This window comes from Periplaneta americana, chromosome 13 (genome assembly GCF_040183065.1).
Source record: "Periplaneta americana isolate PAMFEO1 chromosome 13, P.americana_PAMFEO1_priV1, whole genome shotgun sequence".
In the NCBI taxonomy this organism is placed as follows: Eukaryota; Metazoa; Arthropoda; class Insecta; order Blattodea; family Blattidae; genus Periplaneta; species Periplaneta americana.
This window is the reverse complement of record NC_091129.1, coordinates 102,435,119-102,579,297: the sequence shown is the minus strand read 5'-3', so window position 1 is coordinate 102,579,297 and position 144,179 is coordinate 102,435,119. Positions and strand designations below refer to the sequence as shown.

Genomic DNA, 144,179 nt, shown 5'->3' with positions numbered 1-144,179 from the left:
CAGCGATATATACTTCATTCAAGTAACTAATACATTATATAAAAACACAACATTTGATTTCAGTTAAGCCAAGTGACTGAGGCCCGGCCTCACTTGCCTCAGTCAATCAGCCGCCACTGCATACTTATAGTTTTTCGTTTCATTTTAGGTGAAATTCGTACAAATATTTTGATAAATTTAAAACAAGAAAAAAATGCAAATAACACATGTATCTTCAGTCTTAAACTAAAAAGCTTCTTGGTAGCTATGGTTAGCTTGAATTTTGGAAAATCAATGAAGCTCTTTATAGAAGGAGCATTTGTAAAATCATGCATATAGGACGTTACTAAAATATTGTGTCTGGAACAAAGTCACAAGTTTAAGAAAATTAAATTGTCTCCAAACACAATTCAGATGAAAATTTGCAAGATTGCAAATGTAATTGAAACTGAAGTCAAAACCACAGTTAACCAGTTTGTAGCTTGCTTACTTGCATTGGACAAAAGCACAGACAGAAATGACAAAGTGCACCTAGCCATTTTCATCCAAGGAGTTAATGAACATTTTACTGTGTCTGAATGTCTTCTACATGTACCAGTAATTACTCTGGTGGAAAATACAACTGGAGAAGATCTTTTCCAGGAACTGAAAGGCACCATAGAACAAAAGAGGTTGAATTTGCAATGGCTTGTGTCAATAGCAACAGACGGGGCTCCAGCCATGACTGGTAAACGGACAGGATTGGTGGGCAGGCTAAACAAATAGTTGAATGATGAGGGAGTACCTGTAAATGTAACATATTTGCAGTGTTTAATTCACCAGGAAGCACTGTGGAGTAAAGTTGCAAATATGAAACAGGTAATGGATATGGTCGTACGAACCCTACGAACGGTCAACACAATTAAAAGTTCCTCCCTAAAACATCGCAAATTTTGTAAGCTGTTGGAGCAATTAGGCCTAAGAGAGGAATATGAAAATCTACCTTACCACATGGGAATTAGGTGGCTTAGTCGCGGGAAAATCCTTCGGAATTTTTTCGACTTACGCCTTGCAATATCTCAGTTTATGAAAACTCAGGTAAGTTTTTTTTATACATACGGATGCTTTGTGTTTTAGTATAACTACATTGTTCATTGCAACTAATTGTTCCCTTTAATTTACAGGGGAAGAACATTAAGGAGCTGGAAGATGAACTGTTACTGATCTCTCCACCTTCTCTAGCCTTACAGCACACTGTGTTTGGTGGGCAGCATCGGGAGCACGAATGACGATATGCTTTTTGGAGACCTCTGGTCTAGAGCATTAGATTAAATAAATAAATAATAATAAGTGCAAGCAATATTGTTGAGTAATAGATAAATCTACTAATGAGAAGAATGAAATTGTTTTTCTTGAGATGATATTTCACTAACATAATAATAATAATAATAATAATAATAATAATAATAATAATAATAATAATAAGTAAACAAATGCTGAAATATAGGCCTACTCATGAGAAGAATTGAATTGCTTTTCTTTTTAATAATATTTTACCCAATTATTGAGGTTCAAAAAATTAGTACACCATAATATCAACGGTCTTTCTCGCAACTCAACTCGATATTCTGACGGTATAGCAAGCACCTATTTTGAAAGTTTAAAGGATTTCAAAATATTAGATTCATTCTTAGATCGCTGGCGGACCGGATGTGGCCCGCGGGCCGTAGTTTGCCGATCCCTAGTCTAGAGCACCTGACCAGACTGTCACGCAAGCGGCAAATATCAAATCCATTTACATGCTTTTAACTCTGAAGATGTATAAGCGAAGTTAGCCGCAGTATGTTTTACAACTATTGCAGTAATCAATGACAAAATATCAAATCCGTTTACGTGCCTTTAGAACTCTTACAGATATAAAGATTAAAATATTTTAATCTACTACATGACTATATAGGCCTAATCAATAAGAATGCTTTACTAATCAAAATAGTCAAATTCAGTATACTTTCGATTTTTAAAATACCGGTACATCAAATTTTGCCTGTCAGTACACAAATCGATGAATCTGTATTCAGAGGGAGGTAAAACTTTACGTATTTGTAATTTGATTGATATAACCTAAAAAGAAGGGGGCGGGGGAAAGTGGGATTTCATGTTTGTATTAATGCACACAATCCAACAAACGAGTAGTTACTAATAAATTTCAGGACTCCTTACCTGGACAGATATTTTCAAATTAAAAGGAAGAATCCTGCCAGTTTTTTTATCGCACTTTCTTCTTACTGCATCTTCTGCTTTAAAGGGTGAAAACATAAATAAGATAAGGAAAATTCGAACTTCTGCACTTAAACATGACTACACTAATCAAACTACGTATGTATTACTCGACCAAGGCGAGTGGAGCCGTGAGCGTAATGTGAACTATCGCGATGGCGTATTACGAATACAAGAGCAATACAAATGACGCTCTGGGCTGCAAGGACTCCACTGGCCTTGGTCCAAGAGTAGATTCTAGTAGTAGTAGTAGTAGTAGTAGTAGTATTATTCTACTCCTCTTGCCTCGGTCGAGTAATATATTGTATTTGTATTCCTTGTGTTGTGGAAGAGAAGGCCTGATGGGCTTAACTACACCAGAATAAATAAATACTTACTGAATTTGAGGTTAACATAATACCTGAAAATAAACTTATATTGCGTTTCTTGGCATTAACAGCTAATATTTAAAAAAATGATTCTTTCAATACTGCAGGACTAATAGCAGTATTTAAATGTAGCTGATATGAAATATATGCTGTCATTCTGCTTAAAAATATGACAAAAGAATTCAGGTAAATCACATACCCAATCAGTTTTTATATATTTTTATTTCACAAATATAATACCAAATACAAACATCATATTGAAAATCCACAGATGAAAAGTATAAAGTGTGATTGTAATTACTAGAAAAAATTCTGATCTAATAGTAACAGAAAATTATACTAATTTTTTGAATAACTATCTACTTAATATACATTTAGATAAATGAAATACCTTTATCCTACTTTACAGACATATTATAATCTTTACGTTTAATGTCATTACAGTCTGCAAGGTTGTCATGTCTTGAAATCTTGCGAATTTAAAAGAGCGCACACTACTATATGCCTACTTAATATGTACCATATTAAAATGACAATCTCGTGGAAATGTTTTTAAGATGATGTGAATTACGTAACAAAACAATGCTGTCATTACTGGAACCATTATATATTTTTAAATGTCCACAGAATAGTTAAATGTAAACACTACCGTACTAAGAATTTTTCAATTTTATTAAAACAACCAGCATTGTATGAAACATCAGAGTTGTAATATTCTCGTAATATGTTCATACGAAAAAATTTGTAAAATTTTGGCTCAAGCATGCAGTAGTGTCGTGTTTTAAAAGTGCAACTGACCTCGGTGAAATGGAAGCCCAAGTTGCAGAAAACCTTTTGGTTCTTGGATGTTATTTATCTATGGTGATGACAGAAGGAAAAGTGGTGTTCAGAATCAGGAAGGAAAAAAAAAAAAACTCCATTTCTTCCATCTTTAGTAGTTTATATGGTTTGTGTTATATGACACAGTGAATATTTATAAAATAACTCTCTATAGCTTAATAAGAAATGACAACATTGCAGATTGCAAGTCCAACTTATGTATCAGAATGAAAGATCGCTTGCAATCTTGTCTTGATGAATATGTGCAGTTGTTGGGCACTTAGTATTTCTATAGAACTCAGGTAAGATGAATTAAAATTTGAAGAAAGAAAGATCTGTATGGGTATATAAAGCTATTATTTTCATCTCTAAGTGGGGGGGGGGGGGGAATTGCATTTATTGGTAGGGCTAAAAATTGAGTGCAACATAGATAATGACAAGTATTGGATTTGAAGAAAATTTTGTAGCACCTCTTAAAATGTTACATTTATTTACATTTTAAAGTTGTGTTCCTTAATAATGGGGGGGGGGAGGAGGGGAGGGGAGGTGGAAATTGTAAAATGTGGATATACCTCCAGCACCTTAAAAAAATTTGAAGTAAACGTAAGGAAAAGACTTGCAATGACTTAAACTATGTTGTCTCAAATAGTCTTTGAAAAACGCATATTAATATTGATGGTGCAACAATATGAGAATAGAATCAGTGGCAAGTCTTACTTTAATGCATTTTTCAAAGAACATTTTTCCTCCACCAGAAATTTTACACTTTTCATCTTCAAGTTTTGCAAAAAAATACTGAAGTTGAATGTAAGAAAAAAAAATTGAAGTGAGAGATTAAACCGAATTTGGTTACCTGAATGTCATGGCCATAAACATACAAAATGGGTATCCAACTTCATTATTTTTTAGGTAACAAATCAGGAACAATTTTACCCAGAATTAGTGAATACATACACTTGAAGCTCATATTAAAAAATTGAGTCTCTGACATTGAAAAATTTGTTGAAATTTAAAACGGCAACAATATCAGTCATACATACAGCTTCCTGGATATTTTGGCACTCTCCACTGCACATGTGTAAGACCTGAAACATAGGTATTGAAGGGGTGGGGGGAGAATACTACTTTCTATCACACATTCCAATTTGTTCCAGATTTTTTTTTTTTTGTACGGACAGAGGAGAAGATACTGAACACACAAAAATTACCTCACAATACAGAAACATTCTTTCTTTTTTTTATTATGAGACTTAATAGCACTGAATATTAAAATGGTTTTTTCTTTTTGTGCAATGTTAACGTGTTCCTCGTAACAAATCCACATACGTTTTTGAGGGAAAAATCGTGATTGAGGAAAAGAAAGTGGGGCGAACAGCTGGGTAAATATAGTATAAATGGTTTTATCAAACTGTATTTAAAAAAATAAATAAAGCCTTCTTCAAATTAAAAGTATCACACATGACACAAAATGTAATGAACTCATTGCCTTTCATTACAGTTGCATTCTGATTTATATTAACTTCTGAATAAGTGGACTTCCTCCTGCTTGAATCTGAACACAACTATCATGAAGGTAATGTTCAGAAATACTGTTTAATGGAAAGTGTTTCGTATTCTGTATCACCCAGCATCTCTGGTAAAATTTATTACTGAAGATATGTCTCAAAACTTTTTAGCAATTCCAAGTTATAAGTACATAATATCTAGCGAGAGAAAAAAAAAAATATTGTCCACTAATCACATAACACGAAAGACGAAGCAAGAGATTTGGGGTAAACAAAATACAATATCTGAACATAATTGATCGGAGTCTCTCATTAAATTTTTCACGTGTAATAATAAAAAGCTCAGCTTAATTTGCTTTGGATAGTAGGTTTCAATTTGAAATTTTAAAATGTGAGATTTTGGATTTATTGATCTCAGATTTTATTGTTTTACAATGTATGTAATTAATTTCCTGCTAAAATTGCCTAATTTGATCACCATGAATATTTTTTTCAAAACTGTTTACATATTCAATCGAATTACATTCAGTTTACTTTAACAGCAACCTTCCGAGAGTAAATATTGCATAAACACTTTTGCTTAATGTAAAATAACCTGGTAGATAAAATGATTCAATATCAGAGAGCCAACTTCTATCCACATGTTCGTATTTTTTTGTATATTTACCTCAAAACCAGAGTTTCTTTTTTTTTTCTGTCCTTTTTTTTTTTAAACAGAAGTCATGTTAATACAAATTAATATACTACTTTCTATTTCTAAATAATGTTCCAATACTTGTTACTGAAAGGTATGTGGTTTCTACAAAATGCCAACATTAGATTGTTTTATAATATAATTTATTTCTTAAAACTAAAATTTAAAAAGTTACAACATGTCCAGTAAGAAATAGTAATTTTTTTCTTCTATTTGTCACTGCTACAAGATGCAACTCCTTATAACAGTCACTTGTATATATTATACACAACAGCCATATTCCCACACATTCACATGCTGACACTTTAATCATTGCTCTCATATGCTGGAGAAGTGGGCGAATAGGTGGGTGATGTTGGGGAATAGCCCGGCACAGCCGGTGAATATGTTGGTGAGGAAGGGCTGTAGTTCGGCGAAGTGGGAGTGTATGTTGGACTTGTTGGAGAGTATTTTGAGCTCGATGGAGAGTACTGGGGGCTTGTTGGCGAGTAAGTAGGGCTTGTGGGAGAGTAGCTGGGTGAAGAAGGTGAGTAACGTGTGGAGGCACTTGGTGTGTGTTGTGGTGAGCTGGGTGAGTAGGAAGGACTTGTCGGGCTGTATGTAGGGCTTGTGGGAGAGTACTGTGGTGACGCAGGAGTGTATTGCGGTGAAGATGGTGGGAATGATGGTGAGGTTGGTGAATATGACGGTGATGTTGGAGAGTACTTGGGGCTGCTGGGCGAGTAACTTGGACTAGCAGGCGAGTACTGTGGTGAATTTGGTGAGTAGCTTGGACTGGTTGGTGAATATGATGGTGAGGCAGGAGTGTAGTTGGGTGAGCTTGGTGAGTAGCTGGGACTGGTTGGACTGTAAGATGGACTTGTTGGAGAATATGATGGGCTGGTAGGAGAATAACTTGGACTGGTTGGCGAATAGCTTGGGCTGGTTGGACTGTAGCTTGGACTTGTAGGGCTGTAGCTCGGAGATGTTGGACTATAGCTCGGACTGGTGGGGCTATAGGATGGACTTGTAGGACTGTAAGATGGACTTGTGGGGCTGTAGGATGGACTTGTGGGGCTGTAGCTGGGACTTGTTGGGCTATAGCTTGGAGAAGTTGGACTGTATGAAGGTGAAGTAGGAGAATATGATGGGCTTGTAGGAGAGTAACTGGGACTTGTAGGCGAGTAATTTGGTGATGTGGGGGAATACGATGGGCTTGCTGGACTGTAATTTGGACTTGATGGTGTTAGGCTTGGTGAAGGTGCGTAAGTAGGGCTTGATGGTGAATAGCTTGGAGACATGCCACTCACAGGACTTGGAATATATGGACTCATTGCAGGACCAGGAGAGGATGGACTTCCTGGTTGTGGAGAATACGGTGAGTATCCTGGTGACAGACCACTGGCATCACTGGCACCGGATGGTGAAAAGCTTGGTCCACCAGGAGTTGCCCCACTGCCCAGCACTGAAACAAATGAATAAAATTATTGCATAAATATCTTTGTATTAAATAAAATTCAAGAAGACATTTTCTTCCTTCATATGAAATCAAATTACCTGGTGACCAAGAACTGGCATATGCTGGGGTAGCACCCTGGTTCCATGGTGTCATGTGAGGACTCATTGAAGGTGTTGCTGCACTACCAAAGAACATACCACCTCCTCCCATCATGCCCGCACCAATGCTCATTGGTATCTCTATACCAGCTTTACATTTTTCTGCATCCAGCAGCAAATCGAAGGCTCCTGCAAGGAAATACATATACAGTAAAATCAAGTTCTTACGTAATAATCTGTTAAGTTACAGCCAAATTGCCATAAGAATAATGTAATTAATTCCCGCTTTTAAGGAAACCCAGTTTAAGGAATACTTTTCAAATGATTTTGTGATACTGAAGCTCGAAATGTCGACTCTACTTTTAATAATCAATAGTACCGGCATGTTTGATAGCACATCTCAATTGATCATAATGCAGTGTCATGTGGCGGCATTATTCTTTATGGTCTAGCTTTGCTTGTCATGTTCACTTGAGTTGTGGATCCTGTTTCAAAGTTTTTTTTTTGTTAGTTTATGCTCTTTATGCATCATTATAATGGCGATTAAATGGAAGAAATTAACTATCGGACAGACACAGAAAATAATAAGGGATGTCGAGGCTAATCCTCAAATAACAGTTATCACATACGGCAAAAAGAATGGTTTGTCAACAACTTCATTATGGGGAATAATGAAGAAAGAAGAAATTTTCAATGCAAAGTTTCAGTGTAGTTCGGGTTCACAACCAAACACAAAAACATTCGTACCTCATCATTTGAAGAGATAGAAAATACGGGAATGAAACTCATTGTAAATAATAATATTGTAGATCTAATTAGATGGTTATAATAAAGTCTGGTACATGACGCACATATTAGTACTACTTAGTTTAGTCTTTCCTTCCCATTTTACATAAAACTCCTTTTAATGAAAACCCCTATGTAAGGCAAAAAAAAGTAATTCCCCAGGTATTCGATAAAAAGGAGTTCTTTCTATTTTATCTTTTTAATTTAAATTTTTATATATACTGTATTTGCTAGAGTAATTTCCCTCTTTCCCAAATATTTTTAGAACATATTTTTCGGAATTTCGTTTTCCTTGCATAATTTTCTCCCCTTACATTAAAAAAATTTACACAATTTTTCCTTTTCCTTTCAAGAGCATCTTTCATGGAAATTCAAATTATCGTAAAAATACGTAAGGAAAACCCAAAGTCATTATTACATTTTTCTACAGTGAAAAACACCAATGATTTCTCTGACAGCATGGAAGACCATTTAAATTTGTTCTCTTTTTATAGCAGAATGTAAAATATAAGTACGTTTATTATCTTTACGTAATTAATAAGTTAATTTTCATACAAAGATTTAACACACCATGATTTGAAGTTATTCAGGATTAGGTTACCAGCATTTAGAACTGACACACAATAATATAAAGAAAAGACGCAAAACTACCCCAAATGGCTAAAACTGTATAAATATTTATAGTTCATTATTAAATATTAAATTGAATAGTAATGCATTGTTAGATGTTATTTATGAGAAATTTATTTTCGATACTTTTGTACTCATCACGCAACTTCCCCCCTCGATTTTCTGCCTCCAGATTTTTTAGAAAAAAAAAAAAGGGAGGGGAGAGAATTACGCGATTAAATATAGTATACTTCAATTTAAACAATTTCCAGATTCATGTACGAATTGCATACTAAATGCTTTTGTTAATATTCAGTGGTAGTAATTTTAGGTAGACAACCTAGTAATCCCGTTGAGGCCATGAAAAGACTCAAGAACAATGTTTGTGGTTTACCTGTGCCAAGTCTAGGAAGCTGTCCCATGATAATGTTCTCAGATACTCCTCTCATAGGGTCCACTTCCGCATGTGATGCTGCATCCATCAATACATCTACAGTTTCTTCAAATGAGCATCTCATGAGAGCACCAGTATCTTGACGATTGATGCCGTGACGTGTGATGGCCATCAAGTGACCTTTGGCTGTCATAACGTCACACAACAGGGCAAGATGTCGGTAGTTCACGTACAGACCATAGAACTGTAGCACAGTGTTCATTTCCTTTTCTACTGACTTACGCACAGCCTCAATGCCAAGCACCTGAAATGAAGGTGAATTACATGTATATAAGTTTACACCTCGTAACAATTCAGTTGTTTTATGATGCTGTTTAAGATATTCTCGTTTATACTTTGTGTTCTATCAGGATTACACACACTGAAGCAGATTCCAAACTTCTACATCAAGAAAAGATTCGCCTGGGGAACTATCCTGACAATGCATATTATGAATATTTGAGAATACCAACAATCATTTGCAACAACATTAGCAGAAATGTTTGGTTTAAATATCTCAAGATATGGTCATTTAAACATTCCGAGATCCTGTGATTGACAATTTCAGATTCTATTCTGAGGTGGGGACAACTAAATGGCAAAATTAATTATTATGGTATCAATAATAGGGTGGTAATGCCGAGAAGAAAAATGGAAATGATCGCGAAAGGCACAAGACCTAGGGCCAAATGGCTGGATCAAATGAAAACTGACTTACAGGAGAGGGTTTATAGTTGGGAAAGTATCCATGGTGAAAAATTATTACAAGATAGGACTTTGTGGAGGAGGCCATGTTGTGAAACAACCCATAATTAACTGGAAACTTCTGATGATGATGATGATGATGATGATGATGATGATGATGATGATGATGACGACGACGACGACGACGACGAATAGGATGATGTATGAATTTCAACTCTGGCAAGAAATGGTCGCACTCATTCACAAATATGGTTCTCTTATGTATGATTAAGGACCAGAGATCAATGCTGTTATTCAACATTGTAACACACTGCAACTAAATAGACAAGCAGGCATACATAGATAGATCTAGAGAAATGTATAGTTAAGTCTACAACCTCCAGCATTTCTTTCCTTCCAAGAGAAGTGGTGTTCATGATTTCTATCACATCAGTCATATACCCCGAATATTTTAAAGCAAAAATGTCATTCATGTAACATATTACAATGTTTTGTGTTTATCTGAAGTAACATGGGATTCATAAAATTTCTATAATTGCATGAAACATTTATCTCCATGTGCTGTTGTAATAACTACTGCATATAGACAAAATTCCGCACATATTTTTTCCGGAATTTAGCAAAGAAAAACTGGGATACACACATTATCTGGAATACAAATTACAGCCAATTATTTTTATTATTTTCTCTCCTGAAATTAGGGTACACGGATTATTCGTGTATATATGGTAGTTTGTACATATACTTATCAATCATCAAGACTGATACATTTGCAAGCATGATGGGTTTGTCATTTTAGAGGTTAATTCACTGCTGTCCACACTAGTGCAAATGGCAAACGTGTGACCAGACTTTTCAAGTCAAGAGCATGAACATTTCATGTTAAAAAGAAAGGCACATAGGCCCAAAGCCTTAAGTTATTATTCAAGTGAGTATAAAATTCTTCACTAAGAAGGGAACTCCATACACTCATTCTTGTACAAGTGTGTATCATATCAAATAGCAGTCAACGTGTACTACGTGTAAATCTGATCTATTTTATCAAGTAACAATGAAGTTTTACTCAATTACAAATTATAATTACAAGATAAATATTCTGTACTTACTGAGAAAATTTCACAGATGTCGTTAGAGAAAGTTCGATTTGTGTCAACATCCCTTTCACTCAGCACTTTCATCATACTTGTGCCATCTGTTTCCAGTAGCCATTCTGCAATTGCTTTGAATTCTCCTGTATCAGTCACAATGATTCTTTTTTTGGAGTCAGTCTGTGGCAAGTGCATGTACACTTTGCCAATAGCTTCAATGCCCTGCATGAAGAAATTGTAATACTTCATTATTTATTACACATCACAAAATATGAATTAAATTTGCATAGTTACTCCCATGACAAGTCAGTACTGTTTTCAGTTCTCCACAGAACAGGAGAACAATGTGTCTTTATACGGCATCCTTTATTTAACAACTTTTGAATCTGTCCCTGAACTTAAATGATGAAACTTAATTTTTGTCAGTTATTGGCGATTGTTTCCCATATAGCCTATTCTTTTACTTCTCAAATGTCCACACTACAGACAATACAATGACAATGCATAAGACCTCTTTGTTGGAGAAAGTCTCATGTACAGAACATAAAATCTGACATAGTTCTTCTATCTCTCTTTAAATGCACAAAACCATCCTGTAGTAATGATGCAATGTCAAAATTGTATGAGTAAGGTTAGAAGATTACCACAAATAGCGCATTCTAACATGCATTTTCATAAACAAAACTAGTAACTTGGACACAGCACTCATTGTCTGTTTAATCAGACACTGACAAGCAAATAAGAATACTGTCAAAGTATTCAAACTGTTCTGTCTGTGTGTATCAGTGAAAAATGACACTGTCAAATATCTTGATTTACTTTATTTTACACACTGTACGATGATAAAAAATGAAACAGTTTCACTTTGACTACTACCCCTCTGTTGATGTGACTACTGAGAATAAAGTCAAATATCTAATGAAGATGATAAAAATGTAGTTGTTTACCTTGTAATACTGAATATCACCCATACTTTATTTTTTGCAAAAATACTACTCCTGGAATTGGGTGCAGGTCTTATTCAAGCCTTTCATATCATGGTACATTGTTCTGAATTTTGTCATTAGAAATTTAGGGTGCGGGTCTTATTTGGGGGCAGTAAAGATTGTATGGTAATATTAAATAATATTGAACTAAATTGCTATTCGCCACATTTTTATACCATAAGCTTACATTTCTATTTACCATAAAATAGTACCTCTAATAATTACGAAAATAAGTATTACATTTTTGTAAAATTTCTCAAAAGCACTATGCTTATCAACACAAACCTGCAAAGTCATGTCAGATAACATATTTGCTTCAATGCATCGCAAGAACATGTCGTCTTCCATCTTGTCAGCTGTTTCTTCCTCATCTTGGAATTTGTTGTCATCACTGTTCATAATACGGATACGCAGCACCAATTTCTCTGCATTATCATCATTGAAGATGCAGTTCAGATCGTCTCCAAAACCAGCATTTATTTTTTCAGCAATCTGTTCCATGGTTAGTTTCTTATCTGCAACAGAACAGCAATACAGTGAAGTTATGCATGTACATACACACACTTTCTCTTCAGGAGAAGAGTTTTGAGTATAAACAATCTTCACGAAATACATAGTTTTTCAATGTTCCAATTATTGTCTATGAAAATCTGCTAGCTTTGAAGAACTGAATTTAATTTCAGAGTTGGAAGAAAGCTGACTATCTACTATGCGCGAAACTCTTCTGGATCCTTCGGCTCCATAGTACTCAATGGTAAGGTTCAGTTATCTTTGTTGACAAGGAATGCAACCACTAAACACTAAAACTGAATTGCATACACCATGACATCTGATAGTATAATTGCAAAGCCTTGAATATTGTGGTTACTGATTGTTGTTTAACAGAGACAGTAAAGTAATAAATAGGTAAACTGAATTAATTTTGTTTTCGAACATAGGCCTAGTACTTTTTTTTATCGCAATGACTGAGGAATTACCAGGGACATCAAAGAACATCTTCGAACTCCTCCATAGTGATGAAGACAAATAATGGTTTGGAACAGGAGTTACAGCTCGATTTAGCGTTCATGGCCCCTGTCCTTGGTTGTTTGGCAAGGTGTGTGTTGCATCATAAGAAAGAAATTTAATTACAAATGTGCATAGGAGAGGGAGAGAAGGAATGAAAATAATATCTATGTTCGAAGCTGAGGGAAACTCATGCCAAGAAAATATAAATCACGACATTGTTTAGTCAACAGACATAGTGATTTAGTAATGGGATGTGTGAAAGAATATTGTGTTTTAAGACGGAGTGTACCGTGACATGAAAGAAGGAAGTGTTGAGTGTTATGACTGTGCCACCTGACCTGTGTGACCCAGCCCCCCCATCAGTGATGAGTAACTCGCTCTTAATCTATCTACTTACTTTTTGCAGGGGCCAAAATCCCTGAATCAAGCTGTACAATATGTTTATTATTTAATTCAGTGTTGAGTTCCCTTTGGTTGGCAGAACTACTATAAGCAAGGTGGGAGTTGTTCCCTCCGGCCTCCTCATCCCGTTAAAAGGAGCATCAAGAAAATTTTCGCAGACAGCAAGTGTTTTTACTACGAAAAACATCATGGGCCTCATTGAGAACAAATTATAGCCTATCTACAGCGAGCAGAAATTTCCTAAGCAAGATCAGATAACTTACCAGTCATTCTCTTTCGATCCAGCTCAATACGAAGCAACCATGGCGATATGCGAGTTGGATCAAAGTCAGGCATTTCATAGTACACATTAACAAACTCCTGATCTTCTGCAATCACTGTGTTCTGTGGGTCTGGATCGTAATAAATAGCAGTGTTTGCAGTCACCTGTGAACAGATTATAACCAATTTATATCTGCAACTTCTCAAACTGGAAAGTGAAAGTAGTGTACAACATACAGATATGCATTCACACAGTAACTTGAGTAACATTTGCTTCAGTGCAAGGCCACACAACCCGAGAGAAAACGAATGACGGGTTCTATACCCTGTCCCAGTTCTTTGGCAGGTGATATAAACATAGGGGAACAGAACAAAGTAGTTTGTATATAATTGTTGCAATGAAGGAAAAGTTTCTACAAGTTTCTCTCTCTCTCTCTCTCTTTTTTATAAGAACTGCCTACAACAATTACTATGATACACGGAGTTAAAAGGCAGAATATTAAACAGTAAAACTAAGAACAACGAACAATGAAATGCCGTCAGAGAAAACCAACCAACTCATAAACCACGTGCGTATATTTTGTTAAACTGGCAATGCTTCGCATGCTTGTTGAAGGTTGGTGGCAGCAAGGTGAGAGAGGAACGGACTGTGATTGAGCATTGCTATGGCAACGTGCTCCCAACTCACTCATAATGTTAACTGTCAGAAGTACAAACATTCGTTAATTCTAGTTTAGAAGAACATTTCATCTTCATCATCATCATCATCATCATCATCATCATCATCATCCATACAGGTTATAGTCCCAGAAGGACTGCTACGGTCCACAAAAGTTTTCAGCCCATCTCTTCATTGGATGTTCAGTTGAGTTTCTGCCTTTAGGTTGGTTATGCAGGTTTGCACGAGGGATTCTAGTCCTAGACATACGCCTCACATGCTGACGGCAGTTATCTTGATAATGACAATGTCTGCTAGTACAACGTTCATTGCAAGTTCCTTTAAGATGTCTTCATTTCTTTTATGGTCCCACTTAGTATAGCCAGCTGTTCAGCACATGAATCTCATTTCACTAGCAGTGATTCTACTTGTGTCACATTTCCTTAGAGTCCATGCTTCACTTCCATAGAGGACTGGTCATGCTAAGGTTTTATACAGATGATGTCATGATTCTATTTATGATGCTCATTGATTTATTATACTGTAAAATTTTGTCATGAAGAACATTTATAAAAATTACATATGACTAATTTATGTTTATAAGTGAATATTTCCCTACGTGCTTTTAAAATACTGTATATTATTTATTAATGCTGAAGTGGGTGGTTATATAGCATCAGTGGAATCAGTGTCGGATGGTATTTTGGCTATGAGAATATGATTTATTTTGAGATCATCTGGCATTAGTCTTAGAAAACAGAAAAACCATGGAGAACTCCTAATAAAGTAATCAGCTCAAGTGGAATTTGAAACCATACCTAAGCACAGTCTTTGACCTGAGTCTCAATCACTAATATCCTGCCCAACATGTTTGTGATCAATACGTAAAGAGCCCCTGCTATAGGGACCATAAGGAATGGTGAAGAATTTGCTTTTCCAGGTTTTGTCTTTTATTTGATTCTCTTTCAGTACAGAAATGAATGATATCTCACCTTTCTTAGTGTAGTGTGTTCCAGACGACAGAGAACATTCTTGGCCTTTTCAGCATCTCTGGCTGCTGCACCAGTAAGGAAGACAGTAAGGGAAGGAGCCTTAGGCTTTTTACTGATGTTGATAATTTCTTTTAGTCGAGGCACACCAAGGGTTACGTTCTTGGACGACACACCAGCAAAATGGAAAGTGTTCAATGTCATCTGGGTGGCAGGCTCTCCAAGTGACTGGGCAGCTAATGCACCCACCATTTCACCAGGGCTAACCTGAAAAACAAACATTCTGTATAAGCGAATGTCATGTTGAAGCAATGACGTTTCTGACATTAGACAAGGGTTCACAATAAAACAGAATGAACACACTTTGGCTGCAAAAGGGTATCTGTCAGATACAGGGGGGAAGAGCCATTAATCCTTCCCATTGAAGGCTTTAAGGAACCAACCTGGACAAATACCCAATGTCCCATCCCTACCTTCCCGTGGTGCAGCTGTTGGTAAGCATAATTTTACAAGCTGAACTAAAGGGAGGGGCTATTCATCAATTAGCACTGGTCAGCTTGATGAGTTAATGACTGAATTTGGTATAATTTTCCTCTATTCAATACCTAATTCCCTCTTTACCCTTTCCTATCCAGTCCTCTGACTGAACTCTTACTTTCTTCGACCCCGACAGCATTAGAGCATTCGAGGCCTAGGAGTTCATTTCACTTTCCTTCCTCCTCTTTCTACTTTTCTGTTCCTAGTGCTGACCTGCTATGGCACTAAATTCGTCCTCCAGTGGCTTAAGGAGGGAAAGCTGGTGATCAACAAGATCTCCCAGCTAGGTCCAATGGACCAGTCGACCAACAGCAGGTGTGGTCCTCCAGACATTCTGGGGGTTGTGTGTGAATGAAGTAGCCACCAAAACGTTAAAATATGGTGTTCACTTAAATCGGCTACAACTTGCCATTTTCACACCTGCATAGAATTGGAATATATCAGTCCTCTAACTGCCCATTGTGCAACTCAAACCAAGAAATGGATTCGGAACACCTCAAAATCTGTGCTTCAGTGGCCGACTATGATAATATCTTTGAAAAATATTGGAGTGCAAGAGGTCAAATGACTTTATTGTCAAACGCCTGGCATTAGAAAACAACAACAACACTGTGTGATACCTGTGCTTGTTGGAATCTTGTCTCAATTTCACCAATCAACCACTCAAACGCCTCTGACGACAATCTGAACTCCTCAGACACACATTTAGTGCACAGTGTTGAGCGCACAAGACACTGGAAGAGCAATGTTGCGTTCTCATTGGCCTGCTTGCTGAGGTGGTCGTCTCCAGCCACAATGATGCACTTCTTCAGGAGATCGCTGACACCTGCAAACATTTTCAATATACACGTAGTATTGAGCCCATAATTTTCTTTTGTTTAATACATCTAGCAATTAAACTACTTAATGGAAGTTCATAATAAACCAACACAATTGAACTGCTTCATATGGATAATTAGTGAAGGCAGGAGTCACAATTTTCAGTTTCCATTTAAGACTTTTTCAGAGAAAATTAAGAATGCAATTAAAACACGAAGAAAAGTAATTTTACAAAAACTGTAGGATAGCTAACAAAATAATATAAAAGTTATGCTGTGACACTATACTGTCATTAAGTAAAGTTCTGTTACAAATTTCAACTAATCCACAAACATTTCATCAAGTAGTAAATTTTTTTTTAACATTCTACAAAAGTGAAGAATGTAGAATGCAAATAAATACCTTGAATAACCCTTAATGGACTCAAATCTGTTGGAGCACGTTTATTGATATGAAAGATCTTCTGCACATTCCATATCATACGCTGTAAGTTGCATGGCAATACAACTTTGCTCTCTCCACTTGGGAAGATCTGTCTTAGTGCTTCACGGTCCTTCACAAGCTGTTCCCACTCTTTTTCCAATTCTGAGATTACATCACCACTACCCATCAGTTCCTTGAGAATGTCTTCATTGAATATTCTACGCAAATATCTGAAATACAAAGTGTAACATTTAACATCACAGACTTTTATAATGTATGAAAATGATAAAAGCATAAGAATTGAACAACTCAATATCAAGTACGAAGTTCAGCAATAGAATCCGTTAATTGTGGAGTTTATGAAAATAAGTGAACAGATTAGGGGAGATCAGAAACAAAAAATTGGAAGAAATAAGAAAATTATCACTACAGGAAGTCAAAGTTGATTTAAACATGAAGTATATAAAAACTATCGATTATGACAACAACAACAACAACAACAACAACAACAACAACAATAATAATAATAATAATAATAATAATAATAATAACCACATAGATAAATTTAAGACAGTCGTTGCCCAGGGTGCAACATAAGAGGCTGGTCTATGCTACACCCACAATGAGATTATGGAGATTTGTTGGGATGTCACAGGGAAACTGGAGCTTCCAGAGAAAATCCCTTGATTGCCCAACACAAGTTATAAATTGAGGGTACACTGGGGATAGAACCTGGGTCTACAGGATTATAAGTCCAGCACTCTAGCCACTGAATCACCGTCACAGCTTTAATTCCAAATGTCTAAAATTCTGTTTGATGAACTCTTGTTTATAATAAAGAATTCTAGTATTCGTAAAAACAAATATGATACTGTAGGCCTACAAAATGTATTTACTTATCTAAATTCATTTGTTCCGCATCTTTCCACGCTACATTATTATTTCTGCCCTTATATTCGTCTGAGAATGCATCTCACAACATTGGTCCTTTATGAATTATTTAGTAAAGTTTCTACATTCATCTTGCACTTCAACCCATACTACAACAATGCAAAATTGCCATCAGAATGTTCTACCAATGGACGTCAAGCTACAGTCGTGTATTCTGCTCCAGTACGAATAAGGAAATGCTGCAACGTGTTTTACAAACGCACAATGGACATTGTAGTGTGATCACGCAAGTAAAAAAATACAACAGATGTTGCAACACACGTTAGCTATATGTCTTGTTTCATATAGTGCCTAGTTAAGCTACAACATACGTTAGAACATCCGTAAAAATCGACACTCATGTGTCCCAGGCCTAAAACAGAAGTTTTCCCACTACTAAATACATTGTTAGTATGGTAACTCCATCAAGTGTAGAAGATATCTCCAATACTAGAATCTGAGTAACAGTAATGAGTGGTCTATGCTGAGAAGCAAGAGCTAAATACTAGAAAAACAAACAGCAGCAGTACAGTAATAGCAGTAGCAATAACATATTTCTTACCTTTCATTGGTAGGATCAAATTTGAACTTCTTCTCAAATGCCTTATTTGATAGTTTGATTGTAGGCAGATTCTGAAACTCTACAGTTTCACCACACAGACCATCTTCACCATAACGTAACTGAATCAACTGGCCCACAGAGTTACGCACTGTTCCATCATAATGAACCATGACAGACTCCATAGCCTTTATCAGACGTCGCTGGATGTAACCTGTAAAGTAATATTGCTAATATTGTTACATTTGTAAGAAAAAAAAAAAAATGTATTATTGGCATTTTAGAGAGTTCATTTGCATTCACCGATTTAAATATGTGGCATAATGGCAGTTATAAAAGTGATAAGTAAAGAGATTTTTCGCTTATTTACAAAAATAAAACTCAATTTTTGGACAGGAAATATGACCTTTATATGTCTGGAATATGAAAAAGAGCAGATTACACATCGAAGCAAAATACTGTCAGCAAGACAAATTACCCACTACACTAACTACATTGCATATTCATTCATGTAGGAAGAGGGGAAGGAGGAAAAGGTTCCGAGTTTAAATTTATTACGTCACTTGTAACTTCCCTAAATAACTAATACTGTATTTTATTAATAATATACCAAACTTTACATTACTTATATTACGAGTAGCAACACATTCACACAAGACTTGTGTTATCATTTAGTGGAACAGAGAAATAGTTTAATATTTTACAAGAAGTTCTATTATGTTAATTTGTAAGTTATAGTATTATTCCATATTTTATTAACTAGATCCCACCATGAAGAAATCCCGGAAATAATTCTTCTTTACAAATGCTTCACCCCAGAAGAGGAAATCTAATGTCAGTCTAGTGGATTTCCAAGAAAAGCCTTCAGTGATCTTATTTGTGGTGGTAGGGGTAGACCCAACAATCCTACAAATTCAGGGAACTTGACACAATCTGAGTTTAAATCAATATTACAAGATTTTTCATGCGTAAATTCTTTTACTTCTGTGAACGTTTTAAGACTTAAGCTTATAACATTATAGGATAATAGAGTGGAGGAGGATAAATAGACATTGTTTTTCATGTAAGCACAATGTTAGCATGTATTTTACCCACTGTTATTTTATTACTGGAGTTATTTTCACACATTACAACATTTGTTATTTAAAACAAAATATAGCAATATAAACAAGCTTCAAGACTGTGGTGCTACGACTTTAACATGCAACGCTACATGTAACACAACTGAGTTACCTGTTTCAGCAGTTTTCACAGCAGTATCGATGAGACCTTCTCTACCTCCCATAGCGTGGAAGAAAAACTCTGAAGGAGTAAGCCCGGCCAGGTACGAGTTTTCTACAAAACCTCTTGACTCAGGACCATAATCATCCTTGATGAAGTGAGGCAATGTCCTTTTTCGGAATCCAAAGGGGATTCGTTTACCTTCAACGTTTTGTTGACCCACACAAGCGATAACCTGTAGATTAAAAATTTATATAAATAACACTAGTATGTATATAGGACATGCTTATTCTATTAAGATTAAACACTAAATGCACATCAAAGTTAACACCTACAGCCCTATGCATTTACAATGATATATATGAAGCTGTCTTTATATCACAATTACCACTCCTGGAAGATATTAAAATGGTACATTATGCAACAAGCCTATAATGGTAGTAATTAAGACGCGAGCATGTTTATGAAACGAGCGCGAGTTTGATAATTTTCATACGAGTGTCTTAATTACTGTTATAGTCAAGTTTCATACGACTTTTTATGCTCGACCATATTTCTAACTTGAAATTATTCATAAGTATTCATGTTATTCTTATCTGACTGGGGAGCGGAACTGAGCTTGTGCAATACCTCGTAAATTGTGAGATGTGAGCAGGCGCGAAAGTATTGATTTTTTCCGAGAAACTGATGTTGACATTGACCTTGAAAAACGAGATGACAAATTGAATTTATTTGAATATTATTTACAATTAACGCTAATTATTATAGTAACAGAACTGACTTTATTTCAAATATAGGTGATTTATTGTTGTCTTTCGATTGCATATCCGAGAATAATCGATACTTGCGCTTTCATAGTGCTACAATGGTATTTTCTGATTGGCGGAACACCTGAACTTTAATGAATAGGTGTACTTTAATGAAGTCCATTAAAGGGCTGCTACCAGGTGTATAATTACTACATTTCGGCATGGGTGAGCATAAAAAAAATTATCTTACCTGTGAGATATTAATGTTGGAGCCTTTAGATCCAGACACCACCATAGCCTTCAAGTTGTTGTATTCTGTCAGAGATTTCTTTGCAGAACCTCCAGTCTTGTCTCGAGCATCGTTCAGGATACGGTTCACCTATCAATTATTAATGACAACTAGTTACATATGTGGTGAAAATTTTCACGGTATATTCCAAGTTTTTGAAATTGAAAATTGTAAATTTTAGTCCCATTCTGGTACATTCAAAACTTAAAAAGATCCTGTTCGAGATTTACCTGATTTTCGAAGGTCTGCCTCAGCGTGTTTCCAGGTGTAGGTTCCAGTTCCATGTTATGGGCTTTCTGGATAACTTCTATCACATCTTCCTTGGCCTTTTTAATGGCCTTCTGAATTTCCAAGTACGTCTGAGGATCAGCAATGGTGTCTCCAATACCAATAGAGTGACCTGAGAATAAAATATTTTGTTATTCATCAAATTTAATTCAAGATTAAGTTCGTTAAACAAAGCATTCAGCTAAATCGAATGTATTTACCTTCGAGTAACAGCCAGTTGTTTACCACAGTCTGAATGTTGCCATAAAACTGTCCACACACTTCATGACCCAATTCCAAAAAGCAAATATGCAGTAGTGAACCAGCTGATGTTCCCAGTGTTTTCTTGCAAAGAATGCCCATCACCAGTTCACCATGTTCTACCATTACCTATGAAGGAATTACATAATTTCAATAAGAAACAAACAAAATATTAAAGTTACACTGAAATATCTATAGCTGCCAATATTAATTCTATATGGTTAATTGGAGAGTAAGGTAAGATTTTTTCGAATAGAAATTTGATTTAATCCTCCAACAGAACCAACAATAACTGATAAAATATAATTCATATATAAATGTACTTATGATTAATGAATGTGAAATTAATATTAGAGGAGCAATGTTTTGGATGGTTATTAAGATGAAACAGTTAATCTTAAAATTTCTATAATATTTAGAAATCATCAATAGAATGGGGCAGTTCCACCTTCTACAAACTGAGTTAATTTTCATTACCTTTGTGTCTCCAGGAGAAATCCACTTGAATGGACCATCATCCTCTTCATCAGGATGAGTGGAATGTGTTCGGATCATATTTACATTTCCAGGAATAATAAGTGAGAATACCTGCTTTCCTGCAAATAGAAAAAAAATTACACTTTTTCATTATTATAATATGCGATATATAAAACTTCCACTGTTTTCTATTCAAAAAGAGATTCAAATTTCATTCTACAAAAAAATAGACAATGAAACAATTTCTAGAGGGTATGATATGATGCTTACAAGATGTATGTGAGAAAGAGAGGATGTGAAATAGGGTGGGAGAGAAGTACCATTTCAATACAGATATTCTTACTCCACTACATCGAATCTTGGAGCCATATTTGGTCTCGTAACGTGTGCTGCGATAGGGCTATGCCTTTCTCTCATGTACTGTGAAAGACGATAAAGAGGTTTTGTTGCTTTTTCAATTATATTTCGTACCAAGAAAAAATCTGATATCTCAATGAAATAATTAACTCCGTGACAAGAGGGAAAAATGTAACTACTGAATAATACAGTTAGAAGCAGGAAAGAAAAGTTTCTTTGCTACTTAAATGAATGCCAATTCTTCATCAAGCTATCTGTAAATTTCTCTAGTAAAAAACGTCCCATTTGTTCTTCCAAACCACTGAAGTCAATCCTTTTCTAGTTCTCACCTTCAACTACAGAATTTTTTAACTATAGTGCACATGTAGCATCAATTATAAATGACCCTAGCATTGAACAATAACAATAATAATAATAATAATAATAATAAATTTATTAACCTCTTTCCATAACGAAGTAATCTAATACGTATCTTTGCAAAACAAGTAATCTAATATGTAAGTACTAATATTAATAGAATGTGTTACAAAAAATCTGGATTTATTTACCTGTCCACAAAGGTTTAGGTTTCATAATAGCTGGCTGAGGCATTTTCCCATCCCAAATGGGAAGGAACATTAACAGGTTCATCATTTGTTCCTGTAAAGATAGAAGTAGTATAGTTAAATACCGAAGACCAGCAAGAAATAGATTCATTGGACACAGAAATTTAATGAAGCTGCCGAAACAAAAATTTTCAAGTTAAAATCAGGCTCAAAACAATAAAATTCAAAACATATTTTCCTTTATAAGACCATAGCTTTACAGAACATGAAACAGAGAACCATGTTTCTGAGTGAATGAGCGAGACAAATTGCTGACAATTTTTGCCCAAATTTCCTGCTCTATAGATAATATCTCTACAGGCCCTAGAATAGAGTGGTATCTGGTTTTAATCACAACGACATAAAACTGATTTTCAGTATTAAGTGAAGGTTGTGACGACTTCTACAAACTTCCAGAAAGAAATGGAACTAGGTTAACAGTATTAGGTATACAATGTTAAGAGGGATAAGCACAATTTCCTCTAGGCTTAATCTACCATTCTAAAATCTGCTACAATCTAACTTGGTAGACATTCTATTCTGGATGTGCTGTAGCAAGAGGAAAGTGGACTCTAACCACACTTCACGACTCTCAGAAAATTCTATTTTTTATTCATAGATACTCGTACTTTATATAACATAAGCTATTATTTGTGAATAATTTAAATTAGAATGCTAGCTTATTTACCTTCTCAAGGAAGACATCCCGTTTTGTCATTTTCCTGACAGCTGTGAGTGTGTCCTGCACAATACCCATGACGGGTTTATTAGCCTGTGGTGTAATGATTTGACGAGGAGTTACATGGAGGTTTTCTACTTCAGCTCTTGTTTCCATAGACTGTGGAACATGCAGATTCATTTCATCACCATCAAAGTCAGCATTGTAAGGAGATGTACAACTGAAAAGAGAGAGCATAATGAATTCAGCAACTTGAAATCCTGTACATGTATAAACTTTTTATTTTAATTTAATTTAATGATAACATTAGCCATATCACTAGAGTTCTGTACATTCGTTATTGTAGAGACTAGTACAGGTTAAATCATTGAAAGTAAATTTTCTCAAGATGTGTAAAACATTTCCATGTACCCATTAATATTAGCACTGCTACTTACAGACTTGTTACTAAATCTACGTATTACTCTGTGAAAAGATTTATTAAATCTACATACTTAGACTTCAACAAACAAAATTTGATAACACAATCTCAAGGGAAGAAATGGAACTCTCTGCATCATAATCCACAGTTAATTCCCGATTTACCACGCAAATCATATGTAGCTGCATTTAGATTGGCAACAGACCATGACTGTTTGGCCAAACACCTGCATAGAATTGAAAAATATCAGTCCCCTAACTGCCCATTGTGCAATTCAAATCAAGAAATGGATTCGTAACACTTCAAAATCTGTGCTTCAGTGGCTGACCATGACAATATCTCTGAAAAATATTGGAGTGCAAGAGGCCAAATGACTTTATTGTCAAACGCCTGGCATTTTAAATCTACATACTTAAGACTTCAACAAACAAAATTTGATAACACAATCTCAAGGGAAAAAATGGAACTGTCTGCATCATAATCCACAGTTAATTCCCGATTTACCACGAAAATCGTCTGTAGCTGCATTTAGATTGGCAACAGGCCATGACTGTTTGGCCAAACACCTGCATAGAATTGGAATATATCAGTCCCCTAACTGCCCATTGTGCAACTCAAACCAAGAAATGGATTCGGAACACCTCAAAATTTGTGCTTCAGTGGCTGACCATGATAATATCTTTGAAAAACATTGGAGTGCAAGAGGTCAAATGACTTTGTCAAACACCTGGCATTAGAAAACAACAACAACATTAAAAGCACCAGATCTGATTATCCACGATAACCTACTTGAAATAAAAAGTCACAAACTTATTTAATTTCATACCTGAGATTCATCCTGAACGTTGACCATGGGAGAACTTTCACTCTGTGACCCATCATAGACATTTTATGTAGTGTTGGTTGTCGGTTGAATATAACCAAATCACCATCTCGTACATGTCTTTCTACTTTGTAGCCACACTGCAAATGGAGATCTGAAGATTTAGGATGAAAACGGAGATCAATTCTTTCGCCATTGTCTCGAACAATATATTTTGCTCCCGGATACTGTGAGTTACCTCTTCGTACCAACTCCTGCATTCTAAGAACAATGAAGATATAAAATTAGTATTATCCGATACAACATTCGCATTCATTAAGTATTGGCAATATTAAAATAGTGTAATATATCAATTATGAGATAGCATTACGAATATCTAAAAAAAAATTAGAAATTACACTTACTTGTCAATATTGAATGGAGTCACTATTTCGGGAAATGTCATGTTTTGGGCGATAGACCGTGGCACTCCAACCTGGTCTATCCGCAGATTAGGGTCAGGTGTAATTACAGTCCGTGCAGAGAAATCCACTCGTTTCCCCATCAAGTTACCTCGAATACGACCTTCTTTTCCTTTTAGACGTGCCTTAATAGCCTTCAGTGGTTTTCCTGACTTTTGCATAGCTCTGCAACATAAAATTCAATGGTTTCAACAAATGCATACTATTACAAAAATAAGATATTTAGAAATATATCACAACAATCTATTACAAGGAATTTTATATAAAAAACATATAGTTTAGAATTCATTTTCCTTGTAGACCTTGCATTACTTCTAAGACTAGCACTGTACGACAAATAACTGGCAACTCACGATGAAATAAAACTGAAATTTTGTACACTCTCACAATCTGAATACTCCTACAAAAAAACTTACGAAGTTTATCACTATGATAGAAAGTTCCAGAACTGTTTCATAAATAGAAAACTGTAGTACTGGCATGCTATTTCTAGTTGCCTCCTTCAAAACAGTCCTCTTAGACACAAGATTCCGGCGAATTTTCCACATTCAAATCATTGCTTGAAGTCTTCCTTCTTGAGTGCCTTCAGAGCTTCTTCCGTTTTTGTTTAATTTATTGTTTCCATGTAACAAAACCTGTTTCTTTTACAAAGCAATATAAATTTAGAAATTACAGAAAGGGCACAAGGCACTGGCACACTGTCACCTTGCAGGATCTAAGACTTGTGCCAGTGTGTTGGCTGTTTTATTCTCATTTGTTTCCTTAATCATTTGAAAACACTTAGGTCTAATAGTGTTGGTTTAATGTTGACTCTTTGGAGCATATGCGTGATGATTCTATCTTGCTTTTTTTCAGTTCTTGCATTCCGATGGCTGAGTCTTGGTTTCATGACCACAGCCATAAGTACATGGCATATCACCAATAATCATTAATTCTATTTGGTTCACTTTCTGTTCTTCCCACAAGTCCCTGGCACACTTCCACACGCAAGTTTGTTTCTCTTTTGCAGTACTGGAACAAGTTTTGCACACCCATTGCATATGGAAAATTTTGGTCAAAGTTTTCTGTACCACATAAAACTCAAATTTAATTTAATAACATCTCCCTACTGGTAAATTAATATTTTGATCACATAAAAAAAACCCCTAGCTATAAAATTAAGTGTTTGAAGCAGAAGGACATCAGAAATGATGGTCATCTTTGACATGTCCTCTGTCCTCTTTAAATCTATCATACTAGATAAAAAAAAAAAAACACGCGCACACACACACACAATATATTTTATTTCCTCTAACTCAAATATAGCTTTCTGCAAATCTTAAGAATTTTCTATAAAATATTCTCTCAGGAGTGATCAAGACAAAATATCCAAGCAATTTATCACCAATGTCAAAATTCAACACACAACCTTCATTATCATCTCACGGGTATTCTCAAAGAAGAAATGGAATTAATCTTTGCCAGAGTAGCAGAATTTCAGAGAGGTATTAGTGGCTCATTTGTGGAAGCAATAGAAACGAACTAACTATGATTATACTTGTGATACAAACTGACCTTGGCAAACCTGGCATATCATTGTCAACCAGGGTAGCTACGTGGAATTGAAGCATTTTAATGTTTTCGGAGATGACGTGTGCAGCAGCACCTGCTTGTTCATTTCTGATGAGCTCATTATTGGACTTTATGATGTCTGCTAGTTTGTGTGTCAAATCGTCCTAAAACAAACACACAATATTAATAGTAGCAAACAATGAGCTGAAGTAATTACATAACATTGTAGTGAATATGAGAAGACAAACAATCTTTGTATACTTCAAAGTATTTCCCTGGGCCTATTCCGCGAACATATGGTGTTGTACATTACAAGTTACTGGTAAAAGTTGTAAAGTATGGAACTGTACCTTCCTGTTTCACGAAGGAATTAAAGTGTCTTGTACATTATGTACCAGTGGATCGTTACATGTGATGTCATATCAACCATACTACGTCATAACATGAAACAGGTGTTTATCTTCATATTTCATTCGTCAAATTAGGTTATGTTTGTTTCCTGAATCATTATATCGTATTTTAAGTTAGGTTACACAGCAAAGATTCGTAGTACTGTAATATTTCTATGAATTTCGTAATCATGCCAAGTTATTTTAGTTTACTTCTTTTATAATGAAAAATTTACTTCCTTATTATTATCATGTTTTTCACGATCTCCACATAATGCTCCGCTATAGTTTCCCATATTAGCCAACAGATGTCGCTAATTGTTTCTTTTGAAGGAAACAGAAGCAAGAAAAAATATTCTAGACCACATATTCATCAAAATATATCTGAATATTATAAAATAAATATATTTAAATAGCATTAGTATACATGTATGTATTAGTCTTCTTTCATAGGTACAGAATACTTCACAATTCACAAGTTACAAATACTAGTACTTTTGTGGAACACAATAATGAACTTCACTGGTAATTTGTAAGTATGGAGCAGTAAAATACAACTATAGAAAACGCTTTTGTGAACAGAAACTCTAGTACTTGTACTCCTTACTACAGAATTTACTTGTAAGGCCCTTGTTATTTATCTGGAAAGATTGGGGGACGATATTATTACGATAGACATTCTCAGAAATTGCATACTTGAGACACCATAACCTTATTCTGAACTTTTTACTGGAAACTTGTTCAAGAAATAGAACTAAGGTAACAATAAGAGGTATAAGACATTTGTTAAATTTATAAAGGGCTGATGGGGCTGAGATAAAAAAGTGTAATTTTTTATTTAACGAGTTGATAAACCAAAACTTCATACTGCCACACTCAAAACCAACATTGCTTACCTGATTTCTAGCAGAGCCGTACATCACAACAGCAGGACGAACTGATAGTGGTGGAACAGGCAGAACTGTTACAATCATCCAGTCTGGTCTTGCAAATTTTGGATCCATTCCCAAGATGTAACATTCTTCATCTGTTATGTGTTTCAGAATTTCCCATACTCTTTCGGCACTCAAGTTTATTTTCTTTTCTTGTGAATCTTCATTCACATGTTTCCATTCAGCTGTGAGGTCAAGACCAGTTCTTCTGATGTTTGGCTGGTAGCGACCACAACCGCCATGTCCTGCCTTGCGAGGCTATTGCAAGAAAAGTATGGTTCAAGTAAGTCTCACTTAGTTACTGTCAACCATTAAAAATGTGCAATATCAAGATTCATTCCTTCATTTCAAACAAGTGCCTACGTAAAGCGAAAAATTAATCAATTACATAGATTAAATGGTTAATTTACATATAAATTTTGCTGACCTAAACCATAAAAATGCATATTATGAAGATTTATTCCATTATCTCGCAACATGTACCTATAGTCCGAGTCAGCTTACTTCATACCATAAGGGTGAAACCTAACCATTTTCCCCCCCCATTACTACATATGCTAGTGGATTGTGGTGATTGTCTAGTTTGCAGGTTGAATTTTCTTTTGCCAACTTCGTTTCGAATTTCGATACTAACAAATACTACAAATGGTAGTGATTTTATAACTGGTATGTTTGCAGCTGAGACAAATATCGACAATATTTCGGAGTTTAGTACTAATAATTTCATGTGGTCAAACAAAATACATTTTTAGGTTAGGTCTCGTGAGTCAATTGTTTAGTCAAACCAATGAATTTCGTATTGCCAGACAAAATACTTGACATGTTGATCCCTTTCTCGTATAGTTTGCCTACGAAAATATGTTACAAATTATTGAATTATTTAGAATAACCTTCCAACATAAAGTACGGTAAGTAAATAAGTCATTTAATATATAGGATCATGTCATATCTGGTAACAGCTGGCAACACTGACAAGACGGCAATATTTGCTGTTTAGGAACTGTTCTTATGTGACCCTCACTATATGTAAAGAAAAAATTATTCAATTAAGTAGATTTAATGGTCATTTACAAACCAATCTAGTTAATCTAAAAACCATTAAAAAATGCACATTATGAAGACTAATTTCATTTTAAAATTATCTATATGCTGATTTAATTATGAGGTATTCAGCGCAGACCATTTTCTGAGTTCCCTCATTTAACCCATTAACAGGACCAGGTATTTAGTTCAATGCTGAACTCACTACCAAAGCTTAATGCCAACTGAGTTACCCAATATAAATTCACGGTTTTTGATCATTTAATTTCAAAGAACCTGTTTAACAGGTCTATGACAAATCAATGGTGAGGTATGGAAATAAGTTTAACATTTCTTGGCTGTGTCATTGTTCTGCAATTACATGAAAAAATTAGTTCTGTCAGTATCATAAGAGATGAGATATTCTACGATCAATTCAGGTCTTCTGCACCCTACACCAATAAAAGGTGAATATACCAGAGTGTTTGAAGATTCTCATTTGCCATTATAAAAATTATGGTACAAATCTAACCACTACTTCGTGAAAGATCAGCAGTTCTTGTTTATATAACATACCTGTTGTTGGTTTGGATCATCTGGGTTTTCTTTCTGGATATCCATTTCATCGCCACCTTCACAAATATTTTTACCTTTGCATAGGTCGTACACAAACGTTAAACGTTTCCTGGGCTGACCTTTCGATTTCATCACCACTTCTTTGATTTTAGGGTTTGTCTGAAAATTATTAAAACAAGAAGTAAAATGTTTGTTCACATTAACATTCGTGTTAGCCAAATACTGGTTTTTGTCTAGCCAGCATAAAAACTGATGCCGATGAAAATTCTCAGGTAGAGAAATATTATTGGGATGCAAGACAACAAATGGAGGGCATCCAAAGTCAAGAGCATTAGCAAACAACAATAATTTGTTTCTTTTAGGGCTTTATGGATGTATAATATATCTTGAAGATTGCTGGTATTATGTACCATAAACAAATATGACTATCAGAAAACTAAATCAGCCTAGATACACTGGCATCTGTGTAACAATGTGACTTGTTCTCACTTGTTAGTATTTCCAAATTACATATTCAATTTTTATTCAAGTGTACTTACTGGACTGACGAGCATTTTGGAGCAATAAAAGCACACACATCTCAGAATTTTAATGGTTTTCGTAACAAAACCAACGTGGAATACTGGTTTTGCAAGGTCAATATGCCCAAAGTGGCCAGGACATTCTGTCTGGTTACCTGTAAACAGAGAAAAAAATCTTGTGCAAGGATCATACAGATTTTAAAAATTTTATCTTACGACTAGACTTATTACCTCCATATTTTGTAGAGTGGACAAGCAAATAACGAAACTCAATTGTAATAATATCAGTCTCTCTCTCTCTATTATCAAGTTTTCATGACAAAAAGGTTCAGACAACGAACTATTTAAGGCAAAAGAGTAGGTATGGATAGTAGGCCTATAATGTCTGACCTAAATTAAGGTTATCAGATTTTTTCCCCATTTCCAGGAACAGATATCGACATATAAAAAATACTTCTAACATTTCTGTTAGTTTTCTATTCACTTATATTGGGGAAGATTTCAATATATGGATTCCTCACTGACAATTATATCTTAAAATATTAAAAAGAGCAGATTTGTCTGCGTTTGTCGAATGTGCATTATCATGCTTACGAAAAAAGCACTTTTCAGTGTCAATAATTTATTTTGTGTGCACAAGGTTGGAATTTTGAAGTAAGGAAAAGAAGGAAAGGAAGTAATCCGTGTTCTGAAATTTATCCAAAAGAAAACCTAATTAGAAATTCAATTTTCTGTAATGATAGTAATCATTAGCCGGGCTAACCTTCTCGCAGCCACAAGCCAATATTTTTCCGTTACAGTGTAAAGAGGTTGACAATAAGTAAATCATAAGAAAACGTTTCCAAAATTTATTTAAAATGTATATATTTGGTAATGTATGAGCAGGAAGATGGTCTGGCCAATGCTTACTACATAATTACCCAATTGTATTGATGAAGTAAGTTATTCTGCAAACGTGCGTACGTCAACTTTCCAATTACACTAATATACAAATTTTTACACAGAAAATGCTTCTTACCTGCACACGTCTGACACCGTGAATTTCTGTCCATCACTCCTTGACGAGGGTCCATGAGACCCTGAAGTTTAGGCCTGCCGCCCTCATATGTTTCAGGGAAGCGAATTCCTCCCTCTGTTACAGACATACGACGCTGTTGGGAGAAATTGCCATTATTTCAATTGCAATATTTAGCATTTCAAACGAAAAACAAACTTTTGCACATTCCCGTTTACATCACTCAGATTTGAAAAAAAAAAAAAAATCTAACTATGCAATATCTTAGAAAACGACTAACAGTGAAGTTAATAATCAACTTTCTCTGGCTCATATATTTGCATAAATGTCTACAAACTGCCAGGTTGATAGAAAATAAATTAGTCCTATAACAATATTTATTCCCACCCCTCCCACACGCTCACAATTTCATAAACAGAAAAAAAAAAAAAAAGAGTAAGGGGAGTGGGTCACTTAAAGTGAAAAACTTCGCAAATTTGTCTTGTAAGTTTCAACGCATATGAAATAAAAAATAATTTTAATTATTAATGAATTAATAAATTTTAAATCAATATTATATTCTGTTTAAAAAGAGAAAACAAATAACTGTTTTTAGTTAGTACACAAATTAAATAATTATGCAATTTAATATTCACTGGTCAAAGTCAACACCAGGTCGAGGCCATTCCAGGAAAACAAGGAAACTGCTGTCATATTAATTAAACACATAATACACAAAAAATTACACTAATTTATACTTCATTATTGTTACAAATACATAACACATCTTATGAGCATACTCACTATTTCATCTGGAGCTAAAATTCCAAATTGCACCCGCTTCACGCTGCGAAGCGGTGCTTTGGAATCTGAAGTCGCCATTTTCCTGCTCTCAACTGCAGTACGCTGCAGCTGGAGCAGTCACTGGTCGGCTAGTCTTCCTCTTCACTCACACGTTTACGCGGTATGACGACACGACAAGATAGACAACATAAGCATGCATTTTCATCACCGTAATATTATGAAATTAGTAATTATATACAAATTTCAGCACATAGGTATGTCAGTTTTGCTATATAACTATAAACTGAGCTTTATATTTGTTTTAGCTTTTACTTAATAAGTGGTAAATTAAATAGTTTTCTACAATTGCACTACTATTATATTGGCTAACATGTTTGTGACGTAATTTAGTGAAAACCCAAAAACTTGTAATGAAATAAATTGATTATAATTTAAAGTTAATATACATAAAAATATCTTGAAATAAATAATTGGAGCTATAAATATTGTGTTCTTTCCTAACAAATATTATAAATGATGTTGCGCAATAACATCAAGTTTCGCCAGCACGCAACGAGCTACCAGCACCCGACTGTCTCTGTCTTGGGTTTGTATGAGGTAGCCTAAGCAAAGAGTATATACTGAATTATGCACTCTTTGGACCTGAGGATTACTTTTAATACTACCATGTGGAGCGCTGCATGTACTTGTGCGGTTCTATGCACCGAAAATTCTCATTCAGAAATTTTAAAGAAAAACACTGTATAAGAAGAAGATAGTAGATTTATATTATCCTCCATTGTGACCGTCAAGTATTAAATCAACTGATAAAAATATGAAAAAAAAAAGAGTTTCTCTTGGTGTCTTAAGTAATATATTTGCAAAACCTTAGCTAACCACTTTGACCTAACTTCCTAATGAAAATCAGTCTTTCAAAGATATGTGATTAAAGGGGTGAATAAAGTACCGATAATCATAGAGACACCACTTCCTATTGAGGAGGTAATTGACATAATGAAATCTCTTAAGAATAGAAATCCCCAGGTTATGATGGCTTTACGTCTCCCTCCTTAAAACATATACTAAGGAGGTCTTTATTTCAATATAATAAATAATCTTTTAAGGTGCTAATATTTTCCTCTTCAATGGAAAAAATACGTTATAGTTCATATTCTTCAACCATCAAAACATCATGTCCTACAGTCCTAGCAATCTTCTCTCTGTTCTAATCATAAGTTAAATCTTTCAAAAGTTAATTGTCGATAAGTTATGTCAATATATTGTGCCTCCAATTGTCACAATCCAGTTCAATTTAGATTTGAATCTACAATCCATCAATTACTTATAATTACAGAAAATGTATAAGCCTACGGGTTTTGAAGGAAAGAAATACTCGTTTCTGTTTTTTCTTGATTCCAGTAAAGCTCTTGATTGTGTATGGCACAATGGTATTATTTACAAACTGCTTAAACTTGGCTTTTCCCATTATCTAAAGTTCCTAACAGCAAACAGTTCAGCGTTCGCCTTGATAAAACTCTCCCCCAATTCTCGAAATTTAACTAACGGCATTCTCCAAGAAACCACTCTCTCTAGGCTCTCCCCTTTTTTCGCATTAATTTATATATCAACGATTTTCTCACTCTTTCCGAAAATTTCTGTTGCGCTGTTTGCGGACGATGCTGCTATAAATTATTTTCTCAACATGAAAATGCCAATATCCTTGGTTGACACATTCAAAATACTCTTAATATAATATACAAATGGAAACTAGCTCTTAATCTCTTCTACAGCTATAAATCAAAATGTTTATATCGCGAAAATATCCTGATGATCCACAGCTTTAGCTAAACAGTATCGTTCTACCTTACATCTCTTATAATGAACTAGTAAAATATTTAAGTATACACTTAGATACTAAACTAATTTGAAAACATCATATTGAACAAAAATTACAAAGAACCAAATAGCGTTCCGGTTAAGTACGATCCGTTATTAACAGAACATTAGACGTATAGAGTGCAGACAGACAAGAAGGTCCTGCTGTTAAAGGCATTAAGAAGACCTATGGGCTATCCTCACATTCATCATATTACGAATATATGGGTTCCCAATTTGGGATGGTGGAGCATATTGTCATCTAAATAAATAGCAAATCTTTCAAAACAAATTTTTAAGACCAGCAGTTAATGCACAATGGTACGTACGTAAGAAATAATTACAGTAGAGTCCCGATTATCCGGACTTCAATTATCCGGCCTTCCGTATTATCCGGATCGCTTTTGTTTTAAATTACAACAGAGTACTTATATATGCAGCACTGAACAATAACAAAGGTTTTAAAGTCAACTACATGCTGTACTGTATTATAAATAAAAAGTCGTTTACTATGTACATGTGAGTAACGTTTTTCTACATTACTGGGTCCGAATTTTGTCCCTATAATATTACAGGATCAAACCACATAGCGCTCTTACTCTCCATATAATCTGAATTCCCCTCAATCCCTATAGTCCGGATAATCGGGACACTTCTGTAGTTACACACTTATCTTCAGGTTGTATCGATACAAGAGTATATTAAAAAATTCATATGATTTTGTTTTCGTTTACCTCTTGCTTCTCCTGCTGAAGTCTTCAATTTTGGCTAGGACATATAGTAAAGTCCACCGCTGTGGAGTAACGGTTAGCACGTTTGATCGTGAAAGTAGCGGGCCAGGGTTCAAATCCTGGTTAGGACAAGTTACTTGATTGAGTAAAAATTAACCATTGTTACCTGGTTTTCCCTTACCCTATTAAAGGCAAATGCTGGGTAACTTTCGGCATTGGACTTCGGACTCATTTCGCTGGCCCTATCACCTTCATTTCACTCAGACGCTAGATACAGCGTCGTAAAATGAACAATTAACTTCACAGTAAGTTTCCCTTTGCATCCGTAACAGAATGTCAGCACATACTGTACACCAGCGTTTTCCCACCTTTCTCAACATGAGGGACATTAATGGTGTAATTTAAAATCCCGCGGTATACACATAAACTAAACCAGTCAGTGGTTCCCAACCAGCAACCAGAGGCGAATTTTAAGGGTTTTAGAAGGCAATATGTTTACTGAATGTTGACTTGTGCCGCATTCGCTGAAAGTTGACTTTTGTGCACTCACGTTTTTTTTATCACGCTTGTCACTTTTACTTTTCCAATTTTTGCTATGTCAACCTTTACTATTTTCATTTTCTCGCGGCACACCAGTGGATAATTCGCGGCACGCCGATTGAAAAAGGCTGCCGTACATTCTTCATCAATTTTTCAAATTCTCAATGTATCTTGAAGAGTTCATTCCTTTCACATTATTTCTTCTTATTATTAAATATTATACTGGGTGTTCAGTTCAAAATGTGTCATGGCTCGCTGTATGTCGTCATGTGGCTAGCCGATGAGCCTAGAGAATTCAATCTTCCTACACTTCCGCAGAGGCGTATTACCTAAATGCGAGAGAAGTTGCCTAGCAAGTACGGCGTTCATTCTGAAGATTACTTATCGATACGTATGGTAACGCCAGTAGTGGCAAGAATGTGAACTGTTTGGAAACACGTACTGAAGTGAGTTTTTTTCTTACTGTCGGGATATGGGGAGAGGGTTAAGACGATTACTTACGTATTTGTTGACATTAACTTGGACGGTCAACATGGACACGGAGCATTTTGATTTGTGTTGTGGAATGTTACCGTACGCAATCGATGATAACAAATACCCTGCGTACGACTTGCCCGCGCAAAACACAGTTCGAAAGAGGTTATGGTAGCACACAGACTTTACAGACCGCCATCTGTTGCTACGACATTCAAGTTATACTGTACACGTTCTCAAGTTCAGATTGAACGCCTTGATTAATAGGCAACTTCTCTGACATAAAAGCTGAAACTCGCTTCAAATCGCTGACTCACAACAGTGACGTCATGACACACTTTGAAATGAACACCCAGTAGAACATTCTTCATTGAGTAGCTTAATATCAAAGACGGACATCTGACCTCAATCGAAATTTAGATAGCTGTGGTTTTTTTATACAATTTTTCATGCTCTTTCCAGTTATAGTGAAACCATATGCAAACTCTAACACTTCATTTGTAAAATAAATTGTGTTAAATATTACAAAGAACACCGTGAATTAAAAACTTGCCTCTAGATCAAAACTATGGAGACGACAGATGTCCGTCTTTGATATTAAGCTATTATTAAATTAAAAACCTTTGAATACGACTACATTACAGTCTACGTAGGATACAGGATAGAGGTTTCTCTGGGCTTTATCTTAACATTGTTTATTTAAATATAAACTGTAAGGATTTTAGGGTAGGAAAGCTTAATAAAGGTTGCTGCTTTTTGTGTTGTTTTGAAGTCTACTATCCACAATCCAGTTACTTCCCATGTAAATGGAAACATCCTGTAGGCCTATATTTATTGCAAATGCTCAATTCGACCATTTATGCTTCTTAAACATTTTTACATGATCGAGAAACTGAAGATAATTTTATCTTTGAGCCCTCTTATTTAGGAACAATATTTCTTTTACGTGCCTATCAGTTTTGTTTCCTTCCATGATTTGTTCAACATATTGTTATCTCACTCGAATCTCTGTTCAAATATTTGTATATTTTGCACAATATTATTATACAATATTTGACAAGCGATATTGCAATATTACAAACAATGCTGAGATTGTAATAAAAATAAAAGAATAGTATGGTATGCTGTAATTATTTATATACATTACATAACTGAAACATGAAATTAGTTTAAGAAATTCACCTCCGTATGAACAACACTTATTTTCAGGGTTTCAATATTACAGTATAGATAGGCATAAAGAAGAAGAAAAAGTAAACAATAAATTTAAGCAATTAAAACAAAACAGTCAGTGGCGGACGGTGGGTTTGAAAGTTGCGGAAGCCAAGATGTGACTAATGAGCGGTTGTATTTCATGCATTAGAATTTTTAGAGCCTCTCACGTACCTCATCGGTACTAATACAAACTTGTACAGAAAATTCACTCGATGATCCTCTTCCTCCGCAAACCGATCAATTAGGTTACAACATACTGAACATCTAGTACTGGAAGATACTAGAGACAAATCTGTATGTATTTCTAAACTATCAATGTTTAATATACTGTATAAGTAAGTATCTCGTAACACAAAAGAAAAACATAACAGACACACTCGCAAACAAGAAAAAAATCTGCCAACATGAAACAAAACTTTTACGCAGGGGGAGGCAACTAACAATACATGACGCGATTTTCTAGAAAAAAGACAGAGAGAGAGAGTGAGAGAGAGAGAGCTTGTCAATACAGCCGAACATAGCAGAGACTAGCAACAAACTTGTCAGCGGTGAGTAGGATTTCTCCAAAAGTGCCTCCTCTAGAGGGTTTTACAGTCATGTTTAAACACTCCACTAATCAGCAATCTTATTGGTTGAATTGCTATTGTCATGGTTACCGAGGAGGAGAGTCATATAATTTCTGCAAACTGCTCGATGTCGATTGTACAGGTTACAGCGCTATCTGTTTTCTTTCGGTACGAATTACTTGTACTATCTACTGAACGGGCATCACCAACTGGATGTGGTCGGCTTACTTGCGTCGAATAGTGAAATTACTATGAAAGGAAAAATTGTCCGTCATTTGCTGTAACTTGTCTATGATCTTACTTCAGCTGGAATTAATACTGTTATATTGCATTCTGGCAAAATATTAGGGGAGGCACGGTCTCCCTTCCCTCCGCTGAAACAGTATAGATTACAAACAATATTATATAATAAAATAAACAATTTACAAATTGACAGAATTTGTAACTAATATTCATAAGTAAACAAAATTAATAATCCAGCAATTAACTATCTATCGTTACGTTAAATTTTCTTAATAATCTCTTTAACTTTAAATTTAAATTTCATCGTTGACCTACTTTTATTATCTGAGAAATGAATTTATTACATAGATTTAAGCCGTAATTGAAGCCATATTTCATACCAGTAGCCGTTAAACATTTCGACTCTGTGAAATGAAATAATATGTTCCTTTTCGTATTATACTTATTCTAATATGAATTATGGAATATTGATTTATTTCATCATTTCTGTCGACCTAGTTGGCGAGTTGGTATAGCGCTGGCCTTCTATGCCCAAGATTGCGGGTTCGTTCCTGGGCGAAGTCGATGGCATTTAGGTGTGCTTAAATGCGACAGGCTTATGTCAGTAGATTTACTGGCATGTAAAAGAACTCCTACGGAACAAAATTCCGGCACATCCGGCGACGCTGATATAACCACTGCAGTTGCGAGCGTCGTTAAATAAAACATAACATAACACTCATCATTTCTAAACACGGTCCTGGCGAATTAGATGCGTATGCCAATATGTGTTGAAATTGTTCTTGTTTTTATGTAAGAAAGTTAATAAATTATAGTATCTGCTGCAACTTGAAAACGTTAAATTCCGAATAAAAAAATTTGGTAGGGAAATCAATAGATTTTTCTAGACAGATTATGAATATTCTTTTTTGTACTATTTTCAGTAGCTTTTTGCTCCAACTAACAATTCCATAACGTAATACAGATTGCACCAAGGATAAATAAATTAGTCTTAAAAATTAATGGAAATGTATTAATGCAGTATAAAAAATCTACAGGCCTATATAATTTTGAGTAATTTATTTGACCCAGCTAATATACTGGTCAATAATTATCCCTAGATAATTGACTTTAGTAGTAGAAAATGTCGACAAAATAATCACTGTATCGCAGAGAACTACGTATTTTAGTGCTAATTAGAAAGTTGCAAGAGTTAAGAGATGAATTCCTCCAATTTAATATAAGAAGAGCTCTAATTTATTCAGTACATGATAAGGAAAACAAGTAGCAGTGATTACATTAGATAATACATTTTTTTTTACATAGTATCTAACTTTTATTAATGCACACCGTAACGAGCTGAAAATATTTTGGAGCTTTGTAATTGACTTTTAATTGTTAATAAACATTATATAAGCCTTAGAGGACATTCAAATTGATGAAATGACACCAACTGCGAGTTAATTACGTGACCGGATGATCCAGTCTTATTGACATTTGGACGACCTAACAAGTTCACTTTATTTTATGGGAATCATAATTACAAACTGATTCGCTATGTCTGAACGGCTCTGATCGCATAAATAGTCCGCGACAAGCTTCCGCCTGTGTACAGCTCGAGAAGACGCCCGCCGCCATGTTCGTGTTCTCTGTCTGCTTTCTGCTTGTAGCTCAGGTGAGTTGTTACTCTTGTCTGAGATATTCATGCTGTCCCAGTGACAGCATAGTGGTGATACGAAGGAGGAGAGTTCGGCCGGCGCCGTTAGTCGGGTTCCGGCATAGCTCAGATGGAAAGAGCGCTCAGCGAGCAAATGCTCAGAGGTCCTGGGTTCGATTCCCGGTGCCGGAATGAATTTTTCTCCAATAATAGGTATCTACATGTTGACTACACATTATAGTCTTGATTATTGAATGAAGACGGCGAGGCCTCTATATATATATATATATATATATATATATATATATATATATATATATATATTATATATATATAGTGGTGCTCATTTACTTGGAGGGGTTTTCAAACTTTTTTCATAGTACCGCTAATTCAGTGTACTTAAGACTCAAGCACAGTGTAGTATATACAGTCACGAAGCTCAATACGTAGTAAATATGAATCCATAGATAGTTGCTAACCACTAGGATCGCTAATATCTCCTCATTACAGACAATGAGAAATAGTACCGGCACAGTCTATTGTTCCTAGCACCCTCACAACTCAAGCTTCGTGACTGTATATACTAGACTGTGACTCAAGTATCGTCACCTAAACAGAGGCAATGGCGTAGGCTGTAGTACCCTACTCCTGTAATTTTTCAATAAATATTTTAAAATTACCGGTATATTAGCTTAAAAGAACGAAGAAACTATCTACTATTGGAACTTAGAGTTCAACACTAAAAGACAAATATCTTACTGTTTCTACTGACAGTGATCTATATTTAGAATAACAAGTCATTTAAATTTTTGCTGACAAGTTGTTTTAATTTGACCGATGATTTTTCAAAGAAATTATGAAGTTAACGTTCTCAACACAATAAATGCATTGAGTAATTTATTTAGGATCGACTTTCGCCGATTCACTCTGCAACGACGGTGAATGGGTTTCGCTTAATGGCTACTTTTGTGGATTATAAATTTACTTTAAATTTCATAATATTAAGCAATGAATTGTTATTCTTTTTTTTTTTTTTTTTTTTTTTGAATATGGTGCATGTAAGTTATGGACAAATGTATCAAGTGAGTTCCCAAAACTTGGCCAAGCCATCTTAAATTCTTGACTACACCTTGATCAGAAGAAATGTAGGAATTTACCATAAATTAAAGTACTTTCATAATTATTAAGTTTATTGGGTTTACGAGTTACAGATTATGTTCTTAATGAGAAACATGACCCTGTTGTGTTGACACTAGTTCTGAAAGCTTTAATCTCAGGTCATGTTCAATTTTTATACTTGTTCTTAAAACAACACTACAGAAGAAAAAATACTTTCCCCTAAATATATTGTGGAAAAAAAAAAAAGAAGTACCGTCATTTCCCATAACTATGGTCCTGGAACACAACTATGGTACATTCAAATTTTGTACTCTATAACGTAGTATCTCGTTTATCTATATTTTTTTCTATACTGTAGTTTGAAGTCAAGTCACTGCAGCTATCTACGAACGGCCTATGTTACCACAGTCTAGTATATACAGTCACGAAGCTTGAGTTGTAAGGGTGCTAGGAACAATAGACTGTGCCGGTACTATTTTGCATTGTCTCTAATGAGGCGATAGTAGCGATCCTAGTGGTTAGCAACTATCTATGGATGCATATTTACTACGTATTGAGCTTCGTGACTGTATATACTAGACTGTGATGTTCTACAATGTTCTTTAAAAAGTTGTATCGTGGACCATAGTTGTGTTCCACGATCATAGTTATGGAAAATGACGGTACTGTATTTGTAGTCACTGAAGGGTACTCATTTTGTCTTAGAATAAACAAAATCCTGCAGATTTTTTTTTCTATAAAAGGCACGAAGGCCGCTATCACAAATAAGTTCAATTATTTTTTGTCACAATTTTTTTGAAAGCAAGCTTTTGTTATACATAAAGAAAGATAATTTTTTAAATGAAAGTTTTGAACTAAGATCCTCTGTAAAGAACCTCGCTCCTGAACTCTGTTCTCAAATAATGGCACTACTCCTGTAATATTGAGCTACCATTGCAGGATTGAGATAAATATACGATGAAAGAGTAATGGAACGGAGACGCAGAATATCTGCATGGAAATATCATATGTACTTCGGTACATTAAAATAATATATATGAGATAAATATGTATATAATTTTCCTTAACAAAGCTTCCAACGTAACTAAACATTTTTGGGGATAATGAAAATACAGAAGCCGAAAAAAAAAAGACATTAGTTACTGTCGCTAATACTCTCTCGGCGAAAAGTAAAACGACAGAAAGCATTACAATACAATTGTTATGGAACTTGGCGTAACAGGTTATTGTAATTTTTCACAACATGTTATGAAACAAAACGTTCCATAACACAGCTCGGACTGGACGTAGCCCATGGAAATGTAAAAGCTGAAGTAGGCCTACGCTTATTTAAAGTCTAATACCTTAGATTGCCATCATACATTATTGCTGGGATACTATCTTATTCTAACGAAATTTTATGTTACATCTAGGTCTACTGTCATCGACAACAAAATGACGATGGTAAGCAAAATCATTTTATACATGCTCGTATAATACCAGATTTTTAATTTTATTTCATGTTATGTGCAGAAAAAGAAGAACCACATCGAGATGCTGAAAATACTTATCTCGGACACTCCTTAAGTTGACAAATAATTTTGATACTATTTACGTCTCTTACTTTGTACGTTAATTTCTTGTGAATCATGAGACACATATTATGATTTCTTTTCAACATAGACGATTTAATTTATACATTATTATTTGTTAATGACTATGAATATTTATAAGATTCCCATAGAACATTATGCGTAATACATACTGCATAATTTACATTATAAGGAATCGACGTAGCTCAGGCGGTAGCGCGTTTGCCAGCTAATCCGGGATTGCGCTCGGGCGTGGGTTCGATTTCAGCTTGAGCTGATTACCTGGTTGGATTTTTCCGAGGTTTTCCCCAATCGCAAGGCGAATGTCAGGTAATCTATAGCGAATCTTCGGCCTCATCTCGCCAAATACCATATGACTATTACCAATTCCATCGACGCTAAATAACTAGTAGTTGACACAGCTTCGTTAAATAACCATGTAAAATATGCCATAAATGTGGAGCCTTGGCTCTATGGATAGCGTATGCGCTTCCCGCTCAAACGGTCCATGATTCGATTATCGACGTGGGCAATGGAAGATATTTATTCCTACCCTTGGAACTGAGTGTTCCTTGACATGTGGTGTCCTGTGTTGTTTCATTGGTGGTCCTGTGTCATGCTGACCCCACGACCAAAGAGGCCCGCAATGTGTGTCTGTGGTCAAAAGATATACTCTAATATCTTACGGGAACCTCTATCAACATCAAGTCACTGTTGAAATTTTCGCAGACATTCTGTAAATAAAAGTGATTTATGAGAATCTACAGTGCGGTCGCGTCACGCTTGATCCGAAGAACGCAGGCGGGAGCAAGCCTGTAGAGCGCGAGGTATAACGGGCATTTTAGATCCGTAATCTCCGGCGTATTGCACTCGTATAACTTTCATTAATTGATGGCATGCATAAAATCATTTTATTTCACTAACCTGTGTTAAGGTAGTTGATGAAATTGGTGTCCATTGGCATTCAGACATTCCCGATATAATATTTTGATGAAATTTGAATTCACACGCAAAAGTTCTTCTTTCGTTATCCTTCCAATTTCTGTTCTTATATTGTCTTTCAGTTCATTGATGGAATGTGGGTTATTTCTATAGAATCTTTCGTTGTCATGCGGTCGAAATTCTTGAACTACAGTAACTCTGTAAGGTTCAAATTTTAAAAGTTAAGTAGCCGTTTGGGCTGAAGTTTCTGATACACTTACTTCTTGTGCAACACGTCGTAAAGATTTATTAGGAGAACTTTCAAGTGATGCACCAATATCATCAAGTTTTGTTTGCGTTAGAACCCTTCGTTTTGGCCTACGAATTTTAGAGTTCAGGGATCCCGTTTCTCTTAACTTAATGATAAGGTTTCGAACTGTACTTCTATTTGGAGGTCGAATATTGGTTGATGTCTCTACAAACTGCCTACACACTTGTCGACATCAAGGGCGCAATTGCTACTACTGAGATTTTTTATTTTTACGCATTTTTTAATTTTTTTTTCTACGTGCACTATAGATGTCTTCTCAAACCCTCGGTAAACAATTCACAAAAACGAGTGCTTTGAACTATGAATGCGTGCGCAAAGTAATTTAGATTCCAGAACTGGCTATTTTCCATGTTCAGTTTTTTCTCTACTCGTCCATACGTTTTCTCTAATTTTCTAATCATCTTGCTACCACTGAGATTGGATCCTGCGGGCGCCCTTGTCGACATGAATCTGTTTTGACATAAATTTTGTACATAAATATTCGCTGTTGTGAGTAAACTTTTCAGCCGGCATTTCAATTATCTAAATAACTATTTTAATGCACACACACACACACAGACACACACACACACACACAGACACACACACAGACACACAGACACACAGACAGACACACACACAGACACACACACACACGCACGCACGCACGCACGCACACACGCACACACGCACGCACACACACACACACAAGCCTACCGGACTATTTCTTATGATGCCTCCTGCATACTAGCTGGTGTACCTCCCATAGCCATAACAATAGAAGCAAAAGTACAAACTTACCTGGCAACAAGAGTCGACAACGCGGAATACGATTCCCCACTGGAACCTAAATACTGGCGACATCCTGCACAATCACCAGCCATTCACGAAGTGGAACAAGGAGCCCTATATCCAACCGAAGTGTATACCGATGGTAGCAAGACCGGAGAAAATGTAGGAGCAGCCGGAATTATATTCGAGAACGGGAACCCAACACAACAACTAAAATACAAATTACACAAAAACTGTACAAACAACCAAGCTGAGCAAATTGCAGTCTTAAAGGTACTAGAAACGCTCCAAGGAATCCAAGACCGATCAGACGAAGAGAAGCTTGTCGCCATATACTCTGATAGCAAGATAACATTAGACCTACTGAGTAACAAATCCAAACGGAACAGAATAATTGAGAGAATAAAAACAAAAATTATAGAATTAACACAATCCAAGTGGATAATACACTTCGGTTGGGTCAAAGGACATTCCGGTATATTGGGCAACGAACTAGCAGACAGATTGGCGAAAGCAGCGGCGTTAGAGGATAGGGAAGTCGTCTACAACAAAACACCAAGAGAAGTTATTCTGACACGAGAGAAGGAGAGGGGGCTCGACATGTGGCAGCAACAATGGTCCAATTCGACGAAAGGAAGGATAAGCAAAGCCTTTTTTCCCTCAGTCAAGAGGAGGTTGAGCCGAAAGGTGCCCATTTCCCCAGAATTCACAGCAATGACAACAGGACACGGAAAGCTGAGGGCATATCTCCACAGATTTAGAATAATAGAGTCTCCCATATGCCCATGTGGACAGCAGGAACAAACAGTCAATCACGTAATATTTGATTGTAACATAGTGACCAGACAAAGGAACGATATGATAAGAAAAATCCAAGAAGCAGGAGGCAAGTGGCCAACAACGTGCGAAGCACTGGCCTCCAACTACCTCCAAATATTTTCGACCTTCGTCCGCGATATAGACTTCACAATTCTGTGAAACATCAAACTTGACAGTGAAACTGCAAAACTTGTAAATAGGATAGTGAAAGCGAAGTCTTGATAATATTTAATTTTAATTTAGTGTGTTTCTATTCTTATGTGGGGTTTGGTAATTTGTAAATATATTTTAAGATGATTATATTCTAATTGAATGTGTAATGTGTAATTTGTAAAACTGATACTGTGGAACTATGTCCATGTCCTTAATGTCTTTTGATCTATCTGCGTAACTTACTGGTATATTATCTTTATCCTTTTGTGTGTTTATTGCTTATTGAATTGAAATCTAGGATAGTGAAAGTGAAGTCTTGATAATTTTTAAATATAATTTAGTGTGTTTCTATTCTTATGTGGGGTTTGGTAATTTTTAAATATATTTTAAGACATATTCTAATTGTATGTGTAATTTGTAAAACTGTTACTTTGGAACTATGTCCATGTTCTTAATGTCTCTTGATCTATCTATGTAACTTACTGGTATATTATCTTTATCCTTTTGTGTGTTTATTGCTTATTGAATTGAAATCTGTAACTAGGAAAATGTAGGAGTGATATATACTTAAATTCTTGCTGCTGATGTAATTTAAAATTGTAACTAGGGAAACACAGGGTCTTATAATCTTCAATTAATAATGCTAATGTAATTTGAAAGTTTGTAAGTAGGAAGGTGCAAGAATTCAGAATTTGGAATGGTACTTAACTATAATTTATTCTCATCGCATATCTTATCACACATATTTATTGATTACGCAACTGGCAAATTTGCAATCTTAAAAATGTAATTATCTAGAAATGTCAAAACATGTAATATTACCTATGTAATGGGGCATGTTGAAATATATACTGTAAAAAAAAAAACACACACACACACACACGCACACGCACGCACGCACACACACACACACACACACTCTCTCTCTCTCTCTCTCTCTCTCTTCAAACGTACTATTTAAGAGAAGTACACAAGCACACAGTTCTTCTATCACTAACATCTCAGACTGTACTAAGCCGTGGCAAAGACCGGTAACATATAGACCCGCGCAGCCTTGAAGCATGAAGCAATCAACGGTTGGGTTCTTTCCGCGTTCTTCGGATCAAGTGTGACGCGACTCTACTATAGCTGCCAATACAAATTGTAAGAAAGAAAAAGTTGGTTTGAAAGATAGCTTAAACTTATCTCTAGATACTCTACAATAGGATAGCCTTTATACTTGATGCAAGATGAGACATACAATTCCCTGCGCTACAGGCATATTGGTAGCACTAGTAAGTAACAATTTACGGCGTTTATGGCTCATCCAGGCGATTGGGGATCGATCCCCGGCCTGTGGTGAGCAAAGCAGACGTAGAAGATTGATCTCGGGTCTTCCCGTTCCCCCTCTATCATTCTACTAACAGTAGTTATTTTATGGTCGCGTATTTTGGGGTGACCTGGTGTAACAAAAATTGCTTATTAAACCAAATATTAGTGTTAGTCTTTTGGATCTTTAATTTTGTGTTTAAAATGTATTAAACAATTTTGCTTGACTAGCGTTTGGAAATTTCGTAATGATGGTAGTGGTTGGCCGATAAGCAGGAATTATTTCTGCTTATCGGCCAACCATTACCATCATGACATTTTAAAATATATGCTAATGTAATATCAAATTTTCACAAGGAATTAAAAGTTATTTATTTAAAAAATAATTGTATTTTAAACAAAGATAAATAAGATTAATTTTATACAAATTACAAAATTATATATGTCACGATATAGTTTTTGCTGCTATTCTAAATTAATCAAGGCATGAAGCACAATGTGCCACATGAGTTGAGTTCCGTGGGTGGTCGGATAATATGTTCTTATACATCGAAAACGATCTCTTGACATTGCAAGAAGTTACTGGTGCATATTTAAAGAAATGGATGTTGCTGATAACAATGCCTTCTGGAGGATTCCGTGTTTCTCCGCTGAGGATCTAGCTCAGGCGGTGAACTGACATGAGGACATGTAGCAAGACCTATCAATTACCTAGAATTTTTTTAAGAACAAAGTGCAAGATGGCAGGATTAAGAGGAAAGTACCAGGTTAAACCTGAGTGGTTGTCCTGCCCTGATTGCTGAAATAATGTATCCCATTAAATACTGACTACTTTGAGTTTGTTTTAATAATATTTTTATAATTTCATTTTAATTTATGCTGAAATATTCATAACTGTCTTTACAAAGTGTTTAATTAAACGACATTTAGCATGGATGTTAATTTTATGTAACAATATGTAATTACCTTAAAATATGTATTATTGTGCGAAATATTTAAAAATATGTAGTGTTAAAATTAAATGAAATGGTCTTAGTAGCCAAATTCGCCAACATTTTGAGTTTTCAGACAGATACATATAAAAGAAAAAAAAAATTAATTACGTAAAAATCCGGAGTCCAATAATAACTGTGGGTTTTCATTAATAAGCCACAAAAGAGTGTTCACTGAATAATTAACTTCACGTACATTCCGAAGTTAAAGTGGAAAGCCAAAGTGGAACTCGACATTTTCTAGGCTACATGAGCAAAAGGCCAAAGGTTGCGAGAAGAGAAAAATTAAATTTTGCAGCAGAGGGCTCTTATTTATAGGCTTATAGCACCACCGAACATTACCAGTAACTACAGTTTTCGTTCGATGGATCGGATGGACTGCACTTCTTCCATTGTTAGAAAGTTTTTATTATCAAACGCACTGTAATTCAGCAAATAATTGAGCGGCAAATAACGTCCTCGTGTGCTTTCTGCGAACGCCAACGAAAGAGTCAAAATGGCGGGCGACTATATTAAGTATTTATCGAGCCTTAGGAAATGCATAACGTCATCATCAGCGAATCACAAGACGCACACGTTTAAATGTAGCCGACTTGCAACATGATTGGTTGTCGGAAATAAGAGCGACGGGACTAGAAACAGCTTTACTTGAGGTCGCACTAAATGCGAGATTTTATTGAATCTGTTGGCCCATTTTAGAATGAAAGCCATTGTGAAGGAACTAAAAGCAGCTAGGTTCATCTCTATAACGACGGATTCGTCCAATCATAAATATTTTAAAATTGAAGACCTAACATTATAAATGTGCTAAGTGCCAATTTTTCAAATTGAATTTTATTCAATCTATGGGAGAAACATCCATATGAGAATAATATACTACATTGTCTTTGTCGTAGCTCAACTGTAAGTGACTCATTCGTGCGCCAAAAGATGGTGTTTTAGGTATCTCAACATGCATTTCGCAGTGTGTTTTCCATCAATATCTCAGAAAGTTGTTTTTGGCACTTTGTGCATTTAGAATGTTAAGTCCTCAATTGTTCCTTTCCTTGTGAGAGTCTTTTTTTTCTACGATATGAATTAAAGTAAGCTTAATTGAATTTAGTTCGTACGGCTAATTTCTTTGGCAATTTAGTATCGTAAGAGTGTTCCGGTATTTTATTTTAGAAACAGACAATGAAGATGCATATAATTCGTATTAATGATCTCATATGTTTTTGTTTCAGTGTTCGTAAATCTGGATCCACCTGGACGTAAGCAGTTGTAGAATTTAATGTGAACTTATCTAACAGATAAAACCATTTACTAACAAAGATTGTCAGATAGACATCACTGATTTTTTGGGGGAATTATTTTAAGGTGGAGATTAATAGAAAGTAAGAGGACACGTTTACCGTCTCTCTCTTCCACAGGCTCCAGTTTATCTGTAATAATAAAACACATGAGATTTTAAAATTTGAGTCTCTATTGTCCGCCTCTAGCAGGTAGCTGGAGCAGAATTTCTTCACACAGATGTGATACACAATAGTAAGTTTTAATTGCTTTCGGAATGATACATGAGCATTGTATGAAGCAACCACGATGTCTGACAGTGTTCTATTAGTAATCCAGTGATGCAGGATTCGAGTCTGGGTTTGATGGAATGTGATGTGTTTTTAGTGTTAAGTGGTTAGGTACAGCTTACAGCAGTAAAATTTAGGAAATATTCAACATTTTTTTCCTCTATTACTGTATCTTGTAAAATAATGAACCTTAGTATGTGTCTTTCTGCTATATGAAAAAAATATTTTTACGATTAAAAAAATATTTACACATTTTTTTCCTTCAAAATTCAGTTCACTGTGCAGTAGAGTTTCCCCACGTAACTCAAAAACTGTCCAACATTCTGTGATGAAATTTTTTGTCTGTATTTATGCATGTTATATCTACAATATGATGCAAGATCACTTCTCTACTTTTGATAGATTTTCTGACAAAATGTAAATTCATTTAAAAATGGTCAAATATCAGTATTTTCTTCTAACACAGTGTAAAAAAATATTATTTATTAAGGGATGTAGTTGAAAGAGCATGATATTGTAAACATAAGTTTCAGCAATAAAATAAAAGAGCGAGAACATGAAAAAATTAACAAGTTTATGACTTATGAGGGAAACGCTTCATCGCTGCACAGTAAACTGCCATCATTTTGAATTAAAAAAAATATATATAGGCCTAGGCCTAAATAATTTTTTTATATCGTAAAAATATTTTTTTTAATATAGCAGAAGGATAGGTTTTTACACATACCAATTTTAATTATTGTACAAGATACAGTAATAGAAGACAAATTTTTTTAATATTTCCAAAAAATTTACTGTTGTAAGCTGTACTTAACCCCTTAAAGAAAGTTTAGTATCATTTATTATTTTATTAAAAACATGGTAAGTGACAAAGGAGGTACTACATAGGTCGTTTTCTACACTTGCCGACAAGCTCCAAATATGTAATTACGGATGATGTTATCGGTGTGCGGTATTTCCAAAGTAAAACATTATTATTGCTCTTATTTCTTTAAGGGGAGTTGGTGTTAACAGGGTCAAAAATTGCAATTTTTCATTTTCTTAGATTAAGAAGCGTTCTTTTCTGATCAATTATATATATATATATATATATATATATATATATATATATATAATTTACAGTATATGTATTTTGAGAAGAAATGTATTCAATTAACGTTCTTATTAATCGTTGCGCCATACTGTCCAATAATATAGATTTCACTTTGAAATATATTTTCCGAACTCTGGCTGGGTCTCGCGGTAGTACGGTTATGCAAATAGTTAAAAAAATTAACACTTTACATCTATAGTAAATTCTACTTCTTCTGACCATCAGATGAGGAATAGGGGAGTCATTTCATTAACCATTTTTAAAAAAGATGAACAGTTACTCATTATAAATCAATTTCAATATAACTGTCTTGTGTTCAAGAAATAACTACTCAATTGTCATATTGTGCCAAATAATCCAAAAACACGACGACCACGTTATCCTTATAAATGCGTACGTAGTGTAGTGATGAGGGCACTTCAGTCCAATATGAGACATATACAGCGGTGTCATCATAATTTTTAACAATTATTTTGTCCAGTCTAACAAGCAAACATTCTGATGGGAGCAGATAAAAAAGTTATTTTTTTTTTCTTTCGCTATATTAATAATGTCAAAAAAAGTCCTTGTACAAATTTTGGCCACTCGACCGCAATTACGAGGGCCGTAAAAATATGTTGGCCAGGGCCGTTAACAGAAAGAAAACTCAATTTAATTGTAAAAAGATTATTAGAACAGACACAGCAATTGTTGAGCTATTTTTAAACATATTCCCCGTAGAAATTAAGATATTTGTCATATCTTGGGATCGATAGAGAGGTGCAACTGCTGTCAAATGCTGGTTCCTAACCCAGGCGGCTGACTTCTAGGACACAAGTATACAAAAATTGATCCCATGGTATGACAAATGTCTCAATTCCAATGGGGGTATGTTGAGAAATAGCTCAACAATTGCTGTATCTGTTTAAATAAATTTTTCCATACAATTGTGTTTTTTTCTGCATGCGGCCCCATGGAAAATCACTTTCTGGACGGCCTCGTAATTGCGGTCGAGTGGTCAAAATCTGTATAAGCACTTCTTTTGACTTTATTAACATGGTGGAAGAAAAAAAAACTTTTTTATCTGCTCCCATCAGAATGTTTGCTTGTAAGCTGTCTTAATGAAAATGCCTACATACATTTCCATTAGTTTTATACATTATCCCCTCCCCCAAAAGTATGTCATGGATTAAAGAAAATTATATTTTGGAAATGCCTAAAATTAAAAAATATCGTCCCGTATTTATAATAATAATAATAATAATAATAATAATAATAATAATAATAATAATAATAATAATAATAACAGTAACAATAATATTATTATTATTACTATTATTACTGTTATTATTATTATTATTACTATTATTACTGTTATTATTATTGTTATTATTATTATTATTATTATTATTATTATTATTATTATTATTATTATTATTATTATTATTATTATTATTATTATTGGAAGAATCAGGACCTAAGGGGAATGAGGCTGGTAGATGAGTTCTCTTACTTCTGATGTGATTTCATAAACATCTGTTATATCAATGTGACAACATTTCCTTCCAAATCTCTGTATTTCTATTAGTTTATATTTTAGTTGATACACTATAATAAGATACAGTAAAACCTCGATAAGACGCGCCCACTTATTACGCTATCCCGTGCAATACGCTTTTTTGTCCGGTCCCTACACATTTCATATATAACGCCTTTATAAAATACCCCGTTTGTTTCGCTCAAGTCCTGCATAATACGCTATTTTTGTGAAATATTTTCGATGCAATTTTCAGCGATGTAGGCTACTATAACAGCAATGAAACATCTTGGTCATTGAACTCACTGGTGCCATTAACCTGAAAAGTATTGGTACTCGACCCTTTACCTGCGCATTTAAACCTTCATACTTCATACCTTAGTATACCCGGGTACGTGGAAACTGCACACTTTGATCCGGAAATTGCACACCGCTTGTCGAGGGACATGCTAATCCTACCCGGATACTGCACACTGATTCACGAGGGTTTTACTAATCTTACCCGGAAACTGCACAATTTACAAAATATGTTTCTTTTGCATTTGGCTGACTTTACATTGAAACTTCGGTTACTTTCTGCATTGCTTCTAAGTTTAATAATATAAGGCTCAGTTTGTATGTCCAAAAGTTGATTCACGAATTTATACAATGAAGGATGACTGCTGTAAAAACTGACATTAAAATGCTTGTGAAATGCTTCACAGCCATTTGTTGTGCGAGAGGTCGATGCAGTCATGGCTGTGCATACAGTAGAAGGGAAAACTGCATCTTCGGAGATGTACGTTTCTAGAAAATAATCTGCAAATTTCTCAAGTTTAGTACCTATCGGTTTTACTTCAACCAGTTCCTTAGCGAAGAAATCCCTGACTCCTTGTCATTGAAAAGAACGAAATCTTCGCTTCATTTAGTAATAAAATTTAAATGACTCAGTCTGTCATGAACTTCGGGTTGCGATTTAGGTAGAATAGTTTGAAGTTCCCTCCACGATTTGTATAAGTTATCTTTTATTCGAAATATGTCACGCACTTTCAGGTTTTCTGTACGCAAGATTTGACAAAAAGCATGAAATATTTTTACTATTAACAACACCGATGGCTTTTCTTTTCTTAGCTGCATTAATTATTTGGGGATTTAATATACTGATGTCCACCACATGTTATGCCCACCGCGTTCTCTAATAACTTCCACATTATTCAGCAAGCTATAAATTTTCGCATTGCATTTTCTAACACAACACCTCCACATTACTTCATATTTTTTCAATTCCCTGGCTTTATAACATTTACAGTCATATACCAGTACTAAATTACCCCGTTCACTTTCAGATGTAAACAGACGCTCCATTTCGAACAAAATTAAAACAGTTTGGTAAATTAAAATTATCTATAGTATTGGCAAAGCAGGTAGAAAACATTTTGGTGTGCAGTTTCCTTATGACCGTAATCCAGGTAGAAAATGTTGGTGTGCAGTTCCTATATGACCGAAATCCAGGTAGAAAATGTTGGTGTGCAGTTTCCGACGCCCGGTATACCCCACCCTCTTGTTACGCTTTCTTTTTCGACTCCTTACCTGCGAGCTTAAAGCCTATATACAGTTAAAATACCCCACTCTCTTGCTAACCCTCTCTCTCAAAAAGCATTCCTCACTCGGCCGTAATAAAATTCTGGAAATTTTTGCTGGGCAGTTTGTTGTTCTTTAGTGTATTGTAGTGTCTGTGAATGTGATTACAATGAGTGTTAAACGAAAAGCGCTTTCTGTGTCGGAAAAATTGGAAATCTTACGAAAGTACGATTAAAACAGTACTCTTAATCAGAAACAACTCTCTGTTTCATTAGGAATCCCATCATCGATATTAAGAACGATAATAAAAAATCGCGACTGAATAACTACAGCTGTGACGTCGGGAGGATGTAAGCGCAGGAAACTGAAGTGTGGTAAACATGAGGACTTGGAGAACACGCACGGCAAACAACTATAAATGATTTTTTTTTTCGAAATAATTAAGTACAGTACATATTGTAAATGTCTTTGACATATAGTACAGTAATTACATAGTGGAGCAATACTATATTGCCATTCATGAATCATGTATTTCAATAAAGAAAAATGATAATAGATACTGTATATAAATCAAAATTAGTATACCCGTCTAATACGCGGTCCCCGTTAATATGCGGTTTACACCCGGTCCCTTGAACAGCATCTTATCGGGGTTTTACTGTAGTTGAAAATTACATAAATATATTGTTAAAAGTTTATTATACAGAGTGAGACAGAAGTCAGGTTATAGGCCTCTAGCAACAGTTGTGTACAGTTGCAGTGTATGTTCAATATGAGAAACGCCTGTTTGAATGCATTTTCCAATTCGATGCTCCCAGTTGAGCGAAACTTGTATTACTGTGGTGGCGGTGATTTGTGACCAGGGGCGGCTCGTCCATAAGAGCTGCGGAGCTGCAGCACTCCCTGCTTTGACAGGAAAATAAAAATAATATTTATTTTAATTTGTACAAGAATTGTTACAGATTTTATTGGTAAGTTGCTTTATATTTCATCTGGCCGGGAATATGTACTATTATCTTATGCATAATCTTATTGCGCGTCGACTGTATTGGAATTGACACTGCATTCAAAGTCGTGCTGGGATCTGAAGGGTGGGACAGATCATAGAGAGTGTGTCTTGCATGGTCAAGGGGTAGAGAGGTGAAGGGAAGCAGAGGGAAACTGCCGCTGTTTAAAACCCATATTTCGCTGCAGTGGCTTGCAGAGCCAGGCGACAAGGGAAGATCTTTCTTCCCCTTCCACACTGCTATTGTAATGCTGCGTCAAATGGATTCTCTATTCCCTTGAAACTTAATGACAAAATTTTTATTTTCTCTTCACATACTTATTGTTGTAAAATCTTATCGAGTTAATATAACGAAATTAATATTTTCTTTTGCCTTATTATTACGTATGTATCCAGCCTCCAGCCTTAACTCAAAATGACTGCACGAGTAGAATCCTTTTGATATAGCACGTAAAATACGAAAGAGACTTCTTTTCCAGTTTTATAAAATTGTTGACTATCAGTATATCTGAGTGTTGCTTTGGTGTGACGTCTTAGTACCGTAACTTAACCAGTGCAAATGTGGAAGCATGAGTGTGTGTGAATTACAGAATATTAATTTTATTTTTCTCAACTTTCCCTTGCGGAGAAAATTGATGTAATGAAGTGAAATTAAAGAGTCGTTCGTTACCGGACTTAAATCTTACTCAAGCTTCATCCAGCCGAAATAGTGCATATATGTAAGGAAGTATAACAATGAAATTTACGCTAAGCATTTGTGGTTGCCTCCTCTTCGGTGGTGATACTGTACAGACTAGGAGTGGCGTGACAGATTTAGGACATCTGCCTCTAAAAATTAAAAAGAACGAATCTTCGCTATCTCACCTGAAAAATGTTGTTCCATTGGCTATGTTAGGCAAAACTAATATTGCTGCGCAATTAAGTGAAACAAACAGAACAAACATTCTCAAACATAATCAAGTGAGAAAAAATCGTGAAATTATTTTAAAAAATATTGATTGTATCAAATTTTGTGGCCAATATGAACTTCCCCTTAGGGGACATGATGAAAAAACGATGCGAAGGACCCTGGTGTATTTCATGGGTTGCTACAGTCCGTGAGTAATCTAAACGAGCCCCTCAAAAATTAATACAATTCAGAATGAACTGGTAGATTGCAAGTTGCGTGTCTGCCGATCAGAAATTCAGACTGAAATCGATGGTATTAGTTTTTTTTTTTTTTTTTTTTTTTTTTTTTTTTTTTTTTTTTTTAAGCAAATGATGCCACAGACATCTCCCAACTAAGTCAGAAAGAAAGTTTTGGTTTTTCGATATGTAGTGCATTTATTTTTGTCCTATACTTATTAGTAATGGTATCAAGAAGTAAAATTTGTATGTACCAAAATCTACTGCAGCTCTCCCAATCCACAAGTCACGAGCCGCCACTGTTTGTGACACGGCTTCTGTAATCTTTCCTTTGAGGTGGTCCATGCTGTTGATCTTCTCAGCGCACACGTTGGCCTTTAAGTGTTCCCACAAATAAAAATCCAGGAGTGTTAGGTCTGGCGACGATGGCGACCATTCAACAGGACTTAGACGGCAGACCACAAGGATCCTGAATTCTAGAAAACATAAATTTTTTAGTGTTTCAAGAACAGTAAGAGGCGTATAAATTTTGAAAAAAGTGATAGCAAACTTCTAAATAAAGCTGAACATTTTGAATCTTGCCCATAAAAAATAATCAGATACACTACACATTATTATAACAATGATATATATATATATATATATATATATATATATATATATATATATATATATATAACAATTAAAATGTATATCAAATTAAAATATCAGGATTTAAAATAAAAGTGATAATTGAAAATGTTCAAGGAATTTTTGATGATGCCTATAATAAATTTTTTCCAGAGCTTGGTGTTGAATACTAAACGTTTTTAATAAAACCCATGGAAATTTGGTTATAGACTACTACTCCTACTACCAAAAAGGGACTAAATCGCAAGGGACCAAAATAAGTTAATTAAACTAAATTAACGTAACATATATAACAGTTTCAATAAGTTGTAGAAATATGTCGTCACATGTAATGAATTTTATTTCATTATACGAGTATGAATATAAATATAAAAGACTGTCATGTTGCAAAGAGTCGATTTTGACATTTTCACGAAAATACAATTTTTCGCAACCCTCATACCGTAAAAGTGGGTTCGGGCATGCCTGTTCATCTGTGCACAGTGATTTTTCCTAATCTACTGGACATATATTGTTCATGTTCGGTATCTGATTCAATAAATGAGGGATTATTGAATATGAAATTTAGTATGGCCTAATTTTCAGTAAAATTAACAATTCTTATTTCAAATCAACAAAACATAATGGCGAATTACTTCAGTTTATTATTACGTAGAATAAGCTGGCAACATTATATTACGTACCAAAGGGAAATTACATCCTCAGAAAAAAAAAATATTATCATTATGAGATTCCAATCTTACAATTTTCTTTCGACTATGGCATAGGAGAATCGTCCGAAAACGCTATCCAGACAGTCACATATTTTCCTTTACAAAGAATTAGTGATAATCAATTAAAAAGCCTTGTTTTTATGCGATGGTGAAATGCGAGAGAAGTAAATTGTTTTACAACTTTCCCTTCAACAGTCTGATTTCATAGTATAACTGATTATTTGAGTAGAAAGGAATGCACTCAAAATCTCAATTTAATATTCGTACAATATAGATGTACATTAGAAAAGAACAGATACCGTATGTTTGAACTGTGGAAAGTACGAAATTATGGGTGATGTTAAGTCTAGCTCATGGTTGTGGAGAAGAACTTATTTCGGAAGATGATATTGCTATTCATAGACGCCGACTGTTTTGAAATACTGGGAAAGAAGGCGTAAAAGTCAGAGAAATCCTTAATTGTTGTGTCTAAAACATTTATTGATATTTTTACAGAAAATAATATCGTCTGATTTCTCATATAATGCCTATGGAAATTACTTAACTCAAAATTGTTGAAAACTACGACCCGTTTGTACTAATTTTCCTTTTCACTGCTTTATTCACACTTCGTTGATCCTTGCAGCAATGATGAACATGAGCTATTAGTTTCATTGCTACTACTACAATCCAATATTCATCATTCTATTCCCGTTCATTGCAGTTTTATTTTGCGCAGTTTCCTTTTTTAAGAATTCATCCATTATCAATAGTTACAGCTCATGCATTATGCCCAGACACTCCCCTACTCTTCCTACAGAGCTCCGCACGAGATCGGATGAGTCTACTTGCGAATTATAGGGGAATGGATTAGTTTTTGCCTTGAACTCGGTAGACACACGCCCTACTCCTACCCCCTCCACAGAAACGTTGTTCCCGTGCTGCATATCGCGAGTCTCTTGACAAAATGCATGAGCTGTATATCGCAATCACTGATCACTTAACAAGCACACACCTGCAACGACGATCATCACAAAATATGATCACTAAAACTGAATGCTGATAACCAGGGAACGGATTTATATGGACTAAAAATATATGAAATATGTAAATATATATGTAGTTATTTTTACCAAAATATGGAATTAAATATGGATTTTTACCAAAATATGGAATTAAATATGGACTTAAAATTATAAAAAAATGACTATGTACGTTAAATATTGGTACATTTTAATCAAACTAAACAAAAAATATAATGGACGTACCTTATCTTCCAATGTAGTTTCAACAAACACAATTTTTATTGTCTGTTACCATAACAATAGGTTACAAACATTTCTTTCAAGTGCTGAAAAGTGTATCTTCTTCTATTGTCTCTGAGGATAGATTTATACTGACTAAAAGAGCGTTCGACGTCACAAGAAGTAACTGGTACATAATTCAATTTCACAATGTCTGCTGGGGATAAGTCCAAGTTAATCTTCACTGTTGATTCACCACTCATCACAGCAACAACCTTTTGTAGTTCTTCATATCCAGGGTTTTTTGAAAGTACAGTGTCCACCTTAGCTCTTACTGCATCTGCAACTTTACCTCTACCACGATTCAGTTGTTCCACAGTACTATTTATAATTTCAAAACTTTCAGATAGTGAAAGGTGCCTATTTTGGAGACTTTTGAGCGTTTTTATGATGCATGAAAATGTATGCTGAATGTGAGCTAAGTCATTCTTCACACTTATGTCACAGGTAACTGTTTTCGCAGTATCAATTGAGACTGCATCTTCAGAGTCCAATGCAAGGAGAACATTGTTAATAGAGTCTATATGTTCGGCATAATATTCAACTGCTTCTAGCCATGTACCCCATCTAGTTAAAATTGGCTTTGGTGGCAATGGAATTTCAGGGTACATTTCTTTCAACACGTTAACTCTACTGGGAGCTTTGAGAAATACTTTTTTCACTGATGAAATCAACAAATCTACTTTAGGGAAATTGTCTCTGACCACTTCTGCCACACGATGAAATGCATGCGCCACACAAGTAAAATGAGTCAATTTAGGATATACAACAGATAATGCTTGTCCAGCTTTGACCATATAAGGGGCAGCATCGCTAATAAAGAATAACACATTATCGTACATAATACCCTTTGGCCACAGGATACCCATAGCTTCGTTGAACAGTTTAACTATAGTTTTGTTATTGCACTTTTCTAGAACATCACAATGTAAAAGAATTCGTTCAGAATATTGTTCACTTAACAAACCGATAACTACATTACCAACAAGTCTACCTTCTTTGTCGGGAGTCTCATCAATGGAAACCCAAATTGAACTATCTTTAATTTCATCTCTTATCTTCTGTATTGTCTCATCGTAGATGGATGGAGCATACGTCTTCCTAAGTGTTGACTCATCCGGGATTGTATGTTGAGTATATTTTTCAAGGAATTCCCTGAAGACCTTATTCTTTAGTTTGTAGAGAGGAATATCAGCAGAGATGAGAGAACGGCACAGGTCGATGTTAAACTCAGATCTTACATTCGATGTTGTTGGTTATGTTAAAAACAATTGTCTCTGCTTGGAATTTAGTTGTTTGTTGGCCTGATGTTTACTAGTTGTAATGTGTTGTTGCACCAGGAACTTTTGTGTAGATGATACTGCACACTGACACAAATTACAAAATAATATTTTATTGTCAGTTGATAAACCATCTTCTTTAAATTCTGAAATGTAACTTGTTAGTTTTGATTTTAAATTGACTGAATGACGTACTTTTGGCATATTTACCGTCTTTATAGTATGATTTACAAAACTGAACCTATGTGTACTCTGACTGGCATTTAACTGTTGAGCTGCACAACTGAAGTCTGTTAAAAATTTTAAATTAAATTAATACAGTTTTGTAACTTACTTTCCCATTGTTGATAGGACTGCTAATTTTCAAATAACTCTGATGTTAAAGGGATTACTGAACATGTGTTTAAATCTCTATTGTTGAAATGTATTTTTAAAAGTTAATGGAATTTTGTTTTGTTTTATTGTTAAACCTAATATAATATGGACTGTTTTATATGAAATATGGAAAATATATGGAAATTAACGAAAATATGTACTAAACTCTAAAATATGGAAAAATATGGAAAATAAAAGTAGGATTTTTCAACCCTACACATTGTGAAACATAAAGATAATGCAAAATATAAATTATATTAGCTTTATAAGTAAATATGTATTTACATATAAATCCTTTCCCTGCTGATAACGATTACTTTTAAATTTCTTAACAAATTTAATTGTTTATGAAAATATGTTGAACATGAGTAATAAGTGATATCATGCAAAAATACAGTCCGATATATCGTTAACTGAACAGTTAATTTCGTTTTATTTCCGCTTGATAATGTTTATGACTGCTACTGTTCGATCACAGTATTTGATAGCCTGAACTGAAAAAAATGTGGCTCATAAATAAAGAAGTGAAGCTACCGCTGTAACTTGTGGGGATTCACCGATCTTAAATGCAGGAGGAAAGAAAGGGAGAGGGTATTGTGAGTTGCATCACTAACATGTTCACTGTATCAGCTGACCCTCTCTATGGATTTGAAATAACAATTTTTGACTTATGTCCCATTTCATCTTTCAAGCAAATTAATTTCTTTTAACATGAGGAATCTCTCTTCAAATTATTTGGAGGAACGTGGCCTCTCTACTAATTTTATTGCGGGGGCAATACCCTGCCTTTGTAAGTTGAAGGGGCAGATAGCACCTTGGCCCACCAAAGTCGGCGCCTATGTTGCTATCATCTGTTGTTCTTTTCAATTGTTCCATTTACAGAACTGGTTAGTTACTCTTTTTGTTCTAGCAATACGTTTATTATTAATATCATTATTATTATTAGGTCTATTATTATTATTATTATTATTATTATTATTATTATTATTATTATTATTATTATTATTTGCAGAAGTGGTGAATTACCTACTCTTTTTTTAACCTTTGTGAACACATTTTTAATGATATTGTAATGCGCTTGAACTGACATAAACTTTCCTTATTTACAGAAACATTGCAAGTGTCCCGTAAGTATAAATCTTTAATTAAATAATCAATTAAATATGAAAGGCATATTAAAACCCTAGAACTGAAAGGTCTTGTAACTTGAGTCTTTGTTTCTCAATCTTATTATGTTGTATATTAATTTAATAATTTCTCATGGACCCAATGAATTATATGATTTTATCATTAAATTGATAGACTTAATGGAACATTCTTTATTTTCTGTAGTATTTGCGAACAGTTTTATCCTGTTATCTTTGGCTGTAGTAACACGCATCCCATTATAAAAATGAATTGAACTGCCATAGTTACAAAACTTTAACAACTTCTATTTTTATTTTCCCTATAACATTAATTTTGAACATTATGCATGTACTTCAGTAATCATATTTTTATATTAAATTCAACATATTTTACATCAGGGATTTCTGTGGCTTTTCTTTCTGTATTGGTATTGGAATAGTTCTAATTTATTTACAAATATACTGGGTGTAAACGATATAAACTGCCAAAAAATATTGGTTGTAGAGCATAAATAACCGAAGAAAGAAGTCAATATTTTTCTGTAAATGTAAAGATTTTCTCAGAAAAAAATGTGAGTCTCATGTTTTTGAAAATGAGAATAGATAGTATTTACTGTGTCCGATACGTACGCTGAAGCAGTCGTTTGTTACTCTGTTGTCTCTCTGATGTGTATTGGTGTTTGTCGGGTGCAAAGTCATTGGCAATGACATTCCACGTTCAATCGAAATGTAAACAAATTATTATCAATCTTAAAAACATTGTATTGTAGAAATAAAAATAAAATTATAAGAAATAATTAAATTTCACTAGACATTTTGTTCAGTAGATATATAGGTACTCCCTATGTAATTTTGGCAGTTTGTAGCGTTTACACTCTGTATACAACTGAAAATTTTACTCCACACTAATCTGCAGTTCAGATTGACATAGCTAAAAATATCCATAGGAAGAGTGAGATTTCAATCTTGCTGCAACAGTATTCATTACCGCGAATTACGATACCTACCTTTTTACACCTCTACATTTGAAATTTTGTTTGTGTGACGGAGGTACATATTGCGTTTTCCGTTTGAAATGATCTGAGTATTTATCATTGCTAGAGTTATCTAGATGGAGAGATAATGTTTATGCCCCAGTGTGTTGCACCTTTAGGAGTGCGGATCGAAAGCAGGCCTCTATAAATGATTAATTTTGATATTTAGGATATACAGTTTAATGGTTATTGCAAGCTTAAATACCTAATACGAAGCAACATCAATGTACTTTAATTAAAATTATAATCATAATCGTATCGCCATTATATAGAGTGTCCCGAAATTCGCTCACACGGACAACATCGTCTGTTTCTCATCCAATAAATTGTTTCTCATCCAATAAATACCTATGGAAATTCATAGATAGATGTATTAGACTCAAGTTAAATTTTACAAACATTATTCATATAATGGAGTCCAGACATAGACGGTTTCACTCTGACCCACTGAGAATTGCCGAGAGAGAAAGGGAGGACAATTTATGATTTTGTACAACGCCTGGCCGGATGCAGGACTTATTTACTTACTTACTTACAAATGGCTTTTCAGGAACCCGAAGGTTCATTGCCGCCCTCACATAAGCCCACCATCGGTCCCTATCCTGTGCAAGATTAATCCATTCTCTATCATCATATTCCACCTCCCTCAAATCCATTTTAATATTATCCTCCCATCTACGTCTCGGCCTCCCCAAAGGTCTTTTTCCCTCCGGTCTCCCAACTAACACTCTATATGCATTTCTGGATTCGCCCATACGTGCTACATGTCCTGCCCATCTCAAACCTCTGGATTTAATGTTCCTAATTATGTCAGATGAAGAATACAATGCGTGCAGTTCTGTGTTGTGTAACTTTCTCCATTCTCCTGTAACTTCATCCCGCTTAGCCCCAAATATTTTCCTAAGCACCTTATTCTCAAACACCCTTAACCTATGATCCTCTCTCAAAGTGAGAGTCCAAGTTTCACAACCATACAGAACAACCGGTAATATAACCGTTTTATAAATTCTAACTTTCAGATTTTTTGACAGCAGACTAGATGATAAAAGCTTCTCAACCGAATAATAGCACGCATATCCCATATTTATTCTGCGTTTAATTTCCTCCCGAGTGTCATTTATAATTGTTACTGTTGCTCCAAGATATTTGAATTCGGATGCAGGACACACGACTAAAAGGCAGGATATATCAGGCAAAATCCGAACGTCTGGTAATTCTAAAGAACAGTATCATGTGTAATATGTCACACAATTAGCAGCATATTATAGAAAATTGAAAGCATAATATAAAAAAAAGTATTTAGAATATTGAAATTCAGCTTATTACGTTTGTGATTAATTATATTATTATTATTATTATTATTATTATTATTATTTTATAAAATTGATATATTTTACATTTTTTTACTTAGTTTCAGTCCTCAAGAGTCCGGAAGTGAAAAGACTGGGTAAGTTCGCTGAAATTAATTTCTAAAATGGACAGAATGATAAGGTAGTAACACAAATCCTGTTCTACTGAAAACTATCGTTAAGACAATTTTCCGTACTATCCGCGAAAATTTTCTTGATCCTTCTTTTAACGGGGCGAGGGGATGGAGGGAACTATTCCCGCCTTGCTTACGGCAGTACTGCCAACCAAAGAGATCTCAACACTAAACTAAACAAATAGTAAACAGATTGTAACCTGTTCCGAACCGTTATTTCTCTGCCCTTTGCCGCACTGTGAACAGTTCGTTCGGGTTCGGTGGTGTCGGTTTGTTTCCGAGGAAGAGTTGGAAGGTGTTTCTTGATGTCCCTGTATTTTCTCAGCCATTGCAATAAAAATTAGTAGGCCTATGTTCGAAAACAAAATTAATTTAATTTTCCAACGTATTACTTTCCTGTGTCTATTAAACAACGATCAGTAACTACACTCAGGTGTCACGGCGTATGCCCATGCAATGCCAATCTTTGTCAACGAAGATAACCGAACTTTACCGATTGAGTACTATGTAGCCGAAGGATCAAGAAAAGTTTCGTGCATCCACATATAACAGAGGACATCATTTACCTCCTCCCCCCATTATAGCTTGATCGTGGTACAGCACAGTACTTATATCGGAATATGATCATTTAATAAGGTATTTTCGGGAGGCATGTTTCTTACAATGTTACATCCATATCCGCGATGTTTCGGACCGAATTGTACAGGGCTTGAACTGTAGGTTTACTACAGATTATAATAAGGCATAAATTAAAACAATCTCTCTCTTTTTCTCTCTTGTACAGTACATATAAAGAGTGCGTGAGAAAGAACGGATGGATTTCAAACTATCGATACTCAGCGAGGGAAGGGATAGAGTATTGGGTCAGCGAGAGAATGCAGTTGCAGTTGAGAACATGGAGTGGTCTGGCGTACGACGTGCGTTCATCGCAGAGACATTTTTTAAAAAATGGAGAGTCTGTGATTGCCACTCAAGATTCATTTCGAGATCGGACATCAAGCTAGAATTCCAGCTCGGAATACAATTTTGCAGTGGGTGGCTTCATTTCGTACTACAGGTTTAACATTAAAGAAGAAATCACCTGGACGACCACGGAACGCATGTACACCTCCAAATATGGAGACAGTAGGAAGTTCGTTGTCCGGTCACTTCAACGATCAGCCAGCAAACATGCTATTGCACTGAGATTGTCCGATACTACGGTAAGACGCTTTTTTCACCCATAAAAGATGGCAAATGTGCAACAATTTAATGCAGGAGATTGGAAGAACCGTGTTGATTAAATATTGTTGGCGTATTATCACGAACGTGGCTCTTACCACAGTTCCATTGACAAGTGACGAAGTCCATTTTCTCCTTTCCGGCTGTGTCAATAAACAGAATTTCCGTTATTGCGCAATTCTAAAGAATTGCACAAGAAATCTCTTCACAGTAAGAGAGTTACGGTTTGGTGTGCTGTAGCAGAATTTGGTGTTTGGGGCCTTACGACGGCAGTACAGTAAACATTACAGGTGTTCGTTACGTTAAAATGTTACAAATTTTCCTGCAACCAAGTTTGAACAAGCTTACTGTTGATACTGAGCACATTTGGTTTCAACAAGCAGGGGTTACTCCTCACACCGCGCGTCAAAAATTAAATCTCTTACAAGAGCTCTTTCCGGGGCACATCATCTCGCATCGTGGCGACATTCCTTGGCCTGTACGTTCGCCAGATCTCGCGCCCTGCGACTTCTTTCTTTGGGGCCATTTGAAGGCGGAAGTTTATAAACATCGACCACATACACTGGACGAACTAAAGACGGAGATTCGTAAAGAAATCGCGGCAATCCCACCAAGTATGACTGTGAAAGTGATGGTGAACGTCAGGAAACTCCTCGATGCCTGTATCGAAAGCCAAGGACATTATATGGATGATGTATTTCATAAATAAACTGCATGTTTTGGTGAGTCTGTTGATAACAATAAATTTTTGATTTGATGAATCCTTACAATTTTCTTGCTCTGTGAAATCCATCCGTTCTTTCTGACGCATCCTGTACATCGATAAAACTACGTAACAGTCGCTAACAAACTTTTTTTATATGAAGCTTACCTTCCTGAAGATATCATATGAAATTATTATTTTATTTAATCTCGTATATAAGTTTACACATTATACCGGGGTCACATTTCTTTTTTCTGCATTGCTGTGCAGTATGTTATTCATATTTCTCCAAGTGGCGGCCTGAACATTTGCAGACTTCTGACACATGAGTATAGGCTACTACAAAAGAAACATTACAAATGCTTCCATTCCTCAAATGAGGTATAGAAATTCTTATACATTCAGAAATTTAAAATAAATATTGTAGTCCAGATACATAATCTGAAGACATTAATTCGTCAATTTAGGTACAGAAACTTTATCATAAACAAGAGCAAAAAAGATCTTTTGAATTCAATATTTTCTAACGTTAATAGAAAAGAAATTTAAACAAGTTTAGGGGGAGCAGTGCCCCGCACGAGCCCCATAACTCCGCCTATGGTTGCTAGTTCAAAAAGTTTATGGTATAATAATGTATTCACTCACAACTTGTGTATTTGTTTTACAGAACAGAATTATGCAGCTGCAATCAGAGGTGAGGAGTTATTATTATTATTATTATTATTATTGCTATTATTATTATTATTATTATTATTATTATTATTATTATTATTATTATTGTTAGCATCAGAAGCAATAACAGAGGTAGGAGTATCACTATTAGGCCTATGAGTCTAATTACAATTTAAGTATAATACAAATGATAAATATATAAATATTCTTAGTTTTTAATAATCATTTTTAATTTTTGTTGCAGATTATGTAGATCACTTAGGTAAGATTTCCATTTTGTAGTATCTGATATTAATTTGAATAATTTGAAGCAATTTAGATAAAATACGTATGTAAGCTTACACAACGCAGATAGGAAAATAAACATAAGCTAATCACCTACACAAATTAGTATTAGGTCTATAGGTAGTAATATTCCTGTTTTAATATTTACATTGCTATTAACGTAGCTTACTTATTATTTGTTTAGTTAGGTACAGTGTGCTTGGATTTTGTCTCATTTAATGCCATTTTTTGTATTCCATTGATCTTAAATTATCACTAGCTATAGTTTTAAAATGAGGAACAAATAAAAATAAATATATTTACAAAAATATAGCAAGGGATTCATAGGATCCCTATAATTGCGTGGAAAGTTTAAGTGGTTGATGGTTTTGGGATTTCAGATAATAGTAGGTGGTCACCTCTTGATGAGTAAAATCATATCGTAACCAGTGCAAGGAAATAAATATAGCATTCACTGCTCAAATCACAGACATTCTTAGCGCGGGCTTCCGGTGGACGATCAGCGAACTAACGTTTTTCGTATTCATAAATCTGTGTTAGCGATATGATATATGAGATGATATGATATAATATGATATGATATGATATGATATGATATGATATGATATGATATGTTATGAATCCTGTACAAGTAACCAGTCGATAGCCGGGGCTGGCTTAGCACGCTCGTAGTGCGGGCTAGCGAAATGTCTATGAATAGCACCCTTGTAGTCTACTATCTTGAATGTAATACATATAAGTTACGATAATATTCAAACTTCATTTTTTTTTCCAACAATGATATGGTGCGGGTTGCTGAGTGCTGAGGAGCAAAATACGCGTACACGCAGTGATGAGCAAAGTTCGGCCCAAGGGCCAGATGGGTGCCCTCGTACAGATTCCAAATCCTGGATATTTTTTAAAGAGGAAAGGTAGGAAAAATTATTACGTACTTTTTTTTTCATAGCTTAGTGACCAGTGGCCAGAGATTAATTAATACAGAATCCTTCCACGAAATTTAAATTAAATAATAATTTATGTCTCAGGCTACATGTAATCCTTCGGGTCCTTCCTTCGTACAAAGAGAAAAAAAATTAAGTAGGTACTGGCTGCTTACAATTAATGAACAAAACTTAAGGATACTTTAGTTATTCCGTTTAATTGCACTACGAAACGGTAAAACCTGACATTAGCTAGAATTAATTCAGTTACAATGTAACACTCAATCCAAGCAGTTGTTTCTCAATGTCCCAAAACTTGATTTCTAAAGTACTTATCGAAAGCACGCATCCTAAAGTCAGGGTGCGAATTAAGATTTCTGATGGGGGGGGGGATAAAATCTTAGATAGAGAATACCATACAGTACATAAAATTATTATTATCCTCATTCGATACGGCTCAACGCTTGGTCGCACTGAGTTGCTTGTCTTGCATCTTGATCATAATAATAATTATATCCATGAGGAGCTTAAGATAAGATGTGTAATTCCTAAGTTACTGATTGTTGTCAGCTTGCGGTTGTTGATAATGCATACAGTACTTTATAAAATACTCGTATTAAAACAATACAATTATGTTTTGTGAGAGAGGGATAGAAGTTATCCCTAGAAGGGATGTTAATATGAATTTATGAGAGGGGGATAACTTTCCTACAGGTGGGAAATCCCCCATCCCCCCGTTAATTAGCACCCTGCTTAAAGTTGATATCTCATGCCCAGAAGGTTATCTCCATATTTGCATTCTTTATTGTTTATGAGAAAGTGTTTTCTACTTTGAAACTTCAAAAAAATAGTATTAAGAACAGGATGACTGATGAACATTTAGCTTCAAATTCTGAGAGTCACCTCGTCTCAGTTGCAACCAGACCGTGGGAACTTTTAGAAGCACATTTGCAATTCCACTATCACACATTCTTTTATATCCATTGAATAAGACGTTATAATAGGCAAATAGAGCTAACCTCTATTACATGATCCACTTTATGCATTTCTATTTTTTAACCTGTTCCCATAAAACAGTTTGCTCATCACTGGCGTAAGAAAGGTTTTAGAACTGGAAAAGCTGTGTAAGGAGATTTAAAGGTCGGATTTAAGCGAAGGCCCATTAAAGGAGTGTTCGAGAATTCCACTCTAGAGTATTACAGAAATGGTGAAGGACATCTTTCCAGAATAGGTGCCCACTTAAATTTTCCACGTTAAATATATAGACTTAATACACAATTATTAATACATAATAAGTAGATTAATTTAATATGCAATCAGAAATAATTAATCAGTTGAGTAGAAGGTATCAGTGTGGAGAAATTTTGATAATTCTGTTCTGAACTCTTTCTCTTGGTCCTTGAAAGCTTTGAGTTAATTAGGCATAGCATTGGAGATTGTAATGCATGGATATTGATGTCCTTACTTGCAACAACTGAGACTAACGGACGGTAGGTGGAGATCTGATTTGTGTCCTGAATTAAAATGTTGAATGTTCTGATTAATGCTTAATCTTGATTTTTAACATCATTAGGGAGAGAATGCACTGACAAGGTAAGGTCAATGTTTCTAAGTTTTGTAAATGTTTTTATCCACTTTTATTATGTAATGTGGATTTTACATCACTAACAAAATTGTTATAAACACATTCATTACGCAGCTAGTTAGGTAATGATACTTCTATTACGCAACTAATTAGGTAACTAGTTTTTGTTTATAACAGAAGAACAACAGTAGAAAAATAAACAAATTTTGTTAAAATAAATTCAAACGAGAATTCAGATATTGAAAACGCTAATTCTGCAACTTAATATTTATAACAAATTGTGAACATATTGTTGTTAATATTTATAATAAATAAAATTAATTACATTTAATTTAATGTGTGGTTAACATTATGAAACCAGTTAAGTAATAGCCACGCAATCACGACAGAGGTTTAATACAGTCTTAATATTATTTGTGAATCAGAAAACGAAACTTTGGAAAGGAAGAAAACAGTAATATTCTGATAACCGTCTGTTTTCAAAGCCACCTAAGATATGGATTGGACGTGCTGGACCTGTCACATGGCCTGCTCGCTCAACCGACCCATTTGGATTATTTTTTATGGGGATACGTAAAAGGGGAAAGTCATCTCTACAGTACCTACCTGCAAAGAGGATAAAGGCCCATTCACAATGAAAATTAAACATAACGGTAACATAAACACAGAAGTTTGCGGCCAGGTTACCAAATGGTATCATTCATAATGATTGACATAAACACTGACATCAACATTATCGTTAGACGTTAACATGAAAGTTTGCGAACTCCAAACTTTCATGCTACGTGCTTTGCAAACAGAACACAATCGTGGAGCGTTGAAGTATACGACAAACTATGAGGAAATGGCGTCGTTGTTATGTTTCCATGCTTACAAAGTATCTTCGCGGTTATGTTTATGTTTCCATCGTGAATGATGGTATGACTTCTTGATTTTACCGTAACGTTTACATTTTTAAGTTAACGCTTATGTTATGTTTAATTTTCATTGAGAATGAGCCTTAAGAAAGAACGAATACATAAAGTTTGTGGCACTATTACTCCCTGTATGTAGGCAAATGTTAGAAGAAATCTTTGCAAAACAATTAATCAGAGCTTAGATGTTAACGAAGGTTACTTTGAATATGAAAGGTCTCCCTCGTCTAATGAGATTTGGAAAACTCGGTATTTAAAAAGTCCGTGTCTAGAGTCTGTAGACTTAGAAGACGAAACAAATCCTCTGCGCTAGTGGTGAGTCGAGGTGGCTGGGCCAATGACCTCTCTGGCGGGAAAGACATTGCTTGGAGGGAGCGAGTGATGATGTCAACTTCTGCCATCTTACTCCTTAGCGGCCGCGCGTCGATGCTTCCCGCAACACACTCCCGCACTGCTAGGCTCCGCCCATTCGCTTCTCTCTATCTCCATCCAAATGCGCCATCTATGCTACAGATTCCGGACACGGACTTCAGTTTTATTGATCAATTTATGAGAAACTAATTTTAACACTTTATGTGAGCCACCTTGCATAATTTAACTTTACTCTTATTCAAAGTAAGTTTTATTTATTCAATGAAATAAGAGAAGCATATCACCTTTGATTTTAGATTCGTTTGAGTGCTGTTTATAAGAATAAATTGAATGTGTGCTTTCTTAATTTTTAGTTGATGCTATCGCCGTTGCATTGAAAGCTGACGGTAAGTGCAGTAAGAAAAGCAGTGAATTATAACCAGTAATATAGGTCTATTCATAATAGCGAAATGGTATTTCGCGGAATGAGTTCAAGGGTTCGTTATGCAATTACTTGATATTCGTGTTATAATTTGGATCGAAAACCCGAAATAACTGACCAATTACTAAATAGTTATTATGTATACGATAGCAATGGAAAGTCCGTTGAATTTGAAATGTATTTTTTTTAATTTCATCCACAACATACGTTTAGACCTAGTTTTAAAGACAAATGTTCATATATTCCTTAGAAGTGCCATCCATTGCCACTGTATTTATGAAATGCTCTCGCTTTTATTGCTATGGAATATCGATTGTTCTGCTTTTTTATATTTTTTTAGAGTCATATTTTCAAAGTCTTTCAATCTGTAATGTTTTATCACTAGTGCTGAGAATTATATGCATTAAAAACCCTAAAATGTGCATTTAAAATTACGAAACATGCACTTATATTTGCACTAAAAGCTGATCAGCCGGCAAACTTACAATAGTACAGGACCTCACAAAAAACAAAACACTAGCCATATAGTGGGAAATATTCAAATTATTGGGCTTAAAGAAAAAAAAAGTAATTTTAATTCTTAGTTAGTTGCATCGTCTTATCGGCTATTGTTAATTTAATTAAAACTAATTTAATACAGACAATTTTTTTTCACGACTATAGCCTATGAAACTTTGTGACTACGTTACTTTTACTATTTAGACTATAATAAAGAATGTACCTATATTGATGAAACATTATTCACGCTAATATGTATAGTGTTGTGTATTGTAATGCAAGGAATTTTAATTTCGTAATAAGGAGGACAAGACTAACTGTAGTAACTTTCGAGGAATATCACTTTGTATGTATTTATTTACACTGCAAGTGGGCAAGCACCCGGTGGCAGTGGTATGCACAATATAAACAATACACAATAAAATGATAAGCAATACACAATAAATTTACAATACACAATACAATTACACAATACACAATACAATTTTATACACAATACAATAAGAATACACAATATAATTTAACACAATAATAATAAAACACAAATAAAATACCTAATTTTACATTACAACCTACATAATTATGTATAGGCCCTACATAAGGTTCAATAGTCTTTCACTTTATTCTCATCTCACTCACTGTAGTGGCACTATGACGCATTTCACTGACACACTATAACACATTTCACTGACATTATAGAACACATTTCATTGAAGCTATAAATTATCACTGATCGGAACTATTCACTGCACTGTAAAACCATAACTCCACTGACTCACCTCGCTTCACTGATACAGCAGTTCAAATAAGTCAAATAATTACACCCTTATGCATACGGCACTTATAAACAGAACTACATTTAAATTAAACATTTCTAGTCTAAGGTCCTCTTACAGGCTATTTTTAAATAATTTACAATTCAAACCAAGGAAGTAACTCGTCAGGCTAAACAAATACATACCACCTTAAAAAATTAAATGTTAAATGTTATGTTCTATTTAACAACGCTCGCAACTGCAGAGGTTATATCAGCGTCGCCGGATGTGCCGGAATTTTGTCCCGCAAGATTAAATGTTAAATGTCACCTTAATTTTAATTTGCACTTGATACACAACTTTTTAAATTATTCTTGAAACTCCTTAAGGAAGGACAGCCCTCAAAGACCGCTGCAGGTAGGTCATTCCAATCATTTATAGTTCTATTTAAAAATGAGAATTTACCTACATCCGTTTTCTGTTTCCTACATTTGATTTTAAAATCATGATCGTTCCTACCATAGTACGTTGGCTTTTCTAACCGACCCGTTATGTCTACCCATGCTTTCTGAACTAGATGTGCTCTATACAATGATGTTATTGTAGTTTTCCTACGTCTGTTTTCCAAAGTTTCCCATTTAAGTTCTTTTATCGTATCGTTTTCATCTTCTCTTTTACCTTTAACAAATTTAGCTGCCCTATATTGGATTCTTTCTAAGGAATTTATCTGATATATTCTATAGGGATCCCAACATGTAGTTCCGTATTCCATTAACGGTCGCACTAACGTTAGATATGCTTTTGTTGACGTCGTATAAAATTTTGTCCAATATTCTTTTGAAAAGATTAACTCCATATGTAGATGAATTGTTGGGGACCATCAGTATGGTTTTAGGCGTAACAGATCGACTATTGATCAGATTTTTTGTATTCTGACAAATATTGGAGAAAAAATGGGAGTATAAAGGTACGTCTTCCTCGGTGCGACTATTGCGACGATCGTTCAACGATAATCGTTGAGCACTATTTCTTTGTATTTTATAGAGTCGCGGCAGTCGCTCGGAGGAAAACAGCTCCATAGGAAATACAAAGAAATAGTGCTCAAAGATCATCGTTAAACGATCATCGCAACAGTCGCACCGAGGAAAACGTACCTTAAAGCTGCGATTTGTTTACGGCGATCATAACCGGGCGCACATCGCTGGATGTTGCTTCTGAAGCAAATTCAGGACGCACATCGGCGCATACATGTTCAATTTTTTTTTAGTTGGTTATCAACTACTAGGTTATTAAGCGTCGATGAGATTGGTGATAGCGAGATGATATTTGGCGAGATGAGGCCGAGGATTCGCCATAGATTACCTTACAATCACATTACGGTTGGGGAAAATCTCGGAAAAAATCCAACCAGGTAATCAGCCTAAGCGGGAATCGAACCTGCGCCCGAGCGCAACTTCAGAGCGGCAGGCAAGCGCCTTAACCGACTGAGCCACGCCGGTGGCTACATGTTCAATAATCGATATTTAGAGAAGGCCATGTAGAAATATTGAATCGAGTTCTGGCAGCAAAACAAATGAGAATTGACAGCGATGTACGCTGATAAAGAAACCACATCCTGATGATCATCGCCAGCGTTTTATAATCGCCGGCGTTGTGCGTCCGGCGATGATAGCCGTAAACAAACCGTAGCTTAAGGTACAGTACATCAGTTATTCATAGATTTCAAAAAGGCATATGACTCGGTTATGAGAGAAGTTTGATATAATATTCTTATTGAATTTGGTATTCCGAAAAAACTAATTCGATTAATTAAAATGTATCTCAGTGAAACGTACAGCAGAGTCCGTACAGGCCAGTTTCCGTCAGATGCTTTTCCAATTCACTGTGGGCTAAAGCAAAGAGATGAACTATCACCTTTTCTTTTTAACTTTGCTCTAGAATATTCCATTATGAAAGTCCAGGATAACAGAGAGGGTTTGGAATTGAACGGGTTACGTCAGCTTCTTGTTTATGCGGATGAAGTGACTAGGCCTATATTAGGAGAAAATCCACAAACTATTAGGAAAACCACGGGAATTATTATTATTACTGGGTCATCTACTTATCTCCCGACTGTCATTTATATTTGTTACTTTTGCTCCAAGATATTTGAATTAATAATAATAATAATAATAATAATAATAATAATAATAATAATAATAATACTTAAGCCTATTATTATTATTATTATTATTATTATTATTATTATTATTATTATTTCATTGTTTTCTGTACTGAAGTTATTTATATTTGCTACGTATTTTTATGCTGGTTGAATGATAGGGAAGTTCTTACGGTCTTAATTCTGCCAGTAAAAATAAACCGATTAAATAAATGAACAAATAATTTAAATCGTAGGAAAATTCATTGCAGTATCAGTATTTATCATTAGAATGCATTATAAACTGTCTACGAGGTCTAGTTTTGTATCGTGAATAGAACGTCAACTGCAGCACAAACAAGATGCAAGTGTTCCCTCATAGTACCTGTAGCACGCGGCAAACATAACGTAACGTTAGTAAAGTCAATGAACAACTAACCTTACTTCCATACGCTTTGGGACAAAATACGGTTCCTATTCATCAATTTCATATCGTTTAGGACATCATATTCCCATCTGCCTTTTGGTCTACCCAATTTTCTAGTAGCAATCGGTTTCCATTTATAAAGTTTTTTAACCAGTCTCTGTTGCTGCATTCTGTTGATGTGACCAAAACATCCCAGTCTTAGGTATTTTATGTTATTTTTAATATTTTTGTTCTCTATTAATTTATTTATATTTAATTCACTGATCTTTGGTATTAACCCTTGTAATTGTTTACATTGCCTGAAATAAATGATTCATTGATTTCAGCGCAAGAAGACTACGATGCAATTACAGGTAATGTGACTTTTTCAACCTTGTTTACGTACAAAATAGGTAGCTATTGTTAGTTCATTCTAAATGTAGCAATTTTATTCATATTATATAATCTTTTTTCCCCCTCCAGTGCCATCAGGTTGTCTTTCGACATTTCTGGTCTTCTCTCCTGGCCGTGGCTTAGTTGTAACCCACTTCTGAGGCTGGGGCGCCTGGAAGGCGGAGTTACATTATCCCGATGATATGATAGGATGACTATGATAATGTGGTGCCAGGAGAGGTCTTAAACCTAAACTTAACCTAAATAAATTCCAGATCATGGACGAACACAGGAATAATCCCCTTTAAGGAAAAATTCATGTGCTCTAACCGGGAATCGAACCCGGGACCTTATGAACTATAGCCAGAAGCTCTGACCACTATTATATAAAAAATAAAAACATATCTAACACATAAATATAAGTAATGTTTCTAAATTAATGTTTATGAAGTTTTAATATTCATTTCCAATATATAATGATAAATTCTTGTCTCTTTCAGATATTGTTCACGGAAACTTTTCAGGTAAACTTGAATGTACTTCCATACCAACTTATTTTGAATTATACCTGTTATATATAATTAACAGTGTTGAAAATATATATAAAAAATAACATTTTCAATAAAACTACATAAAAGTGAAAACACATCTGAAGGTAAAGGTTAAAAAAAAAGGCTTATAGCCTATGCTGACTTTTTTTTTTGTTTATGATATATTTTGACTTTCAGTTTAAAATAATGGTAACTTAACTATCTCTCTTTCAGATATCTATTCCCACTTTAGACACACAGGTAAACCTTTAGTTATGTATTCTTACCAATGTAATAATCATAAAACAGTCAAAGTTACTTCTAGTTAAAATAGGGTGCGAGTTGTAGGAGAGTGTGGGAGATTTCTACTATTGTGATGATCATTCTCTGTTCATATATTGGTTATCCCGGCCATTGATGCCAATCTCTCCCTCCTAAATGTTCTTAGAAACAAATTTGTGAATATCCACTTCTTCAAACATGTTGTTGTGGTTCAGTCAACTGTCCGAAGACATATCTGAACCTCACAAGTGATACCAACAAGGCAACACTTATGAAGCAACTAGGCCAGGAGATAATGAGGTAGGTTGGCCAGTTCCTTTCACCCTCTAGTGCATACAACGCCGATTAGCTACATATTACACTAGTCAGAATTCAGATGTATACAAATTGTTCTTCCTCCGACACATATCGTCAAGTGAGATGTACCGCCTCATAATAGGCCTAGATATACCTAGATATCGGCCAGAACCTCAATTAGAGAGAATATATGCATTATGTAATGGCATATTTGGCAAGAGTTTCTTCTACAAAATAATATTGCTGAAAAACTGAATTACGGTGAACGGTGACCTAAGGAATAAGATATACAGAGTGATTCAAAACCTCTGCGACAAACTCTGAGGGGTGATAGTTCTAATAACAAGGAACCCTTTTTGTTAAACAACCTACAGTGAATAACAGAATTATTCGGACACTTAATATTCCAAATGTTTATGTGTATGTTACTAAACATGTTTGCAAAAACGCAGAAATTACGCTTGCGGTTACGTCAAATAAACCAATTTGCATAACATGGGCATAAAAAGAGCTTGCTAATGAAATGGTATGTTAATATATTTATATAAAAATAAACAAATATACAGTTTGCTGCGTAACAAAAATAGTGATATTCCATCACGAAAAAGGGAAAACCATTCGAAACATTGCAGATTTACTTCAGATGAAGAGAAGTACAGTGTCTGACACAATTCTCAGATATAAAAACGAGGACAGAATAGAGCTGAGAAAGCAAACAGGTCGCCGAAAAGTCCTCACAGACAGAGAAGAATCTCTTATTATCAGACAGATTAAAAAGAACCCTCGTATAAGTGCCCCGAAGTTAGCTTCTGAAATTCAATCGGCTAGGGGTAAAAAAGTGTATGCCCAAACAATTAAGAGGGCAATACATAAACGGGGCTACAACGGAAGAATAGCACGAAAAAAGCCTTATGTTTGTGAAAGGAACAGACGTAAACGACTTCAGTCTGCTAAAGAATATAAAAATAAAGGCGAAGATTGGTGGGAAAAGGCTCTTTTATTTATGAGAGCAAATTCAATGTTTTTGGCAGCGATGGTAGACAAATGGTCAGGAGAAAGCCTAAGGAGGAAATGAAAACCAAGAATTTGCGAGCTGCTGTTAAATATGGTAGAGGAAATGTGATGATATGGGGGTGCATGTCAGCTTCTGGGGTTGGTGAATTGCTGTTCATCGAGAATCTCATGAAGAAGGAAGACTATCTACACCTCCTGCAACATAATTTAGTGAAGAGTGCAGAAAAGCTTGGAATTGAAAAGGAATTTATGTTTTACCAGAACAACGATCCCAAGCATAACTCCTATATTGTACAAGAATTTATGCTCTACAAATGCCCTAAAGTGCTTCATCCTCCTCCACAATCGCCGGATTTGAACCCTATTGAACATTTATGGGAAGAACTTGACAGGAGGGTTGGATCAAGGCCTATTTCTTCTAAAAAAGAGCTAACAGCAAGACTTCAAGAAGAATGGGTGAAAATTCCAATAGACATAACAAAAAAATTAGTACATAGCATGCCACACCGACTGAAAGAGGTCATTAAACAGAAGGGTGGTTCTACAATGTTCTAATAATAACGAGCGGAAATAGTATTCTTTGTTTTCAAAAAGTGTCCGAATATTTTTGTTAGTATTAGAAATGAAATGTTTTCCTTTATGTTTTAATAATTAGAAGAAGATTAAGTTAATTGGAATTGTTGTGTTGAAAATGTTTATATGAAATGGGATACTTTTAGGGAAAAAATAAGAAAAGCTTCGGATGTCCGAATATTTTTGTTACTCACTGTATGTCTTTTGACGCGTCGAAGTTACCGTCGAAATGTTTTAGCGCGGGCGTATATCAATGTATGCGAATATGTGCACCCCTGTTTGTTGAGATGTTTGTAAGAGACGAGAAGGGTTGTTGTTGTTTATTACGTTTAATGTTCAATACCTTTTCCTTTCAGTTCAGTCTAATCATCAATTGAGAATGGATGTCTACACTTTTCCCGAGTTAGCCGAAATGGTAATATGTTATGGTCCACACCTGTGGAGTAACGGTCAGCGGGTCTGGCTGCGAAACCTGGTGGCCCGGGTTCGATTCCCGGTCGGGGCAAGTTACCTGGTTGAGGTTTTTTCTGGGGTTTTCCCTCAACCCAATATGAGCAAATGCTGGGTAACTTTCGGTGCTGGACCCCGGACTCATTTCACCGGCATTATCAACTTCATCTCATTCAGACGCTAAATATCCTAAGATGTTGATAAAGCGTCGTAAAATAACCTACTAAAATAAAAAAAATAATATGTTATGGGGAGGCTCGTGGAAACGGAAGCAGAGTTCTCCACATGTATCAACAACAGAAATCACCCTCACCACACAATGTTTGCTCGACTTTATCAGCGCCTTCGAGGCGATGGGTCTCTTCGCCCCCGGCGCATTGGTGGAAGACCGCGTAGACATCCATACTCAGTTGATGATTACACTGAACTGAAAGGAAAACGAATTGCACATTAAACGTAAACAAACAACAACAGCCCTTCTCGTCTCTTACAAACATCTCAACAAACAAACAGGGGTGCACAGATTCGCATACAATGATGTACGTCCGCGCGAAAACATTTTCAACAGTAACTTCGAAACGACGCGACGCGTCAAAAGACATAAGTTGTTTAACAAAAAGGGTTCCTTACTGTTAGATCTGTCACCCCTCAGAGTTTGTCGCAGAGGTTTTGAATCACCCTGTATATCCGGCCTCGAATTAATCTTGGTCTCAAAGAAGCGGTTCATATTATTTGGATAACTGTAAATATTTAGAGCATGATAGACACTAATTTATAGAAGCAGATACTTATTAATCCAGGTCAAGGAATAAGAAATGCCCATACTCAATCTGAACCAGAATCACGTAGTTGCGCTACGGATAGCTTACCGCGGAACATTTTGTGATACTTTTTTTTTAGCAATGTAAGGGCGCTTAACTTGCCGTTATTCGCACTGATACTACGAGCGTGGCTCATAGATGTGGTACTGGCTGCAACGTTGCCAACGCGCAAGAAACGACTGCAGAAGCATGTGGTGTGGGTTTGCGAACTGTGCAAAGAATTGTTAGTGAAGGAAACAGAGTTTGTTTGATGTCATACTTAGAGTAATCAACAGCTAATAAGCAAACTTCTCATGGGACAGATAAAAAAAGTTAAACTTTTTTCTTCCACTATGTTAATGATGTCAAAACAAGTGCTTATACATATTTTGGCCACTCCGAACGCCTTCTCAGTTGCCTCAACTCTAGTACAAAGAAGTGTAGAACGCTTAGTTCGTCACAGACTACCCAGAGTAGGCCTACATCAAAAGTGATGGGTCTACATTACACTCGTAATTAATAATTTATTTATTTACCAGTATTCATTTGTCAATAATAGGTAGGTCTATATAAAATGATAAAACATTGTTGTGATGTCGCAGGGAAACCGGAGTACCCGGAGAAAACCCCTATGACATTTTGTAATATTAGAAGTAAGAAACAAGAATACGTACCTACTTAGTATGTCTTCTTTCTGAGTGTACTGCACTATTTTTACCAGTTCTTCATGTTGAGATCTTCGTTTAGTTTTACTTTAGATTGTGTATTACTACAGGAGCTGAATATAAATGTGCACAGTACATAGAAAGTAATTATTTAATGTAAAGTAAGTGTATGTCGGAAGATAAAACTGTGGTGTATATGATGGAGTTATATAAACTAATATACATTGTAATACACATATATAAAACTAAATACAAATATTTACACACAGAATACTTAATACAATTTTACAGGAGAAAGAGTTCGTCCAAAGAGCTGGATTCGGGAGGAGTACCTAAAACGCTCATTGCATTTCCGCGTTGAATAGCAGCAATACATAAGCGTTGACGCAAATAAGTAGTGCAATGACGATCACCAATAATGGAGATCAAAATTTGGCCGATTTGAGATACCAAAACTTTAGCGTCATGACTCCAAGGACCGAAGGTCTCCACAGCAAAGGGGATGAAGATAAATTGTCTAAAAGATGAGCATATTTATTCACTTTTTTCTTCACGGCTAATTCAGCAGCAGATGCTGCGCGTCTGGAGGTATTCGGTAAGTGAGATGGAGCTAGAGTGTCAACGCAAGTGGAGTCCCAAATTAAAGATTTTCCTCTAGACCATGGAATTAAGGTGAGACCATCGGGTCGTTTACCATCCGCGCGACTAATACCTGGTGGTTCCAAAAGAGACGGGATGCCACAAGAAGTCAGAGATGTTTTAATGATATCATTGAGTGATTATGTCTGGGAATGCGACCCTTGCTTCTCGCACAACTGAGTGCATGATGGCCGTAAATATCAGCAATTCCTCCGCAAATACATTGGTGTGGCTCGCAGAGTTAACAACCAAGGCGTAAAGCCATTGCGATTTTGAAGGATGTACTATCTATTAGAGTGCCGATGTGAGGAGATGGTAATGCGTGTAACCAAGCTCCAGACTCACTCTCTTGAAGAGCTAGGATATGTGCAATGTCTTGTTCGGATTTGAAAGAAGAAAGGAGTTTATCTATTTTTTTTTGTGTGAAAAATAACGTCCCAGTGCTTTTGAAATTCAAGATGGGCAGGAAGATGAGTGGTTTGTGAGGAAGTATACCAACCAGTCAGAGCATCACGCACATGACAGATTTCAGCTGCATCACTGTATAAAGGAAAGAGCGATTTGATGCAACGGAAAACCCCGAAGGCAGAAGAAAGAAAAGCAGGTATACAAACGTCAGAAAGTTTCCGAATGCCCACACCACAAAATTTAAATGGGAGAGAGGTTTGAATCCGACTAGTATCGGTAAAACATATATTTAGGATCATTTCCAAACTGGATCGAAAAAGAGCATCAGCTTTATGTAGGAAAGATGAAAGAAGCCATAAAGGAGTAGTACGTATAAAGTAAGTCATCTTAGGGATTAGAAAACAATTTTTAAGAAGATAATAAGAAATATGAGGATGTATTAGTTTTAAACGATCGATGAAATATTGCAAATAAATTATTTTTTGTTCAGCGATGTGATCGACAGTTTCCAAAAAGACGAGAGATCCAAGAATTGTCAAAGTGGTGTATTAGTTTATATTCTTAAATTATATTTATTTATTTTTTAATTTTATTTATTAAGCTATTATGCAAAGTGAGTACAATTCAAAAGTATACAACAAAAAATGTTTCTAGCACTACCGTAAGAGCCAGGCTCGTGTACGGTGTGGTCTTAGCCAATAATACAACATAAAATTTACAAAGACAGTTTACTAAATACAGTAATTAACTTCATTGAGACCGACAACTAATACACAAGAGAAAAAGAGAGAAAAAAACACATTTAATATAAATTGACAATCAGACAGAAGCCAATGACATTCAATAAAACATGAAATAGTCGACAGAAATAAAAGGAAAAATACACCATTTGTTAATATTATATATCATGAATAATTGTATAAATTTCTGTTTTAAAAGGTTCAATTTTGAAATATTTTAAATTTGGAAAATGATGCGAAATTTTAGTCCGAAACTAGCACCATGTTTAAGAGCTGCACTTGTATGACATTTAGGCTCAATTAATGGGAAAGTATACTTTTGTCTTCGAGTACGATATTCATGTCGATTAGATTTATGTTTTATTTGACTTCTGTGGTAGTAAGTTAGTAAACGATATTTATGAATTTATTCAATAGTTAAAATCTGTATAAATTAAATTTGTCGGATAATCCATATTTTTAATCAGACAAATTTTTATTAATCTTCTATGCAATGAAATTAATCGATTTAAACCTTTATTTTTTCATTTCCAGTTGAAGAAGTATTACGTTCAATGCAATGTAAGTATAAAAAGTAGTTTATTTCTCGTGTTTTCCAATCGACCTAATAAACCAAATTTTAAATACCGTACTGGATGTTCCTAAACTCTGACGGATTTCAGTCATGGAACAAATGGATAATACGCACGGTAGAGCAATGTCGGTAGTCGACGTTACTCGCTGGCCACTAGTCACCGGGCCGTACCGAGCCGTGTCAAACAAAAACAATCGAAATGGTGGTAGTGAAATTCGTGACTATATTCTTAAATAAATCACTCCATTAGTCAAGTACGAGGTTTATGTAGTACAACGGCGGTGTTTTGAATGCATTAAAAGAAAATGCAGATGTAGTAAGATCTTAAAGTAGTTTATCACAACGAAATGAAGAGGAAAAAAGGTTTGTTTCACGGAATATCATTCAAATGAACGAAAGTAAATTTCCGGTTAATGTTCGCCAAAGCGTTAAGTACGTAATTATAACCGCGTTGCCGTTTTATTTGTGGCATAGAGAAAAATACCTAGCCTTTTCCGAAAAGGAAATTTTAGGGACCATGAAAATATTCACCGCTTTCATTATATTATTGTTTATCAATATTACGAAACAAAAACTGTCACAAAGGCCATGACCAACTAGAAACGTTGATACCAAATAGATAAACCAATTCGGCCGTGATGAATCAAAAGAAAATGAGACAGATATTTTAGTTCGAGACAAAATGGACACTTTGCAAGACATAGTGAAACGTTTCCAGAAGGAAATAACAGAAAGGTACAATTCTTGCCTGCCTGCTCATGCGCGGACTTGATTAATAAAAACCTAAACTAACCAAACCTAACTTTCGTATATGCAAGGTGTGTAACCGGAGCAAGAAGGGATCTTTTTCATTTGATCTGCAATGTACACGCGAAAATAAATTCAAGCAAGGATCACGCTCCCACTGCATGAGAGGTCCACGCATGCGCTACAGCAAAACTGTTTCAGTCCCGAGCCTCTCATCGAAGCCAAAAAATCTACTCGAAATATTTACTCAAATACACCTTGTCGCTAACAGTGGTGCTGTCTCTCAGTAATGTTCAGAACGAAGGAGGTAGAGAGCAAAGACGTAGTTTATATATCGGTAGAGAGAGAGAGAGAGAGAGAGAAACAAATTTCTCCTTCTGACTACGCCACACACCAACGTCATGTTCTTATGTTGGCGACATTGTGTATTTAGTTAAATTTGGTGGTAAACGTAACGGCACGGTTCAAAGCTACGGTGCTAATTCTCCATTTTAGCGCAGTCATTAATAACGCAAAAAGTATTAAAGGTGGCAACTTGCGGTTTTCTACGTTGCAATTATTACTTCATAAGGTTTCATTACTTTGTGTTTTCTTCACAGTGGACTCCTCTAATTGCTCGTAGTGTTGTTAGACGGTAGAGAAATTCTCTCTTTGCGTTTCGTAGTATACCGAGAGCAGTGGCGGCTCCTGCGTATTTCTTAAGAGGAGGAAAGAAGGTAACAGGACGAAATGACACCTTCTTGAATGGAACATGCTACAAATTAGCCAACATGCACACATGTAAGACCAAGAAGTGTTGGGGTTGGTCTTCCCTTCTGTATAGCAATAATCTGTTCTTGTAAACTGAGTTTCCTAAATTTTCCATAAAATATAATGTTTTCACTTCCATTCATTGTTGAATAATTGCACAAATTAACAATTACAAGGAAATTCACCTCGCAGAATTTTTCGAGCACACTACAGCATCACTCGTGTTGGAAGAGACTATAGCAACTAACACGTGATCGGAACCACGGAAATGGGAATGGGAAATAATCTGAGGAAAACGAGAACACTGCACCTACCCACGTGGTCTGTGTTGCCACATGTACATTGTACAAGTTCAGTATCAAATGCTTTTGAAAAATATCAGTTCTTGTAAAGTCATACTACCATTATTGTTCAAAGTTGCCGGTGCCCAATTTTTTATGTTAAAAATAATGTAGTTTGGAGTACCTACTTACTTTCAATTTCAAATATATTTGTACAAAACTGACAACTTGGCTGTTGCCCTGTCTATTACACAATGAACGGAAGTGAATTTCAGGGGCCAAAAAGATCTGCGATACTAACGTAGAACCCTAGATCATATATGTAACAGATAACTCCTCGCTACGTTAAAATCGGCAGCACTTTGAAGAGAACAACCGCCAGGATCGCCACCCGTCCGCAGTAAATGAACATGAGATGGCAGCACAGTCGCTAATGCAATTCAAATGGGAATTATGACGTGACTCCTTATGTAATAACTAGATGGCAGCGTAATAAACCTGACAAAAGTTGTTAACCTCAAAGCCTATAAGCCCGACATATCTGTTACATATATGATCTAGGGTAGAACTACTTCCTCTTTGTTTTATATAAACACGACTTTAACTTTCAAATATCCACGAAAGTTTCAAACCATGAATAGTAGCCTATATAAAGTGCAATGAATAAAATTTTTGATTTATAATTCAAAAAAGAAATTTATATGATGTCTTTCATAGCGTTGCGTTAAAACTGTTTTATTGTGCCTCCTCCTTTTTTTTTTTTTTAAATTGGTGGCACTTTATATGCCTGTTTCAATAAGTTCCAGGTCTCTTATGGACCCTTGCCTTTCGCAGTCGTGTAGGGAAATATGATTATGTTACATTGACGTTTTCATCTTCCTTTTATCTTCATCAATGATGGAGATAGGTGAGCTGAGTGTAGCAGGTGGAGGGTGATCACTGAGTTAATTCTTGCATCATGAGAGGGTTGATGTGACAATGTAGCTTTTCCAGATAATTTTTCCGTAACGTTCGAACGTAGTCACTAAATAAACTGATGTTGAGGTCTCTGTACAATTGGGTATTCCGGATGTGGTAATCTGCTCCAGTGATGGTTCTGCATACTGCACGTTGGATACCGTCGAGTCTTCGAAGATGGCGGGGGTGGGCGTGAGACCATGCTTCACATGCATACATCATGAGTGATCTGATGACGGATATGTACAGTTGTAATTTGGTTTTTGTTGGTATTGAGCTCTTGAAGATGGGATATAGGAACATGAATCGTTGAAAAGCTCTATTTCTCACGGAATGAATATGGTGTTTGAACGTTAGTCTCTTGTCAAGGAGGACTCCAAGATATTTTGCTGTTGAACTAAAGGGGATGGCTTGGTTTTGAATATGAAGTGGCTCATTTATACGGGGGAAACGTCTTGTGAATATGACTACCTCTGATTTGGTGTTATTTATTTTAAGCCGCCATCTCGTTGACCATTGCGTTATTTTATCTAGAGCTTCTTGCATATGTTTGCGGGCATACTGTATATTGAAGTGCTTCGTATATATAACTGTATCATCTGCATAGAGAGCATGTTGGCATTTTGAGTGCGAGGGGATATCTTGAACGTAAGCTAAATATAGAATTGGACTTAATATGGAACCTTGAGGTACTCCTGCATGAATTGGTTTGGAAGTGGAAGTTTGTTTGAGATAACGGACTTGAAATGTTCTTCCTTCCAGAAAGTTTGCTATTAGGTGAATGTATACATCAGGGATTGAGAGTTTTTGTAACTTACACAGAAGTCCATCATGCCAGATAGTATCGAATGCCTGCTCTATATCTAAAAATGTAGCAACGGTATGTTGTTGAGATAAGAATCCTGTCTGTATGAAGTGCGTTAGCCTGGCCAATGGTTCCCGAGTGCTATGTTCAGATTTGAATCCAAATTGTTCGTTTTGAATAACATCTGGAGCAGTTAAGATTGGACGTAGTCGTGATAGCAGAAGTTTTTCCAGTATCTTTCCTAGGAAGTCAAGTAAACTGATAGGTCTGTAGCTTGTAGGAAGTGTGGGGTCCTTTCCTGGCTTGTGGATTGCAATAATTATGGCTGCTTTCCATGCTTGTGGGAAGTAAATGAATTTGAAACAGGCATTGTAGAGCTTCGTTAGGTGTATTATGGAGCGTCGGGGTAATTTCTTCAATGCTTGTGGAGGAATGTTGTCCGGACCAGCTGTTTTCTGAAGTGGGATTTTGCGGATTATGTTATGTACTTCTCGTGGGGTGGTGACTGGTATAGTGTGTCTTGTAGGTTGTTGTAGTATGCTCTTCACAATTTGCGTGACTTCCTCTGTGAATTTAGGTTGGGATGGCTCTTCATGTGGTTCAAAACGATGTTGGAACGAATCTGCAAGAATTTCGGCTTGTTTTCGAGGATCATATATCATTTGGTGATTGGTATTTTGTATAGGTGTGTTATGTGAAGTATTTGTTTTACCTAATAGTCTTTTTGTTAATTTCCAGAAATCTTTTTTAATTGGTGGAGAATTTTCTATTTTTGTGGCGAAGGCGTTTATTTTGTATGTTTGATGTTTTCTTCGTATGGCCCTTTGGTATCTGTAAAATGCTCTCTTGGCTTGTGGATCCCGGAATTCCTGCCATCTTTTCCTTGCTTTAGCTTTGGCTGTAAGGAGTGGTTTCAGGTCTGGAAATTCGTTGAGGGATGAAGGTATTGGTGATGTAGTAGTGACAGAGTTGTAGGTTTCAATAATAGTGTCAGTAAATAATTGTAGTGCTGTATCTATATCCGATGGTTCAGAAATACGGAGATTTACTGGTATTGACTCGTGGAGTTGTTTTGTATATTCGTCCCAATTTGTCGTCTTTGCTATTATATTTTTCATTTCATATTTTGTGATCGGTTTGTTTATTGTAATTAGGATTGGAATATGATCGGAATCCAACGCTGTGAGACATTGCTGATTGGTTGGGATAGTATTGGTTTTATATAAACAGATGTCTAGAACATCTGGTTTATGTATTTGTGACCAAGGATATCGGGTTGGCATTAATGGGCCTGCAATCGCATAATGATATTTTATAGAATGGTCCAATAGAAATTGACCTTTTGGCGTAGTGATACGGGAATTCCAGGCTGTGTTCTTTGCGTTAAAATCACCACAGCAGACGAAATTGTTATGGACAGAAACTAATGAGGTCATATCAAGTTCGTTCATTTGCACATACGGTGGATGGTAAACAGATGTCACTAATAATTCAGTATTATCGAAATTGATGTAAACTCCAGTGGCTTCTAATATGTTGAATTGTGGTAATATTGCTCGTCTATGAGGTATATTGGATTTTATAATTATAGCGGTTCCTCCACCATTTCTCTGAAGTCTGTCTGTACGATGGATTTTATAGTTGCAAATTTTAAATTTCGTATTTGGTTGTAAGTGTGTTTCAGTGATGCATGCTATATCTATGTCATATTTGTTTAATATTTGTTGTAGTTCGTAGATTTGGTTTTTGACTCCATTTGCATTAAAATTTAGTAATAACAGGTTTTTGTGTCCTACCATTGGTTTAAGGTCCATCGACAGTGGAGTTCATATTTGTGAATAGAGTAAATCCATCTAGTAGAACCATTATTTTAGACAAAGGGTCTGGTGTCGTTTTGAGGCGTTGTATTATTATATTAATTGTACGAATAATTCCCTTTATGTTTATTCCTCGGAGAAGAGCAATAATATCTTTTAATGAATCGGCAAGAGATTCAGGAACAGGTTGTGAATGTGCTGAAGATGAACCGAAAGTGTTTTCGAAAGCTGATAAATTTCTCGGTCTTGGTTGTCGCAATGTAGGAAAATCGTCTTGTGTTGGTATTGGTAGATGTTTGTTTGCTGTGGAGTTTATGGTTTGTTTGTTTCTCAGTTTCTGTCGAAGCAAGTCTCGTTGTTCTTGTTGAATTGGGCACTGTCCGTAACTGGCAGTATGTGTTCCTTGGCAGTTGGCGCATTTAGCTGGGTATTGGATTCCTTTCGAGGGGCAGTCTACAAATAAATGATCGTTTCCACATTTTACGCAATGAGTTTGTAAATTGCAACGTTTTGATGTGTGTCCAAACCCCTGACATTTGTGACATTGTGTTACGTGAGGAGTTGGTCGGTAGGCTTCAATAGTTACTAAGTGGTTGTTGATGTCGTGTAATTGATAAATGCTTCTAGAAAATTCAGTGTTTGGGAGTGTTATCACCCAGATTGGAATTGGGCGTCGCTGAGTGGATCCGTCTGGTGTATGATATGGCATCGTCATTTATCGCACATGTTCTATTGCATAGCCTAGTTTTTCTAATTCTTCCTTTACAACAGCTGATTCAACAGATGCGGGGAGTCGTTTTAGTACTACTTGTAGGAGTTTGTTTTCCCGTGGTTCATGGGAATAGAATTGAGGTTTTTCATTTTGTAAGATATTATAGAGTTTGTCATAGTCAGCTCTGCACGAAGTGTAGTATTTTATGCCGTCAGATGTGTAACTAATTTTTATGGGTTGACTCAGCCTACTTTGTATTGTCCTGTTTTGTTCAAAGAAATTTCCATCTGGTAATTTTTTTACAACTATTGGTGGCATTCTAATTCTTTTAGTCGTATTATCTGGGGTAGTGGATTGCTTATTGTTGTCATCCATGGGTTCATAAGTGTGTTCTTGGTCCATTTCTTGTTCGAGAGGAGAAAATGAATTACTTAATGGTATACTTGGGTGTATATTTGACTGCCAGTGTTCGTTTGCCTCTTGGTTTAATTTTTGTTTCTTTGTGGTTTCCGTTTGTTTAGGTTCTCTCTTTGAAGAGGAAGCTGAAGAATTGTTTATTGTCGGTGTCACTGTTGATGTGATATTTGTACTTACAGTTTTGGTGCTGTTTGTTAGTGTTGTTGTTGGCGATGTTTTACTCGCAGTCACGATAGTGAATACTCCTGGTTGACTTTCAATGATGCTCAGGTTTTCCTTTGGTCGTCTGTAGACTCGTACGGGTGTAGAGGCTGTGCCGTCGACAGAATCAGATGATTGTGTAGTAGATTCGTGTTCCATGTTAACACGTTGAGTCGAATTGGCCATGTTGTGAGAACCCGCTATCGGGTTTCCACTTGTGGTGGTGATGTGCTGATATTCTGCCAACACAAGTTTTATGTTTTATAATCACTAGTAGTTTAATTCTATATATATATATATATTACACACAACAGTAGAACTAAATAACACAACACGAAAATAATTCTAATTCACTAAGTTTTCTTCAATGACTTGCTCGTAAGAATTAGCGTCAAAAAACACATCCTTTCACCAGCAGTGTCGATCGAAGAGTTGCCTCCTCCTAGTTGTGTTATAGTCTGGTTGAATGCAAGATCGTTAGATGGCAGCAGTAGAGAGCTTGCTGCACGACCAATCGGTTTCCATTTCCCGCCCATGCGTTGATTCAGAGGAGGATCTCCTCCCTAACCGTTCACAAGTTCACAAGTCGTCTATCTTGTTTATTGGTTAGAGTTTCAGTTGATATCAACCCTTCCTCTTCAATTATGTAGCATATTATAATCTTTGGTATCCGCATGGTATCTAAATTCCGTCGACACGAATGCGTCCAACGGAATATAAATTTGTTTCAACTATGGTAGGTGGCTCTGAATGAGTATAGTATAAATCTTGTGGATGTCATTTCGATGGATTGAGTTTATGCGATTAGTTGTTTGGGTCGGCGATGTTTGTATTTCCTGTTTATATCATATCTGCCAAGAGAATTTATTAGTTTGTTGTTGTTGAGTGCTGCCTTGTGATAGAGTTTATTTGTGATTTTTTGTATATATTCGGAGAGATATTCTATTCGGAGGTCATCATGAAGTTGTCGTGTACTTGTTCCCCATCCACTGCCGTGAATGGTTCTCAATATTTTGTTTTGGATAACTTGTATCTTGTTCATGACGGATTTGCTAGCATATGCCCAAGCTGGTGCTGCGTATGTTATCATACTTCGAATTAAGGCTTTATAGACATGTAATTTAGTTTTATGTTTTAATGCTGGAGTTTTAAATAGTGGATATAATTGAAGAAATCTACCCATGGTTTTTCCTGTTAACTGAGTGACATGTTGGTTCCAAATTAGTGTTTTATCCGTAGTTATTCCCAGATATCTTATTTTTGGGGTCCAGTTGATGTATGTATTGAATAATTTGAGTCGGGTCCTGGGTTGGGCTTGTCGTTTTAGAAAAATGATTGCAGAGCTTTTAAGGGGATTGATTTTAATTTTCCATCTGTAGGTCCATGTTTCATAATTATTTAAGAAGTTTTGTAGTCTATTGATTGCAAATGGTAGGTTTTCTGCGGTTGATAAAAATGCGGTGTCGTCGGCATATTGAAACGTGTGAATATATGGTTGTGTAGGGATATCTGCTGAGTAGAAGTTATTACTTGCTTTAAAACTTTGTTTCCTTCTCTGGCCGCTAGTGCGCTGTTGTCCATGTGTGTTAACTGCAGTAGAGGAGGAATGGAGTGCCTTTCCTCTACACAGACAATCTCGCATCTTTCTCACAGTTTTCTACAGCACATGAGCGCGCGTCGTTTAAAACTCGATCAACCGAGTTTTTCTTATAGCTGTGAGCTTAAAAATGATCGAATCTTCCTCGAATTTCAAGGCACATATTTTATTTGGTATTTACTTTCAAAAGAAGAAAATGTGAGGAGGACGTTCCTCCCTTCCCTCCCCCGAGGAACTGCCACTGACCGAGAGTGATGCTCTGTACTGCAACTCCGATCACTCTTCAATTCTTCAATGTTTGACACTTGGTTTGTGTACACTTATTCTTCACATAACCCCACAAAATGAAATCTAATGGTGTAACGTTGGGCAAGGGTATAGGTCCAGCACGACCAATCCACCTACCGTTGAAATGCAGATTCAAACATTCACATTGTGCCCAATGGCAAGGTGCACCATCTTGCTGCAGAATGGTGTTTGAGTGTTTCACTTGTGTAAGTAAAGACTGTTGTAACATGTGAATATAAATGTTTGCATTAATAGTAGCCTCTTACAAAGGAAATGATCCAATGAACCGATCATACATAATGACACACCGCATATTTACCTTCGACTGTCTCTTTCCATTTCACAAACAACCACACGAGGATTCTCGGATTCCCAAAACCGAATATTGTGTCTATTCTGGAGTAGTCCTATTGGCTCTCTAGTCTGAAATGTTGTTCTTACCTGAACAGTCGTATCGACTCCCGGGTACGGAGAGATATACTCCCTGAACAGTCGTAACAGCTCCTGGGTGTGGAGAGGAATACTTCCCAGAACAGAAGTATTGGCTCCCGGGTGTGGAGAGGTATTCTTCCCTGAACAGTCATATCGACTCCCGGGTGTGGAGCGGTATTTTTCCCTGAACAATTGTATCGACTCCCGGGTGTGGAGAGGTATTCTTCCCTGGACAGTCGTATCGGCTCCCAGGTGTGGAGCGGTATTCTTGTCTGAACAGTCGTATCAGCTTCCGGGTGTGGAGCGGTGTTCTCCCTGAACAATCGTATCTTCTCCCGGGTGTGGAGATGTATTCTTCCCTGAAGAGTAGTATCGGCTCCCGGGTGTGGAGAGGTATTCTTCCCTGGACAGTCGTATCGGCTCCCGGGTGTGGAGCGGTATTATTCCCTGAACAGTCGTATCGGCTTCCGGGTGTGGAGCGGTATTCTTCCCTGAATAGTCGTATCGGCTCCCGGGTGTGGAGCGGTATTCTTCCCTGAACAGTCGTATTGGCTTCCGAGTGTGGAGAGGTATTCTTCCCTGAACAGTCGTATCGGCTCTCAGGTGTGGAGCTGCATTCTTCCCAGTGGCGTATACTGGTTAAAGGGTTTGGGCTACCGCTGACCCTATTATTACACAAAATATATCTAACAATTACTTTAATTTTAATTACTATGGTAAAACTAATAATACAAAATTATTACATTATGTTATATTATAAACTTTTTCTTTTGTAATTTCCTTGGGCTACCGCCGGTAGCCCCGGTAGCCCGCAAAATATGCCCCTGATTCTTCCCTGAACGGCTCTTGTTGTGTGTTGTGAATCTGACTTTGGTAATACAGGAGACCGGACTATTGTTTCATGCGAAATTCGACCAGGAATTTAATGCTGCCCATCCTAATATAGCCTATATCATTTCATGTAAGTATTGAAGACAATTCAAGAAGATACATAGATAAAGCTACAAAGCAATAACGACAGAAAAAACTGCAGTATACTATACCATACTTGATACATGATTATATGAGATGTATGTGCAGAGAACCGAAGTATAGTAGGCCTATAATAGGAGTTTGTAAGTTCCTACACAGTCAGTATATAACCCTTCTTGGATGTGTAAATTCCAACATAGAACAGAATTGACCTAAAAGGATATGTGCAAGTTCCTTCACGACAAAAAAAAATCAGCACTTTATGCAGGCTGGGGACTGCGGACAAAATAATCTGTTTGGTGTAGTTACAATTTTTTTTTTCATGATGTGATTTCATACATTTGTATTCGTCCACTTCTGTCAACGTCGCCTTTCAATGAGGAATTCTGTTCTTATATGAAACTGCTTTTATATAATGAAATCGGGGTATTCTGTCCTCTGTGAAGTATTTATAAATTTTTTAATGTATTTCAGTTTATTTTGTCAGTGTTTGTCTTGCCTGGGCTGAATTTCAATTTGTACACTATGTTTAATGCGTGCAATGTCCACCTTTGTAATTTCATTTTCATTTTCGTATTTGCTAAACGTAAGATTTTTGAAGGCCGTTCACATAAATTTTCCACAGGTTTCGTTTGCATGCATTATTTACTATTTGTCGGTTGATTGTGTTTCTTCATTGTGGTTATAGTTAAACTCACATATTTTTAATGTTTCACCTTCGTATAAATTTATCTCGACATGTTTTCTATACAAGCGTCACGTATACATATTAGACTTGGTTATTATGATGTCGAAATGATTTAAAATTGTTCACTAAAAGTAGTTGTTTATTTTTTTCACTTATAAATCGTATATCCATGATGACCGCTGTGTTGCCTTGCTAGATTCTGATGATCAGATCACTGTGTATTGTTTTGGAAAACTGTTGTCTCAGACTAACGGTGATTTAACTGATTTATTGTTTCTTGTTGTCCAGTTGTTTCTTGTTATTGAAATCTGTTTTCTCTAACCAACTTGTTCAACGAAAATTTACCCTGCAGGTTTTACTTTCTTCTGGCTATGTAGAAACTTACACATTACCATTTATAGGAACTTTAACCTGTGTAAGAACTTGCACATCTAAGTTGGTTTATCCCTTTAACCGTGTAGGAACTTACATCTGTCTAGTATAATACACCTATAACCTGCAGAATTTTTTCAGCATTTTTCTCATGTCAGTGACTTTTTTTTGAAGTGTAGAATTATATTGAACTTTAAAAATAAAACAACACATGTCTTAGGACTCAGGAGAGTATAACTAACCAATGTTTTAATCCATCTGTAAGAAATACTCAGCAAATCTAGTCTTTCAGGTAAAGCTTCCTGTAAAGCAGATTTGAATAATTTCAAGGGAAAAATTGTTCCGGGGCCGGGTATCGATCCCAGGACCTCTGGTTGAACGTACCAGCGCTCTGCCAACTGAGCTACCCGGGAACTCCACCCGACACCGTCTCAACTTTTCCCTTTATATCCACACAACTCGCGTGGGCTGACGAAACGCCAGAGACCCACATCGAGTGCACACAAACTCTGTGTGACTTGGAATTGTGGTTTTCTGTTAACGTACACAGTGACGTATATATTATGCAAATCTAGTTTTTCAGGTAAAGCTTCCTGTAAAGCAGATTTGAATAATTTCAAGGGAAAAATTGTTCCGGGGACGGATATCGATCCTGGGATCTCTGGTTGAACATACCAGCGCTCTGCCAACTGAGCTACCCGGGAACTCCACCCGACACTATCTCAACTTTTCCCTTTATATTCACACAACTTGCGTGGGCTGACGAAACGCCAGAGACCCACATCGAGTGCACACAAACTCTGTGTGACTTGGAATTGTGGTTTTCTGTTAACGTACACAGTGACGTATATATTATGCAAATCTAGTCTTTCAGATAAAGCTTCTTGTAAAACAGATTTGAATAATTTCAAGGGAAAAATTGTTTATGAGTAGATATAAAACAAAGAAATAGCTTTATTTTGGAGATGCCGATAAGCTTAATGTTTTACAATGTCAATTTTTTATTTTCCACCTTTGCTTATCTTAATGTTTTTGGATTTATATTAACGTTTTCGATACTCAGTGTGTATCATCTTCAGATATGTATGTCAATATGTGTTGTGAGGACCTAGCCTCTTATTGTGTAGTGGGTTATTCACGTGCGTGTGACCTATCATGATTTCTTAATTTAGCTAAAATTACTATAAATGTACTTGATGCAGTGTGTGGTTGCTTGTTATGATTCTGTTAAAATTCTTTCTTTTGAAAGCACACATAGGTAAATAGGAAATTATGTTAAAACCAATATTATGACACATAAATATAAACAAGTAAAATATACACTATAAAACACTATAAAACACTGTAAACACTATGGCACTTTTATCATATTTATGATTGGCTGTGTTAGCCTGTTATGTCGTAAAATTGGGTTGTTATTACTGTTCTTGGTTAAAACACTGTCTTTCTGACGTACATTAAGAAAATACTGTAATTGAGCCCGCCATTCTAGTCTCAGCCATGCACCACACAGGAACACTCCGACATAAGCTATAATTGTAAGTATTTTCCATGCATCAGTTTTACGCGAGATAAATTTCAACTTAACAATAAAACAAAATCGTCTTAATTCAATCTATTAATACAATGTAAATTGTTGCAGACACGCACGGCTGAACTAGATATACGGACTCAACAAAAATATCTTGTATCATATACGCCTAAGTACTTACATACAGTTACAGCATCAATGATTTTCACAGTAGTCAACATGAACAACAAAATTTAAAAAACAATAAGCCTACAAAAAACTCCAACAACATACAATATCATACTACAGATAATCAGTGAAAGTGCGTCAGAAAGACAGTGTTTTAACCAAGAACAGTAATAACAACCCAATTTTACGACATAACAGGCTAACACAGCCAATCATAAATATGATAAAAGTGCCATAGTGTTTACAGTGTTTTATAGTGTATATTTTACTTGTTTATATTTATGTGTCATAATATTGGTTTTAACATAATTTCCTATTTACCTATGTGTGCTTTCAAAAGAAAGAATTTTAACAGAATCATAACAAGCAACCACACACTGCATCAAGTACATTTATAGTAATTTTAGCTAAATTAAGAAATCATGATAGGTCACACGCACGTGAATAACCCACTACACAATAAGAGGCTAGGTCTTCACAACACATATTGACATACATATCTGAAGATGATACACACTGAGTATCGAAAACGTTAATATAAATCCAAATACATTAAGATAAGCAAAGGTGGAAAATAAAAAATTGACATTGTAAAAGAAATAGCTGCTAGAGATAGCAGTTTGATATACCGATATACACAATATGCGTATATAAATAAAAAAAAATAATAAAAATTTAAAACCTTACCACGTGGTATGATAAAGTAAACGAAGTCTCATGAAGCAACCTGACAGAGTAAAAATGTTTCATTTGAAGCTATGTCGAACATAATTTTAATAGCAGGCATTTGTTTTCTTTGAATTGTATGAAAATAATATGAATGAAAACGATAACATTTTCACAGCTGTTGTATGTTTCACATTAAATTTGTGAATAAATAAACTATATTGAAACCTACTGCCACTGTTAACGGTAAAGTTGGAAGAATTAATTGGTTAAATACATCAAAATGCATACTTAATTATTTATTTGGGAAACGAAAAAGAATCAGTTTCAAATACAGTTTAATGAAATTTTAATTAGGCTATAAACTTATGAATTTATTTATATTTGAAGTGTTCACTAAAAACGTAAAAAAACTAGACTTTTGTCCCAGAATAAAAATTTTGTGTGCTGTGTGATTACAATATATTTTATTAATATCTGCGTTTGAAATATAGTATTATCACAGTCTAATATATACAGTCACGAAGCTTGAGGTAATGAAATTACTAGGAACAATGGACTGTGCCGGTAGTATTTCGCATTGTCTGTGATGAGGCGATAGTAGCGATCCTAGTGGTTAGCAACTATCTACGGATGTATATTCCCTACATATTGAGCTCCGGGACTGTATATACTAGACTGTGGTATTATGTTGTCTTCATAAAATCTTCAAGTTTTGAACGGAGACTAATATATTTATTTCTTTTACAGTTGATATAACCCTCATAGGTAATGTATTAGTAACTCCTTAATGTATCTATTACACTATTATGATATTCTTGTGTTAAACAATCAGTTGCTGTAAGTGTTTCAGGATCAAATGGGACAATATTCTATAACATTAAACTATATATATTTGGGAAAGTATTCTACCTTGGAAGTATTTATATTTTTCATAAACCGAAATTTTTATATTTCAATGAAACTGAAATGAAATAACTTTTAAATATGCCGGGTCAATAGATTTTTAAGATTTTATTATCTTCATTACTTTCTTAGGACAAAAACTCTTTTCTTTTTAAAACACACTTGTTCAAGCCTAGTTTTTCTAGGAAAAGTGTATTATAGTAATTCTATATGATAGTAGTGTTTAGTTTGTCATTATAGGAAACAGGATAGAAAATGAGATACTGAAAAATCTAAAACATATTGTAAACATAGAAATCAGATATCTTTTGTTTGTATTTCATTCTATTGTCCACTTATTTCAATAAGTGCTAACTCATAACTTAGTCCTATCACGGTCGTGGAACTATTAATCGTTAAAACGAATGTTCATGTGGAAGTTAAACAAGGGAAATCTGCTTAAGATACAATGTTTCGAAGTATTGCTGTGTGCTAATATTTTTCAATTTTGTTAAATATTTTATAAAAATAAGGATTTGATAAAATTGGTTCAGACAAATTTGTTTGTTTTTATGCGTAAAGTCAGAACCTGATGAAAAATGTTTGAGTTAAAATCAAGTTGACCTTAAAATGACGTTGATTACCTACATTAAATAATGTCATTGTTTTCCCCTTGAAATGACCGAACCACTTTATTCTAAGGTATTTAACAAAATTTTTGATGTTTTATTATGTTTGAAATGTGAGGTCCACTACTACATGGGAGAAATTTATGACATATGATAGCTACATTATATATAGTATTATGTATGATTCTATTAAGTTCACTATTTGTTTTGAGTCTTTTGGTTCTTTTGTCTATACATACATACATACATACATACATACATACATACATACATACATACATACATACATACATACATACATACATACATACATACATACATACATACATACATACGTATACTCTTTTTCTTAAAATTCTCATTTAAAATCATTACTTTTTGTTTTATAAATTATTATTTTATGGCCCAGGTTTCGCGAATACAGGTTGGTACTGTTCTTATGACTGATGTTTAAATTATGATCTTTGCTTGTTCGGAAAATTTGCTTTTAAACAATGAGAGATTTGCATAATATTCTTTATTTCCTAGGACTATTCTGTTATAGGTAATATTGCTCGATTATCAACGTCTGATAGTCGATATATATTAGGGTTTATTTCATCTTGAGGAATTATATATGAATCAAATTCAACTTTTGCAAAATCTGAATATTCATAACTTCAATACTATTAATGTTTTAGTTCATATTTATTGTGCTTTTTTCATTTACTATACCGAGTGGTAACTTGGAACACGCACCATAGGGATTTCAATGCAAAATTTATATCTTGTTATATTAGCTCCCCTAATTATTATAGAAGGAAATATGATTAAAGTTTTTTTGTAGAGAAAAAAATTCTGAATACACTTGTTTTATTAAACAAATATTTTGATTATGAATGAGTTTGGAATTATTTAAAATTAAAAAGTAGCCTAATTATAACCATCTAGAATGAAAACTTAATTACAATAGATCATGGAAAACTGATATTTGTATTCAAAACAAAAGATCAAAGATCCAACCAGTTATGATAAAATTTAAAGGGAAAACGAATGTGACATCAATGTGAATTCATTTTTCACAGATTAACAATGAAAATATAAATGTTTACATTGTTTCATTATAAATTAGTAAATTACAATAAATGTTCAAATAGACCTCCATTTGCTGCTAAAAGGTAACCAAGCCTATTATAAAATTCTCGTCTGAAATTTGCTAGCTGCATGTTTGATGTCTTGTTGCATTCTCTATGTGCCCTGTTTCCAGTATAACAGCTCATGTATATTCTAAGCGCTTTATCAGGGCGATCTCAAGACGGAAACCATTGTAGGTGCTGCCACGAGATTGAATCTATTGCGCACGTCTTAAGGGGTTTGCCCTTTTAGTAAGACATTGAGAAATACCCGCCATCACAATATAAGATCAATTTGCTGACGCCTTAAGGGTATATGTACGTGAACGACCACAAATATTATCAGAAAATGCAGGCTCTAAATTTCTAAAATTTTATAAGAAAACGAACTCACAATTGGACAAAAATTACAAAGTACCGAAACAAGACTTATTAGAACTTAATTATCTTATAAAAGTATAAAAAAGGTTACTAATAATATTTTTCAAATCAGTTTTATCAGAGTATGAAAAAAAAACAAAAAAAATTCTACAGTTACATCACTTGGTAACCATAACATTGTTATGGTCTCTCTGACATCTTTAATATTTTTCCTGCATGTAATAAACAATTATTTATGAAAAGCAGACTACTCTCAGACATGTAGAGTTGTTTATTTTAATACAATTAATTTTTTATTTGTCCTATATAAAATAAATTAAAATTTACATAATGTTTTGTGACCTAATTTTTCTATTTTCAAAGAAAGGGACATTATTGTAGTCTACCTTTTGCATAAATGCATGTTAAATCAGTGTACAAATTTTCAGAATTCTATCTCTAATGGTTGTGGAGTTATGAAATAATATGTGTGAAAATTTAAAAATTTTGGAAAATTTAATTTAAAGGAAAAAGTGAATTCTTAAAAATATTTTTGGTAACCTTTTTTATACCTTTATCAGATATTTAAGCTCTAATAAGTCTTGTTTTGGTACCTTGTAATTTTTGTCCAATTGTGAGTTCATTTCCATATAAAATTTTAGAAATTTAGACCCTGCATTTTCTGAGAATATATTTTGTGGTCGTTGACGTACATATAGCCTTAAGAGAAAAACAATACCTTGTGTATGAAGAAGTAAATGGGAATTCACAAGATGGGTCTTGCAGAAGAATAGATATGATCGCTATTTCACCTGACAAATCATCTACAGAGTATATAATTGACCCCACAATAAGATCAGAGACTACTGACAATCAACCAAATTGAAGTTCATAATGAGAAATGCTTGTTCATACATTTCTCTCTTGTATTGTACACTTTGTCTTTTGGCAGCCACTAGTTAGTGAAAGTCGAATAAATGTTATTCTTAATAAAAAAAAATGAACTTTTTCTTTCATGGAATATATTTTCTCAGATTAACAAATGAATCATAAACAACAATATCTTTGCATTCAATTGTTTTTACTAATTCGTGGTCAATTATGATTAGCATGCATTAAAAATTAGTGTAGTTTCTGTGGAGGGAGTATTTTGTATATTTTTTTAGATTTTTTTTATCCCCAGCCAAAAATTGTTTCTAAGAGTATGATTGGATGCAGAATTTTTTTCTCTACAAAAAACTTGAACGGCATTTTTTTTCTGTAATAATTAGCTAATATAACAAAATATAAATGTTAGCATTGAAATTCCTATGGTGCTTGTTCCAAGTCACCATACTGTATAACCAAGGTAATTAAAAGAGGCAATATGTTTTATTTGTATTCCGTTAACATTTACATCTTCTATACTCTTAGTATTCTTAGTGAATTTCATGTTTTGTTTTATTTCAATTAATCATTAGTCCATATTGTGCTCTCCTTTCTTTGAATAGATGAAATGAAATTATTTAAGAAGATAGTTTTTGCTTTTAACTTAAGTTAATACTGAAAATTATGTCCTATGTTTATTATTATTCATTTTATAATGTCAAACTTTTGTGTCAGTATCTTAGAATTAATACATTTTGATGAAATATTATATATAATTTATTAATGAATGCTGATTTTTAATTCCAGGTGCGAAAAATATCCGTAAGTTACCATTTTTATTTCTTCATTATATGATTTATATACGAGGAGGTAGAATTGTTTTAATTATAATACTCAGACAATTGTAAAAGAATTTAAACGTAGCTTGCTTCGCTGAAAGTTAATATCCTAGACTCCTACAGTACAAATTTTAAAATAGTCTGGTCATAAACTTGGATATGTCTTACCAGTCAAGGCTTGTTCTTTTCAATTCACAGTATGCTCTATCTAATGTGTTAAGAATAACTTAGGTATCTAATTAAATAGAAAAAAAAAAACTCCCAGCTCGTCGTAACAATAACAAACCTCTGCATTCTCATGAAAACGACCGACCGAAGCTCACCGACTGGTCTTTCTACTGTGGAGAAGGCAGTCGGAAAATGATTCTCTCAAGCGCATGCAGTCGAGAATTTATAACCGATCCGTTGAGTCGTTCACTCGGTCGGTCGCGAGCGCTCGAGGTTGTACCAGAGTCTAGTATATACAGTCACGAAGCTCAATACGTAGTAAATATGCATCCATAGATAGTTGCTGACCACTAGGATCGCTACTATCGCCTCATTACAGACAATGCGAAATAGTACCAGCACAGTCTGTTGTTCCTAGCACCCTCACAACTCAAGCTTTGTGATTGTATATACTAGATTGTGGTTGTAATACAATTACATCACCTTTTAATGCCTGACACTCAAAACAGCCTGCATAAGAAGGTTACCATTTTGTTTTTATTTCAAGTAGCACGAAATGCAGAAAGTATTTGAACATTTAAATAAGGAAACATAATCTTTAAACAACACAATTCGTTAAATGAAATAATGCTTTATGTTAATAATGTTATTGAGCATCATTCTTGTCAAAATCATATCAGTAATGAAAATATTTAATGTAGCTTATTTCACAATTTATGTAACTGCATAAAAAGAATAGAGATTTTGTGATGCGTCCCAAATTTCTTCTAAAGCAGACATTACCTATTTTAATCATAGTATTTAATAAAAAATAAACCAAATATACATGCTAACTTTTTCTTAAAATTTTTACAGTAGTGTATATTAAGATATGCCTAATCGCAGACAATGACATTGAAGCTACTTATAATAAGGTGAATGCAGATTCTATTATTTCACACCCAAAGACCATATCACAAAATATGGATGGAGCAAACGAAATTCGTGCTGAAATTATTCCAAAATTAAAAGAATCAATGGATAAATCGCCATTTGGCTTTAAGATCAATAAGTTTTATTCAACCTTACCTGCAATTTCCTCCTTGGTTGCTTTAATGTATTTACTTTTCTCCTGTGGCATTACGAATACAATGCTATTACAAAATATTATAAACTGTTCCGTTCAACTAGATAATAGAAAGTAATATATTTTTATCTTTTTTTAGTGCTGCTTTATACTTTATATTTATATTGTCATAGGAAACCTAGTTTATTAAAATTGTACTTTAATTGATTTATTAGTTAATATTTAAATATTTTATTAGGTTTTTAATTGAATCTGATAGCCTGTATACCTACTAGGTTCACTAATCAGGTGATAGGGCATCAGGCAGTTTGACATTTCCATATCGCATACTGTAAACATATCGAACGAAGACAGTTTTCAACCTATGTTACGCTTCAAACGACCGAAACCTACTGGTCGACCGTGAGCTTCGGGTATATTGCTTTCTGTAGAGTCAGTACACGCGGCAGCCATCCCGCTGCAGCGACCAACCGAACGAATATCATGACACTCGAGTGGTTGATTTTATTGGAATGCAGAGCTCTAAACAATAAGTATGCCAATATGAAATAATACAACAACGGAAATAGCTAATATTTCCTTATAAAACCACCAAAATAAATATGTTCGAGCAGATATAAATAGTGGTGGAGAAATGGTCAAAACAATATTTTAGTTCGTCACAGAGTTTAGTTCAATCTGAAAAAAAATTGCGTCTTTTATTTCATATTATAAGAGCTCCATATTCGGTATCATATGTGTACTCTGATAGTCTATTCAATTAAAAATTGTCTGTTAGCTCTTGTTTCTCTCTCCACTTAAATCCAAGTTTGTAAATGTTTTCTCGTAGTATGAATACCGTCGAAATTAACAGACGATTTTATTAGCGTGGATTCTTTCAGGGTCGGCCGTATATTTAGAAATGCACTGTATGACAGTGATCCGTAAAAATGGATGGACATTTTGACAGAACAAATTGAACTTACTAATCTGGATTGAACTGTGCAAATCTAGCTTTCAGGTGAAGCTCCCTGTGAAGCAGACTTGAATAATTTCAATGGAAAAATTATTCCGGGGCCAGGTATCGATCCCGGAGCTTTGGTTTAGCGCACCAAAGCTCTACCGACTGAGCTACCCAGGAACTTCACCCGACACCGTCTCAATTTTTTCCCTTTATCCTGTGCAGCAAATAGACAAACAAACAAACAAATAATAATAACAATTATTTTAATTCATTGTTAATTGTCTAACATCTATTAATGCAAGGAAAAATTATGAAAACTGAAAACTAATGAACGTAATATATATTCTGAAATAATGGTGGAAAGGACCCAAGACGACCTTGTAGACTACGATCTTGACACTAAATTTCACATTTAATCATGTAATATTACTGAATTTTATTGAAAATCTTGCAAATCTCTCTCTTTCAGACTACCTAGGACCCGGTGTCGCAATAATATGTAAGCCATAAAGTTTAAAATATTAATATTGATAGATTAATAGTACATTATGCAACGAGCCTATAATGATAGTAATTAAGAAGTGAGTATGGATGTTTATGAAACGAGCGCAAGCGAGTTTCATAATTTTCATACGAGCTTCTTAATTACCATTATAGGCGAGTTTCATACGTCTTTTTATGCTCGACCATATTCCTAACTTGAAATTATTCAGATATATACATTTTATTTGTATCTGACAAGATCGGAAGTGACCTTGTTCTAGGTCGTGAATTGTGAGATGTGCGCAGACGCGAAAGTATTGATTTTTTTCCGAGGAACAATAATGTCATTGACCTTGATGTAATCCCGTTAAACTTGATATAACCTTGATTATTGAATTCGACATTGAAAAACGAGATGACAAATTGAATTTATTTGAATAATATTTACAATTAACGCTAATTATTATAGTAACAGAACATAACCTTCTGCGACAGTATTGGATTTCCAGCCTCCGTGACTTTTCGCTAATTCTCTTTCGATTGCATATCCGAGAATAATCGATACTTGCGGTTTTATAACGGTACAAAGCTGACTTGTCATTGGCTGAACACCTGTAAGCTGAGTTGTCATTGGCTGAACACCTGTAAGCTGAGTTGTCATTGGCTGAACACCTGTACTTTAATGAGTAGGTGTACTTTAATGATATGCATTAAAGGACTGCTACCAGGTGTATAATTACTACATTTCGGCATGGTCGAGCATAAAAGTTCATACTCAATTTCTAGATGGGATTGTAAAGTGTTTGTCATAGCTAGACTTAGATAAGTTATATCTTAATTAAACATGCACGTTTTGGGGTAATTAGACAACATAAAAATGTATGTTTACACTTTAGTATTTCTTTTTCACATTTCATAAATAAGAAACGTTTTGTTAATTACAGTGCTAACAGTATATAATAAGGTAAATGAAACGTTTTGACATTAATTGATTCAATAACGCCTTTCGCAATCGTTTTTATGAAGTGATAACACAGAGCTGTCTCTCATCTAGTCCAGATTCGGAAAACATGTAATATATTTTTTATTCTTTAAATTTATTCTTAATAGCTATTAATTAAATAGATCCTATGATCCTTTATTAATTAGTCATTAATCTATTGAAATGGTAAAAAATAAAGTGCATGTTCTCTCGTCTGAAATAGATCGAATACAGCTAAGCGTTACCACTTCATAAAAATGAACGTGAAATACGTATTTAAATTGGACAGAAGTCTTTCTTTCTTGTGGAAAATAACATACTTTATTCCTTCTTTTAATGAAGCAAATTCTTTCATTGTGCAACAAAATAGGCATATATGAAGGGTTCAGAGCCATAGTGAGCCAAGCGCCATTTATTACAAACGGAAAAAGCGAGGATTAAATTTAAGTGAATACCATAGTTTAATAATGAAGACTAACATATCATTTAGTTTGAATGCGTATACTTTATATTACTTGCTATATGTTTCCATTGAATTATGGTGACTATTTCGTTTATATGACGTCATTCCATTTTCGACCAATGAAGTGTAATTGAATTTTGAATTCCAACCAATCACAGTGACACTTTGCGATAATTTTTGCAGCTAGATTTATCGCTATCAATTTATCGCATGGTCGTTCTTTTGTTTAGTCGTTGTCGCCAACTGTTTTCCCGTAAATTTATGATCATGAATACATTAAGATGCAACTACACGGTTAAACTTTTCATTCATCTTTAAAGCAATGAATGCAAGATTGATATTTAATATTAATTAATATATTTACGCAGTGAAGACGATGTTCAAAACGGCGCACCATGTAGACACAAAATCTTCATGCATCTTAATTGAACGTACCTTTTAAACTTGATTCTTTCAATATTCTTCCCAGATTGCACGCATACGCGATTGGAATATTGAACTGTGTAGATGTAGCTTTAGTTCCGTTACATATTACAGCGAGAATGCGTTTGTAGAACTATAAAAAATGCCTTCCTGTAGCACGAGTAACGGTCGAAATAAGGCACAGTTGACATTGGTCCTGCTCCCACAGGTACGAGTAACTTAACCTATAATTGTAGCCTATAAAATTTGTATTTTGTGAATGAAATTAAAGAATTAATAGAAAGTCAGATGTTCAGATTTATGTAACATCATCGCATATCAAACACAAAGACCTTTTACAGTAATATATATATATATATATATATATATATATATATATATATATATATGGCTTCACTGTGTAGCAACATGTCTCGTTGTGAATACATAAGCATTCATATATAGCTGCCCCCACACAGTTCTTAGTTTCTCGGTGTAGTATGTAATGTAACGATGAAGTACTAAATAAAGTACGAAATTCTACTTCCACATCTTCATCTTCTAATTCCATGTCCATTGTAGGCTATCTGAAAAAAATATATTCCTTCATTCAGATTTGATAACTGCATTTTCAACAATTCTTCATTTAATTAATGTATTAATCAGGTTACCGTAATTATATTATAAGATTTTAAATTATATTATGATTTCAGCAGATAATGAAAATGTATTTATATTATAATAATAAGAGAAAACTGCTGTACATGTAATTAACATAGTTAAACCTGTATTTCGCTTTTCCCAATTGGCATTACTGAATAATAACATCGAATTTCTTTATTGCAGTAATCGATATTCATCTATTTCAACTTCACAATGTCTGAATAGGTTAAGTATTCGTAAATATACTAGTAATATACGTTACAAGAGCGGTATGTTGACGTTTTCATGTTCGAGGAAAAGATTGAAAAAGCGAAACGTAGTTGAGCTTTTTTAATTTCCGAGAACATGAAAACAAACATACCGCTCGTGTATCGTACATTATTTTGTGCGAAGATCGTTTATTACATACCTGAAAGACGACTTTCTAATTAGTTGCAATGAAATCTCCATGTTGGTTTCTGTTTAATGACGGCAACTTCGGAACACCAAAATATCTTTCTTCAACATTGTTGCTATAAAATGTTTTCTGTGTTTACTATACTCCAGCAGGCCGTGATATATGTCTGTCTTTTTTTCCCCCAGTCTATAAATGCGAACTTAAAACAAACGGTAAGGTTATGTAATGATTTATTTTTCATTTTAATATTTTAACAATATTATTTATATAACATATTGCAGTAATAACATCGGCATCTGGAATCTTGCTGATTTTTTCACGGCTTCCTTAATGTTACTTGTATCAGGAAAGCAATAAGTTTCGTGGAGTAGTAGACTTTACTTAATTTTTGCAAATATTTAAAAACAATAATTAACATTGCAATTTAGGTGAAATTGCAGTGGTAAGTTTCCAATTTATAATTATTACTATGTTAAACGTCTCTAAAAATAATATGTTAAAAGCCTAAAGCAGTAAAATGAATGTCGCGCTTAAGCGGTAAGAAGAGGGAAATTGTTATGTGTGTTACTTTGGGAATACTGAATGTGGTATTTCACACTTACCGCGTATTGGTTCTGTGCGGAAAACAAGCAAATACGCACGATCTCGCACAAAATTATTAACATTTTGTGATCGAATTTTAGGGATATATTATTTATATTTTTATTTTATTCACGAAATAGTCCTAATAAATGTCACTCGAGGTCTGAGATTTCCCAAATCCCTTGTTTTCTACGATTTTATTAAATGGCGCTTGGCCCACTATGGTTCTGAACCCTTCATATGAGCAAGGCGGATGGCCTGCCGATTCAAGGAGACAGTGTTTCTGTCAATACTGAAGAAAAATAATGCTAAGAAATATAACAAATTCAGGACTATCATTCTAATATCGCATTCGGCGAAGATTCTCCTGCGAATACCGAATCGACGTTTACATTCTAAAATGGAAAGAGAATTGAAAAGAGAGCAGTTTGGCTTCAGGAAAGGAAAAGGTACGAGAGTTGCAATTGGATTCCTGCGAACAATCGGCGATAACTAAAAAGTAATGATATGCTAAGTAGGCCTAATGGATAAGCAATAATTCATTACGGGGTTATGAAGGAATGAAATGTAACACAAAAATAATTCCCATATTTGAGAAAGTTAATTAAATAAAAATATAAAAGAAAACAAGGATGTTGTTTCAAGTATGAACTTTTATTCGTATTTTGAAAAAGCATAGGAATAACTTTAGCTACGATCACTTAAAATTCTTCGGACGAAACTTTGTCACTAACATTTTCGTCTCCATTTTTATGCAGAATTCACATGAACAAAATAGACTTTTTAAAACATTCTTTCGAAATTTCTGCATGTCCATTTAAGACTTTCCTTATGATTTTGAATTAACATTTAACAAGCATTTTATGGTGTACTTTTTAATGTATATTCTCTCTGTATATTTTATTTTATGCTAGTGTTCAGCATATTTAAAAATTGACTAGCTGTAAATAATAGACAGCAGGAAAACAGAAATTAGTGGTTATATAGAAGTAGCTAATAAAAAAAACATCTGTTCCTTTCCAGATCCTCCAGACATTATTGACTTGTGTAAGTATACAAATCAAAAGTATACTCGTTGGAAAAGATGACAGGCAGAATTAAAAATTTAATAAGAAATGTAATCAATATTGTAATGAGGTAGTTTTCTAAACATTATATACTAGGTAGTACACTTAAAAATGTACAGCTCTTTTATTGCCCTTGTAACATTTTCATTGTACAAAATAAAATGAGAAGTTATTGCGAAGATGTAAGAAACATAGTTTAAGTTTTACATATAGTGTTTCAAAATTCAGTACACAAACTGGGAGTGGTAGCTGGAAAGGCGAAGGCAAACTTTTTTTTTACTGAAAATATGGGGTCGAAGTTGAATTTGTCAGCGTAGTGTCTGAAGGTGAGCAACCAATACTAGCGCTGTTTTCCTTGACAGTCAACAATCTATTGTACAGCCAGTGTCAGCGTTTCAGGCCCGTATCCTTGAGTGAAAAGCCAGTCAATAAGCACTTGTTGCAGCTGAGAACTGTACCACCCAACACTGATTCCATCAAAGGCAAGACATTCGTACTTTGCGTTTCTGGGGTGTGTCCTTGAATACATTATCCAGTCAGTGGCATGTTGCCACTTCGGCTGAGATTGGTACCAGATGTGACGTGAACAATTTGCCAGTCACAGTAGTTGTCAGCTTTCACACCCAAAGACTCTGGCAAAGATAAGATAGACTCGCTCTCAACGTTCCCATTACTTATTTCACACGCCAGAAACGGTGGATTTGGTTATAAGCTTATGTCTCCATCAACACTTAGTTATGTCTTCCTGCCACGGCGCATGAATGGTGACATCTATCTCCACTTTCTTCAAGAAACACTCCCTCACTTGATTGAGAATGTGCATTTACTAGTAAGACGATTCATGTGGTATCTGCACGATGGGTGTTCAGCACATTGACACATTAATATTCATAATTATTTTTTGAATATCACTTTCCCTAATCGATGGATTAGTCGTGCTGGACCGGATGCTTGGCCACCAAGATCATGAGATAAGTCAACGGCGAGGAGGATCTCGATCACAGGATCATTGCAACTGCATCAACAATCCGTAACACTCTAGGGATGTTGGAAAAAGTGAGACTATCCACGGTGCACTGCTATGAGCTCTACAGGTGAATGAAGGATACTTTGAACGATTGTTGAAATGTTTAGAAATATTCAAGATCTACTGTTTTTTTTGTCAGTTTACTAGTATTATTTCATCATCGCGTAGAGGAATAACGAGTCGACGACACCATGTTGTCTGACAAAAAAATGTTTGCCTTTGCCTAACTACTCATTCCAGATTTTGTATTTGGATTATGAAACACACAGTATAATGAAAATTACAATGTCCCATATTCTTATGTATAATTTTATGTGTGTATTTCAGAGGAAAGGTGAACAATAAATATTTACTATCCATGTCCTCAATAATCCCGCCTTCCGAACCTAATGTCAGGTTGTAAAAAAATATACTGTCATGATACTGAATAATCGTACTTGTTAAATATTTTATTAGAATTTTTCTACAATACAGTAGTTATCCTTCACCCAAAGAAATTTTTCCCCTCCACAAATATCTATCCCCAGCAGCTTCAATTAGATATCTTCTAGTCATACTCTTTCTGATGCCATCCACCCATTGTTATCTTGGTTTGCCTCTTTTCCTCCTTCCCTCCGCAGTTCACTCCAGCATCATCTTCGGCAATCTTCCATTTTTCATCCCTTTCACATATTTTCTTTCTTCAATTCCACAATAACGTTCTTTCCTATCTCAATTTATCTAATTCTTTGATTTCTAATTTTTTATCTCCTTGATTTTCTTGTTGCTCTTTGCCAAAAGTCCACTTCTGTAGCCAGTAATTTGTTTTTTGTTTCATAATTTTTTTTTTATATTTCAGCCTCTAAATATAATACAGATCTGGATGGTAAGAATACATTTATACTAATGACTACAGGTCGGATTTTTAGGTACTAAATTAACATTCTAATTCGAACTAGCTATAGTTATAAACGAGCAAGCAATATCCTTCTTCGGCGTGAATAATGTCACTGTGTTTGAACGTACAGTGCGTCTAGAGATAGAGTGGACAGTATCTTGCAGTAGGTGCGGCAACTACGGCAACTCTCGCCCAGTCTAACGCCGTTCGCCGCCGCCACGGTCCACTCTATCTTTAGACGCACTGGAGTAGCCAACTGTAATGAAAGGCGCGAACTTCGTGTTCATTGTATAATGTACGAAGTTCGCGCCATCATTAATCAAACAGCGGATTTTGGGTCCTACATTGTGACAAAACGTCACGTCTTATGAAGGGAGAGTAACAATGAGTTCATTGACGTTCCTGCAACTGACGTACACCTAACGATCAGTATCGGGACTGAAATTCTACTGACTGCTCATTACAATTGGCTGTAGCATTCTTTGTCGATGGCTTTTTTTCTCTCTATGAGGATGGGAGGTGAACACCCCTGTGCACCGCGACCTGAGGTCTATTGTGCGCCCCTGGGATGAGTTGCAAGCCCACCGACCCCACCTATGCCGAACCGACGTAACTGCTAACACCCTGACGATCAGTCCCGCCATCTTCCAAACCCATGTACCATTCCACGCCAACAGCCTCCCAAATTTCCCCCCTCAAACGGTCTGAGGTGTAAGCCCCCTCTTCCGTCGAGAGGGGAGTGGGTTCGCTGCTACCATGCTTGACATATCCACGGAGGCCGGCCGAGAGAGTCAGCGGCTTCGAAGGGCCGCCGCAGGCGCGATCTGAAAACCAAGTAAGACAACCAAAATGATAAGGAAAGGATGATAGGGGAGGGAAGGAAGTAGCGAGAATGAATGGGGTTCCATACGCCTGATAAAGTTACTTGATATTCATTCATAGGAGTGAAGAGAAAACCCCAAAAAAGCTCACCCAGGCAACTCGTCCCAAACGGGGAACCGAATCCCGGGTCGCTGGGTTCGGGAGCAAAGACACTACCACGAGACCACAGTGGTGGACTGTCGATGGCTTAAATAGGTGGTGCTTGCAACTTTCTACGTAGCCTAATATATAAAAATAAATATTTCAGGTCGTATGTGTATCATTCTGCTTAACCATCACTTCTAGTGAGCGCACTTCACTAGATGCGTTCTCCAGTCTTTGTGAACCAGCCCTTTTATTTTAGATTTCCGTGTGTTGTGAACAGGGTTTCAAAATCATTCAACTTACAGCATATCCATTCAGGTATACTTGGTGTCATTTTAAATATTTACTACCTAAAAATCCGATCCTTACTAATGACTAATTTGTAGTTTCATTATCAGAATTCAATATTATGGAATCAGTAGGAGGCAATATTAATATAATTACCTCTAATTAAAGTTTTATTATGTTCCAAGTATTATTTTATACAGTACATATGATGGGAGATAACCTTAAAGGAATTATTGTTGTAATTACCTATGAAATAAATTTGTTACTTACAACTACTAATATATTTGCGTTTGATAGCACTCACGTTACATTATTTCAAGCGGGGAGATACAGTTTTAGACAGTTTGAAATATGAGGAGAATTATTTTTTTCATCAGCAACCAAAGATCTCTTGCCTTACAAGTTGATATACTTAATATACACTAGCTGTATAACTGAAAACTATTTTCACATTTATTTAAAGTGTTATTGTTGCCGGAAATTATATTTGCAAAATAGTGGTAGGTTTGTGTGTATTTAAAGTACATATCTCAGATAATTTCAAGAAATATCAATATTTTCATCAATTTTATTTATACGAGTATTTACTTCATAAAATATCACATAAACCAGTGGTCGTCAGCACTCGCTATGCCGTCCCGTGTGCACTGTCGTGCAACAGGGAGAGATAGAACATACGCGCTTTCAGCTACGAGAGCACTATAGTGCACTGCGTTTTCCGCGGGTAAGAGAGGCTAGCCCCAGCGTGCTCTGTGCTGACGACCCCTGATATAAACAATCCTCAGCAAAATCTTTGAAATACCTGAAATAGGAAAAAAAAATGTTTTTTTTTTCTTTTTTTTTTCAGTTCATAATAAAGTGACAATTCTTTTATTTTTATGGCAAAATATAGGCCTACTTCCTTTATGTCTTATTTATACATTATAGTAGTTTTACTTCCTGGATACGAGATATATAGGGGCGAGTCGGGTAGTATCGGACAGTGCGTTTCTTTCATCTACCACCATATGGTAGTACCTGAATGACATGGTTACGTTTCTCTATGCGACATCACAGAAACGTAACCATGTCAATCAGGTACTATCATCGTGTGGTAGATGAAAGATATTACCCGCTTCCGATACTACCCGACTCTCCCCTAAGGAAGTACATTACGCCCAAGCGGGCATTAGGGATTTATAATATGCTTATAAATTTGCCTGGTTACACGCTATTGCACTAGAGTAATGTTTTCAATTTACACAACTTCTGAAACTGAACAAAATACAAAATACAGAAAAGAACAAATGACGATCGCAAAGTATGTTTCATAGTACTATCGTAAAGAATTTGCAGTTTGAAATGTTGGCAAACAAAGAAACAAATGTTAGAGACGGATAAAAACTGAAGAAAGTATATAAAGATTAGAAGAAATAAACTACTCCACTACAATAAAATATGTATTAATTGTCTTACTAAAATTCTATTTCACTAATGTTAGCTTCACCAAAACGTTTGAACAGAGCCGCCATTTTCAGTAAAATATATATGCGGGGAACAAATGACGATCGCAAAACAGCGTGTTTTATAATACTGTAAAGAATTTGCAGTTTGAAATGTTGGCAAACAAAGAAACAAATGCTAGGAAAGTGATAAAAACAAAAAAAAGCTAGGAAAGTGATAAAATTGTAGCGATAAACAGCCATGATTAGTTGAAACACTTCCTTCGTACCGTTTTATTGGTCAAAAGTAGTATGACGTAGTAAAAGTACTGTATAATCAACATAATACCCTTATACATAAATAACAATTATTAACTGCACAAGTTACATCCAATTATTCAGATAAAAAATGTTCACAAATAATATGAAGTGCACTTGTATGAAAAATTTCATTGCAATTTCTAACAATTTTTTAGTTATTAGGGAAAAGTTATTGATAAATAAATGTTACAGAAAATGAGCAATTAGGCTAATAAACAATTAAATATACCGAATGAGTGAAGAAGCCTTAAGCGAAGGAACCACATATCTTTTACTATAACTCCTAAAAAAAGCAGATATTCGAATAATTATTTCACAGATAGGAGGAGAAAAAAAAAACACATCGCATTTTTCAATGTTTAAACCTGTACCTCACCTATTAAAGGCTCTATTTTATTTAGCGCTTAAATTATATCACAGTTTTCATATTGCCACTTTTTCTGTTTCAGAAGCCGTGCAGAGTGCAAGTAAGGCATGATAAGGATAAGTGAACAACATGTTTCATTTCATTAGGTTTAAAATATAATGTCTAAGACCCACATTACTTACATTACTTACCTCTTAAAATTGTTTTCTAATATCAGGCTTTTCAGAATGTAATTTATAAGGAGGACGAGGGAAATTTTATGCTTTCTATTCAAACACTACATATCCCAGGCAGGATGATAATTTCTCTGTCCTGTGCCTTTTCTTGGAGCAGAATTTAATATAGAAGATTATTAATGAAATATGAACTGCACTTTAGGGATCAGTTCTATTTATAGGTCACTTTGAGCAAAGTATGTAATTTTATTATTTGTAAAATCCTTACGTAGTACTGTGAACCAGGCTTATAATTTGTTTGCGTCGTAATATAAACAGTGGGGGACACACTAAGAGATGCGAGGGTCCTTTGTAACATGAAGTACGAGGAGAGGGGTAGGATAGGTCAGGTCTAGTGACATCAACTGTCAATGAGTAGGTCAACGAAAGTACATTCAAAAGAATAATTAGTTGCCCGTATTGTGAACGGTGCTGCACTCATCAGCCGTGCCGAGCTACGAAATTCTATGCGCGCAATTCACATCCGAGCGGCCAAGTGCGTTGAAGTGAGAAAAGGAGTATTTGAGAACCTGCTTCGAAACTGAGATATGTTTATTATCTGTTTAATAATAATAATAATAATAATAATAATAATAATAATAATAATAATAATAATAATAATTTCTCACAAAGAAAGGGAGACATCTACCTAACAGACCAGGTGACCATTCAGAATAATCTTTCTGTATATTATTGATTTCTTGTAAATCAACTCACAACCGCTTCTACTTTCTTGAGATTCGAACCGCTATAACTCCTTAAATAGTGATCATCGAGCGTGTGTTCACATGATATTTTTTTGTTCAAAATGACCTATAGAACTGTTTCCTAAGCGCGGGACAAACTTCATGAATTAACACCTATAGGCTATATACTTTTAGGCCTTTCGATGTTATGACATTAAATGTCAAGCCCATAATTACACAAACTATGGTACTATTGCTTTCCTTTAGTGTTATTTGTTAACAAGTTGTGAAATGTTTTGAAAATATTAATGAAACTATCATAATTTTTGTTTTGTGATATTTAATAAAAATGACGATCTATTTCTGAAATATCCTGTATACAGAGTGAAAAGTAATTAAACCGACAAACTCCGGGAGGTTGTATGGGACACCAAAACAAACGGTTTTCTCTAATATCATATTTTCTTCAGATGCTTCATTAAACCGGCAGAGGACGTATGCGTTCTTCAGTCCATGGCTACTCTACAAATTCATATTTTGTTCTACGTCTTGACCCAGTGCAGTGCTTTATTAAACCGGTAGAGAGCGTATGCGTACTTCAGTTCATGACTACTCTACAATTCACATTTTGTTGTGCGTCTTGACACAGTACAGTGCTTTATTAAACTGGCAGTGGGCGTATGCGTCCTTCAGTTCATGACTACTCTACAAATTCACATCGTATGCGTGACTACTTGAACAATTTCCAGGGAAGTGGATTGGCAGAGGCGGTTCTGTACCTTGGCCGCCCCGATCTCCTGATTTGACTCTTTTGTTTTTTGTGTGGGGACAGATGCGTAATCTTGTTTAGGCAACCCCAGTTGAATCAGAAGATGATCTGGTGGCCCGAATATTTGCTGCAGCAAGGGAAATAACCGATAATCCTGAAGTCTTTCACTGCGTTAGACAATTCATGTCCCGCCGATGTAACCATTCGTGTACAGGTCAATGGAGATATTTTTGAACATCTTTTGCAGTAATTTTAGTATGTACATGTTTTTTAACATCTTTTGCAGTGCTTTTGGTGAGTAAAAAAGTTTTGTATGAGACTCAAGCAATAAAGCATGACAATGGTTTGTGTTACATTAAGATTTGGTGTCCTCGCGTAATAGTGCCTCACAGAACAATATGATATTAGAAAAAACTGTTTGCTTTGGTATCCCATACAACCTCACGGAGTTTAATCGGTTAATTACTTTCCATCTTGTATAAGCGAACAATGATAGGAAATTGAAAAATCGAACGGAAATTAGTAATTAATATGTAATTTAACATTGTATCAATACACTACTTCAGTAATAAGAATAAGAAAAGTACTCGTATTATTATGAAGATGACTACATGAGATTTCTTTTAAATTTAATATTAATGACTGAATCTTATAGAAATTAATTTTTATATGCTTCCTCTTACAGAGAAAATATATGGGGCGTATGTCGGTGAGTATCAACAACGTTTGTTAAAGTCCTATGAGTAAGATCATTAAAACCACATTAACTGAAGAGTGGAAATACGAAAGGTGCCAAGTTCACAAATTGTGAAAATATTCAGTTATTGCTGTAAAAATATAGTATTATTTGAGGCTAATTTTCCTGTAAAGACGCTAAGTTCAACTCATATTATTTGTAGTTCCTACTAAAGGATGACAGTGGTGTTATGTCTAGTCCTCGAGATAAAGGAGTTGTTAAGGTCTGTGACACTTTTAATGACATAGAAATGTGGAAATCTGTCAGAGTGCTAAAAAAAAATAAAAGGAAAAAAGCTTGAAGATAGAAGCAAAGTCGGTCTTGTTTCCTTGAGATTGAGTACTAAGAAAAAAAAATGATCTGTTGGCTATGTTACCATATTTCAAAGCAGAACATACTCATTTCTGTAAGGACATATTAGGTGTATCTTAATGGCATTATATTGCTGAGGGTGATAAGTGTGTAACACATTGCAATATAACACCTTTCTTCAGAAAAAGGATAGTGGAAACAACACTTTCTTGATTGTATCTCACTTTTGTTTGTTTAAAATATATTATAACTAATGATGAAACCTCTCCTTCCTTGAACACGCGGTTGTCTACACTTCAACAATACAGTGTGGCTGTCTCTGAACTCTGCACAGTGGTCAGATGTAAACAAGATCATGTTTCAGACGTACGGGCAGAGTATATTTCGGTGGAACATAAACATTGCGCACTACCTGTTTGGAACATTAATTTGGAGTGAAATATAGCCAATGTAAAGTTGTTAGTACAATTCAACTAAAGCTTACATAGCCTATATTACAAAGACTTAATATAATGACTTAATGTAATGACAATGTAATGACAATAACACTGCACTACAGGTTAGAAATAGACTCGCTCACTTACTACCGCACTGGACACGTAGCACCACAGTTCAGCACTGTTGCTATAACGAGACGGTACAGAAAACAATTCTACCCTCTTCCCTCTGACGTCATGTATAATATCCGAGTCACATACACACTGGTATCGTGTTTACGAAGGAATTATTTTAGCTCTAATTTATAACACAATATTTTGTTTCTAATTATGACAATACAGTTCAGTAATATCTGTTCTTGGTATTTAGTACTATGTGTTTTCAGAACATATTTAGGCTACACATAATATAAAATTTTTCTTAATTTTCTCAAAACATACGTTTTTTAACTTACATGCTTTCGTATTTCCACTCTTCAATTCTAGATTCATATCAGTTCAGTGACGTCAGAAGACAGAGATTTAAAATGCATAATACCAATAATTCTTGATTTATACGAGCAATAAGAATAGGACAAAAGGAGGAGGGCAAAGTAATATATTATTATTATTATCATTATTATTATTATTATTATTATTATTATTATTATTATTAAAGATAGGAATTTACCCACAGAGACTATAAGGTTAGGTATGCATAGAGTGTTCGTTGTTGAAAGAGAGAGTGAGTGTAGCTAGCAATGCAGGTGCATGAGTACCTGTTAGGGAACTCTACCTGGTATAAGCAGACTGAGATTGTAGCTTTATATGGTTAACCAATCAACGAATCGCAATGCAATGTAACGAAACCAATTGCCGGAGTACAATGCTGAACCCTACGCACGAGAAATATATCCTCATTCAATTGCTGAGATATACAACACATTTCAGTTGTAACATGGACATACCTCAGGCTTCACGTCATTCATGACGTAACGATAGTTAAGCACAACTAACCTAATATCCTCATGTTGTGGTATAAATTCCTACCTTTGGTTATTACCAATATTTCTTTCCAAATCAAATTATTTTGTGCTAGAGAAAATTGTACTATGTGACCAAGCATTCGTGTCGACGATGTTATTAATTCTGAATTGTACACTTTCTACTTAGTAGGTATATGTATATATATATATATATATATATATATATATATATATATAGCCATACATAATATATTTATATTTTTTCAAAATTTGTCGGGTAAAGTTAGGCGCTCACTTACCGGAACGGGTTCATTTGGCGCGTTCGAATTTTTATTCTTTGCACTATTTTAAATCGAGCATCGCCCACTTCGCCTCTGTGGGCATGACCGAATTCCGTCCAGAAATCTATACGGATTTTCATACGGGGCAAGATCGAAATAAAGAAAGTCATGACAACGTATTGCAAGACCTCCAATCGTGGAAATATTGAAGCCGTAAATGAAAAAGAAGTCGCAAAACTTGGGGCTTATTTTACTTTTTTATTTTTCCAAAGCTGATGCAATTAAAAATACCTCCTCAGAGCAACTCACTTCATTTCCTGCTTTAGTTCAGAACACTACAAGAAAATAGTGTTCTCGCTCTATCGGTAAATAACAACACTATTACATGATCAATTCGGAAATGCAGACAAGGGAGCGATACTATAATCAAAATTCGAACGCTCCGAACGAATTCGTTCCAGTAAGTGAGCGCCTAATTTAATTGAATGTGTTCGCTAGTTTTATATAGGTTACGTATGTTAATATATTTAGGAAATGGTTTGTAAATGAAACTTATTTCTGTCACAATGTGTTTCATCAACACAACGGACTGGTAGTAAGAAAACAATGTTAAGCCTATTGTTTATATATTTTCAGCACTACATAGTACACTGATTAAAGGAAGTGAGTAATTTTTCTGTTTTCCTCTATCAGTTTTAGAATATACCGTCAACGGGGGCATCATTAGCCCATTGAGGGTAACTTTGGCCCAACTGAGAATATGCATTTGAATTTTAATCTCTCATAAATTGTGGTATAACTTATTAGTTTCAATTGTATGCCTATTGTGTAAATAACAGTTTCAGCGGTAAAACACTTCAACCAATGCTTTCAGAACTTACCTGTAGGCAGCAACATTGTTTTAAGTAAATCATCTATTTAGTAGTTATGATATTCTGAAACATTGTGAAACGGTATTTTCAGCAGAACAATTTTGGTAAGTACCAAGAAAGTTAGTAAATATGATTGGCAAAATAATTTAAGTTTGAAATTTAATACATTACTTGTCGTATTGATTATATTTTCAAAGAAAAAGGAAAGACTGAAGTTCTGATATACCACTGGGATAACACTGACCCATAACACCATAGCTTAGATTATGTGTTTTCTGACAACTAGGCCTATATAACATAATTATAACATTTTATGATATTCTGCGTAACACCATAAAAATAAACTCAAAGATAACCTCAATGCAAAACCAGGCCGGCCAACAATATTCACAAATGAAGAAGAGAATGTATTTGCAAAACATCTCGAAAAGATAGCAGAATTTGGATTTCTAATGGGCGAACAAGATCTGCGAGTGACAATAAAGAGTTAACTTGACAAAACAGGACGCACTGTGACTAATTTCAGGAATAATATGAGCCGTTCAGAGCAGAAGTGGTGTAAGTCAAAATTGGGTAATGAGGTTTAAAGTAAAAATTCTGTAAAATACAATTAATATGTCCTTCGTGCTATCCACTGATTACTAATAGTTTAAATAAATTCAATATTAATTGCTACTTTGCACTGTATTTTACAGAATGTTTACTTTAACCCTCATTATCCATTTTTGACTTACATCACTTCTGCTCTCAAGGCTCATATATCTGGTTACGAGAGGGAAAAACTTTTTATAAAATTTCATCCTAATTTGACAGATTATGCAGCAATATTGCAAAGGATCGTGCAATCATTAATGAAGAGAATATTATCAATGCATATAATAATATAATATAAAATACATAATTTCCATTATGACGTTCAATTTGTGTGTTTTCCTTATAAAATGTGCACGGTTCTTAATTAAAACGTCATGTATAATTTCAATGCATTTTATCATATCAATTGGGTAAAGGAGCACTCATTTTGGGATTACACTTGCCCAAGATGATCCTAAATACAATGTAGGTTACTATGCAAGTTGGAAAGTTGGGACAAAGTTACCCCATGTCAAGGTAACATTGACCCAATATTAAACAAATTATGAACTCAGATAAACATAAAGCAACATGTTTGAAATGCTTATTACTTCATACAGAACTTCTTCTAAAAAAGTTTCATTAAAATAAATGAGCAAATACATCGATTACAAAAGTTTATTTTTAGAATGGTTAAAAAATGGGGCCAATGTTACCCCAATTGACGGTACTATTTTTAATTTTCCTCCTGACCCTATAGGCTACATCTGGAGTGTATTTTATAAATATTTATTTTATTGATAAATTATTATGCCTATTTGAAATACTTCATATGCTTATATTTGATCGAATTAGTTATATAAGAGCTCGGCCATTTTACATGTAGTGATTTTCTAAATTTGTTATTGATTTACTTTTTAACATTTACCTCAAAACTAATGTGAAATACGTTTATGATGTGTGAATTATTCTAACTTCACCTTGTCTTAAGAAATTAACTTGAGTTTTAGTTGAAAAACAAGTTTAAGAGGTTTCCTTTTAATTTGAAGATATTTTCATTTTGTATTCTAAAAAAAGTGAGTGTATGGCGCAAGTAGTCATAATCCGTTTATTTATTTATTTATTGCAAAATCAAGTTGGCTTCTGTTTGGGAATATCGCGTTCATATCATTAAAAACAAATAACTCTCAAATTTAGTGTTAACTGCCCCTATGCATGAAAAAATTAAAAACAATTTCATTTTATGGTACCGGGATTTACTGAAACTGACCTAAATAGTTTAACAAGATAATCTATTAAATTTGTATTATTTGCTCATAATTTTGTTTGTTCTGTTAGGCGATTTTAAGAATTTTCCTGTTTTATAATCATGTGTACAATATCTTTGATTTCTACTCGTATATGTGGGATAATTTAAGTAACATTTTATATTTTTCAGATTCTAAGATAAATCCGGGACTTGCAACAGGTAAAATTAAATTTGATTATTAATCTTGATAATATTTACATGATTAAATATCCAGGTACTTGGAACACTATTTTACAAGAAGCATACTAGAGTTACATTTACATTCTACATAAACACTTTTCGAATTAGCCTGTAGAATCCCTGTAGGGCAAGGGCCTTTTGACTGGCAAGGTGACTGTTCTGGCATTCCCGTCATAAACACTACGTTCTCTAAGTTGTCTTCGTAAGAATCATAAAGTAATTATCAACAGAAGGTTCACAAGCGTCTTGATAAGTACAAGATTCTATTACAATGTTTATATAATACGGTATATACATATATGTAATACAGAGTGAGTCAGCCAGGGCTAGACCGGCGTCAGCGGAAAGTCGTATGCGTAGTAACTGCTGCACCATCGCGGTGATCAGACCTCTTGCTCGTGTACGTTTCGTGTTTAGTTACGTAAATACGTTCACACAGTAAGGGTGCAGCTGTATACCTTACATTTAGAGTACAGTGGTGTGTTCATTATGAAATGTAGTCTTGAAAAATCGAATGCTTTTGCCTATAAATCTGTGTTTGAGCACTTGATTAGGCATCCGATGGTCTTCTAGTCGTGACCCAGCCAATTTTATCTATATTGCTTTACTCTGTACTTCAGTTTAAATAGTATTTACTTACTTAAAATGACTTTTAGAGAAGCCGGAGGTTCATTGCCGCCCTCACATAAGCCCGCCATCGGTCCCTATTCTGAGCAACATTAATCCAGTCCTTGCCATCATATTCGACCTCCTTCAAATCCATTTTAATATTATCCTCCCATCTACGTCTCGGCCTCCCGAAAGGTCTTTTCCCCTCCGATCTTACAATGAACACTCTATATGCATTTCTGCATTCGCCCATACGTGCTACATGCCCTGCCCATCTCAAACGTCTGGATTTAATATCCCTAGTTATGTCAGGTGAAGAATACAATGCATGCAGTTCTGCGTTGTGCAACTTTCTCCAGTATCCTGTAACTTCATCCCTCTTAGCCCCAAATATTTTCCTAAGAACCTTACTCTCAAACACCCTTAATCTCTGTTCCTCTCTCAAAGTGAGAGTCCAAGTTTCAAACCAAACAGAACAACCGGTAATATAACTGTTTTACAAATTCTGCAGTGCTTGGGAAAAGTGACATAAGTCAGTTTCCACAAACCTTTTTTGATAATTTATTGACAACTTACGGAACATCTGCTCGCTTGAAAAAAGAGACATGAGTATTTCTCCCATTACAATAATTCATACAGAAAAAAATCAAATCGACATAAACCAGAGTAAGTTGTCAATAAATTATAAAAATAGATTTGTGGAAACTGACTTACGTCACTTTTCCCAGGCATTGCAGAATTCTAACTTTCAGAATTTTTGACAGCAGACTAGATGACAAACGCTTCTCAACCAAATAATAACAGACATTTTCCATATTTATTTTGCGCCTAATTTCCTCCAAAGTGTGATTTATATTTGGTACTGTTGCTCCAAGATATTTGAATTTTTCCACCTCTTATCGGCTGTCCAAGACTGCGTATTCAATATACTGTATTCGCAGCTACCCTCCATATCTGGAAACCATCTCCTTTATCCGCAACCTGAGGACGCACCATGCCATGGTGATATATCTTAGAGTGCATTGTTGTAAATATTACCGATCTCGGATTTTATCTCTGCCCGTGAATGGCAGTAGGGATTCGAGCGTTTGTCATGGTTAAGGGCGTTGAGTACTAATACAGCAAAACAAAATACATTTGGTCGTCTTGCTCCCAACAGAACTGTTCTGCCTGTTATTATCTGTGCATTTCAAACTGACGGATCAAGGTCACATACAAACGTACAAAAGTACAAACTACGCACGAGTCACTGAACTGAAAACTGTGAACTGAAGCACTGGTAATCCCGGATGTCCCAGCTGACTTTAGTTGAGGAGAATGGTCCAGGATTGGGGTAAGCATACGTGGAAAATGCAGTCCATTGCTTGACCTTGACCCGCTAATTCGAAATGCACAGATATTATGTGTGTCGCAAATCGCTTCGGGTCTGCAATATTGTCAGAGTTACTGTTATTGTTATTATTATTATTATTATTATTATTATTATTATTATTATGAAGTTACAGGAGAATGGAGAAAGTTACACAACGCAGAACTGACATAATTAGGAACATTAAATCCAGACGTTTGAGATGGGCAGGGCATGCAGCACGTATGGGCGAATCCAGAAGTGCATATAGAGTGTTAGTTGGGAGACCGGAGGGAAAAAGACCTTTAGGGAGGCCGAGACGTAGATGGGAGGATAATATTAAAATGGATTTGAGGGAGGTGGGATATGATGATAGAGACTGGATTAATCTTGCACAGGATAGGGACCGATGGCGGGCTTATGTGAGGGCGGCAATGAACCTTCGGGTTCCTTAAAAGCCATTTGTAAGTAAGTTGTATTATTATTATTATTATTATTATTATTATTATTATTATTATTATTATTATTATTATTATAGTGTTATAGAAGTCTAGTTTATAGTAGTTAGTGCTTTAGTTTCGTAATTACTAATAGTTCAATGTGTTGTAAATTGTGTACTGGTAGTCATTTTAATCTACAATTTTTCACCGATCATATCCAAAGTTAAAAAAAAAAAAAAAAAAAAACTGAGTCGGGAGCTGGTGGCTAATGTATTAAAGTTTATGGTGAATGAAGCAGATCATGGGACTTCCGTATTCCTGTCGCTAAATCACAAGAGAGCCGCAGGCATATCAGAAAGAAAGGTGCGTGTGATAAAACAAGAACTATCCGCCATTGAGAAAGATGAAGTCAATTCGTTTACGACACCAGATAAAAATCGCGAACGTCGTAAGACTGTTACGAATTTGGACGATTTTGACCAGTGAGTAATAAGGAGGAGACAGTGCACGAATTTTACGCATTAAAAAAGTGTGCACCGACCTTAAAGAAACTAAAAAACGTAAATTAGAGGAGAATATTGGGTTCAGAGGGGTGATAGAAGTCTTCGATATGTATTGAAACAATTAGGCTTCAAATGTATAAAAAAATAATAGAAAAGTGTTAGTGGAAAAAGCTGATATTAGAAAAAAAAGAATTACTTTTTTCAGACAAATACAGCAATTCAGAGACAATGGGTATCCTATTGTGTACACGGACGAAAGCTACATATTTACAAATCATATAATCAGTAAAGACTGGAGTGACAATACAAATAAAGGACCGATGGTTCCGTTAAACAAAGGACAAAGACTTAGCCTATAGTTGTAAACGCAGGGAGTGCCGAGGGATTTGTACCTAATGCTTGCGTTAATGTGAAAGGCTAACTCTAGTAGTGGGAATTATGAGCTCTCATACAGTTAATGTTAAAATACTTAGGTACTCAGGGTTAAGCATTTGAGCGAACTTTTTTCACAGACTAGTACAACCGCTGCTTTCACTCTTCCTCTTTACCGCAAATTATGACGTCGCCCACCGGCAGAGATAAAATTCGAAATCTGTACGTATAAGCAATTCCAATTTTATCACTCTCACTCCACATTTTGTGTTATGGCATTTAGTATTTGCGGTTTACGATGTAAATCAATTATTTTGCGCTACCGAAATTTATCTCGATTTCACTTCTAGGCCTATGTACTAGTCACAGGATGTTCAACTCAGATGAAAATAATAGCACTTGTGATTGCTTTTATACACACTTTTCCTGTGACTCTTTAGTGTGATTGTGTTATTTGCAAGATTAAAAGTAGAAGAATAATTTTCATTAAAACAAAATTAATGGTCTTTTCCAGAACAGCAAATCTACAGATCCATCCATGGTAAGTAATAGTATCGTGCATTCCATGCACTGTGTTCGATTCAAGTTTGTCGAGCATGACAAGAACCGAAGTCTGCTTTGAAGAAGCGGATCTGTCTCGCTCGCTCGGTCTTGCCCCTTGTTTGATCTGTGCCCTTTAAGTTCGCTGGCCTCTCCTACACTCCTCTCCCAACCCTTCATGCTTTTAGCTGAGTAAGGATTTTAGAACAAATCTTGTAAAGTTTTATTTAGATGTAAGGACAGGTAATTTTTATTACAAAAATATGATTAAACTTCGGCAGAAATATACGTACATATAGGTTCATCACATTATGTTTTAAAAATACATGACAGTTGTTACTATACCAATAACCGACAGAAAGTAGCTATAATTACATTCTTCACATAATATTCAAATAAATCACAGTTGCTCGGTAACAATATTTGTGTGATTATACGGATAATGAAAGTATTACAGGCACTATGTTCGATTCAAGTTAGTCGAGTTTGACGAAGTTCGACATTCGTCGATGTTCGCTGTGCAGAAGAAGGCCTGTCGTGTTTGTTCCATTTTGTTATAAAAATAATCGCTGTCCTCCACTCCCACCCCTTCATGTTTTAGCATAGACCTTGCGATTAATTGTTTATATAAAATAAGACGAAGTTTGCAATGTCTTGGTTTCCTCTCTCATTTTTGAACATTGCACACTTAAATGCTATCGACCTGGTCCGGGATCGAACCCGCAACCTTGGGCATAGAAGGCCAGCGCTCTACCAACTTGCCAACCAGGTCGACATTTGTGTGAATATTTAGTCATATTAATAATAAGAATAATTACCTATACTAATTACTATGCGTAACTTCGCAAGATATGTGCCTGATATCCTTATGCAGGTAAAGCATAAGGCGCAGGGAGAGTAGAACTAAAGAGAATGGCACCGAACATATGTAAGGAAAGGGGGAAGATTGAACAAACGCAAAGAGAGCTCAGTTCTACAAAGACTCGGTTAACATGAACCTAACATAAGGTCTCTTACCGGTTTTTAATGGACTCGGTTATTTTAGTTTACATGCTTCACTTCCACGTACTGTTGGGATGCCTATGGAGTAGGGCGAAGTTTGTAGTATCTTGATATCCCATCTCATATTAGAACATTGCACGACACTAGTAAGTAATAAAGAAATGGGGTATTGTAAATTTGTAACGCAGTCTCTTTGAGTATGAAGTAGTCTTATTTTGCTCTACAGTAGCCAATTATAAAATATATTTTTTTTTCCATACCGTAACTTATTAGTAGTTACTCTACTGGATTCTATGATATAAACATGATTTAAAATTACATTAGCATGATGTTGCTGTATTTCATATCGTTACCACAGTCTAATATACTATACAGTCACGAAGCTTGGGGTGATTTTTTGCAAATCTCGCGATAGTTGGTAGCCGCTTGGAGCGCTGTGAGTACTACCATGTAACTCGCTTAACCCGATCACGAAGGGCGGCGTTTCAACCATATAAATTAGTTGGAATGCATAAACAGTAATATATGTTTCTCTAAAATGTAGTGTAATTCCATTAATAAAATTTAAAACAATGATTATGAGACACTTCAGACATAATTTACTTGCGAGTTAAGATGTAATATTATTTGTATGGTATGAAAATTACGTTGTTCGTATGTGTAATATCTGCCTTTATTTCGATTAAATATTGCGAAATACTTGTACATTCATTTATGCACGATTCAATAATTTTCAATTGCACCGCACGGATATTCAGATATGTTGAAATTATAGGTTATGTTTACTGTACCAGTTGCCCCTTTCTGTCTAAATTTAGTGATCTCCAATGCCTTGCCATTCATATGAAAATTATAGGTTATATTTACTATATTTAACTTATATTCCTAAATTCGCAATCATACATTATAATTAAGCATAATGTCATGTATGATACCCCGGACATTCAATTTGTCTGTATTTTAATACTACAATTGAGTACTGAATTATTGTATTTATCTACTAGTTAAGAGATGAAGTACCTAACACAATTGTAGGTACACTAATTTCATAGGAGTGGTATGGTAAAGGTTTTGTCTAAAATTAAGGAAGGTAGATGTGCTAAATTGAAATCCCAATATAAATTCTTTTTTATTAAACCTCAAAATAGCTTCCATTCCAAACTTGAAATGTTGGCGCGAACAGATTATGTTAACATGTAAAATTCTCTTCGCATTAAAATAACACAGTTTTGTAATTATTTCTGCAACATATTATGCAACAAGAAGTAAACGGAACTTATAACACATTACACTAAATAAAGCTTAGCAATGATAAGCAATAAAGATATAATATTTCACTGAGTTCCATACACTGAAATAGAAAACCCGAAGGTCTAGATTGAAAACGCATTGACTGTGCCGTATTTCTCATTTTTGTGAAAAGTTCGTTATCGGTTGTAATAACTGTAAATGGCTAAAATACAATAATTTGAATAATAATATGGGACAAGGAGACGTTTTTAGTACCGGTACTATAAATTATAAGAAAAATAGGTTAGAGCTATCCTTCTTCCGAAAGATCCAGGAAGGTGAGTTTATAGAATATAATATATATTTTATGAAAATAATATATAAACCTTATGTATTTCATATTTAAATAGTGGAAGGAAGGTGTTAATTTTTTCAAAAGAACACGATATCGAAAGTACAATACATTTTATGGTCTGCTAGGGAAAGAGTCTGTGATGAGGCGATAGTAGCGATCCTGGTGGTAAGCAACTATCTATGGATGCATATTTCAACTGTTTACGTTTGCATATTTAGTAAGAATTAAGCTTCGTGACTGTATATACTAGACTGTGTCGGTACCATGATTAAACCACCAAGTCGATTAATTCTACTTTGTATGTTCTTTTTCAGAGGCCCTCGATGAGGGACGACGTAAGTATTATGCAGTCAGCATTACTTTAAACACATCAGCTGAAATAGTCTTGGTGACTGAACGGGAATTTGACTTCCAACAACAAAACCCAAAACATTAGCGGTGATTCTCAAATGGGGATCCTCGGCCCTCTGGGAGGCTAAAGAGCAGTTTTAATAGGGGGTCGCAAAATAGTAATGCTAATAATAATAACAATAATAATAATAATAATAATAATAATAATAATAATAATAATTTATTTCAAACCTTAAGCAACATACAGTTGCAATATGTTTCTTAATAGTAGAGGTATGAAACATTCATTAGGTCGTTTCGGAATGTTTATCATGCGCATGCGCCGCAACTTACAGAATGGATAACTCCTCGCTGGCGGACCTGTCGACTTGTATCGATAGGACTATATCATGTTCGAGAAACAAAACACCTCAATTATCCATTCCATAGCGTTATAGTATCGATATCTCATGTTCGAGAAACCATGCATCAGAAGGATTTCAGTAGTGGTGGTGGTAATGGTGGTGGTGACGACGACGATGTCTCCAAGATAAAAGAAAGCGAGTTAGATGTGAAGTACGGTGGAGATCATATTGCCTGTATCGCCTATATAGGAACCAAATGGCACCATTATATACCAAAAATGTATTTATAAACAATACCTATAAGCTGTTAGAATTCCATTATCTATTAAAACCAACACACCTACGAGCATTCACACATACTCCTACACAAACTATCACTCCACCATCTTCAAATGGTGACTTCTCAGGAATACAGTAGTGCGAAAATCGTTCTCCTCTCCTTATCCAAATTCTTTCACGTCAATCAGGTGAGCGTAGATTGAAATGGAACTCGCCTATAAACAGAACACAACTTCATTGTTCATTTCTCCCAAGAACTGTGATTAAATGCAAAACTCAATCTTTCGATATGATGCACCCTGAGCAATTTGAGGCTAATTGCAGGTTTAGCTAATATAAGTCTGCCTGCTTTCATCCTTTTTCTAACCGTTTTGGCATAAATCGGGCGTCCGTGCATGCCAGTAAACAGTTGGGCTACAATCCTAGCTGGCAAGTTGTGCTCCATAAGAACTGTCAACATCGTATGCCTTCATTTTGAGTTGTACTTCACGGACGAACCGATCCTGGTCTTCTGGTATATTCTTGTGTCTCTCTAAAACGTTTTAGGTCATCTTGAATGGTGCTTCTAGGCATATTCATTGCATCTGAGATGTAACGTACACTGCGTCCGTCATCATTTAGAACAAGCAAGGGCAATATGTTACCGCGCGGGTGCTGTATACATCTCTTCATTCCTCCCTTTACAAATATTCTACCTGTTTGATAGTACATACAGTAGGAAAGGCTGAATCCGGTACCATAGCGTTCTAATCAGAGGTGTGTAAAGTGGTGGATTATGGCGAATAAATTATAAGTAGAGCCCGGATGTTAGGCAAAATGCCTTTTCTTAACTGAGTACATGTAAGAAAGACCTATTAGAGATAAACACATTTCCACACATTTGGGGACAATAGGCGCAATTTTTATTTTGACTTTTCTGCCTATTTTAGCTTCCGTTGCCTATTTTAAGGTTAAATGCCTTTTTTCTTTAGCAGCCTTTTTACGTCGTTATTTTACATTTTCTATATGTTTAATGCATTTAAAATAAATCGCACATTAATTATACCAAAAAACAAAAAAGAACGGTTGTACAAATTAAAAATATATATTTACCTCACACAAATATTTGCTGAGAATCTTATTCTCTAGCAATACATATGTTTCCAAGAAGTCGTAAACTTTTCTGTCCGACCGATTTCATCTTTTGTGTCACTTAACAAAGATGTTTGAACAGTATAACTCTCAGTGCTCAGATCACTTCGGGGTTTACCAGCGAAAGAAAGGGGATGAGGGAAGTATTAAAAGCAAGTCTCCAGGTCCCGTTACTGTTGTCGCTGCACGCACAAGTCAGGCGTACTTTGAAATCTCTAATCCCTTCTCACATCCCTCTTTTTGAGACAATACACAGTCGGTTTTTCCCGATCTCTGAAAGAAAGTAGAGATAATCCTTCTGAAATACGTTGTTTTAAGTTTGCTCCAATCATTTCAGTAGAAGTAGAAAGATCTTTTTCCACCATGAAAAAACGTTCTCTCTGACAAGCGACTTACCATGACAGTTGGCAACTTAAAAAAAATCTTATTGTGACATGTAACCAAGGAAAGTGAGTACCGTATGGGATAGTTTATTAAGTAGGCTATTTGTCTATTTTTTGTCTCTTTCCATTAATAATAAATGCCTATTTCACTGCCTATTTTTACTATTTTTAGTGTCTATATACCTGCCTATTTTAACCAAAATAAATGCCTAAATATCCGGGCTCTAATTATAAGTTTCATTTTAATTTCCAAGAAGCATGGGAACAAGACTATTTTGTTATTATAAATAAAGGTGAAGTTCAATGCGTCAACTGTTTAGTTGAGATTTACCTATATAAAATAATATATCACACAATATTTCGTTCTTGAACATAAGGATTTTAGCAAACATAAACTTATAGGTAAGAGTTTAAAACTGAATTCTTAAAAATGGTTTATATTAATAAAAGTAGTTGTTACATGCGATAAGCAATGTGTTATTTTAATTTAATTAATTTCTTTTCTAAAATGGATCTAATTAAAAATATTGCGCATGCACGTCTAACAGCCTATCATCTCGTATCTGCATATCTATAGTAGCAGTATTCATCCTAATATAGATAGACTGTATAGGCGATCTAGAGCTTATAAGTGATTATTTATAATGTGTGATAAGCAATTTCATCATAATTACAAATAAATAATAATTTAATCAAATATTCCAATAAATTAATTAAATAAGTATAATTGTTGTTATAATTAATATTATTTTTATGGATATGAAAAATATTTCCATAGTGACCACATGAATGCCTATATTAAGTATTTGACTTGATTTGAAATATTTAATATAATGGCATGCCGCATTAGTTTTGTACATTCCTAAGCGGAATAGAAGCCAAGTTCATGTAGTGAGCAGCTATATCCGAAAAACTGCGGAACTCGATTATCTGTACCTCCCCTCACTTATTCCCATGCTTGATTTAGAGCAACAGTTCGAGCAACAACTTCGCATTCTTTAAAACAATAAAGTGTGATACACAACACATAAAAATTAAAGAAATAGTGATAATAAAAAACAAAATGGTCGAGAAAAATTCCATAATAACTAAAGCTGAGACATCTAGAACGTTTGTCGTTAAGTTACGTGCATCCAAACTATAGCATAGCAAGTAGAGACAGCGGGAAAGGTCAGTGTACAGATTCTGTAGGCTGTCCTACAGAGCAAACAACAGAGATTAAGGTGTACACTCACATGACGAATAAACTGGAGCTCAGGTCACGTCATCATTACTGGATTGTCGAGTCTGTTGCAGTAATACAACCATACGTTTTGATTACGTCTTCAACTCTTTCATAATGTGTAGCAAAATAGACTGCAGCATCCAGCCGTGTCCACCATCCCATTACAACGGATTGCGGCGGTAGAGGGGCTCCAGGGGCCATTTCACTGAATTTAGTAACCCGACTTGGTGCCTTAAAAATATTTCTTTGACATTCGATATGAAACTGTTTACATCACTGTAGCAGGGGCGAACTTTTTCGGCTATTCTATGTAGCCCATCGACTAAGATAACTTTAGGCTAAAGTAACTGAAGTTCCTTATCTGCTTTTAACATATAGCATCCGTGATGAAAATAATTACATTATCATTTTATATTTTGTCTGTCCATAAGAATGGCATAGGCGTTTGAAAAACTTTGATTATATTTAAATGATCCACTTTCTCACGAATTTCATAGGTTAATAAAGTTTTGTTGGGTCTGTCTGGTGGAAGAATGCCCGTAACGACATCCCAACAAATCGTCCAGCGGCATCTGTGCATGGAAATCCATAGTTTACTATCTCTTATACTTAGTCGTATGCGAGATATAACATCATAATAACATTTCGGTAGTATTTCCGTGAAATTGATTGTCCAGGGAGTTCCCTTTCCACGTATTTTCGCATGAAGCTTTTAAAGTGTGTATTTTCAACGTTATTTATTGGTATATTTACACATACCATCATTTTACATAAATCGTGAAAAAATCTTTTTGTGAGGTACACATTGAATTCTAACTTACATGTGATTCTTGTCCTTCTTCAGTTGAAACTGTCATCTGCTCTTTATGTTTTTTTCATATTGCAATGTTGTGTTACGAATTTACGTTTCGTAGCTTTAATTTCTGTGCTACATAAATTTCATAGGATATTTACCCCACTTACTGCGAAATAGTGTGTGCCTAATTCCTTCATCACCTTGTTTACTGTTGATATATTTGATGATTCTGCAATTATAAATATTATACGTTACGTAATGAAGATAATACAACCCTGGAGGTCTGTTCACTACACAGCGTAAACGTGTTCTGTTGCCTGAGTCGCATGCATATACGCAAACACTCCCCCATCCCTTTATACTATTTACCTTCGACAAACATCGCAATACAGTCAACTTGATATCGTCCTGCAGTCCTAGATGTCTCAGCTTTAATAATAACTTATACATTCTGCACAAAACTGGTGCGTCTCATTATAATGGCTTGTTTACACGTCTCCACTGTAAATAAAAATATTTAATAATGACTATAAATCTCGATTACTTTCATAATATTATATGACAAAAAAAATTGGTGGGCATTATATTACCATAAATACAGATGTTTTTTTTTTTGTTCCTGAATGTAGTATTAAAGATGGGAAAAATAAGTATGAAATTTTACTTTTTATTACCGGTATATTATTTGACTGTATTTTTATGTAACTTTGTTTCAGTACAACCAGGCGGGACTAAGATAATCCCTTCTCTTCGACATCATGATCCTCATCCTTCACTGAAGGAGAGAAGCGGTAAGAAGCTTGCAATAACTGAAGAAATGGATAAGTAAATGCAGAAAAGTTTTGGCCTGTCCCAGGAATCTGTAGAGTAGAAAGACGAAATAAGACCTCTGCGCAAGTGGTATGTGGGAGGGCTAGGGCCAATGACTGCTCTGGTGAGGCATTGGTTGAACGAAGCTACCAATCGCTTGCAGGGAAGGGATCATTTCTATCTTAACACACTACCATGAGCATCTTACTCCTTAGCGGACTCAATCTGATACTGCCCAATACACTCCGGCAAAGATAGACTCCGCCCCCATATGCGCCAAGTCACTCTACAGATTCTTGGGACGGACCACAGTAACTATGGCGGATGAAATATAAAACCATTTGCCTGAAAATAAACTAAGTGCAAAAGTTTATTGATATGTAAAAAAATTACAGGATGTTTCAGATATAAGTACCGATTTCTTTATGGATGATAGGTTGGGTCTAGGTCAGGGATGCCGAACTGGCGAGCGAGAGAGAGAGAGAGAGAGGTGGAAAGCATGAGGAAAGCGTTGGTGGTTCCCCGTCCACAGTCCACCGGCGTTGAATGACGTATCTGTGACTCGTACGCAATCACATAAGACAGACACTGAATACAAATCCCCTCCCCTACCAAGTTAATGACGCGAGGATGGAAGGAAGGGGTGAATGACGTATCCGACGAGTGACGCAACGCCACAATTGTCGCCCAGTTATTCAAGCCTGGTGTAGGTGATCATTTTAAGAGTAGGATCATGGTGTGCGCGACGAGTGATTTTGGCGGTACGTTGTTGCCAAAGCCGTCATAGAGTAAACTGGTGATGCCGTGGTGTGTGATTGTAGGATATTTTTTTTTTACAGAGATTAAATTATTTTTGGATAATAGGCGTAAGTTTGTAATACGGGATGTCTACAAATGATTGAAGCGATTTCATGATACTTAATGGCTGTATTATTAGAGATATGGTGGTAGCGTTTGATACTATAAATATCTCTCAAAATGTTGTTTGATTTGCACGGCAAGCAGAACCGGATTTAGGAGTCATTAGCCCCGGGGCAAAAAAGTCTGCTTAATAGACTAATACACACAAACACGCAAAACTTGTTCACTTGAGATCTTAGAAATTTTGTGTGTATTAAAAATTTTTTTCACCACGAGCTAAGAAATATTGCTTCAATATTTTCGCTCCTGAACGCCGAGGCACATACGTGTATCTAGGACCACGACCTAGTCGATCAGAATCACCTATCTTAGTTGTAGACTTTTGCAGGATACTGCCGTTACCCCTACCGATATTCTTTCATTGCTCCATTAAGCATCATCGTTCGGTATTCTACAGTTTGCCTACCATGATGCACTAAAGGCAAAGTCTAAAGGTGCGTATTCACGTAACGAACGAACAACGAACGAATGATGAAGCAAAACTTCGTTGTTCGTTTGTTGTTCGGAGCAACGTAAAAATCATCAGCAAATTGTCAGAGAACATTCGCGTTCGCCGATTATCCGCAGTAATGGTAGACGAAGATATAATTATAGCAAGTGTAGCCGTTGTTATTATTATAGCCAGTTTAACAACAAAAAAGTTAAAAAAAAAACAAAAAGCGATGGTGGCAGACACCACTCTACGAAAGTCGCAATCCATACAGAGGTACAGACTTGCTTCATTATTTATGTCCAATTAAATCGGGACTGCTTCACAATTTTTGTCGCATTTCAGAAACCGTGCAAAATAGAACCATAAAATTTCCTGGTCCCTATATACATCAATAAGTTTGATAACAGCTTCTTCACTCCACTCCAGTTTCGACTTTCTGTTCGTGAAATTAAACTAACCGCTGCGTTCTGCTACGAACTGCGAACAAGTAGAAAATCCCGTCCACAACGAATACTAACTTCCTTTGATGTACCGACAAGCGATGGATCACTACCGAAGGCAAACCAAATGATCGGTTTGTCTTTGCTGCGTCGTCCACACGTTCCGATTTCAATCAGCGAATCCATTCGTTTGTCGTTCGCTACGTGTGTACGCACCTTAAGGAGACTAAAATAACTACAGCTTTGGCGCGTCGCTCATAAATGGGGACGTTTGGGTGAATGACGCAAAGTCAAGTATACGTCATTAAAGAAATATTTCTATAAAAATTAATATACACATGTCATAACCCACCTATTAAAAGCTGGTAATAGACACATGACACGCGACAGATACATGACACAAGTTGTTCAAGATGATCTGAAAATTATTAAGTGACTTCGATGTAAAAATTGCGATTATGTAATTTACATAGGCTATACCTAGTCTACAACAAGATACCAAAATATCATTGAAAAGCACAATGGCCGTCAAAACCGAGCGAGGTGGTTCAGACGATATTGTTTGAGACTTGCATTTCGGAGGTTCCAGATTCAAACACGGTGGCTGTCCAATTTGACTGGGTTTTTCATGGTTTCCCTCAGTTACAAAAACAAATTCCGGATTGAAAATTTGCATCCATCACCACCTTAATCACCAATATATCATTAGCACTAAAACAAAATGTAAATCAATTGCATGAATACAAGCCAGTAATAATTCACGGTCTACTGATATTACCCAAAGATCTTACAAACGCTACATAACTATAAGTCTTAAAGCGTGTATAAATAAGCTTAACATAATAATAAAATATCTCTAGGGTTCAGAACGGCAAGGTTCTATCTAGTGTTTAGTAAATTTTACAGGAGAGCATTTTCAAAGTTTGGTTGTTAATAAAATCAATGCAGATAAGAACCTTTTCAAACTAACCTTATCACGGACAATAATTGAGATATTAACATATAATAATTTATATGATAGATAGCTGTGAAGTAGCAGAATTCAATGCAACAAAAATCTCAATTTTGCTAAAAATGTCAGATAGAACCTTGTCATTCTGAGCCCGCGAACTAAAAATTTAATGTTGACTTGAATTCTAGGCTTAGTCAAAAAATGTGGTCTTGTTTCAGGCATATTCTGGAGAGGTTAACTTTCTGGGTCAGGAGAACATAATGCAATATTTAAGGTTAGTATGATGTTCTGCTTTAAGTTATTATTTTCCTAAACTCTTATGCCTTTAGGTGTCGAGTGTTCTCTACCAGTTTCTTTATCGATTCCTATCAAAATGTATAGCCTACTCTTTCAATGACTTCCCATGACCGGCAACAATCTTCTCCATATACTGTCCCCATTTCATCGTAGGTCTTCCAAAACTCTTTTTGAACTATCCTCATAGGCCTGCATTCTTCTTGGATTCTCTCTCCTGGTAAAGAGTATGGGCGTCATAACTAGAGCCCTGCCTTCAGTCACTTTGGATACAAGTTAGGTGTAAGTCGTGCATTTCTAACTTCGCTGTGTACGGAGAGCCCTGTCAATCAAAACAGTGCAAGCAGCAGTGAATCAGTCTCCCCGGTACTGCACTGTCTTTACATCTTGCGTCTCTGTGTGTGTACGTTGTGAACAGTAGTACGATATATTGTACAGTAGTCATGCGACAAATTAATATTTTATAACACTCAATAAGAATAAACTATTTAAACTCAAATAAATATTATTTTTACAATAAATATATTGCAATTACATACTGTAGACGTCGTACAGGTTGGAATAATTATTAGTTGAAAATACATACATCTCATTAAACAAAACTATATGTTCTATGAACTTTACGAGCGTCTATGCATTTCGATGAATTATCATAAACATTTTCAGATTCCCTTACGCGAGCTACCACATTTTCATAGCAGGGAAGTAAATGATATCTACGTAATGTTGTTGCACAAGGAAGTTTTCTTTCTGTATATTTCCCCATGAATTCTTGAAAGTGACTATTTTCGATCTATTTTCGATCTTTTCAAATATCCGCTAATACCAACATTTTATACAACTCGTTGTAAAATTCAGACCGATTAGCGGGAAAGTCGGAAGTGGAAGGCACGTTTCCATACTTTGTGGAACATTCTTTTACACGTGTAACATGTGTTTTCGTGTTGCAATGTTTCTCTATAAAACGCCGTTTGTTGGTTTTTATTTTTATGTTGATTACCTTATAGAAAATGTTTTATTCTTTCTGCATGAAATACTCGTTACCAAATTCTTCTATCAGAGCACTGATCGTCAAGCGCCTACCTTTTGTTTGTTTTGGCATGTTGACCGCGCACTTCATTCACTGAACAGCAGACCAGAACGCAAATGTGCAGATTAGCGGTGGTGCTATAGTCTAGTACAGCGTTTCTCAAACTATGGTCCGCGGACCACCTGCGGTCCCCGAGGTCTGCCCTTGTGATCCTTCAAAAAAGGCAGAAGGAAAAAATAAAATTCAAACGAATTACGTATCTCTGTATAGCTGAAAATCTCAGAGTTTGGAAATGACACGTGGCAATCGCCTTTCACTTTTTCTCTCAGTACTGACATTTTATGAAATTTATTACCCTGTCCGTCTACTGACTTCCACTCTACTTTCAACAACAAAAGAGGGATTTAAAGCACTATGAACGTGATGTTTCTCGCCATCTTTTCCCTGCACATCTGGCACCGCCCCTGTAGCCCACCCAGGGATCACCCAAATTCATAACAGAGGACCGAACCTTTTCATATATTTATGACTTTCTTAGTAGTTTTGCCGACACCCAGTCTGTACATTGAAATGGTCACATACTGTACGTCGTACACCAATAATAGAGCTCTGAGGTCACAATTTGAAACTTATTTTCCAAGTAAATATGACGAATTTTCATGGGTTCGTGATCACTTTCATTGCGATATTGAAACTAACAAAACTTTCATTGAGTGAAAGAGAACAGTTAATTGAACTCTCGAATGAGACCGGACTTAAAATGAAATTCCAAGCGGAAGATATGGTTAATTTCTGAACTGCATCATAAGTGAAAAGAGAATACAGTGAACTGTACAGTGGTTTTTACATATTATAATTCAGTTTGTTTCTACGTATCTGTGTGAGAAAGAGTTTTTATCACTAACTCTAATAAAAAAAAAAACAAAGTAGGCTACCGAAATCGACTCGATGTATGTGACAATCTCAGACTTAAGCTTACCAGCATACGTCCAAATATAGAACAATTGTGCAAGAATCGGCAGGCTCATCCATCTCATTAATGTCAGTACCAACCTTTAATTTTTTTTTAGTCAATAAGTTAAAGATTATCCAAACTCAAATAGCATTATTAAAGAAACAAAAATGAATTTTCTTTTATTAACATTAGCTTAATTAGTTAATATTAATATAAAATTAATTTAATTAAATTAATTTTACTTAATTAATTCTATTTTAAAATATAGGCCTAAGTATATTGATATTAAAATATAGACTACTACAGAAATGATAAATTTGCTTTGGAAGGGAAAAAGAGTAAAGTGGTCCGCGGAACTGTTCTGACTTAGAAAAGTGGTCCCCATTTCAAAAAAGGTTGAGAAACGCTGATCTAGTACTCGTATATACAGTCACGAAGCTTGAGTTGTGAAGGTACTAGGAACAATAGACTACGCAGGTACTATTTCGCATTGTCTGTAATGATGCAATAGTAGCGATCCTAGTCGTTAGCAACTATCTATGGATGCATATTTCCTACGTATTGAGCTTCGTGACTGTATATACTAGACTCTGGCTATACTCTATATAATATACAGTGCTGCGGGTTGCTTGGGGCGTTTAGGTGACCAAAGGCAGGGCTCTAGTCATAACCCTGCGGTGTCTGAGTGGTCAGACTTTCAGCCTGTCACGCAGACGTCCAGGTTAGAGTCCCGGACAGGTCTGGGATTTTTCATTGCATTCCCCGAACGTCGGCTGGAAACGCACGGAGGGGGCTGGCTTAGGGACGAGTGGGGTTGCCTGCTCGATACCTGTAAACGCAGCAAACATTAGTGTAGTCAGCCGGTGTAGGTTTGGGAATGCGCCTAGAGGGTTAGCGCAATAGATCGTAAAAGGTCGCAGTACCGAGCCATAGTGCCTCCTCCCGAAATTTTCATTCCATTCCATGCATTTGGTCAGTAAAATGAACTGAATATGAACCTTGTAAACATTGAAATATATAACTGATTAGGCTTTGAATTGAAATGCTTATATCCATTGATTTTTATTCGTTTTTCAGGGACAAACGAGGAGAATCTGGTGCTCATCTTCTTCTTATAGAATTTCAATGGTTACTGAGATTGAAGACATAAGACTACTCTCTGATTACGTGGTATTTCATTCAAATCTTACTGGTAAAACTGATTTGTAGTTTAAAGAACCTGAATAATAAATTTGTTGAAAATTGATGGTTAGGAGTATTTATTTTAGTGTTCTTAAGTTTGTGAGATTACCTGTCCATCACCACAAATCTTGTAATATTAAAGTGTTCATAATTCGTTTTTGGACGATTACAAATATTTCCAGGTTATTGTAATATTCATTCTTGCCGGCTAGGTACCTCATCAGAGCGGTGGCTTACGATTACTATAAGCCTGGGTTCGAATCCCAATGATGGCAGAGTCTTATTTGTGTTGGTCAAAGCCAATGTCTCTGAATGTTTTTCTCGGGGTTCTACCATTCCTCTCCATCATTCCATCGTCACTTCCATTTCAATATTATTAATAATAGGCCTATAATAATATGAATTAATCTAAGTAACAGGTAGAACTACGAGTATTTATTCATTAAAGGTTGTAATCTGAAAGTATAATTTCTGTAATAAAATGAAAATGGTAACTGCAATAGACAAAACATTTCGTTCTATAATTATATAAATTTGATAGAGTGGAATGGGTGGCTTGGGGTTTTCAAGTGTTTCCTGGAAAACATCTCTACTTTCTTCTTATCTGTAAAGCCCGGATCAGTGATTACAGAACTATTAACGGAAGGGCGGAAAATCATTTAAAATACGAAAAATATGAAGATTTTATGAAATATGAAAAATATTACTAAAAGATTATGAAATATGAAAAAAAAAAAGCATTAATTGCAATCTGTGTAGCTCATTCAAAAATTTATGACATCATTTTTAGTATTCAACTTCCTTAGCGGTGACTAATGTAAGCTGCTAGTATGAGATGGAGGGTGCCTCATATGTGTTATCTGCAAGTTATAAGATAATAATAATCTCATCTATATTCTATATAGAGCGATTATAATAAGCAGACTGCGGTATAGGGTAACCGATTCGCGAGACTAAATTTGGAACGCACGGCTATGTGACGTCATGATCCATAGGGTGGGATGACACTGTGAGAGTACAGTTAGTTTCGTAAGAAATTACATTGCAATCTCATTCTGCTTGGCGTGGGTCCTTGCAATATAGTACTTCAGATCCTATGGGTAAACAAGTATATTTTATTTATTTATTTGATTATTTATACATGCATATTTGTGTTAATGTTAATTTATAATAATCCGTGGCGCTACAGCCCATGAAGGGCCTAGACCGACCAGCCGGCTGCTGGCCTCACGCCCACATGTCGAAGCAGAGGTGGACGATCATCCAACCAGAATAGAGGTATCGTGTGGTTAGCACGATGAACCCCCCAGACGTTATAGCTGGCATTTGCAACCGGATTTCGCTACCTATCGTAGCTCCCCAAGTGCATCACGATACTGGGTGGGCACCGGTCCCATCCACTGGCCGACATTTCATGAGAAAATTTCTTCCCCTATGAGCACTCGAACCAGCGCGCATTCTGTAACGCGAGTCCTAGGCAGGATGCCTTAGACCGCGACGCCACGGCGCGGGACAATGTTAATTTAGCTGTTTTATAATTCACAGTACATGTCGGAAATTAAGAGCACCAAGCATTCCCCTCAGAACGAACTTATAGAGAAGTTCGGAAAGAAATATTTTCTTATTAAAGGAAGAAACACTATATTTTGCGAATTGTTAAAAAATTATAAGGACAGATAGAACTCGATTCTTTCAAAAGCAGTGTAATAGCAGATAGTACATGGAACATATTTAATTCTACAGTCAAAACTGGCTTTCAACCTCAAAATCAGACATAGAGCATCAAAGACAATTTCATCGAGATTTGTGTATAATGTTGGTACATGCCAACACCCCATTCAACAATATTTCATATCGTTTCTGGAAAAAAGTTATTTTGAATTAAAGTACGAGATACTTTTCTTTTGATACGTTGCGAATGTACCTTGTAATTCGGTGCGTTGAATTGTGAAGAAATGTATTTTAAGATTCGAAGAGAACGTTAGGATGTAGACCTTCGGCTCCCACTCCTGCCAATAATGCATAACACAATATCAATACGGCGGTTGCTGTCGTCTGCGATACAACGAAATTTTTTGTTGATTTTCGAGTTCGTTATTTTTTTCCTGATTATTATACGCTTATATAAGTTGTGTTAACTCTCGCTAAGTGGTTTTATATTTTATTTTATTCACTTTTAGTTATTATTTTATTATTGTTAATATTTATGTTCTATTATTATTATTATTATTATTATTATTATTATTATTATTATTAATTAATACATTTTTATTACTATCTTTGTATTAGGGTAGAGTGGGACAATTTCGATACCGGTACAATTCTGATAAATTTAAGGATTTTTCCTCTTTCTCGCTTGCACTTGTTGGTAACACTGTTTTCAGAACGTCATATTACACATTGTACCTTTGTGTTTTCGCTGTCCAATTTTTGTGTTCTTGTGGCAGAAACTTGAGGAAATACAAGCTTTTAATAGCTGTAAGGTAACTATTTGTGTGTCTAGTTTTATGCTGATGTAAGAAATGACGTTTTTAATATAAGTGTTGTCGTTCTTCATTGTTGCTTTAAAATTAAAGTCTGTGATTCAGAAGACAGTTAGACATGTTAGTTATTAGTGAGAGTCGTTGGTGCTGCCATCTCTTGGATTCCAGAGGATTAACATGGCCTTTTGATTTCAACAGGCAACGGTACATTTTCGATAAGCTTTTTTCAGTACAACTTCGATATAAGAGTACAATTTCGATAAGTATTTTCTTCCAATTAACCTCTTATTTTCTTTACACCGCCTCTTTGACTAGCGATTAGATCCTCTAACTTTACTTCCGCGTGTATCAGGTTCGATACTCGACTATCTCAAAAATTATATTTTGAGAAATTGTGGGTCTGAAAGGGAAACTACTGACAAGGTTATGGTAGGAAAATGTAAATTTGCTTTCAAAGACGGACCAAGAAAGTATTTTTATTTACAGATGCCACGTAAACAGAACCTAAATAAAATCTATTTGCGCTGGGATAAAAATGATATGAACCAGGCAGTATCAAGTGTGATGGAAGGACATCTGTTAATTCTTGCAGCATCTCAACATTATAATGTACCATTTTCAACATTGCATGGGAACGTGAAGGTGAGGAAGGAGATAGCAGCAGGTCTGAATCCTGTGGTTAAGAAGATTGGTCATCCATCGATTCTGTCGCTGGAAATGGAACAAGCTTTGGTGGAGAGACTGCTATGTCTTCAAGAAAGAGATTTAGGTGAAACAGCACTACAAGTGAGGCGGGCTGCTTTTCAGCTTCCAGAAGCCTTAGGAATTAAACATAACTGGAATTCTGAAGACAACGTTGCGGGTGTAGATTGGTTCCGAGCTTTTCTAAAACTTAATTCAGGTTTAAGCCTCCGAAAACCTGAAGGTCTCTCTCTGCAAAGAGGAAGTAGATCACTATTTCAGTATTCTAAAACAAGTACTGAATGACTACCAGCTTTTTGATAAACCCCACTGCATTTACAACATGGACGAGTGAGGCTTCCCCTTGAACAACAGACCATTGAAGATAGTAAGTCAGAAAGGAAAGCGTGAGGTCGTTTCACTTACAAATGTTGAACGTGGGCAAAATGTAACAGTAGTGGCATGTTGTAATGCAGCTGGAGCATGTATCCCTCCTATAGTGATTTTTAAAGGTGTTAGGAACAGTATCATGTACAAAGATGATTTACCTCCTGGATCAGGCGTTGAAATGAGCGACTCGGGTTACATAAATGAAGATCTCTTCATCAGCTGGCTTAATCACTTTACTACGTTCAAGCCTGATGACAAAATTCTCATAATCCTTGACAATCATGACAGTCACACCAGTGTAAGGGCTTTGGACTTTTGTAGAAAAAACAACATAGAACTCCTTGGACTGCCTCCACATACTACGCATGTCCTCCACCCTTGGATAGGACATTGTTCAAATCACTGAAGACTGCATACCATAAGAAGGCTACAGCATGGATGCACCAGAACCCAAACGAAACCATAAACAAACAAAGGTTTTGTAAAATATTCACGACTGCGTGAAATTTAACAGCATCTGTGGGATCTGCACTGAAATGATTCTCTTGCACAGGAATAGTGCCGTTCTCTGACAGCATTGTTCCTGAAGAAAAATTCTCTCCCTCACTGTTGTTCAAACCATCAACAGATAGGCCAACAACTTCTACCCAAGCTTCACAAAGTACTTCTGGTTCCACGATGCTGTTCAAGCCATCAACTTCCACAACCACTACTCCCATCAAAACTTCACCAAGCACTTCAAGCTTTGCGAAAGATATGCAGTCACCCACATCGTCACCCCAAGAAGTAGCACATCAAGTTATGCCATCACCTAAGAAAACTATTTCCATAGAGAGGAAAAGAAAAACTCAGACTGCAAGACTTCTTACCAGTAAAGAAAACATGAAGCAGGTCAAATGCAAAAAAATTTTTATCGAAGAGAAGAATCAGGAAACCGATTCGGCGAAGAAGATAAAGAAAGGAAAGAATGTATTGATCAAAAATATCAGGGATAAGTCACCAGTTAGAGAAGATAACTGTGGGTTTTGCTCTTTAAACTATTACAGTCCTAAATCTATTGCAAAAAGGTAGCTGGATTTGCTGTCAGATGTGCAATGTGTGGTTTCATGAAGTGTGTGTGAATGCAAATGGAAAGAAACAATTTATTTGTATAAAATGCCTATGATGCACTCATTATCAACTTGTATCAAAATTGTACCACCTTCTATCAGAATTGTACCTACAGAGGTACATTTTCGATAATTTTCACGAAAAATTGCAAAATGCTCCCTAGTTAAATAAAATGGGAACTTTCTTTCGGTTATTATTTTGTAAGTTCAATAAATGTCACACTGTTCTTGTGACTAAAGATACACGCGTTTCATTAATTATTTTTGTAATTTAAAGCCAGTTTTACACAGAACTATCGGAATTGTACCACCTTACCCTATCTCCGTCACTGTTATTCTATTATTATTATTATTATTATTATTATTATTATTATTATTATTATTATTACTTCTATCATCAACATTAATATTGATGTCTCTAATATTTATGCAGACTCTACTGGACTGTACCCGAGCACGAGCATATGCTCATTTCGGATATCTGTTCAAATGTACCATTTCAAATGTAAATTATGAATAAATTTGAATTTTGAATTTTTGAATTTGAATGTAAGTACCGGTACTGTATTTTTTTTCCTTTTCTGCTCACACATAAATAATTATTTTATATTGTTAGAACTTGTATAGTATAATGTAAATTGAAACATATATTAGGCAATTATTTTTTGTACTAGAAATGCATTGCATATATTATATTTGTAAACGTGAACATTTATTTTGTGGCCTACTGTAACCGAATGTTTACATGTTGAGGCAAGGAGGAGCTGTTCTTTCAATCTTCCATTCCCATGGATGGGCAACTCGTGCTCAAAAAGTGCTAAAGAACCTTAAAAGAGAGAAAGACAGATGGAGCCAGCCGTAGCAGTTACAAGTTGTCTGTAGTTTCGCTGCAAAAGCAGTTCACTGCCACGATGCGCTCTGGCGGCTCATGCAGGTGGTCGTGATATCTATTCCATGATTTGAATTTCAGAATGACTATGGTACAATAATTATAGTAGTTTTAGACAGACTGTACCTCAACACACATAACAAAATTATATTATTTCCTAGCTTTGTAAATTAGTTTAGTACTGGAAACACAAACTGAATACAACATTTTCAAGATACAACAAATATAGCTGCAATACTTATTTATTATTACACTATTTGTTAATATTTCTTATTATATGTCTTATTTGAAACATAGAACGGAAGAATTTACAAGTATTTATACATTAAGAGTATTCCTCTGTTCTCAGAAAGGTAATAAATAATCTGTTTCCGCAAACAATCACAAATTCAAGGAAGTACTGTCACAGCAAATGAAATAAATTTACTTCTGAGTTCTTTCTGTACATTGAGAGCTTTTACACTTTTTTCTTCTATTAAACTCTGCCTCAAGGTTATACAATAAATAAATAAATATATATATATATATATATATATATATATATATGTGTGTGTGTGTGTGTGTGTTTATTTTATTGGGTTATTTTACGACGCTGTATCAACATCTAGGTTATTTAGCGTCTGAATGAAATGGTGATAATGCCGGTGAAATGGGTCCGGGGTCCAGCACCGAAAGTTTCCCGGCATTTGCTCGCATTGGGTTGAGGGAAAACCCCGGAAAAAACCTCAACCAGGTAACTTGCCCCGACCGGGATTCGAACCCGGGCCACCTGGTTTCGCGGCCAGACTCGCTGACCGTTACTCCACAGCTGTGGACTTACAATATACAAAGCAAAGAGTATATATGGAAATTCTGACAGGCAGCATTACGAACAGTTCGATTCCTGATTTCGCTGGAATCTGAGTGGCGTGCTGTTTTGTAGATTTATCAATTCAAGCTATAAACTTTCAGGATCTTCTATCGGCTACAAGCCAAAAGGTTTTTCAGAAAAATCTCTATTCCTTGCCAAATGTCACTGTTTCTACAAACTTACCAGTAAATTCTAGTTTAAGTCTTGAAGTAGGCTCTTATATTTGATAAGAAGATTTTCTTATCACTCTTCAAGATAGTTTATTGTCACAGAAAGTGAAGTTGTCTATATTCTACATGATACTTCACATTTCAAATTTATCCATAAATGCTCTCAGCTAGTCGATCATATGAGCCGTTCAGAGCAGAAGTGGTGTAAGTCAAAAATGGGTAATGAGGGTTAAAGTAAACATTCTGTAAAATACAGCGCAAAGTAGCAATTACTATACACTTTACTTAATTATTGTATTAGTAGTCAGTGGATAGCAAGAACGACATATTAATTCTTACTTTGCGCTGTATTTTACACAATTTTTACTTTAAACCTCATTATCCAATTTTAACTTACACCACTTTTGCTCTGATCGGCTCATATGTCGTGCAATTCTGTAACTCGTACGCACAATGTGCTAACGATATTTGATATCAGTCTCACCTTGTTGATATCCTATTTTTACCTTTAGCTATTCTAAAGCAGATCTAGACAATATTTCTTTACTAAAACCTTCAATGCGTATATTTGTAACATAAACTGTCATGCGTAAGGAAGTGTATTAGAACATAATACAAGCTTTACCTTCCTTCTTAATAAACAAAATCTTTCTCTTTCAACTCAACACTAAAGGGAAATGTTCTGGGGATTATATTGTTTTTCACTTAAAACGAGCCGCCATTTACTACAGATGCGAGCGAATTTGCGTCTTGCAAGAAC

General features: G+C 35.3%; 2 protein-coding genes across 2 annotated transcripts; one reads left to right on the top strand and one right to left on the bottom strand.

Annotated features, from left to right (window-relative positions):
- Positions 1–5,747: 5,747 nt before the first annotated feature.
- Positions 5,748–31,884, bottom strand: Polr2A (RNA polymerase II subunit RpII215). Its single transcript, XM_069843675.1, has 25 exons — positions 31,727–31,884; positions 30,947–31,079; positions 29,947–30,083; positions 29,408–29,566; positions 27,776–28,069; positions 26,494–26,654; positions 24,883–25,104; positions 24,482–24,739; positions 23,244–23,454; positions 22,520–22,610; positions 21,615–21,733; positions 21,098–21,266; positions 20,840–21,009; positions 20,571–20,699; positions 19,584–19,806; positions 18,354–18,564; positions 16,841–17,091; positions 16,240–16,445; positions 15,086–15,349; positions 13,438–13,600; positions 12,050–12,279; positions 10,797–11,000; positions 8,947–9,250; positions 7,158–7,346; positions 5,748–7,065 (listed from the first exon to the last, which is right to left on the bottom strand). Exons 1-25 carry the CDS (start codon positions 31,802–31,804, stop codon positions 5,927–5,929), a joined length of 5,715 nt encoding a protein of 1,904 aa, XP_069699776.1. The 5' UTR covers positions 31,805–31,884; the 3' UTR covers positions 5,748–5,926.
- A 7,001-nt stretch (positions 31,885–38,885) lies between these two features.
- On the top strand, positions 38,886–136,911 carry LOC138712179 (uncharacterized). Its single transcript, XM_069843674.1, has 26 exons — positions 38,886–39,003; positions 41,517–41,547; positions 48,194–48,220; positions 60,220–60,237; positions 62,683–62,718; positions 65,346–65,372; positions 65,595–65,612; positions 69,780–69,812; positions 73,994–74,020; positions 74,540–74,563; positions 74,804–74,830; positions 80,972–80,998; positions 95,163–95,180; positions 99,073–99,087; positions 101,751–101,780; positions 106,277–106,300; positions 108,186–108,212; positions 111,670–111,687; positions 113,943–113,966; positions 116,625–116,651; positions 118,872–118,901; positions 122,709–122,735; positions 125,636–125,656; positions 130,547–130,621; positions 133,605–133,660; positions 136,743–136,911. The coding sequence occupies exons 1-25, from the start codon at positions 38,965–38,967 to the stop codon at positions 133,622–133,624; spliced, it is 690 nt and encodes a 229-aa protein (XP_069699775.1). The 5' UTR covers positions 38,886–38,964; the 3' UTR covers positions 133,625–133,660; positions 136,743–136,911.
- The last annotated feature ends 7,268 nt before the right edge of the window (positions 136,912–144,179 follow it).

Coding starts and splice junctions, on each gene's coding strand:
- LOC138712179 (XM_069843674.1), top strand. CDS start 38,965: ATGTTCGTGTTCTCTGTCTGCTTTCTGCTTGTAGCTCAG. Junction 122,736..125,635: donor AATCTACAGATCCATCCATG/GTAAGTAATAGT, acceptor GTTCTTTTTCAG/AGGCCCTCGATGAGGGACGA. Junction 130,622..133,604: donor TTCACTGAAGGAGAGAAGCG/GTAAGAAGCTTG, acceptor GTCTTGTTTCAG/GCATATTCTGGAGAGGTTAA.
- Polr2A (XM_069843675.1), bottom strand. CDS start 31,804: ATGGCGACTTCAGATTCCAAAGCACCGCTTCGCAGCGTGAAGCGGGTG. Junction 29,567..29,946: donor CCAAAATGCTCGTCAGTCCA/GTAAGTACACTT, acceptor AATAATTTTCAG/ACAAACCCTAAAATCAAAGA. Junction 21,010..21,097: donor CAACTGGCTGTTACTCGAAG/GTAAATACATTC, acceptor TTTTATTCTCAG/GTCACTCTATTGGTATTGGA.